The 144179-nt window shown below is 36.9% G+C and overlaps 1 protein-coding gene across 1 annotated transcript; it reads right to left on the bottom strand.

Moving 5' to 3' along the window:
• Positions 1–21716: 21716 nt before the first annotated feature.
• Positions 21717–119778, bottom strand: ERICH1 (glutamate rich 1). Its single transcript, XM_036751058.1, has 6 exons — positions 119664–119778; positions 79319–79441; positions 69039–69173; positions 36670–37041; positions 30341–30535; positions 21717–22204 (listed from the first exon to the last, which is right to left on the bottom strand). Exons 1-6 carry the CDS (start codon positions 119683–119685, stop codon positions 22131–22133), a joined length of 921 nt encoding a protein of 306 aa, XP_036606953.1. The 5' UTR covers positions 119686–119778; the 3' UTR covers positions 21717–22130.
• Positions 119779–144179: the final 24401 nt, after the last annotated feature.

A 144179-nucleotide genomic window follows, 5' to 3' on the forward strand; every position in this document is an offset into this window, starting at 1 on the left:
CCCTTAGGATGAAATACAAATTCCTCCATTTTGTATTTAAAGTCTTTCTCAATCTGTCTCTGGCTTCTCTCTCCAGATATTTCACTTTACTCCCTCTCATGTATTCTACTTTCCAGCCATGCTGGACCACTTGCAGTTCCCTATAGGAAATAAACCATCTTTTTTTTTTTTGGCCTTTGTATAAGCTGTCCCCCATGCTTGGAATGCCCTCCTTCTTCACCAATGCCCCTTGGATAGTCTAGGTCAATTCAAGGTTCGTTCGTTCGTTCAAGTACCAACTCCTACACAAAGCTTTCTAATTCTAACTGTTAGCACTCCTCTACCGGCTCCCTTCATTACTTTGTATTTACTTGCTATAAGTTTTACACTTATCTGGGTATAGATTATTTCCCTCCCAAAGGAAGACAAACTGTTTGAGATCAAGGATTATTTTCATGTCCACTTTGTATCCCTAAGGCCTAGCACATTGGCTGGCAAATAATAGGTACTTAAAAATGTTTATTGAATCGAATTGCCAGTCTTTTCTATTTGTGCCTTTACAAAGCCTGGTCTTTGAGCAGTCGTATTAAACAGAGCAGTAGAGTACAAAGACATTTATCTTAAACGACTGCTAGCATCAGCACCTAGTCACAGAGTGGTGACAAAATCCCAGTTATGGCTCAGATATAACAAGGAAAGAAGAAATAATACGAACTTTGCTCTGAAACTCTGAGAATAAATACTCTAAAAGCCCTTCTTATACTCTAAAACACTATAAAAGCCTGTCTTATTATGATGTGCTTTGCTCTCTAGGGTGTACCCTAACTCTCCACAGGACTTTGTCTACTATGCAAACCTTTTTACCTTTAATACTTACTCCATCCCTAAGCTGTCATTTTGGAAGTACCCATTGACCCTGAAGCCTCTCCTTGGATTGGCTGGTCTCCCAGACCTTCCATTTTAAGGAGGAAACCTAGGATAGTAATGGAAAAACATTATTGCATTGTTTGAACCTGTCTCGCTGAGAAACCAGGCCTGTTGCCTAGAGACCGGATTTGTTTAACGCTTAACTCATGACCTAGGTTGCATGGACCAGAAGTCTAGTCAGATCTGAAGATTAATGTAAAGAGTTTCTCTGGCTATACATCTCAAGCAACCCACACGTCTTATCTGGAAACTGCTTCTACACAGGCCCATCAGCTACTGTTTCCTTGCTCCTTAGTTTGAATCCTATGTGATATGTTAATTACAGACACTGTGGTGAGTGGGCTACCCCTTTTATCATCTCTCTCTTCTTTCCAGACTTGTTAAGCTTCTTTCAAAATTATTTCAGTTCTGGGTTTTGTTCTCACCATCATGTCTGCCTTCCTCTACAGGTTCTTTTGCTTCTCCATAGGACTTTCTCTACCATGCCCCTGAACCTTATCCCTCTATTTCTCCCTCCCCTAGCTACCCCATCCCTACTTTTAGTTCCTTTTTATGTGTCTTCTTTTCCCATTAGAAAGTAAGTACTTCCAGGGCAGAGATTGTCTTTATAAGTAAATTTGTTTGCTTGTTTGTTTTTTGCAGGTGGGAAGGCAGGGCGATTGGGGTTAAGTGACTTGCTCAAGGTCACACAGCTAGTAAGTGTGTCAAGTGTCTGAGGTTGGATTTGAACTCAGGTCCTCCTGACTCCAGGGCCAGTGCTCTACTCACTAGAGCCACCTAGCTGCCCCCATAAGTAAATTTGCAATCCCATTGCTTAGCACACTGCCTGGAACATTGTAAGCCTTTAATGCATGCTTGTGGACTGACTGACTGGAAGGGACATTGGAGTTGTGAAGGCTAAGATGGTAGAGGGCAGATGCTCCCAAATTAGAAAATCTTCAAGTTTGAGTCTGTCCGAGGCCAAACCAGATAGTTTGGAGACATTCCTCACCAGAAGGTTGACTGTTTGCCAGTTATTACTACAGCCACACTGTCTTACATCCAATTATGGACTATAAAGATTGGAAAAGAGCTCCCAGGTGATTTAGTAGTCCACCTTATCCCTGAATGAGAGTCCCCTCTACAAAATCCCTGGTAAGTGTTTATCTAGCCTTTGCTTGAAGTGAGAATGAACGTAGTACCCCTGAGACAGCCCATCCTACTTTTGAATAGCTAAGATTGCAGGAAATTTTTCTTTAGATGAAATATAAATTTGCTTCTCTAAAATTTCAGCCCATTATTCCTAGATATGCCTCTGGGGCCAAGCAGAATAAGTCTAAACCTTCCACACAACAACTCTTCACATACTTAAAGAATACTAGCCTTTGTTACTCACTTTTCTCTTCTCCAGGGTAAACATTCCCATTCTCTTCAAATGATAACTAGATGGCCTGGTCTCTAGCACTCTCATCACCTGGTTCATTCTCTTTTAGATATGCTCCAGCTTGTCTATATCCTTCTTCAAATGTTTTAGGGATGCTCTTTTGTTATTGCAGTCAGTTTTCAACGATTCCTCTCCCAGGAAGATATTTCCTATGTTTCTTAGATGGAAACTATGAACCAAGAGAAGTAAGAAAATCCTTCACAAGGTACTCAGGGCCTTCGTGTCCAAAGAGTTTGTGACACAAGGGTTACTATTATTACTACTACTAAAATGTCATCATCGTCATCAATCAATCAACATTTATTAAGTGTCTACTATGTGCCAGGTACTGTTCTAAGAACTAGGGAGACAAAAAGGGGCAAAAGACAGTTTATAATCTAATGTGGGAGACAACATGCAAAAAAGTGTGTATGTGCGTGCTCAGAATAAATAGGAAGTTATTAACAGAGGGAAGGCACTGGAAAGGGCTGAGGAAGGCTTCCAGTAAAAGATGGGAATTTAGTTGGAAATTTAAGGAAGCCAGGGAGGTCAGTATTCAGATTAGAGGAGGGGGAGCATTCCAAATATGGGGACAGCTAGAGGACATACCCAGAGCCAAGAGGTGGGAGAGTGTTGTTTGTGGAACAGCCAGGAGGCCAGTGTCACTGAATCGAGGAGTACATGTTGGGTGGCAATGTATAAACCTGGAAAGGTAGAAGGGGGCTAGGTTATGAAGGGCTTTGAAGGGTGAACAGCGTATTTTGTATTTGCTCCTGAAGGCAATAGAGAGCCACTGGAGTTTATTGAATAAGGGGGTAACATGATTAGACCTACACTTTAGGAAAATCACTTTAGTGGCTTAATGAGAATGGCTTGGAATGGGGAGAGAGTTGAGGCAGGCAGACTTACCAGCAGGCTTATTGCAATAGTCTAGGCACGAGGTGATGAGGGCCTTCACCAGGGTGGTGGTAGTGTCAGAGGAGAGAAGGAGGTGAATTCTAGAGGTGTCGAGAAGGTGAAACCTATAGGCTTTGGCAGCAGATTGAATAAGAGGGGTGAGAGATAGGGAAGAATCCAGGATAACTCCTAGGCTGCAAGCCTGAGGGACTGGGAAGATGGTGTTGCCCTCTATAGCAATAGGGAAGGGGGTGGAGATTTAGGGAGAAAGATAATGAGTTCCATTTTGGACATATTGAGTATAAGATAGAGTAACAGGTTCTTTATATACATATTTTTAGGGCAGCATTCCTATGCTAAACATTATTCGAAGTAACATGTGAAACAAAGAAAAGAAAGATGGCTATTCATAAAACACAGGTGGTTATACAAAATGAATAGTATGCTTGTTTCGGAAAAATGTGTATACTTAGTTACAGGAGACAGATAAGAGAGTTATTGTCTGAGTATAGTTGGTGTCACTAACCTAAAGAAATCTGCTCATCAGGCCAAGTAGGGAGGAGAACTTTCCCAAGATGCTGGAATCCTTCATCTTCAGCAGCAAATTCTTTTTTTTTTTTTTTGTATTTATAAGAGGAGAAAGAGACACGGAAGGACGATAGCTTCTTCAATGGGTCTTGCAGTTCACTAGGAGCCATTTACAGCAAAATGGCTGATACAGAACAAAAAAGAGTCAGCATGCCTTGAAGCAAGGCTGTTTTTAAGGAGGAGAAACTAGGAGAGAGTAGTGTCCCAAAAGCCTAAAGAGAAGAGAATATCAAGAAGGAGAGGCTGATCAACAGAGTCAAAGGCTATAGAAAGGTCAAGGAGAATGTGGATTGAGAAATGACCATTGGATTTGTTAACTAAGAGATCATTAGTAGCTTTGGAGAGAAGAGTTTCAGTGCAATGGTAAGGTCAGAAGCCAGATTGTAAGGGGTTAAGAAGGAAGTGAGAGGAAAGAAAGTGGAGGGACCTATTATAGATGGCCTTTTTAAAGAATTTAGCTACAAAAGGCAAAAAAAGATTATAAGATGATAGTTAGCAGGGCGGAAGGATCAAGTGAGGACTTTTTTGGGGGATAGGAGAGACATGGGCAAGTTTGTAGTTGGGAAGGGAAGGAACCAATCAATTGAGAGAGACTGAAAATAAGTGAAAAAGTAGAGATAACAGAGGGGACAGTGTATTAGAGGAAACCGGGTTGGAATGGAATCACTTGAACAAGTAAAGAGGTTATCCTTGGTAAGGAGTAAGGCCACTTCATCATGTGAGACAGGGGTGAAGGAGGAGATAGGAGACAGTAGAAGAATGCATATAAGTGACATGATCCGAGAAAGAAGGGAGAAAAGGGAACTCGTCACAAATAGCCTCATTCTTTTTTGCTATAAAATATGAAGCAAGATTCATGGGAGGTTTGAGGGATGAAAAGGTTTGGAAGAGCTGCTTTGGAGAGTGAGATAGTGAGTTGATAAGGGAGGTATAGTTCCCATCTGAACAGCAGCTTGCGTTTGTCCATGGTACCTTGTAGGAGTTTTCTTATTTATCTGGTCAGTCCAGATCTTTAATTTTACCAGCACAGGGTGCCATTTTCCTGGTGTAGAAAGTCACTCCACTCTTGTGATACAATGGAAATAGCACTCACTTTTGAGTCAGACGGACTTGTTTTGAGTCATGATTCTTACACTTATGTTGGACAACTCACTTAACTCTTTCTGGGCCTTAATTTACTTATTTACTTATTGGTATAATAATACAATTTACTTGTTTGTATAACAAGGGTGATAAGTTGGCCTCTGAGGGTCCTTCCAACTCTGTGGTCCATGAAGTTCATCAAGTCATTTGTAACTGATAGTTAAAAATATTTAAATGTTTATTATCTCATTTGGTCTTTATGAAAACTCTGTCAGGTAAGTGGTTTATATATTATCCCATTTTTCAGATGAGGAAACTAAGGTTTAGAGGGGGAAAGTGAATCCAAGTCTGGTGATAGGTACTCCATACATATTTGTTGGCTTAACAGTGATTATATGAATGAATGAATGTAGTGAGGCTTGGAAAGAATGAATACACAAATCAATTCAGTTTTGTATATGGAAAAGCTGAAAAATATGTATTATAATACTTTTTAAAAGGCTTAATATCCCATTATTTTATGTATATCTTAAAGTACTTTAATTATTATATTAAATATAGTTATTTTATTAATAACTTCAAGATTGAAATAAGTTATTAATACTTCTGAAAATAACAAGGGTTCATAAAAGAAAAAGCGAATCAAAATACAAAATTGTCAATTATAAATTGAGTAAAACTCTGACAAATATGAAATCAAAGGACTTTAAGAAAAGCTGATCTTTAAATGAAATGAAAAAAACTTGATAAAATACTGTATATATATTTATAAATTGAATAAAGATAATATATGAACCAACCAATATAATCACCTGTGTATGTATTTTATTCCATCTTTTTTCTACCACTGTTTTTTATATTGAAAAATACAGTTGATTTGTGGAAGAGCAGTAATGACTGGAAGAGTATAGCTGGGGCCATCCCATTCCCATGGAGCATACTCAGAGTGACCAGTCCTGGTTCTGGGAGATAACTTGGAAGCTGTGTGGGGCCTGCTTCCAGTAATGTATGACACTGAGGGGCTTACACCGTGAGACAATGAGTCCTCTTAGTGTCTAGGGAGCCAGAAAAACTGAAGACTCAGTGAATACACAAAATAGAGTGGCCATTCCCCTCATCCTCTCTTCTTTTCTGGCTGTAAACTGTTCGAGACTGATTCAAGTGATGTCCTAGAAGACAGGTAGGGGTGGGGTGGGATTGATACATTCCTCTATCTTTGCATCCATGTAGCTGTAAACACATGGTATCTAAAATAAATGTTCAGTCTTAGGCAAGCTTAAGACTGGGTTTAGGCTGCTTCTTTTTTGTTTATCTTTTCTTGATCTTAGGCAGATGAGTATCCCCAAGTAGATGTGCCTAGATTTGAAAAGGACTTTTTAAGTTCAAGAAGAAGAGAAGATAAAGGACCATTGAACACTGGGAACTGTTAGCAGGTAGGCTCTTACTTTAGAGGAGGGAGTTGAATCCTCTGAAGAAGATGTGGTCACTTGGGTTAAAAGAATGATGATGTGGATCCACAAGTGACAACATCAGAGCTCTTCAGGAAAGTCTGAGGAAGAAGAGAGGAATAGTGGTAGCTGGTGATTGCCTGCTGAGGGAGACTGAAGCAGAAATCTGTTCACTTGACATTAATAATGGAAATCTGCATCTCCTTAGTGTTTGTACCCTGGAACAAGATGGGCTAATACTTGTCAAATCTGCTGACCACTACTCACTTCTGGTGATTCACGAGGCAATCAAATGATACTTCCAGAAGTAACCTAGCAAACATTATTAGGTATTACGAAGTCTTGGACAAGAAATTAGACTTTAGGGTGATGAGAAGATTTAAGGTAGGGGCTTTAGAAGAGAGGTCATTTTGGGAAATGAACTTCTGGATAAAAAAAAGTGCTCAAAGTTATCTTCCATGCAGATGCCAAAGTTCTTTTCTATACAATAAACTCTAGTGATTCTCTATTGCCCTTAGTATAAAATATAAAATCCTCTGTTTATGAGTCCTTCACAGCACATCCCCAACCTACCTCCATTCCAGTGTCTTTATACAAGATTCCTCTTCCTTCACTCAACAGTCTCCAGGGGTGAGGAACCTGTGGCCTTGAGGCCACATGTGGCCTTCTAGGGTCTTTGGCGCAGCCTTTTGACTAAGTCCAAGTTTTACAGAACAAATTCTTTTATTAAGGTGATTTGTTCTGTGAAGTTTGGATTCAATCAAAGGGCTGCACTTGAGTACCTAGGTTTCCCACCCCTGGCTCTAGCCAAACTGATCTTCGTATATATTGTATCATACATAGTGCTCCATCTCTCATCTCAGTCTCCTGGAATCCTTTTCTTCCTCCAAGGCTCAGTTAAAGCACCACTTTATCAAGCCTTTCCTGATTCTCTCAACTTCTGGTGAGTTGAAAGAGATCCCTGTGGCCATTTAGTTCAACCCACTCCTGAAAAAGAATCCCTTCTACAATATATCTCAAATGTGGACATCTAGCCTTTGCATGTAAACCTCCAAAGGAGAAATCCCCTTTCACTTCTGGGTATCTTTCATTATTAGGAAAATTTTCTTTATTTCAAATCTAAATTTGCCTCATTCAACTTAGTTTTGCTTTTCTTAAAAAAAACCCAACACTTTATTTATTTTAATTTTTAAAATTTCATTTGATTTTTCAATTATCAAATACCTATTCCCCTCTTCCCCATTTCCCCCAGGGCAGGCTAAGGGGAAGAAAAAACAAAATCCTTATAACATATAGTCAAGCAAAAAAAACTTCCACAAATCCACATATCAGCCATGCCCAAAATTGAATGTCTCATATTGAATATCAGTCCATCACCTTTCTGTGAGGAGATAAGCAGCATTGTTCATTAACGGTCTTCTGGAATCACTATGTTGATCACAGTTCTTAAATATTTCAAAATTGTTTGTACAGTGTTGATGTTAGTAGTATAAATTATTCTTTTGGTTCTGCTTACTTGCATTTTGCATCAGCCCGTAATGGTCTTCCCAGGTTTCTCTGAACATCTTTGTTCATACAATAGTATTTCATTACATTGACATACCATAGTTTGCTCATCCTTTACCCAGTAGATGCTCCTCATAGCTCCTACTTCTATGCCACAAAAAGAGCTGCTATAAATATTTTTGCACATATAGGACAATTTCTCTTGTTAGATCTCCTAGAAATATAGGTCTAGTTTTACTGGGTTTACTAGTATTTTACTAGTATTTTTATGTAGTAAAATTTTGTAAAGTAGGTTTATTGGATCAAGGATATGCACAGCTGAGTAATTTTTGGGGGCAGTGTTCCAAATCTTTTTACAAAATGGCTGTACCAATTCACAATATCAGCTCCTCTAATATCTTTTTTTGGTCAACATTGCCTTTATGATGGGTGTGAAGTGAAACCTCAGAGTTGCTTTAATTTGCATATATATGTATATATTTTTGGGAGCATTTTTTTCATATGGCTAAAAACAGCCTGTTTTTTTCCCACTGAAAAGTGTCTGTTCATATCTTTTGATCATTTCTCAAGTAGGGAATGGCTTTTATTCTTATAAATGTGAATCAGTTCTTTAAATATCTTGGAAATGAGACCTATATCAGAGAAATTTGCTTTCTAAGCTTAGCTGCACTGGATTTGCATGAACACTTTTTATTTTATGTAATCAAAATTGTCTGTTTTATCCTTCTGTGATCCTCTCTCTCTCTCCTGTTTGGTTGTGAGCTGTTGTCTGTGTTCTTAGACCTGAAAGGGAATTTATTCCTTCTTCTTCTCCACATATTGTTTCTAATTTTGCTTCTGAGACCAAACAAAACAGGTTGCACATGTTTCACATGACAGCCTTCCAAATACTTAAACACTATTACTTCTCTTCTCAGGCTAAACCTTCTTAGTCTTTTCAACAGATTCTCCCTTACGTGGCATAATCTTGAGGTCTTTTACTATCTTTGTCACCCTCCTCTGGAAGCTCTCCAGCTTATCTGTCCTTCTAAAATGTGGCACCAAGTACAGAACACAATATTCCAGATGTGGTCTGATTGCGACAGAATGCAGCAAAACTACTATCTCTATTGTCCTGGATTTAATGTGTCTCTAATGCAGCCAAAGACTATTAGGGTTTTTTTTGTTTGTTTTCTTTCTTTGTGTTCTTTTCTTTTGTTACAATATCAAACTTGCCCATGCACTTAACTAAACAACTCATACTTTTTTTTTCACAACTGCTGTTCGTTCTTGGATGCCTCTTTCATCTTATGCTTGTGCAGCAGACTTAAAAACAAATTTTGTTTCAATCAGCAAAAAGATGTCTTCTCACTCTCCTACTCCATCCCCTTAAACCATTGAAAACAAAAGAAAAATAAAACCTTTTACAAATAGGTATACTTGATCAAAACACATTTCTATCCTTGCCATGTTCAAAACACATTTGTCTCTTTCTGTACTCTGTCATTTTTGAGATCATAGCCCAGTATTGCTTTTCTCACCCTTTTATTGACTATGAGGGCTATTTCATTTCTTCTAAGGGATTCTTGCCTACAGTAGTACATGTAGTGACCATCTGATTTAAATTCACCCACGCCTGCCCATCTAAGTTCACTGACATCCAAGATGTTGATGTTTAATCTTTCCATCTCCTGTTTGACCACATCCAGCTTACTTTGGTTCGTAGATATTACATTCCAGGTTCCTATGCAATACTGATTATTACAGCATTGGACTTTTTTTGTCTCTAGACAAATCCACAGTTGAGCTTCCTTTCAGCTTTGGCCCAGCTGCTTCATTAGTTCTGGAGTTACTTGTAGTTGTCCTCTGCTCTTCCCCACTAGTGTGCTAGATATCTTCTGAGCTGTGGGTCTCATCTTCTGATATCATTTTTTTAATTTTAGTACTGTTCCTAGGGTTTTCTTGGCAAAGATACTGGAATGGTTTGCCATTTGCTACTCTATTGGATCATCTTTTGTCAGAACTCTCCCCTATGACCTGTCCAGCATAGCTCATAGTTTCATTGAGCCATGCAAGCCCCTCCACCACAACAAGGAAGTGATGCTATGGCAAATCTCAACAGCACAATAAAAAGCAGAGCCATCACCCTATAGTCAAAACTATGATTCTTCCAGTAGCAATGTATGGCTGTGAGAGTTGGACTATAAGGAAAGCTGAGTGCTGCAGAGTTGACACTTTCAAATTGTGGTCCTGGAGAAGTCTTAATAGTCTCTTAGACAGCAAGATCAAATCAGTCAATACTTAAATAAATTAATTTAGACAATTCACTGATACTGAAGCTTGAGCTTAAATACATTTGCCACATAATGAGAAGACGGGACCCATTGAAAAAGACCCTGGTATTGGGAAAGATTGAAGACAAAAGGAGAAGGGGATGATAGAGAATAAGATGGATAGATAGTGTCATGGAAACAACAAACATGAGCTAGGACAGACATTGAGGGTCTGGTATGGTCTGGTCCATAGGGTCACGAAGAGTCAGACATGACTGAACAACTGAACAACAAATAATCTATCCTCCCTCTAAATCCTCCTCCCTTTTTTTCGCCTTTCCCTCATTTCTTATTCACTCTTATTGAGTGAACTGTATTTCTGTGCCCAACTCTCTCTCTCTCTCTCTCTCTCTCTCTCTCTCTCTCTCTCTCTCTCTATATATATATATATATATATATATATATATATATATATATACATGTATTCTTCCTTTTTATGATCAGTTCAAATGAAAGTGGGGTTTTATTTAACCTGGAAGATCTGGAATTTGGTTATAATGTACCTGTGAATTTTCATTTTGGGATTTCTCTTAGGCAGTGACCTATGGATTTTTCCTATTTCCACTTTGCCTTCTGGTTCTAAGGACTCTGGGCAGTTTTCTTTGGAGTTTTTTTTAAGATTTTTTTATTTTTAGTTTACAACACTCAGTTCCACAGATTTTTGAGTTCCAAATTTTCTTCCCCTCCCTCACCTTCCCCCTCCCCCCCAAATGGCATGGAATCCTGTATTTCTTCTACATATACCTTGGCATTAAACTTATTTACACAATAGTCAAGTTGTAAAGAAGAATTATGATCAATGGAATGGATCATGTGAAAGAAGAAACAACCCCCCCAAAAAAGATATAGAAAAAAAAGGGAGCAGATAGTTTCCTTCAATCTGCATTCAGACTCCATAGTTCTCTATCTGGATGTAGATAGCTCTTTCCATCATGAGACCTTTGGGGCTGTCTTTGAACCTTGTATTGCTGAAAAGAGCCAAGTTTATCAAAGTTAGTCATCACAGAATCAATATGTCTGTGGTTGTGTACAATGTTCTCCTGGTTCTGCTCTTCTCATTCACCATTATATCATACAGTGCTTTCCAGGTTATTATGAAGCCCATATCTTCCCCATTTCTTATAGCACAATAGTATTCCATTACCTTCATATACCACAACTTGTTTAGTCATTCCCCATTTGATGGGTATCCCCTTGATTTCCAGTTCTTTGCTACCACAAAAAGAGCTGCTATAAATATTTTTGTACATATGTGCCCCTTTCCCACCTGTGTGATCTCTTTGGGATACAGCCCTAGAAGTGGCATTGCTGGGTCAAAGGGTATGCACATTTTTATAGCCCTCTGGTATAGTTCCAAATTGCTCTCCAGAATGGCTGGATCCATTCACAACTCCACCAGCAATGTAACAGTGTCCCAATTTTCCCACATCCTTTCCAGCATTTATCATTTTCCTGTTGTGTCTTGTTAGCCAATCTGACAGGAGAGATGTGGTACCTCAGAGTTGTTTTGATTTGCATTTCTCTAATAAGTAGTGATTTAGAGCATTTTTTCATATGCCTATAGATAGCTTTAATTTCTTCCTCTGAAAACTGCCTGTTCATATCCTTTGACCATTTCTCAATTGGGGAATGACTTGTATTCCTATAAACTTGGCTCAGTTCCCTGTATATTTTAAATATGAGACCTTTATCAGAGACACTGGTTGTAAAGATTTTCTTCCAATTTTCTGCTTCCCTCCTAATCTTTGTTGCATTGGCTTTGTTTATACAAAACCTTTTCAATTTAACATAATCAAAATTATCCATTTTGCATTTTGTAATGCTCTCTATCTCTTGTTGGGTCATGAATCCTTCCCTTTCCCATAAATCTGACAGGTAAACTATTCTTTGCTCTCCCAAACTGCTTATAGTATCAGCCTTTATTCCTAAATCATGAACCCATTTTGACTTTATTTTGGTATATGGTGTAAGTTATTGGTCTATGCCCAATTTCTGCCACACCATTTTCCAATTTTCCTAGCAGTTTTTGTGAAATAGTGAGTTCTTAGCCCAGAAGCTGGATTCTTTGGGTGATAAGAGTAGATTGCTATAGTTGTTGACTACTACAACTTGTGCACCTAACCTATTCCACTGATCCACCACTCTGCTTCTTAGCCAGCACCAAATAGTTTTGATGACTGCTGCTTTATAGTACAGTTTAATATCTGGTATGGCTAAGCCTCCTTTCCCTAGCATTTCTCTTCATTAATTCCCTTGAAATTCTGGACTTTTTGTTCTTCCAGATGAATTTTGTTAATATTTTATCTAGCTCTGTAAAAATAATTTTTTGGTAGTTTGATTGGTATGGCACTAAATAAGTAAATTAATTTAGGTAAAATTGTCATTTTTATTATATTAGCTCAGCCTAACCATGAGCAACTGATGTTTTTCCATTTATTTAGATCTGAAAAGTGTTTCATAATTGTGTTCATATAGACCCTAGGTTTGTCTTGGCAGGCAGACTCCCAAATATTTCATAGTGTCTACAGCAACTTTAAATGGAATTTCTCTTTCTATTTCTTGCTGTTGGGCTTTGTTAGTAATATATAGGAATTCTAAGGATTTATGTGGTGCTATTTGGTATCCTGCAACTTTGCTAAAGTCGTTTATTATTTCAAGTAGTTTTTTACTTGATTCTCTAGGATTCTCTAAGTAAATCATCATATCATCTGCAAAGAGTGATAACTTAATTTCTTCTTTGCCTATTCTAATTCCTTCAATTTCTTTTTCTTCTCTTATGGCTAGAGCTAACATTTTTGTTCCAAATTGAATAACAGGGGTGATAATGGACATCCTTGTTTCACCCCCGATCTCATTAGGAATGCATCTAGCTTATGCCCATTACATATAATGCTTGCTAATGGTTTTAGGTAGATGCTATTTATAATTTTAAGGAAGACACCATTTATTCCTATGCTTTCTAGTGTTTTTATTAGGAATGGGTTTTGTGTTCTGTCAAAAGCTTTTTCTACATCTATTGAGATAATCATATAGTTTCTGCTAGTTTTGTTGTTGATATGATCAATTATGCTGAGAGATTTCCTAATATTGAACAGCTTTGTATTCCTGGAATAAATCCTACCTGGTCATAGTGTATTATTCTTGTGATAAGTTGCTGCAGTCTTTTTGCTAATATTTTATTTAAAATTTTTGCATCAGTATTCGTTAGGGAAAGTGGTCTATAATTTTCTTTCTCTGTTTTGACTCTTCCTGGTTTAGGTATTAGTACCATATTTGTGTCATAAAAAGAATTTGGTAGGACTCCTTCTTTACCTATTTTCCCAAATAGTCTATAAAGTATGGGAATTAATTGTTGTTTAAATGTTTGATAGAATTCATGTGTAAAACCATCTGGCCCTGGAGATTTTTTCCTAGGGGGTTCATTGATGGCTTGTTCAATTTCTTTTTCTGAGATGGGGTTATTTAGGTATTTTACTTCCTCTTCTGTTAACCTGGGCAATATATATTTTTGTAAATATTTATCCATTTCCCTAAGGTTGTCAAATTTATGGGCATACAATTGGGCAAAATAATTCTTAATTATTGTTTTAATTTCCTCTTCGTTGGAGGTGAATTCACCCTTTTCATTTTTGATACTGGTAATTTGATTTTCTTCTTTCTTTTTTTAATCAAATCAACCAAAGGTTTATCGATTTTATTGGTTTTTTTCATAAAACCAGATCTTACTTTTATTTATTAGTTCAATAGATTTCTTGATTTCAATTTTATTAATCTCTCCTTTGATTTTCAGTATTTTTAATTTGGTATTTAATTGGGGATTTTCAATTTGTTCTTTTTGTAGCTTTTTCAGTTGCTTGCCCATTTCATTGATCTCCTTTTTATCTATTTTATTCATGTAAGAATTTAGAGATAATAAAACTTCCCCTAAGAACTGCTTTTCCTGCATCCCATAAATTTTGGCATGTTGTCTCATTATTGTCATTCTCTTGAATGAAGGTATTAATTGTTTCTAGGATTTGCTCTTTGGCCCACTCATTCTTTAGCATTAGATTATTTAGTCTCCAATTAATTTTTAGTTTATCTTTCCATGGTTCTTTATTACAAATAATTTTTTATTGCATTATGATCTGAAAAAGGATGCATTGACTATTTCTGCCTTTCTGCACTGGATTGTGAGGTTTTTATGCCCTAGTACATGGTCAGTTTTTGAGTATGTGCCATGTACTGTTGAGAAAAAAGTATATTCCTTTTTTTCCCCATTTGGTTTTCTCCAGAGGTCTATCATATCTGCCTTTTCTAAAATTCTATTCACCTCCTTAACTTCTTTCTTGTTTATTTTGAGGTTAGATTTATCAAGTTCAGAGAGGGGGAGGTTGAGGTCCCCCACTAGTATGGTTTTGCTGTCTATTTCTTTCTGTAATTCCTTTAACTTCTCCTCTAAGAACGTGTATGCTATGCCACTTGGTGCATATATGTTAAGTAATGATATTGCTTCATTGTCTATGGTGCCTTTCAGCAGGATATATGTCTTTCCTTATCTTTTTAATTAGATCTATCTTTGCTTTTGCTTTGTCTGAGATTAGGATTGCAAGCCCTGCTTTTTTTTTTAACTTTAGAAGCACAATACATTCTACTCCAGCCTTTTACTTTTATGCTATGTGTATCCCCTTGGTTCAAATGTGTTTCTTATAAACAACATATTATAGGATTATGTTTTTTAATCCATTCAGCTATCCACCCCCATTTTATGGGAGAGTTCATGCCATTCACATTCACAGTTATGATTATTATCTGTGTCTTTTTCTCCATCTCATTCACCCCCCCATTTATGCTTTTATTTCTCCCCTCTCCCTTCCACTCCTCACAAGAGTTTTGCTTTTAACTGCTACCTTCCTCAGTTTACCCTCGCTATTGATTCCCCTCCTTTATTTTACCCTTTTCCCCTTGCTACTTCTTCCCTCCCTTCTGACTATGCCCCCTTTCTCCTTTCCCCTCCTACTGCCTGTGGGACAAGTTTGATTTCTATACTTCTCAGAGTATGTTATTCCCTTCTTGAACCAAATCTGATGAGAATAAGCCTCAAATATAGGTCTTCTCCCTCCCTTCTTTCCCTCTACCATACTTTGTTTTTGTGCCTCTTTGTGTGATGAAATTTATCCTTTTCTACTACCTCCTTATCTGTTCTCCCAGATCCATCCCTTTACATCCCATAATTATGTTTTTTATCATTATATCAGTTATTTTATACTGACATCCACAGTCTATGTATATCCCTTTCAATTGTCATAATAACTGTACTATTTTCAAGACTGACATACATATAACATATATAAAACAATATAATCCTATATATGGATATAAACAGTTTGCCCTTTTTGATTAACAAGATTTTCTTTCCCCCTGTTTACCTTTTTATGTCTCTCTTGAGTTTTGTATTTGAAGATCAAATTTTCCATTGACCTCTGGCTTTTTCATCAGGAGGATCTGGAATTCTCTTATTTCATTCAATGTCCATCTCCTTGCCTGAAAAATTATGCTCAATTTTGCTGGTTAGTTGATCCTTGGTTGTAGTCCAAGCTCCTTTGCCTTTAGGAATATCATATTCCAATTTCTCCTGTCATTTAATGTAGGAGCTGAAAGATCCTGCATGATCCTGACTGTAGTTCCATGATATTTAAATTGTTTCTTTCTGGCTGCTTGCAGTATTTTCTCCTTGACCTGAAAATTCTGGAATTTGGCTATAATACTTCTTGGAGTTTTCAATTTGGGATCTCTTTTAGGGGGTGATTGGTGGATTCTTTTGATGACAATTTTCCCCTCAGGTTCTAGGACCTCGGGGCAGTTATCTTTGATGATTTCTTGGAAGATACTACCTAGGCTCTTTTTTTCATCATGGCTTTCCAGTAAACCAATAATTCTTAGATTGTCTCTCCTGGATCTATTTTCCAGGTCAGTTGTTTTTCCAATTATATATTTCATATTTTCTTCTTTTTTTTCATTCTTTAGATTTTGTTTGACTGACTCTTGATGCCTCATAGAGTCATTAGCTTCTACTTGCTCAATTCTAATTTTTAATGAATTGTTGTTTTCATTTTGCTTCTGGGCCTCCTTTTACATTTGGTTTATTTTATTTTTCAGGATGTCATTTTCTCTAACTAGATTCTGAATCTCCTTAGCTATTTTGCCAATTTTACTCTTTAAAGATTTGTTTTTGTCAGTGATTTTTTTTTCCATTTTTTCTTTAACCTCTCTAATCTGGTTTTTAAAATCCTTCTTGAGCTCTTCTAGGAACGCTTTTTGGGCTTGAGACCAGTTCACATTCCCTTTTGAGGTTTTGGATGTGGGTATAGTATCCATGCTGTCCTCTTCTGAATTGGTATTTTGATCTTCCCTGTCTCCATAAAAAAGAATCAATAGTCCTTGGTTTCCTAGAGTTCTTCTTCTTCATATTAACTTTTTTCTGGCTTTAAAGTGGATTTCTACTTTTGGGGTTCAGGGGGCTCTGTCCCAGGCTACTTGTTCTGGGAATTGTGGGCATAGTTATGGGCACTGTGTGTTATGGCCTCTGGTTTTGTGAGGTGTGGGTGAGGGGTGGTCTGGCTCCTGGAAGTCTCCTCTTTCCTTAATGCTGCAGTACAGTCTTTTTCTGCACTGATATCTGATGCCTGACACTTCCCCTAGCTGTGTGAAGGCACATCTGGGGTCCTGGTGTTGACGATTGCTGGCTCTGCCCTCCTAAGGCTCCAGAACTATCACTATTCTGCTGAGGTGGGGCCTGCTAGGACACCTCTCTTCCTGCGCTAGTCTCCTTCCACCACCACGACAAGGGCCCTCTCCCCAACTTCTCAAGCTAAAGGGCTACTGAAGCCCCATGTCTGGCTCTTCTATTTCAAAGTTTCTCCCTAAGGAGTATTATCTGGGTTAGGGAGGAAGGGAGGGTTGAGAGCTGTTTTTAGCTGCCCTTTATGGCTCCCAGAAGTTCAAGAAGGTGCGTTTCAAACTTTGACTGCTGGTTGCAAGCCTCAGGTGTAGTTGTTCTCCCGGCCTTGGATGCTGTGCTGCTTCCTCCTGTAGCTCTGACAGACTCCCGTTCTGGGCTGGGAGGCCTGGGTATCACCACCAGTTTCGAGTTCCCAGCATTCTTCCTTCACTGGCTGATTTCCACAGCTGCTTCAGCTTTGGTGTGGTCTGGTGTAGCTCCGTGTGCTGGGCACTCTCCCCAGACTACAGATCTGTCCTGTTGAGAACTCTCCTGGCTTGGAAGTTTGCCACACTCAGTCTACTATTGGTTTCTAACCCTCTCAAATCTGCTCATATTCACTTTTTTAGAGGTATCTGACAGAATTTGTGTGAGTCCTGTAAGATGCTGTTTTCACAAGCCATCTTGGCTCTGCCCCGCCTCTTTGGAGATTTCTTGACATAGATGTCTAGGCTTCTTGTTGTTGTTGTTGTTGCTGTTGTTATGGTATTCAGATATGATTCTCAAAATTTTTCTCCTCAATCTATTTTCCAAATCAGTTGTTTTTAATATGAAATACCTAATGTTTTCTTCTGTATTTTCAATCTTTTTACTTGGTTTAATTATTTCTTGTTACCTTGAGCCATTGGCTTCTATTTGGTCCATTCTAATTTCCAGGGAGTTTGTTATTTGGGCAAAGTTTTATATCTCTTATGTTAAGCTGTTAATTCCCTTTGCAATTCTTCCTTTCTTAGCTCTCATTTCTTTTCCATTTTTTTCCTCAGATGCTCTCGTTCCACTTGTAAAAACATTTTTAATCTCTTATAAAAACTTCTGCTTTATCTCTTTTTTAATTTTTTTTAATTTTTAGTTGACAACACTTGGTTCTACATAATTTTGAGTTTCAGATTTTCTTCCCTCCCTCCCCTCCTCCCTCCCCAAGATGGCATGGAATCCCATATAACTTCTACGTATAACTTCGCATTGAATTAATTTACATACTAGTCAAGTTATGGAGAAGAATTATGACCAATGAAATGAATCATGAGAAAGAAGAAAAAGGACCAAAAAAAAAACCAACCCAAAAAGAAAAACAAAAGAGAGAAAAAGAAAAAAAAGGGGGGCTGAAAGGCTAGCATGAAGTGTGCCTCAATCTGCATTCATACTTCATAGTTCTTTCTCTGGATGTAGATAGCATTCTCCATCGTGAGTCCTTTGGAGTTGTCTTTGTACCTCGTGTTGCTGAGATGAGCAAAGTCTGTCAGGGTTAGTCCTCACAGAATCCTGCTTTATCTCTTCTAGGAATTCTATCTGATTTTTTTGCCCAAACTGTTTTTTTTTTCCTGAGTCTTTGATTGCAGATATTTTAGTCAACCTCTTTTCCAGGTTTGTATCTTGAACTTTCCTGTCATCATAATATAATAGCTCTTTATCATGGGATGCTTTCTGTTTGTTTGTTTGCTTATTTCAGTCTCCTTGCTGACTTTGGATTTGATCTTCAGTCTGAGCTCTGCCAATTCAGGAGGCAAAGTCTGGGTTGGTCCTCTTGCTGTTTTCTTGGGATATTGAGTGTTGTATTATTCCAGAATCTCAGGGAAAGGCTGGAGACCTGTATGATTTCAGTACTCCCAAAGTGGTTTGACCCAGGGCTGATGGCCAATCTCTGTTGCTCAGCCCACACCAGCCAGCTGAAAAGCTCTATTGGTTCAGGGTAACAGAATTACAGGCTTTCCTTTGGTCTGGGACTGTTGCCCTGCTTATTCCTCTGTAGGCTGGGCTAGATACTGAAACTGAGACTGTACTCTGCTTCTGGGGTCTGAACCACACAGCTGTTGCTGGTCTCTGAGCCTGGAGCTGGGTAGTGAGCAACAAAGGTACCAGTTCACACCTGTCTCCTTTGAAGTGCCGTGGTACAGTGTCTGGTGGGGCCCCACGTGAGGTTGGGACCTCCTCTTGTCCTGGCATACAGCCTCTCCCTTGGGTGCTGGAGGGTACTCATGAGCAGTGTATTCATAGACCTCTTGGTCTAACTCCCAAGCTGAGCTGGGCTGAATAAATGACTATAACTTTTTTCTGGAATTTCTTATCAGGATTCAATCTGGTGCATATTCTAGATCTGTTTGGAGCAGTTTTGTGAAGGGGAGCTTGACTAGTTGTACTGCTTTCCTATTGTATCTTTGTTTTGCCTCTTGAAGATTTTTTTCAACTTAAGTATAAGACTTTACATTTATCCCCAGAGGAGCAGCAATGACACCTGGCTGGGGTCACTCCAAGACCCAGGCCCTGCACAGTGCCTTCTTAATGCCAACAATTCCAGAGGCATCAGCACCACCAGCAACTATCCTTAATCCACTCCTTTCCGAGACACTCAGGACAAGGGGCCTGACTCAGACACCTCTGTCAGCTGGGAGAGATCCAGTGCAGGCTCCCTTGGTCCCCTTAATGAGTAGGGGAAAGTGATTAAGGCCCTACATCACTGGCCCTTGACCAGCATCAATATCTCTTGCAGAATGGCAATTTTATTTTTTCATTTATCACCCACTACTACCCCTATGACCAACAGTTTCCTACTACCTGTTTCTCTTTCTTTCTCGATATTAATCAGTCCTGAGCTATACAGAAGAAAACTATTCTCAACCTTTCCAGTATGTTCTCTCATCTCCATATTCCTCAGCCTTACCCTACCCAGGTCCTACTTCTATCTACTCCTTCCATTACAAGCCAACAAACTTCCCTTTATCCAGGACATTTTTTTTGGCTTATATTTTCATCGACAAGTCCTTACTGAGACTGGATCTCTATTACCTCCCTGCTACAACACTACATAACTACATCCCTGTCCCTCTTCCCTATCACTGGCTCTGTCTTCACACCTTACCCTTACTTCTCTCCTTTCCTCCTTTCCCCCACTGATCCTGGAGGGGGGGATCAGTAGGGGGGATTCTCCTTGTTCCTCATTCCTACTAGGAGACTACCCCTTTATCACCAGCACTCATCAACCTCTCCTCTTTGAAATTCACAGTATAAACATTTTCTACCCAGTCCAGATTATGGTGGCTGTTGCATAATGTTCCCAAGTTCATTCACCCTTCTTTCTCAAAGAATTTAGTTTCTGGCTCATCAGCTTTTGCTTTTCCTCAAATTATGACCTTATATTAAGAGATTTTAACATCCCTGTTGAGATTTCCCTAAGTTCCCAATTCCTCAGTTTTCTTAAATTGCATAATTTATCTAGCAGAGCAGTTTTGAACATCAAATGAGATAATGTTCTCCTAAAACCTGGTTCTCGCTTTTTCACAAACACATACAGCATCCATAAACAAGTGGACTCTTGATAGAAAGAAGTAGGCTAATGCCAGGGGGGACATTGTCTTTTGACTGAGACCCTTTAGTTGGTGGTGCTGGTGCTGGTGCTGATCTTCAGGGAGAGCGAAGGTCACCAAAAGGAAGCTATTTCTGTGGCCTGTTCCACCTTATTGCTATCTTTAATAAAAGTGTTCTTTGCTCAGTGTTTTTGTCAAGATCAAATGAAAGGTAAGAAAACTAAGTTAAATAATCCCCAAAGCCCCTTCTGGCTCTAACATTCTGATTGATCGAGTCCAAGGAGCTACCTACTGCTGTAGCTTTAATGGAGGTTATCACAGCCAGTTAAGTAATACCAAGTTGCTTTAAAGTTCAAGGAAGATGTGAGATAAATGAAAAGGAAAGGGTCAAGGAGAGAGAAGGGAGTGGGTAGAGAATACGGTTGCCAACTGGCTGGAATTTGACCAAAGAAATCAGTTGCTTTGTATTTATGGTGGTGTTATGGCTTTTTTTGGTTTTGATTAAAAAACAAACAAAAACTCCAGTAGAAGCATGATTGGTCACTCAGTTTTATGTCCGCCTCCTTCAAGCCCCCAGTTCCTGATGTGAATACTCCTTAACTCTTCGTACTGTCAAGTAAGAGGATACTTTGTTATGTGAAAAGTATTATTAGCGAAAGAACTGAGGTAAAGAAAAAAAATAGAAATGGGGTTTGGGTGTGGGACTGCTATTATAGCAAGTTAGATCTACTCGTTTATTTCTATTTTCTAATGGTTTCTGTGTTATTACTTGTAGATAGACCTTAGAGTGTGATACTGACAGTTCTTTCCCTAGTCAGGAGACCTGGTTATACTACTGGTACAACCTTGGGGAAATCCCATTCATCTTTCTGGGCCATTTCCTCATCTGTACCATGAAAAAGCTGTAGAAGATTCGAATTAAGTTTTCTTCGGACCTATAAAATTCTTTGATTGTGGATCACTTGAACACCAAGCTGTGAAATGGTTAGAATCACAGGCTGCCAGAGGCAGAAGGCATGCTTAGAAGTCATCTAGTCCAATCTCCTTATTTATAAGTGAAAATTTCTAATTTTCATAAAAACTGCAAAGTACAAACACAGGTGGTAAGGAGCAGGGACCAAGATTTTAAACTAGATCTTCTGACTCCAAGACTATACCACAGCAAGTGATTTTAAAATCCACAGTTCTACTCACCCTACAAAAAGCTCAACAGAAACCTGGCATTAAAACAGTTCTCAAAAATGAGGGATAATAAAGCATTCTAAAAAATATTTTAAAATTCAGTGTGATTTTGACATTTGAAAAATTTATTATGGCTTCAAAACAACAGTTGATTTGATTCCACAAAGAAAATACATTTTTATGTTTCCTTTATGGCAAATAGAAAAAATAAAATAGATTCTCAATGTTAATTTAAGATCTATACACTGAAAAAATAAATGTATAAATAACATTTCAACTCTAATATCCTGATTTTAACATTTAAAATCTTAGGTAAGACCTAGTGTTTATTTTGTACAAGTAAATTAACAGATATGTCTTATCAATTTACAATATTCGATTTACCCTGTAAAAATATAGAACTTTTTTCTTTTAAAACCAATTTTGGCAACTTCAATATTTAGAGTTCTCAGGCATTTCATATGTCTTCTTTCAGGCTTTTTCCTATTATTAAATTTTAACTCTTTGCAGATGGACATCCGGACCTTATTTCCTGTTCCTTATAGGAAGGATATCTGTAATCCAGTAATGAAAAAGAGTTGCAATTTCTTTTGCATGGTCTGAAAAGAAAAAAAACAACAACATCTATGCATTACGAATTCTGGAGTTTTGTCATACATAAACTCTTGAAAACCAAGTAAATTGTGAAGAATCTGCCAGAATGTAAACCTGACATTTAGGAATAGCAAGAAATTTGTTGTAGTAGCATCTCATTTAACTTATACACAAATGTAACAAATGTGACTTAGAGATGAGAAAATTCTGACAATGCATATGCTACTTTAAGTCTAACCCTTGTAGATTTAGAGTTCTCTTGGAAAAGAACCTTGGAAACCACAATAAGCCAAATAATATTTAATTTATCCCTATATAGATGTCCCTTATGATCTCAAAATTTATCACCAGATGGTCACTTCTCAGTGTTGAGCCTCTCTGAAATTTTGCTAGACTGGGCTCCAAAGTAAAGACACTGGGACATAGATGATCAATAATAAAAGTCTTTGTAACTTAATGGAACTTTTTTGGAAGTCAGGCTTGCTTGGCCAAAAGCCTTTTTTTTTAAGGGCAGGCAGCAAGCATTTATTAAGCACTACTGTGTGCCAACCAATGTGCTAAGTGCAGAGAATACAAATACAAATAGAAAGAAATAGTTCCTGCACTTAAGGAACTTACATTCTTTATAAAAAATATATTTTTTTTCTTATATCACCATACTTACATCACCAAGTATCTGTCCCTCTCTCCTTCCCAGAAAGATATCCCACATGAAAAATAGTACTTTTTAGTGGGGGGTGAAAAATCAGCAGAACTGGTTGATAGACAGTTATCCTTTCGACAGTGTTGACTTTCCCCATCGTGGTTTTGATATATCATGGGTCAGCATAAGAAATTAAATGGGAATTTTGGGGGAGTTTTGCAGTAGGTATAGATGACACACAAAGATTGGCAGATGACACAGAGCCTCTGACCAAATACCTAACCCAAATTTTGCAATAAGGTACTGAAAACACCTTACAAAAGAAAAAGAAAAAAATTCAGATTTCTTCTCCAGTATGAAGGGAGGGCCAAAACCTTTTACATGGATTTTCCAGACCATGGGGGTGCTGTACCCCTAACCCCCATAATGTGAAAGGCATAACTATGTTGAAAAAGCCTGAACATATGCAATATGTAATGCCTATGGACCTCCTACTTCCATGAAAGGGTGAGTTGGGAGTATTTTCTGATATCTCTTCATTTGAGTTCCATTTGATCTTTATAATTTACTGCATATATTTTTTCTTGGCTCTGCTTACTTGGCTGTGCACCAGGTAATAGAGATCTTTCCATGGTTCTCTGTATTCATCATACTTATTATTTCTTATATCACAGTAATACTCTATTATATTAACAATTTGTTTAGCCATTTCCCAATTGATTAGCAGCTATATCGTGTAGTACTGGGCTTGGAATAAGGAAGATTCATCTTCATGAGTCCAAATCCAGTCAATAGTCGTGTGATCTTGGGCAAGGCACTTAACCATTTGCCTCAGTTTCCTCACCTGTAAAATGAACTGGAGAAGGAAACAAAACCATGCTAGTCTCTTTGCCAAGAAAACCCCAAATGGGGTCACAAAGAGTTGGACACAATCGAAAAATGACTGAACAAATAACAATTGAGCATCTGTTTTGTTTCCAATTCTTAGCTACCCCAAAAAGTGCTCATAGGAATACTATGGAGCATGTGGGAAATTTCTTCTTATCGATGGCTTCCTCGGGACATAAGCCCAGTAATGGAATCTCTGACTCTAAGGGCATGGGCATTTTTGTCACTTTATTTGCATAATTCTAAATTACTTTTCAAAAAGGTCATACCATTTCACAGATCCACTAACAATGTTCTAGTGTTTCTCTCCTTCCACATCCCCTCCAACATTGACTGTTGCCATTTTCTTAATCATTTTTTTCCAATTTGCAAGGTGTGAGGCAAAATCTCAGGGTTGTTTTTATTTGCATTTCTCTAATTGTTGGTGATTTGGGGGCATTGTTATTTTTAAAAAATACATACTTCATTAACACTTTCTTTCTATTGTTAATATGGTTAAAGTACTGGCCTTGGTAGTAGGAAGACCTGAGTTCAAGTCCCTCCTCTATGGCATATACTGGCTGTATAACACTGGGTAAGTCACTTAACCTTTCAATGCTCTAGGAATTTCTCTGACTATATGCTGCAGAGATGGTGCTGACCTGCATTGGTAAAAGGGGTTTCCCCATGTAGGAGACTCTTATGTCAATGATGTCACAAGTTTGGTCCCTAGCTCCACTATTCCTTATTAAAATGCTTTTAAAGATAATTATTGTTTCTATGTTATTCTTTGACCCCCTTGTTATTTAGGATAGTATTACTTAGTTTCTATTCAGGTTTGTTTCTTTTGCTTCTATCACCTTTATTGATTGATGTTTTTATTGCAGTATGCTCTGTAATGGATGTATTTATTTTCACATTTATTTATGATGTCTTTGTGCTCTGGTACTTGATAATTTTTTGGGAATGTTCCCTATGATGCTCATAAATATGCATATTCTATAATATTCTCATTTAGAAATTGCCAAAGGTCTTTCAATTCTAATTTTTCCAACACTTTTTGGATCTACATGTTAATTTGTTCATCTTTCTCTTAGATTTACCTATGCTGACAGAAGAATATTAAAGCATCATATAGTTGTCATTTTGTTCCTTTTTGCAATTTGTCTGGAGTGTCCTTTAGGAACTTGGATGCTGTGTTATTTAAAAATGTGTGTGTCCACACATACATCTATAGATCTAATAATGTCATTCTACCTTCTTTTTATTCTTTTTATTCATAATACAGTTTTCCTGTTTACCCCTCTCTCAATATGATCAATTTTATTTTTACTTTAAGTAAAATCATGATGGCAATTCCTACCTTTTGGGGTAATGAACTAAAACATAATACATTTATTCCAGCTCCTGATTTTCAATCTGTAGGGGCTGGCCTTAGAGTCAGGACATCTTTGGTTCAAATTCCATCTCTGACATATACTGCCATTGTGACTGGGTAAGTCATTAAACTTTTTAAGCCCCAAGGAAACTCTATAAAACTATCATCAGTTGTGGATTTGGAGCAGTACAAGGTGTTTCATTATTGGGAGGTCACTTTTCTGATGAAATCACATGCCTGTATCCCCCCAAAAGTATCCATATCTTTTATTTTATTAACTGGTAAAATATATTTCATTGATGACTTTTATCCTTATGTCAAAGTCATTTGTTGAGGGAAAAAACCCTATCTTCACTCCAGACTGAATCTTCCCTTATGTCAAAGAAAATCAACTAAGTACACATATCTGATACAGTGACTACATCTGACAATGTGAACACCATTCTTCTGCAACAGGTCCCTGGATCTCAGGAGGTAGGAATGTTTCATTATCTGTATCTTCATTAGTCTAAAAATTACTCAGAGCTCAGCTGCAGTGATCTTTTTCATATACATTGGTATAGTCACTGTATATATGATTGATTTTAATTTCAATCTATATCAGTTCTTTAAAAATGCCAGTTTCTCTGAATTTTATATATTTGTAATTTCTTACTGCATATTGATATTCCATTATAATGATATGCCATAGTTTTTTTTTTGTTCGTTTTCTTAGCCATTCCTGAACTGATGGGCATACTCTTTGTTTCCAATTCTTTGCAATCACAAAATATGTAGTTATATGCTTTACAATTTGAGATAAGTATTTTGCAATAAGTAATTCAGTATTCTTTATAATTTGCAATAAGGATTCCAGATGTAGCAAATTGTTGTGCTGGCTTTCTTATTCAGTCTTCTATTTGCTTTCATTTTACTGATTAGTTTAATCCATGTACATTTAGAGTTATTATTAAGTTCATGTTTTGTTCAATTTATTTTTATTATTTTTCCTCCTAATTTAAATCTGCACTTAGTCCTTGAAGTTTATTTTGACTACACTAGTCTGATCCATCTTCTCCTATAGCCTCTTTCACATTCCCTTCCATTTTCCTGATCTTATTCTCTGAGATTATTATTCTTTCTCATTCCTTTTATGAAACTGGAAAAATAGTACAGAAGACTATTTCTCTCACCTCCTCCTCCCCTCTAATTTGAATAACATTTCACCAGTAGTGCCCCTTTCAAAAAAAAAAAACAAAACCTTTTTCTTTACTACTTTCCCCTTCTGTTACACTCTAGCATCTATTATCTCATTCACTGGCTTTTTCTTTCTACATGTTCCTTCCATTTTATGTCCATAATTCAAGGTGGAGCATCTGGAAAACAAAGACAACATTCCTTCCTCTATACAGCTCATTTGCTAGTTAGGGACTAACCATTCCCTCCTTAGGGAGTAAATATGCATTTATATAGCACCTACTATGTGCTATGTACTGTGTAAAGTGTTTTAAAAATATCATTTCATTTGACCCTCACAATAACCCTATGAAGTAGATGCTGTTATTATCCTTATCTTACAGTTGAGGAAAGTGATGCAAAGAGAAGTTAGGCGACTTGTCCAAAGCTATACAGCTAGTATTTAAGCTAGATTTGAAGTCAGATCTTCCTGACTCCATGGTCTATCCACTGGGCCTCCTAATTGTCTCAACAACTTAAAATTATTGACAACCCAACTACTTTGAGAAATCTAATTTCTATCATTAATTCACCCTTTAATTCTTTTATTGTTCTTCTGACCCATTCTGGAGGTTTCTATAGTTGTTTCAATGTCATTTCCTAGGGTTCTGTAGAGTTTATAATGCTCCTTTCCTTTTCTTCAGGGATTTCTTTACCTCTGAATATGTTCCTTGCATTGCAATATTTTCGCATTTGTTTGATAATTTTTTCCCCTTCTTCATTAGTCTTTGTTTGCTTGTCTGTGATGTACTTCCCATCATGAGTTCTTTCCTTTCCCCTTCATACCTTTTGTTATTTATTCCTTTACTCTAAATGGCATGTTACCTGCCCCCATATAATGAGGAGGCTTAGTCACCTTCTCAATTCAGCAATTTTGCTAGAGGTCATATTCCTTTACTTCTTATAGCTGGACATTTTATTTTCTTTAGTTTGTTGCCTTTCAAGTTATTTAGGGGTTGCTGAGTGGGGGGAAGGTTTATATCCCACATCTCATTTGACCTTTCACCAAAAAGTCACTTTCTGAGGGGTTCTGGATAACATGATTATCTGCCCTACGATGCTGATGACTTCTCTGGTCTTTGGCAGCTTGCTCTCTCTAAATTACTGGGACAGGTCTCCAGGACAAAGGTGATGCGGGAAGAGAGGCAAGTAATTTAGCTGAATCACTGCTAAGGGGAGATGACAAAAGGCGCAACTGACAGACCACCTGATACCATTCAGCCATGTGGTGCTCTGTGTGGAATTTAGAACATGGGCCCAGTTTGTGTAGAATGTAGTGAGCTAAAATATAGTCCTCTATTATTTTTTTCTAGAGGACTTACCTTGAGGGGAATTGTATCCTCTTTCCTTTTATTGTTGTTGTTTTCATTATTTTATTTGGCACATTTCTTAGTGTTTTGAAGAGGCCATAATGAAAGCAATATATTTCAGCCATCTTCCTGGCAGTCTCACTTGAATGAAGCCTTTAGCCAGGTCTGATCTATCAGAGTTTATGCTCTGTTAGAAGAGATCTTAGGGTTACTACTATCATAAGATAAGTGGAGAGGGACTTTAATAGGAGGTGTTTCCTTTATTTTTCTTAACATTTGCATTACAAAAGGATTTACATGAAGAATTCTTTAAGTAGTAAGTTTCCACGGCTATTAAAAGAAGAGCAACAAAAACCACTGATTTGCACACAACTGGTTAGGTACATAGCCTCCATTAAAGTTCTCCTCTAATACCTCATTGTGCTGTAGAGGTAACCCTAAGTTCCCAAATCATATCATACCATAAGCTCTGGCAGATCCTGCCAAATTGGAAATACTGCATGTTCAGGGTCAGCAATGAAATGTATGGTATAACTCTAGTGCAGAGAGCCTCATCACCAGAAGTTTGGTCACTTAAGAGACCAAAGGCCTTCCATGGTGTTGGTGAAGGGAAAACCCATAATGAAGATATAGATCATTTTCAGTATTCTAGTACAATCATTTGATTGATATGAAGGTACTGAGAAATATATCTACTACATAAAGTGAGACATTCCTGTGGAGGCTGAGAAATTCAATATGCAAAGTCAGGTCCCTTTTGCTCTATGCCAAATAAAACACTTCAATAAACAAAACAAAACAAAAACCCCCTAGAGAGTAAAAAAACACCATCAAAGACTAAGTTTGTGTGCGTGTATATCTACAGATACATATATGTGATTTAAAAAATCCATGCTATTCTATATCCAAAGCCTTTCTCAATTTATATGTTGAAATATATATATATATATATCACAAAATTAACTTTTTTGTATGATGCTTAAGGTTAACCTTTATTACTACCTGTTCTTCTTTTGCTGTGTACTTAAAACAGCAGGACAATCAAAAGAAAAAAAAATAATCAAGGAATCATTGATCTGAAGCTGAAAGACGGCTCAGGGGCCAGTTAGTCAATCTCCTTATTTTATGGATAATGAAACTGAAGCCTTGGGAAGTTAAGTGACTTGCCCAAGGTTCTACAAGTAGTTAAGTATCAGGTGTGGGATCTGAACTTAGGTCCAGTGACCACAGAGTCAGTAATCTTTCCATTAGAGTGTTATGAGTTATTACTCTTTATGTGTTTGATATTAATCCTAAAGTAAATGTGCACTGACCTTAAATTCAATAGAAAGACTTCTTTTTCTGAATTAGAATTAAAAATGGACATGGGAAAATTAATTTAAAAAAACCATCAGTTTCAAAAGTAATGTGTAGAAGGGTTAAATATGCTATAGATTCTCTTTTTTAAAAATAAATTTTTTAGAATCCTTTCTTTTTATAAATTTGACACCATATGTCAAACTCTGGCTCAATTACCATTCTCTCCCTGAAGTCATCCCTGATCAGTCCAAACTAGTGATCTCTCAATTCGATAATTTCATAACACATATTACTTGTACTATTCATATGATACTCAATTACATAGAAGCTTATGACATCGCTTGCATTGTTATATTGTCATTTATGTCTAGCATTACTAGTTCTAAAAATATTTTATTTTTATTTTCAGTTCCAAATTCTCTATTTCTCCTCCCCTACCCATCAAGGCTAGAAAGAAATGATACTCATTATACATATGAAGTTATGTAAAACATATTTCCATGTTAGCCATGTTCCAAAAAAAAAGGAAAATAGCAAGAAAAATCAAGAAAAGAAATAAAAATATGTTTCAATCTGCACTCAGACCATCAGCTAGAGGTGGATGGTATTTTACATTGGGAGTCCTTTAGTATTGTGGTGGATCACTGCATGGATCAGAGTTACCATGTCTTTCACAGTTCATTAACTTTACAACATTGCTGCTACTGTGTAGATTGTTCTCCTGGTTCTGCTTGCCTCACTTTGCATCAATTCATGTAAGTCTTCCCAGGTTTTTCAGAACCTATCCCCTCCATCATTTCTTACGGCACAATAGTATTCCACCATATTCATATACCCTAACTTGTTCGGCCATTTTCTAACTGATGGGCACCCTTCAATTTTCAACTCTTTGCTACCATAAAAAGAGCTAACATTAGTATTTGGCTCTCTCCAACTAGACTTTATACTGCTTGAGGGCATAACCTATGGCATATACTTCTTTGCATCTTCTCTTGGGCTTACTATAATGCTGATATAGTAGGTACTTAATATCTGAATGAAAGTTAAAAAAATGATTACCTTAATTTTCCCTTTTGGGCTACTAGAATTGAAGGATGTAGGAAATCTACTAATTATTCCAGCGGAGAAGATAAAGGAAGAGAAGAGGAAGGGATAAGTTCTACTCTAGATAAAACTATGGAAGTCTTCCCTTTGGGATTTATAACCATTTTCTAAACTAACCAAAGGATGGAAAATTGGAGTGGTTGTATATTGTCCATAAACAAATCAAAGAAGCAATGAAAGTGTTTTTCTTTGGGATTATGTTATTCAACCAAACCACATGTATATCACTGCATATCCTGATTCATTATTACTTTCTTAAGTTTTTTTTTTGAGGCAAACCTTGAGAAAAACATAAACACTATGATTAATAAATTGCAGTACATACCAGGAGGCATCATGCATTGTTCTTGGAACTGTTCCAAAGCATACTTCAATCTTTCAGTATCTTGTAAAAGTACCAGAGTTTTCATCTGGTCCAAAAGTATAATATCTGAGGAAGCTATGCGATGAAATTCAAGATGTTTAAAAACCTCCTGGATGGTTTCCAAACAGGCAGTTGAATCAGAAGATTGAAAATTACCTAAAGAAAACAAGGCAAGACCACTTAGCATTCTATTCAATGATAATTTAATTTTTATGGTGTTTTTAAACCTATGATAATTTTATATCACTCAATAAGAACTTTATACAGAAATACTGTTGGTCAATGTTATAAAAGGAAAGGTCATAATACTACCTGATATTTATGTATAATTTTATAGTGGTACTTTTATGTATATCATTTCATTTGATTTTCACAATAACTCTTTATGATTCTTTACAAAGTTAGCACCTGGAATCTAGGGCTTGACCCCAAATCTATTGACTATACCATGCTGCCTCCCTGAAGTACAGTATTCTGACAAATGATTTGGAGGGCAGGGCATACATGCATGCCTGCGTGCGCGCGCGCGCACACACACACACACACACACACACACTACAAATAGAGAACTGAATAAGAACAAAATCTAAATTGACTTTCACTACATAGGCATATTTATTATGCTGAATGGAGTTACTAATGGGTGTGTGCAAATGTCTTCCCCATTGCAGCACATTGTATTAGAAAAACATGTGCAAAGCTAGGGAGATAGGAGATCCAAATCAAAGATAAAAGGCATTTCCATGTTTGTGAAATGTGTCAAAAACAAAGAACAAGTTACTAGACTTAAAAAATAAAGCAACAACCACAGACAGTGGAGCTACCATAAAATTTTTTTGTATGCTTTTAATTATAAATTATTTAAAGTGGTTCCATAACAAATGATTATTTTTAAAAAAATCAGGACTCAAAAGAAGAAAAAAAAAGAAAAAAAACCATAAGTATGGTTAAACCTTAGTTTATGTAAAATAAAGGCTGGTTCTCAAAATAAAATAATCATTCAGATTTTTGTACTGGCTTTTAAAATGTAGCATCCTAGGAGCTATGCAACCAGCAGTATAAAGGAAACATACAGCAAGACTCTTTTGGGTAGAGTCAAACAAGCTATGAGTTCACCTAACTATACTGTCATCTAGCCCACATTTTTCCATCTTGTTCACAAGACTTTTATGAGTTTTCATATCAAATACTTGGATGAAATCAAGATGTACTGTCTATGGGATTCCTCTGATTTGCTAGTAACTAATCCTAACTAGAAAGAAAATTAGGTTAATTTAACATGAATTGTTCTTTGTGAATCCATATGGATTGATCTATTTCTGTTAAGATCCTTTACTACTTTGGACCTATGATCTTATGAAGAAGTGAGTCAAGATGGCAGAGACGAAGAAGGGATGTCTGGCAATTCTGGTACTCAGGTGAGAGCTTAGAATTGTCTATGCATACATTTCAGAACCAACTACAAAGAAGTGATAATTGAAGCCATGATAGTGAATGAGATGGAAGGAAACACAGAGGAAGAGAGGGGAAGGCCCAGGACATAGCCTTGGCGGGAAGTCAATCTTGGGAGCAAGAGGAAGAAGATGAATCAGTGAAGGAATTTAAGCAGTGCTTAGGGAGGAGAAACATGAGAGAACATGTCATGGAAATTAAGGAAAAGAGTCTATTGAGAGGGAATGGGCAGTCGATGGTAGCAAATGCTACAGAAAGACGAGGGAGGGGAAACACTGAGAAAAGGCTTTAAGGTTTATTAAGGAAGAGTTATTTGCTAAATCCAACGCTGGAGGGCAGGGCATACATGCCTGAGTATGTTTGTCGTCAGAGTAAGGAAAGGAAATGGAGATTATAAATAATTATTAAAAAAACTAACTTTCCACAATCAGAATATCCTTTTTTATGTAAACAACATATTCTATACCTTGTACATCTAAAAATTGCACTCCCAGGTAATCACTAGGCAGGTGACTAGGTTGTGGCTTGCTTCAGTGGTAATCCATATAATGATCCCTGGTTCATTCAGTCTTTGTTTTATCCTATAAATCCACAATAACTCCCATCTGTTACTGGTCACCACACAATCCTGAGATCCATTCCCTAGTTTCTTAGCCTTCCTCATTCCTGATTCAATTGATAGATAAGAAGTCTATTATCAGGGTTGTCTTTAATTACTAACATGAAACATCTGTTGTACATCTCATCAGCCTATAAGATCCCATCCGCCTTGGTACTCCACCTTAGCATTACCCTCTGTTAATGGAGATATGAACTCCAAAACCTCTATTTAAGAAGATGACTAACACATCTCGTTTCTCACTTGGCTGCACTACTCTGGGATATCTCTGACTTCACCATGTCCCTATAGCAGGGGGTACTTTCCCCCACCCTGCTTTTCAGCTTCATTTTGTGTGTTTTCACCCCCCATTAGATTGTAAACTCTTTGAAGGCTGGGACTATTATACCTTCTTTGTATTCCCAGAGCTTAGCACAATACCTGGCACATGGTAGCTGTTTAATAAATGTTTATTTATTAACTGCCTAAGTTGACTAGGAAGGGTATGCCCTGGAATAGTGAATGTAGGAATACATGAGAAACCATGATCCTATGCTGGTGAGAATATTTCATAGTTGGCACACTACTAAATCAAAGTCTGTCTCTAAGGAGACACTTTAGGAGAGACAGTTGTGTCCATTTCCTGGATCTGAGGAATAGACCTCCTTTTAGATGCAAAGAACAGTAGAGTTGGTATCAACCAGTTTCTTTATCACATCACAAGATGTTTTCCCCATGAATTACTGAGCTCTGTATAGTCTTGTATTCTGGTTCATGATTTTTAATGCTTGTCCTAGTTCTTCCATTCCCTGTCCATCTATCTTGATCTGGTTCTCTGGGCATCTCATTCAATGTTGGCTTTAATTAGTCTCTACTACTGTTTGATCCCTCACCTTTGGAATTTCTCGAATATCAGTCAGTCACTGGGGATATCCTTTCACTAATGGCGTAGCTAAGCACTTGCTCTACCTTCTGGCCATTAATCCTTCTTCTCCAATCAAAAAGTGGAGAGTATTTGACAATCCCTTCTAACTCAATGAGTCTATGGTAGAGGGGGTAAATTTATTCTTTGTTGTTTCAGAAGATAGAAATTAAAGGGAGATACATTTTTACCATGGTTTACAGAAGAATTTTCTAACAATTAAGGTGCCCCAAAATGGTTTCTGCCAAGTAATCAATGATTGCCAAAGTAACACTTAAATTTACTGTACTAAAGTATTTAATGGTATTGTAAGTTGCCTTTATTTAAAAAAAAAGTTTTTGCTGAATTCTTTGAGAACTAGAGAATTGTTTTATGCAATGTGAACAGCTACCCTATATCTAATTTATAAGTTTTTGTTTTCAGATATTTAGAGTTTTAAAAGGAAGTTAAATTTGAAAAACAATAATTGACATAGCCTGTATACTATAGTTTGTTGAGGTAAACAACAAAAAAAGTATCTGTGAAATGTGCTGGTGTTAAGGGGAGGAAGACTTATGCCTCTGGAAACTAAACTATCACCAGTAACTACAGAATCTGAGAAATGTGTATGTATATCATTTCTCAGCAGAGCCAGAACTAGTCACCTAAGAATAGATGAAGTTCCCTCTGTTCCAGGTTGCTGCCTCAGAAAGGAGCTTGACTATTCCCAGGCATATGATTCCAGCCATCAGCTGAGAATTAAGGCACATGTGCCTTTTAGAACTGGCATGTGGTAAAAAGTTAGTTTTTCAACCACATAGCTGGACCACCATGGACAAGGCTGAGATTTTCTCCTTTTTTGGTGGTTTGCCAAGGGAATGCAACCATTACAGACAACTGCATCTCACTAGGAAATGAGAAAGTATGCAGCCGCTAGGAATGTGGAGGAGGGTAGAAGTGATAAGACGAGGACATTTTATTTCAAAGCTTATTTTAAGATGCTTTTTTATAGCTCAATCTAACAAGTATTCTCTTATCAATTCTTATAACATTTCTGGAAAGAACTGGAAAGAGGGCAGTAGTGAAGCAGTTACCTTCATTTACAGTGAAAGAATGTTGGCTTTGGAGCCTTCAGTTTGAACGCCAACTCCATGCTAGCTGTGTTAGCTTGGGTGAGACACTTGACCTTTGCTGGCCTTGTTTCCTCATCATGTGATGTCTGTCATAAGCTTTTATATAGTTGCTACATGTTTTGATAGCATAAAGCCACCATGGGATGGGGAAGCTAAATTAATTTTTAAATGAAGACAATATTAAAAGAAAAATCTCCAAATGTAATTTGATATTCTGCCACACGGTTTGTCGCTGAGTTGACAGAATACTTAGAGTATGAGGGTACCTTTCAGGTCTTCTAATTCACCCTTGCTACCAATCCAGGAAGCATTTCTGTATCTCTGACAGATGACTATCCAAATTTTGATTCAATACTTCTACTTCTGGGGTGCACATGACAAGGTAAATTCCTCCATCTTCCTTCCACTTCCTCTGTTTTGCCTCCTCCCCGCTTTCTGTAATCTACGACAGTGACAATATCCCTCCATTTTTGTTTCTGTTGATCTTCACCAAATGTTCTTCATGTATGTCTTCTTAATATATAGTGTCACCAATATCTCCTCCTCACCCACTTAACTTACTCTGTTCCTTCTGAGTAAGATTTATTCTTCCAAAGACTTGGTAAGAGAATATACTGCTTTAAGACCAGACCAACGAAGACCATAAGCAGAGATCGTACTATAGAATCCCTAACTATGGGAAAACACTCTGCCTACCCAGGAGCAAATAATGGTTAAAAAAAGATAAAGCCTATTACTATCTCTCTTGTTAACCAATAGTTTCCACACACCTCACACCAAGGAAAGTATAATAAGATCTTAGAAAGTTATCTTTACTGCTCTGTATTATACTAGAAATATGTTCCTTAAAAATTGCAGTTTCAATTTCTGTTTTGCTTAACTATTCACATTTATGCATGTACATGAATCTCATCTCATTCTCTACTCGCTTCCCTTCTTTGAGTACATTCTTTGCTTGGTTATGTTTTTAGAAGTTGATTTAACAATGAAAAATTTTAAGAGTACTTTTTGAAAAGTAGTTATCTGAGTTAATTCTCATTTTTAATGAACAATGATTTACATATTTGTCTCCCAGTTTATTTCCCAGATGTGATCATTTACATTTTAATTTTGCTCAATTAATAAATTTAGACTCCCATTTTTAATGAAGGACCCATGTGAGTTGTTGGGTAAAATATGCCAAGTCACACTAGTGCCAAAGGCAAAAAAATTCACTTCATGAGACTCCTAGAGCATGCGTATATGAAAAGCTCAAATCTATGGAATTTGTCAATGAACCTTAGGCATTATTCTCAGTTTTGTAGAATATACAAACTTGATAAACATGTCTTCTATGTCTTTATTCAAGATACTGATAAAAATGCTGAATTAAGATGAGTCACTGGGGACTTCCTCCAGAATAACAATTATTCATTGATAAACACTGAGTATGTTGTTTAAAGAGCTAAATCTATCTAATGACTATCATTTAGTCTCTTAATTTCCATTTTGTCTACAATGATATCATGAGAGACTGAAAAGACTGATCCTTGTCAATATATACCATACTAATAGGATACTCTCAGTCTCATAACTATCAAAAGAAGAAATGTAATTAATCTGGCATATCTTTCTAGTAAACCAATATTGGCTCCTACATCACTTTGTTTTTAAATCATCAAGGGCAGGGATTTAAATACCTATATAAATGTAAGGCATTATCATTAGTATTAATAAATAGTAATGATTTTGTTATCATATATTGGATACTCCTATGCACAAAGCAAGTGCTTAATAAAGACATGATAAAAATATTAAGTAGGTAGAAAAGAGAGAGGAATAAACTATTAATACTTTTGCTTCCAATGAACTTACAAAAATAAAGTTGCAGAATTTTCCAAATTCTCTTATTTGTATTTGTTTTAAATAGAAGCATAGTTATTACTGACCACCTATTTTAAAATGGAACTATTAATTTGTTTTGTGAATATCATCCTTCTTAAGAACTCTGCTGAGGCTGACTGCAATTTGCTCCATTAGGTATATCTTGAACCTGCAGCCAAGGTACAGGTATATTTGTTTGGAAGAGTTAAAAACATCCTAAATTTGTGTCTGTACTATTTATTTATTTTGGATATTTTATGGAGAAACATATGAATGACACTGCCTATTTTCAAAATTTGAAACTAGTACCATTATTCTAAAGATGGAATAGGAGAGAACATACTGTCAGAGAAATAAATTTCTTGTGTTGCCTGCAAGAAGTCTAGGATGCCATCTGCTTTTTCATTGGTATCTTTAAAATCTTCTCCTTCACTGTTGCTCTCAGGCTGGTATGTAAAAATGATGCCAGTGGCTTTTGTTAGTAGGCCAGCTGCTCTCTTCCTTTCCTTTTGCTGTTTCTTTTTCAGTTTCCTTTTTTTATTTTTGCTTATTTGTGGACCATCTGTATGCTGTGGCTGTAATTTTTCTTGTAAATGGCTCTCATTCTTCTCAAATTCTATTTGTTCTACACGGACATCGTGGGGATTTTGCAAAATATTCTTTGGTTTCCGCTTTCTTTTTCTTCTTCTCTTTGGTGGCTCTTGAGGATTCTCTTCTGTAAAAGCATTAAAATGAAACAGTAATCAGTATAACAAGATTGTAGCAAACATTTTGGTCCACATTAATTTAAATAATCTAACTTAGTTTCATAGCCAATACTTGGAGGCAGTATAGCATAATGGATAAACATCCTAAGAGTCAGCCTAAGACAGCCTAAGAGTCAAAAAGACCTGGGTTCAAATCTTGCTTCTGACCCAAACAAGCTGTAAGATTCTTAATTCTAGTGCCTTCCCTTTTAAAATTATTTCCTGTTTACCCTATTTATAGCTGTTTGTTTGGTTGTTATCTCCAGCTTTAGATCGTGAGCTCCTTGAGGGAAGGGGCTACTATTTTTTTGCCTCTTTTTGTATTGCACTTAGCACAGACACTGGTACATAGTAGATGCTTAATAAATGTTTACTGACTGACTGTGGACAAGTCACAAATAGTGTCCCAGGCAACTCTAAGATTCTTAAGTTGTAGGGCAAATGCAAATCTGCATTAGTAGAGGGAATTTCCTCTCTTGTCACTCCCTATACCAATGAAATTACAGGTCTGACCAAGAACAACAACAAATCAAATAACAGATTGTAGATAGAAAATAACAAAGAGCTTAAAATATTGGAGGAAAAAAAAAAAGCATTTCATCATTACTGTGTTAAGTGGAAGTTCTCACTTTCTCTAGCTTTGCCTGATATCCCTTTGTATCAATCATCTGATTGTCTTCTTTTTGGTCTAAACTATTCCCTTACAGGCCATTTCGTAAAATTACCTTGCAGTACATAATTTATTTCAAAATAGGTGTTTTATGTATTTGGTTCATTGGAGGATATTTTTATACTTCACTCTCAAATGTTGTAACTCAGGGATTCTCAAAGTCTAGCTTAGGATTTACTGATGGTCTATACTGGTTTCTCTAGCTGGACTAATCTCTTAAAGTAATAATGCTATAAACATGATGGTATATATGCTTTTTTTCCTAGCATGATTTACTTTAGGATAATTAGCTGACTAAACAACAACCAAAAAGTATCACATACTAGACATCTATCTCACTGGCGACTATTTAAAAGGCCACTGATCTCACATTTTGGTGCCAAATAACAGTGTAATGCTCAAATGGATCTCATTACTATGGGAATTCCAATGCTGCATGCAACTTGTCTTGCCTAGCCTAAGACACACTTTTCTACATGTTTCTCTAAGTTTTCAATAGATAATCCATCCAAAGTTATGAGTTCCCTCTCTCATCTTGGCATCATAAATATACCAATGGTAGATATTGTGACAACAGTATTACTTGTAGCTACTGTGGAGGTGTAAGGCCAATAACAACAGCACACAGGAGGACTGCTAGTTCTTTTCATGTGACGTCTTCAAGGAAAGACTGGATGACCATTTGCTGGGAATACCACAGTGGGAATTCTTTATTGGTTATGGACTGGACTATATAGTTACCAAGTTCCCTTCAAATCTTAAATTTCTATAATTCTGTGATACTCAGAGACTAGAACTTAAAAGCAGAAAAAGATTGGGCTGGATTGCATTGCAGAAACTGTACAATGCTTTCAATGATCATGAACAATTTTGAAACAAAACCCTATATTTTTGCACCAGTCTTTTGATGATGCTAATATGATTGCCAAACATAGAATGCTATCTATCATCTCTGAAGAATCAAATTTGTGTGAGACACAAAGTGCTATGGAGATATGCATGCTAGGAATAAAGAGACTGCAATATTATTTTCAATGATAATTTATGTGTAGGTAATAGCTTAAAAGATATCATCTAGGAAATGTATGATTGGAAAATGAGGTGGACCGGTCATATAGGACAATCAAGGTGGCCAAATGGAGAAATAGGCAGTAAAAGTATCAGTACCCACAGTATATTAAAAGACTTAGTGAATTGTCTCCAGTGGATTGATTAGATATGTTGTACAAACTTTGATGGCAAGGCACACATGGGAATTAAACAGGCAGGTAAGGTAAATGCACTGTATTCTGCACCAGAGGGAGAATTCATATCAATGGATCCAAAATTTGCTGACTGAAATATAGTGAAAAATAAACTTTTAAGAGAAAAAAAGGCAAGGATTAGATTAATGAGAAGTAGGATTGAAATACTCTTCCAAACCTGGCATTTTCTTACTAAATTTAGGTGTGGGACAATCAACTCTTCAGCTTTAGGTAAATTCTATTATAAATTGCCAAGGCCATATTTCCTACAATTACTAAGAACTCTCTTTAGTCAGATATTTCAATTTCTTTTTATTGGCATTTTCTTTACATTGTTCAGATTTTTATCAACTTAGAAAATATTTACTCAATAATGACCACCACTGAAATTTGGGTAGTACCAAATAGGTAGTTAACTTTCACTCAGTTACATTGAAAACTAAGAAAGGGTTAGTTGTGCATATTTGTACAATGGCAGTCTTTTAAAAAAAATTAGTATTTAAGCTAATATTTATTTTTTCCTGCTCTTCTTTAAAATTTCATTTTTCTCAATTATGTGTAAATCTTTTAAATATTCTTTTTTTAAATTTTGAATTCCAAATTCTTTCCCTCCTTTCACAACTCCTTGAGAAGGCAAATGATATGATATATAGATTATACATGTACAGTCATGCAATGCAAAACATTTCCATATTAGCCATGTTGCAAAAGAAAATGTAGAGAAAAAAGAAAAATAAAGAAAGTTTATAAACTATGTTTCAATTTGCATTTAGACTCCATCAGTTATTTCACTAGAATTGGATAGCATTTTTTGTTATAAGTCCTTGGGAATTGTCTTGTATCACTGTATTGCTGAGAATAGCTAAGACATTCACGGTTGATCATCTTACAGTATTGCTGTTACTATGTACAGTGTTCTGGTTCTGCTCACTTCATTTGACATAAGTTCGTGTAAGTCTTTCTAGGTTTTTCTGACAGCATCTTGCTCATCATTTCTTATAGCGCAATTATATTCCATCAAAATCATATACCACAACTTGTTCTGCCATTTCCCAATTGATGGTCACCCCTTCAATTTCTGATTCTTTGCTATGGCAAAAAGAGTTGCTATAAATATTTTTGTACAAATAGGTCCTTTTCCCTTTTCTTTGATCTCTTCAGGATACAGATCTAGTAGTGGTATTGCTGGGTATACACAGTTTTGTACTTTGGGAATAGTGCCAAATTGCTCTCCAGAATGGTTGGATCGTTCAAAACCCCACCAACAGTGCATTAGTGTCTCTATTTTTCCACATCACTGCTAACATTTGTCATTTCCCTTTTCTGTCATATTAGACAATCTTATAGGTATGAGGTAGTACCTTGAAGTTGTTTTAATTTACACTTCTCTAATTGATAGTGATTTAGAACATTTTTTCATATAACTATAGATAGCTTTGATTTGTTCCTCTGAAAACTGCCTTTCATATCCTTTGACCATTTATCAACCGGGGAATGACTCATATTCTTATAAATTTGATCAACTTTTCTATATAATTGAGAAATGAGGTCTTGATCAGAGAAACTTCCTGTAACCCCACCTCCCCTGCCCAGTTTCTTGCTTTCCTTCTAATCTTGGCTGCATTGGTTTTGTTTGTGCAAAAACCTTTTAATTTAATGTAGTTGAAATTATCCATTTTATATCCTGTAATGCTTTCTATCTCATTTGGTCATAACTTCTTCCCTTATTCATAGATCTGACAGGTAAAATTCTCTTTGTTCCCCTAATTTTCTTATGAAATCACACTTTATGTCTAAATTATGAACCTATTTTGACTGTATCTCAGTATATAGTATGAGATGTTGATCTATACCTAGTTTCTGCCAAATTACTTTCCAGTTTTTCCAGCAGTTTTTTCTCAAAGAATGAATTCTTGGATCTTTGGGTTTGTCAAACACTTAGATTACTATGGTCATTCACTACAGAGTATTGGGTATCTAATCTATTCTACTGATCCCTCATTCTATTCCTTAGCCAGTACCAGATGGTTTCATGATTATCACTTTGTAATACAAGTTTGAGATTTGGTCCTGGTAAGCCACATTCTTCATATTCTTTGTCATTGATTCCTTTGATATTCTTGACCTTTTGTTCTTCTAGATGAATTCTGTTATTATTTTTTCTAACTCTATATAAAACAAATTTTTGATAGTTTGATTGGTATGGCACTGAATAAGTAAATTAATTTAGGTGGAATTGTAATTTTTATTATATTGGCTCAGCCTACCCACAAGCAATTAATATTTCTCCAATTGTTTATATCTGACTTTATTTGTATGAAAAGTATTTTGTAATTGCATTTATGCAGTTCCTGGGTTTGGCTTGGCAGGCATACTCCCAAGTATTTTATACTGTTTGCAGTTATTTTAAATGGAATTTCTCTTTCTTTTTTTTCTAGATTTATTTATTTTTAGTTTACAACACTCAGTTCCACATGTTTTTGAGTTCCAAATTTTCTTCCCCTCCCTCCTCTCTCCCTTTCACCCCCAAGATGGCATGGAATCTAATATATGTTCTACATATACTTTTGCAATAAAATTATTTACACAATAGTCAAGTTGTAAAGAAGAATTATGACCAATGGAATGAATCAGGAGAAAGAAGAAACAAAACCAAAATAGAAGAGGAAAAAAAAGAGAGCAAATAGTTTGCTTCAATCTGCATTCAGACTCCATAGTCCTTTCTCTGGATGTAGATAGCTCTTTTCATCATGAGACCTTTGGAGCTATCTTTGAACCTTGTATTGCTGAGAAGAGTCAAGTCTATCAAAATTAGTCATCACAGAAGCAATATGTCTGTGGTTGTGTACAATGTTCTCCTGGTTCTGCGCCCCTCATTCAGCATCATATCATATGGGTCTTTCTAGGTTGTTATGAAGCCCATATCTTTCCTATTTCTTAAAGCACAATAGTATTCCATTACATTCATATACCACAACTTGTTTAGCTATTCCCCAATTAATGGGCATCCCCTTGATTTCCAATTCTTTGCTACCACCCAAAGAGCTGCTATAAATATTTTTGTACCTATGTGTCCCTTTCCCACCTGTGTGATCTCTTTGGGATACAGCCCTAGAAGTGGCATTGCACATTTTTATAGCCCTTTGGTATAGTTCCAAATTGCTCTCCAGAATGGCTGGATCCATTCACAACTCCACCAGCAATGTAACAGTGTCCCAATTTTCCCACATCCTTTCCAGCATTTATCATTTTCCTGTTTTGTCTTGTTAGCCAATCTGACAGGACAGATGTGGTACCTCAGAATTGTTTTGATTTGCATTTCTCTAATCAATAGTGATTTAGAGCACTCTTTCATATGCCTATAGATAGCTTTAATTTCTTCCTCTGAAAACTGCCAGTTCACATCTTTTGACCATTTCTCAATTGGGGAATGACTTGTATTCCTATAAATTTGGCTCAGTTCCCTGCATATTTTAGATATAAGGGCTTTATCAGAGACACTGGTTGTAAAGATTTTCTCGCAATTTTCTGCTTCCCTCTTAATCTTTGTTGCATTGGCTTTGTTTATACAAAAACTTTTCAACTTAACATAATCAAAATTATCCATTTTGTATTTTGTAATGCTCTCTATCTCTTGTTGGGTCATGAATTCTTTCCTTTCCCATAAATCTGATAGGTAAACTATTCCTTGCTCTCCCAAATTGCTTATAGTATCAGCCTTTATTTCTAAATCATGAACCCATTTTGACTTGATTTTGGTATATGGTGTAAGTTACTGGTCTATGCCCAGTTTCTGCCATACCATTTTCCTAGCAGTTTTTGTGAAATAGTGAGTTCTTAGCCCAGAAGCTGGATTCTTTGGGTTTATCAAAGAGTAGATTGCTATAGTTGTTGACTACTACAACTTGTGCACCTAACCTATTCCACTGATCCACCACTCTGCTTCTTAGCCAGTACCAAATAGTTTTGATGACTGCTGCTTTATAGTACAGTTTAATATCTGGTATGGCTAAGCCTCCTTTCCCTAGCGTTTCTTTCCACTAATTGTCTTGATGTTTTGGACCTTTTGTTCTTCCAGATGAATTTTGTTAATATTTTATCCAGCTCTGTAAAAATAATTTTTTGGTAGTTTGATTGGTATGGCACTGAATAAGTAAATTAATTTAGGTAAAACTGTCATTTTGTTATATTAGCTAACCACGAGCAACTGATGTTTTTTCCATTTATTTAGATCTGACTTTATTTGTGTGAAAGTGTTTCATAATTGTGTTCATATAGGCCCTAGGTTTGTCTTGGCAGGCAGACTCCCAAATATTTCATAGTGTCTACAGTAACTTTAAATGGAATTTCTCTTTCTCTCTCTTGCTGTTGGCTTTGTTAATAATGTATAGGAATTCTAAGGATTTATGTGGTGCTATTTGGTATCCTGCTAATTTGCTAAAGTTGTTTATTATTGCAAGTAGTTTTTTACTTGATTCTCTAGGATTCTCTAAGTAAATCATCATATCATCTGCAAAGAGTGATACCTTAGTTTCTTCTTTGCCTATTCTAATTCCTTCAATTTCTTTTTCTTCTCTTATGGCTAGAGCTAACATTTCTAGTTCCAAATTGAATAACAGGGGTGATAATGGACATCCTTGTTTCACCCCTGATCTTATTGGCAGGCTTCTGGCTTATCCCCATTACAGATAATGCTTGCTACTGGTCTTAGATAGATGCTACTTATTATTTTAAGGAAAGCTCCATTTATTCCAATGCTCTGTAGTGTTTTTAATAGGAATGAGTTGCATTCTGTCAAAGCTGTATCTATTTGAGATAATCATACAACCTTTGTTGTTTTTATTATAGATATGGTCAATTATGCTGATTGCTTTCCTAATATTGAACTAGCCCTGCATTCCTGGTGAAAATCTCACCTGGTCATAGTGCATAATCTTTGTGATATACTGCTGTAATATCCTTGGTAGTATTTTATCTAAAATGTTTACATCAATACTCATTAGGGAAATTAGTATATAGTTTTCTTTCTGTTTTTGCTCTTCCTGGTTTAAATATCAGCACCATATTTGTGTCATAAAAGGAATTAGGCAGAACTCCTTTGTCTGTTTTTCTAAATAGTTTACCTTGTATTGGAATTACTTGTTCTTTAAATCTTTGTGAATCCATCTGGTTCTGGAGATCTTTTTTAATGACATCCCTTTTTGATGCTCACTGCCTGTATTAGGTTGTTGCTGTTCTCTGGTTATCAAAGGACTCCCAGACAATCAGAAGCAAGAATTTGTACATAAGAAAATAGAGAGTTATGCTGTTTTGTTTGTTTGTCAAATCCGAGAATTACTTTTTTTTTGTCACAGACTCTCAATTCTTTAAAGGAAAAATCATACACACCTATATTCTTCCTGGACACTGAAAATTAGTAATAGGGTCAAATCTTAATTTGCTATAGAAATGTGCTTGATTTTGAGAAGAAGAAATATTTTTACCCTTTCCTTCTATTTTATGTTTTAACAGCAATCTTTAAGTTCCTCATTTTATAACTTTAGGTATTCAAAGTGCTTTACAGCAACTTTTATCTGAGTTGTTTAGCTTAATTTGCCTTAACCATGATGGTATTAAAATCATGGATTTACTTGTTTTAATGTAGGCTAGTTAGATCCATACAAAGAAAATAATAATGTTCCAACAGCCAGAAATTACAATCTTAGACATTGTACAGTAAAATTAGACAGTAAAAACAAAATGTCTACAATTTTAGAGAGGTTGCCATCTTCTCCAGCTCATTTTACAGATGGGGAAACTGGGGCAAAAAGGGTTAAGTGACTTGTCCAGGGTCACACAGCTACTAAGTGTATGAGGCCATGAACATAGGTATATGAATCTTCCTGACTCCAGAACTGCACTCTATTCATTGTGTCACAATTTTATACACAAGTTAGCTATTTCACAAATGTATGTCATTAGTCACATTGAGAACCAGGCCAGACAGTATAGATAGCTCAACACAAACTGTTTTCCACTACTGGAAAAAACAACTCAATAGTCTATATTATATATAAATAGTCTATAACCAGTAATATACTCTTTTAGATAATGTAACACAATCAAATTAGGGGTTCAATTCCTGAAAGGGCCAAACAGTTCTATGGTGTTCTATAGTCATAGAACCCTAATTTTAGTGAGTCAGTAAATGAAAAAAATGTACATGGTCATAAGTGGAACTATTTAAAAGACTGATTAGTTACATCTTTGAATGCAAGAAAAAGGACAATAATAATTTCAATTAATTAATTATTTTTATCATAGTCCTTTAGGTTGAATCATATAGTGCTGTGGAATTTCAAAATGTAAATACTGACAATCTTCTTCCATTCTAATACATATTACTAACAAATGCTTAGCTAGCAGCTCAAGATTAGTGACCAAATCTTCTTGCTCTTTTATATTTCCTTATATGCTTAGTATAGTCCCCTGTAAGTATTTAACAAACTTTGGTGACTGGTTCTACTGTAAATACAATACATTTTAATATCATTATCTAGAATAATAAATTCCCAGGAATTAGAAAAGACCTAAATGGCCATTTCAAGTTCAAAAACCAATTAGGTAGTCTAGAAGACAAAAGGCAGACCCCCTGAGGCAGTCTAACCTACTTTTGAATAGAGTTCATTGTTAATAGATTTTTCATTACATCAATTCCAAATCTGAATCTTTCTGACTTCCTCCATAGTTCATTCCAAGTTCTTTCTAAGGTCAAATTTAATTCCTCTTTCACATTAGCCTTTCAAATACTTGGGCATAGCTATCATGTCCTCTTCCATGTCCACTTCCTCTAGGTCTTGTGGAGCAGGGACCATGTCATATCTTAAGCTCAGCATTATTAAAGGCGGACATAGCACCCTTTCCCCAAAGTGCTCTTATTCCTCATTATGCTGTTTCTATTATTGGCACCACCACTTTCCCATTTTGCCTGGGCTCAAATGTGAAGTACTATCTTTGTGTTTACTCACATGCACTAAATTTCACAGGCTCTAACTTTACAATATCTTTTAGTTTTATCCCCTCCTATCCATTCCTACTTCTAATTGCCAACACATTAGCACCATCATTATGCCTCACCTGAACAATTATGTGCCACCTGCTCTACCTATTCCCTATAATCTGTCTTATACTGCTGTCAGATTAATATTCCTAAATGCCTTCAATAATTCCCCATCAAATATCAAATTAACATTCACCTTCTTACCCTGACATTCAAGGCCCTCTACAGCTTATATCTAAGCTACTTTTCCAGTCTTAATACAACTCTTCTCTTAACCTTAGACTTCTCATCATTCTTTCCTCTTCTCTTTTTTCATATACTCTTCACCTGATGGAATCTAACCAATCCTTAGAAGTTCACTTCAAATACTACTTCCTCCATGATGTCCTTTCAATATAAAAACTCAATTTTATATATTACTTTAGCAGTCAACAAAGTGCCTTCCTCAAAACAACCCTGTGAGATGGGTAGTGTAGATATTATTATTGCCATTATAACAGGTGAATAATCTGAGGCTCAGAGAAGTAAAGTGATCAAAACTGAAGTAGAGATAATCAGTTAATAAAGAGTTACTAACCATTGACTATGAAAATTATATTATGTGCTTAAGTGCATACAGTGAACCCCGATACTGCAATCCTGACTACTAGATGGTTAATCTAGATGAAAATCAATTCTTTGCCTAGCAAACATTTATGAAGCTTCACCATGTGCCAGGCATGGAAATCAGAAGGACAAAACCGAAATTGTCCCTCCCTTCAAAGAACTTGGATTCTATCACAGAATATAACACGTACATACATAAGTACATAGGAAATATATAAATACAAGTAATTTTTTTAGGGGTAGGGGGATTTGCAAGTGGGAGGATTAAAAAAGGTTTTAGGGAGATAAGAGACACTAGACCTGAGTTTTCAAGGAAATATGAGGATGAAAAAGAACCTAATGAAGCAGGGTAACTAAATAAATGCCACATGTATATTACAAATAATAAACGACATAGAAGTTTAGACATGACTTTTTACTGGATCTAAAAAGATGGCTAGGATTTTGATTAAAATAAATATTTTTATATAATATTTTTCTTTAATGGGATCACATCTGTATTTCGTCTTTATGACTACATTTTTCCACAGCTTGTTTAAGAAAAATTTTTATTTAAGAGATTTTTGTAGCTAGGTTATACATAATTAGTTGTATGTCTATTTAGCTTAAAAACTGAGACAGTGGGCTTTTTAAAAAAAGGTTCATATCAGCATAAAGAAAAATCTATGTAAAAATCTTTGCTATATTTAAAGGGAAAGTGGAGTTTACAGATTTATAACAGATTTTTATATTTGACAATTGTCACAGTTTTGGTTGTAGACATTTTGTTTTTACTGTCTCTAGTTCAATCCAATTGTTTTGGTAATTATAGAATGCATATGTTCATACTCAAACCACAAGTTACATAATAACACTTTAGTTAAAAAGATTTTCTCACAGAAATGCTCAGCTTGCACACATAAAAAGAGAGGCTAGTCAGTACTATTATATGGCAATTCAGTTGTCATTTACAAGTAATACCATTTTTCTTACGGGCTAACAAAGTATATTGTATTTGTTTAAAGACACAGTGATCAAAGCACATGCTTTGCACAAAAAGAGAGCAAGTGAATGATATTGAATGGGATCAAAGAATTTAATCAAATAAGTAAAAGCTACATACAGAATGTCAAATAACAATATTTTAGTAAAATAAAGAATACAACTGGGTTTATCATATTGCTATTTTCAATTCTGATTTGTAAATTGGTAATGAAGTCTCTGCTTAAAAGTGACCTGTCATTCAGACTTCCTATTTATTAAATACTTAACCATCTCAGATGGCAGGAAAAAGGATACAAAGACATAGCTACTTACCAACATCACATTTCCACCCCTATAACAGAGGATTAAAAAGATGGTCTTAGCAGGTTAAAGATCCTCTAAGTGCTAATCTATTTTTTTTTAATTTAACAATCTGTTAGAGTTCTCTGGATATAGAAAAAAAGTAGAAAGATGAGAAAAAGTCCTTGGAAGTAACAACTGAGAAAGATATTATTAAGGGAAGGTGGGAGGCAGTGAAGAGATTTTGTGTATCATGTGCTGTTAAATCACTATGACCCGCTCTCCCCACTATTATTTGCTATAGTTCTGGAAATGCTAGTAATATCAATAAGGTAAAAGAAAGGAATTAAACGAATAAGATAGGCAAGAAGAAGATAAATCTATTCCTGTTTGCAAAAGCCCAGGGAATCAGCAAAGATACTAACTGAGACAATTAACAGCTTCAGCAAAGTTGAAGGCTACAAAATAAATCCTCAAAAATCAACAGCATTTCTTTATAATAATAACAAAACACAAGAAACAATAATAGAAAGGGAAATACTATTCTAAATAACTACAAAATGCATAAAATATCTGAGGATCAACCTAAGCACACAAAAGACTTACACAGATTCAACTTCAAAGTGTTCTTTAAAGAATTAAAGAACAACCTAATTAGCTGGAGGAATATTCAGTACTCATAGAGAGACCCTGACAATATAAAAAGTGACAATACTATCAAAATTAATTTATACTTTTGATGCTATACCAATCAAATTACCAAGAGGATATTTTTACAGAGCTGGATTAAATAATAACAAAATTTATTTGGAAGAACAACAGATCTAGAATTTCAAGAGAAATGACAAAAACAGTAAAGATGAAAAGGGACTTGCACTTCCAGACCTTGGACTATATTATCAAGCAGCAGTGATAAAAAATATCCAGTATCTTGTATTGGTTAAAAAATAGACAGTTTGATAGAACAGACAAGACAAGGGAGTTTCAGAAAGAACAGAACTCAATAGTCCAGTGTTATCCAGTTACCTAGGGTAAAACTTTCTCACTTGGCAGAGTAAAGTGAGCAGAACTTGAACAATTTACACAATGACAACAACATTATTTATACATATAAATGTACATATATGAAAGACTTTAGATTTCTAATCAACACAATGATAAATGAGTCCAAAAGGATGAAAATGAAACATACCACTCACCTGCTGGTGGAGAAAGTATGAACTTAAATTATATTCATTCATATATACATACATACATACATACACACACACACATATATATGTGTATATATATATGTATATGAAATAAAGCTGATGTGGGAATTTGTTTCATCAAACTATGCAGCTACGCAGAGAACTTTATTTTATTTTATTTTTTAATTTGTTCAGGACAGGGAGTAGTGGGATAGATTAATTTAAAAATACTTATTAACTGATAAAATTGAAATAAAAATGATCAAACTTTTAAAAAAGGACTAAGGCAGAACAAGGCAAGGAGAATGAGAAGAACAAGATACATAATTACTTAAATAATGTAAATGAAACCATTATAAACAGTAGAATTGATTAATTATAATTAATTTTGATCCTGTGGAACTCAGGATAAAAACTACTGATAATGACTCTAGGTATATGATAACAGGCTTGTCATTTTGCTCAATACTTTAAGATTGAAGCCTAGGGCTTTAGAGGAACTCTTCCTATTACTCAGAAAATGTTTTTGAGCCCTTCTATTGGCATCACTGCTAGTGACCCCCCCAATTTGGTACTATTCATTGTATGAACCCAGAGATTTATTAAAATGCAACTGGGTTTGTCACTCTTTTAGCCTCCTTGATTAATAATTAGGCATAATTAGAATGAATCTGAATTACCATCTCACTATCAGATGCCAGACTGTCTAATTATAATATTGCAGTAGGTCGCTCCTGAGAATAGATTTTTGATGGAACTAATTAATTTTAAGAACGTTTCACTACCTGAAGCACTTTTAAAAAACATTTGCTCTTTGACTCTCCATCACATTTCTTACTTTTCTTATAGTTCGGCAACTTAAGTTGTTGCTTACTTTAATACACAACAAATTGTTTCAAGAACATTTAACTATGACAGGTTTCTGCCACTCAAACTATCTTTTTACACACATTACATTAGCTAGGTGTTTAGAGACTGTTTCTTTGAAGGAAATTCAAAATTTGTTCTTGCCTGCATAACATTTTGAAGATTTGTAATTTAACTTATATGTACAATTAAAAATGTTTTTGGAAAATGCATAGTAACATAAGCATTATCCAAAGATTTGTCTCTTTTAAAAATGTAAAGTGTTATTAGTCTCCAACAAATAGATAATACTTCATACACATGTTTGTAGATTAAGTTTGAGAGGCTAGAAGCCTCACTGTAATGTATCTACATCCATGGGTTACTGTCAGGCTCCTGGACTTAAGGAGGAGATGTTGATAGGCCAGGATAACACTTGAGTGTAAGAACATCTCCCTGTGAGCCATTTTGACATGGATTTAGACGTCTTGCTCTTCTAATATACTTTGATTTTACTCTCTTAGTTCCCTGAGTCCCATTTTAACTATCTTCCCCACTTCTAGATCATCTTGACATCAGTTTTTGACTCATGTTCTTCAGATATTCCTTTGCTGAACTTAGATCTAGGTTCCCATTCCACCTCCTGCTGTTTCAAGTCAAAAATCCCAAGTATGGTATGGTCCCTAGGAAGACTTGTTCCCCCCCCAAAACCCAATGGAATGTGGATTCAGTAACATTCAAAGCAAATAAGTAAAGCGCATGAACCAAATCTAGAGAAATGGCACATTTGTCCTCTTATTCTCAAATAAAAAAACAAGTATTGGATTGTTCATTTTATGATGCTACGAAATTAGGAGGTTCTACAATTTTATAGGTGGATTTTAAGGCCACTATCAACGTCCCCCAAATCAAAAGACAAAACTCCTTTGCTTTTCACTTTAAATTAAGTATATCTGATCCATTTTATATCTACTGATTATCATCACTGTTTTCTTGATGTCACTGAAAAGATGTTTCTTGGAGGTGGAGGCAAGATGGCAGAGAAAAGGCCCAAATTTCCTATCAAAGAACTTTAAATCAAGCCTCACAAGGCATTCTGAAGTGGCAAAACCACAAGAGGATAGGGTGAAACAATTTTCCAGCCCAAAATAACTTAGTAGTGTAGGAAAGGTTTCTCTCACTTGGGTAAAAAGGGAGCGCAGTCCAGTACAGGCAGTGTCTGGGCAAGCCAATGGGAGGCCCTTACCCTCAGTATAGATCAACAACTGAGGTAGCCTTAGCACAGTGGCATAGTGGGCCAGCTGTTAGGCTTTCAGTCCCCAGTGCAACAAGTGAGCTGCTAGGCCCATAGACCCTAGTGTAGCAATAGTAAGAAGCTTGAGACAGTGCTCCCTGTACCCCAGGAGCAGAGGTCAACTTTACAAGTCACAAAATAGTCTGGAAAATGAGAAAAAAGAAAACAATGCAACAACAACAACAACAAACCCTAATCAGAGAAAGCTACTACAGTGATAGGGAAGAGCAAAACACAAACTTAGTAGAGGACAAAAATGTCAAAATGCCTACATGTGAAGCCTCAAAGAAAAATATAAATTGGTCTCAGGGCCAAAAAGAACTCCTGGAAGAGCTCAAAAAGGATTTTAAAAATCAAATAGGAGATGTAGAAGAAAAACTGGGAAAAGAAATGAGAATTATGCAAGAGGATCATGAAAAAAAGTCAACATCCTGGTAAAGGAAGCACAAAAAAAATGGAAAGAGATGTATAAAAATTCATTAAAGAAAACAACTCTTTAGAAAGTACAATTGGACAAATAGAAAAGGAGGTACAAAAGCTAACTGAAGTAAGTAATTCCTTAAAAACTAGAATTGGACAAGTGGAAGCTAATGACTCCATGAAATATCAAGAATCAATCAAACATAATCCAAAGGGTGAAAAAATAGAAGAAAATGTGAAATGTTTCATTGGAAAAACAACTGACCTGGAAAACAGATCCAAGAGAGATAATGGACTACATGAAAGCCATGATCAGTAAAAGGAGCCTGGATGGTCTCTTTCAAGAAATTAGCATGAAAAACTGCCCTGACATCCTAGAACCAGAGGGTAAAATACTAATTGAAAGAATCCATCAATCACTACCTGAAAGAGATCCCAAAGTGAAAATTCCTAGGACTGGTATAGCCAAATTTCATAACTTTCAAGTCAAGGAGAGAGAGAGAGAGAGACAGAGAGAGAAATATAAATAGGGGGAAAACTGGATGGGGGGAAATACAAAATCGGTAATCATAACTATGAATGTGAATGGGATGAACTTACCCACAAAATGGAAGTGAATAGAAGAGTGAATTAAAAACCTGAATGCTACAATATGTTGTTTACAGGAAACACATTTGAAGCAGTGACACACACAGAGTAAAGGTAAAAGGCCAGAGCAGAATCTATTATGCTTCAGCTGAAGTAAAAAAAGCAGGGATAGTAATCATGATCTCAGACAAAGCAAAAGCAAAAAGAGATCATTAAAAGAGATAAAGAAGGAAACTATATCTTGCTATAAGGTATCATGAACAATGATGTAATATCAATACTAAACATGTATGTACCAAATGGTATAGCATCCAAATTTCTAAAGAAGTTAAATGAGTAACAAGAGGAAATAAACAATAAAACTATACTAGTGGGGTACCTCAACTTTCCCCTCTCAGAACTAGATAAATCTAACTACAAAATAAGTAAGAAAAAAGTTAAGGAGGTAAATAGAATTTTAGAAAAATTAGATATGATAAATCTCTGGAGAAAACTGAATAAGGATAAAAAGCAATGTACCTTTTTTCCAGTGGTACATGGTGCTGATACAAAAAATTGACTATTTATTAGAGTATAAACACCTCACAATTAAATGCATCCTTTTCAAATCATAATGCAATGAAATTACATTTAATAAAGTACCATGGAAAGATAGATTAAAAACTAATTGGAAACTGAGTAATCTAATCCTAAAGAATGAGTGGGTCAAAGAACAAATCATAGAAACTATCAACCATTTAATTAAAGAGAATGACAACAATGAGAAAAAATACCCAAATTTATGGGATGCAGCCAAAGCAGTACTTAGTGGAAAATCTATCTCTCTAAACACTTACATCAATAAAATAGAGAAAGAGATCAATGAATTGGGCATGCAACAAAAAAAAAAATCTAGAAAAAGAACAAATTAAATATCCTCAATTAAACACCAAATTGCAAATTCTGAAAATCATATGAGAGATTAATAAAATTGAAAGAAAAGCATTGAACTAATGAATAAAACTAGGAACGAGTTTTATGAAAAAAATGAATAAGATATATAAACCACTGGTTAGTTTGATCAAAAAAAGAAAGAAGAAAACCAAAACACCAGTATAAAAAATGAAAAGGGAAAATTCAAAACTAATGAAGAGGAAATGAAAGCAATAATTAGGAGCTATTTTGCCCAACTGTATGCCAATAAATCTGACAATCTAAGTGAAATGGATGAATATTTACAAAAATATAAATTGCCCACAATGACAGAAGAGGAAATAGAATACTTAACCCCATTTTTAGGTTAAAAAAAGAAAGAAAATATGTTTCACTGTCAAGGGTCTACTTTTCCTGCTCAGCTTCTCATAAAAATTATAGAACATGTGATATAAGTCTCCTTGGATGTTTAAAAGGAAATCTATTGGGACATCAATGAATTTACTCAAGCTATTCACTCAACAGTTTACATTGTCTACTGGTATATTCAGTCCAATAAAATATACAAAACAATAGTTCTAAGAAACAGTATGAGGAAGATGGTATTCTACAATATAGGGGGAAAGAATGCCCATTAAACTTTGGAGACCTGGGTTTGATACTCAGCTTAGCCACTTACTAGTGCTTTGATCTTGGGCAAGTCACGTTATTCTCAGAAACTTAGTTTACTCATTTGTGAACTGAGATTAGAGTAGATGGTCTCTAAGGTCCTTTCCAGCTTTACCATTCTATGACTGTAGTATTCCTTCTCTGAGATAGATACAGCCAGAATTGCCCTTGATGGAACCAAGCTAGAAGATGAGAGCCCTCTGGTGGAAAAAGCCCAGAAACTCATTCTCTACTACAGGGTAGCCAACTAGTTGGAAGTTGAAGAGATTCTGAACAGTCTCAAATGGTCACTTTTATTAAGGGTTGGTTCACAATGACAGGTTTCAGGAAAATCAAGCTGTCTTTTTATGCTATTGATTATAATTCAGAGCAAGATCTTTGTAAGACCTTTCACATTAGTTACCTGTGTTGTAACTTTTTAGCCATGGCTAGGTAGTGTGGTGGCTAGAGTTCTGCACTAGGAGTTAGAAAGACCTGAGCTTGAATCCTGACTTAGACACATTTGCTGCGTGGTCCTTAATCTTCCTGTGCCTCAGTTTCCTCACCTACAAAATGGGGATAATAATTATACCTACTACACAAAGTTATTGTAAGGATTAAATGAAATGAGATTACATATATAAATTTGTAAATCTTAAAGCACTATATAAATTTTAACTATGCAGAGTAATGGATAAGTTCTATATTCCTGATATTGTACATTCACTCTGTCTTTAAATCCTATTTGAAATTGTGTCTCAAAAACTATGTTCTATGAAATGTTTTAAAGCTATCTCCCATTTGACTTAAATGAATGAAGAAAAATTCCTAAATGAGACTGCACACAGAATTTTGGCAATGTGATAGAAGCCAGAGGACTCCAGACTTGTAACACTCAGTGTTCTCCATCCTGACATTTGCTTAAGGGGGAAAAGTTTTAAGAAATTTAGATGTTATAAGTTTTATGTTACTAAAGTCTGCCACAAAAATATTAATAATTATTAACTTTGTAGGGCTAGCTTGGTTTTTCATTTTTCAAGAGTATCACAAACATAAGACTAAGCATAAAACCTTATAAATGATGTTATATATGCCTCGCCATTACTGATTACAGGCCGATGAAAGCCTGCTAACTCCAGGAATACTCTCAGACTTCATTTTTGTTTTTTTAAATAATTGTAACATATTAATCAAACTGGCTAGGCTGCCAAGCAATGCTTTACAATGGTACTTCAAGCTACCACAAAAAAGACATAGATTAGAAAGGGGAAAAAAAGATGAAAGGTGTCAATATCATTGGAAACTTCTCTGCATACTTATCAGTCAAGATGGACATAGTTCAAGAGCCATATGTTATAATGTAAATTGGATCTAGGCTAATTAAAATATTCAGTTCTTGCCACAAATGTACAAACAATTTAAATTTGTGATTTTTTTAAATTTTAATTTCCACTTTTAAAATGAGTTGATTTTAATATATTTGCAAAATAAATGAATATTAACACTTCCCTAGGTATTGAGAAGCTCCTTTACGAAACTTGAAGTTGAGGAATAAGACTAATGTTTCTCTTATATATACTCTTCTCCAATTGTGATGTATGGTGTTATAAATTGACCTATGGTCATATGTGAATTTGTGAAAATAATGACCTGCTTCAATGGTTCTAACATAAATCATATAGTTAATGGATGTGTTGATAAATTTGAAATTAATAAGGAGCATTTCTAAAACCTCAAAATACAATACAAGAAATTATATAGCATAGTATAGCATAGTATAGCATAGTATAATTACTACAAATCTCAGAGGACCTGAATTATTAAACATCTGTTCAAAGTCAAAAGTCACTCAGATCTCAAATAATCAAACCATTTCCACAATGACAATTATTCACCAATGTTTATTTCAGTATTATCAAGGTCATTTAACATCAATACACAAGGTAAGTGATTTTCAGCACAGATAGCCAGGGACTTTTGGTTTACTTGGTACTATAACTGGAATCTTAAGCAATGTCTTCTATAGTCTTTTTTCACCTTAGTAGAATGTTTTTTTCCTTCTTCTAAATTCTAAAAGTCAGACATTTGTCACCGGATTCCTTCACAGGATTTCAGTTTCTTATAAGCAAAATTTAAAAAGCTGGCCATAGTACAACAAAGTAAACCAATTACAGGGTTTTTAAAAATTCAAGAAGGTAAAAATTTGGTATTTATATAAGCATCTTCAAAAAAGAAAGCTATTCATGGAAACACATGAATATTTGACATGGCAATATGAAGTTTTCTTTAAGATAGTTTGATCTCCAAGGTGATGCTTAGTATTTTTCAAAGACTGACAAATACGCAAAACATATCATATATTAAAAGGTTTTTAACTTTTCAAATTTCATATTTGTTCTCATTTTTAGCTTTTAACTTCCCTGTGGGTGACTAAGGCAGATATTAATATATTCATTTTACAGAGGAGGCAAGTAAGATTCAGATAAGTTGAGTGACTTATCCAAAACAAAAACAAAAAAAAAGGGGTAGATGAGATGGTCAAATGCCTGGGGGAGCATCATGTAGTTGGGAGTGGAGAATGAGGGATACTTTTGTAAGTGCATATATTTTGCATAATGCCAGAAAATTATCTTCTCAATAGAATGTATTTATATTATGATATTAACAAGAATGAGTAATAGTGGAAACTTTGAGTCTCTTGTGGAAAGGTGAAAAAATTTCAAACACAAAGTACAGTAATGTTCAGATCTTGCTCAAGCCATATATTCTGTCTTGGTCCTGCTTGAAGCCACATGGTTGGTTAATAGTACTGCCAGCACTAAAAGTCACATTCTTTTTTCATTAGATCACACCATTTTATTATCAGTAAAAGAAATAAATATCCAAGAGAAACTAGACTTCAACTAATTTCAGATAAGTTGTGGAACCGGATCTGGGGAAGGGGGAGAGACCGATGATACAGGAAGCCACTGAAGTGTTGTTTCAAAAACAAAGAAATCCAGAGGTAACATTCTTCTAAAATCATGGGTGATTCTTTTTGACCTTTCTATAAACAGCAAGGTATGGTAGAAACAACATTGAACTTGGGAGTCAAATGACCTAGGTTTGATTCTAAGCTCTATCACTGACTTACCATGTAACAAAAACAATTTATTTCACCTCCCTGAGCCTCAGTTCCCTCATATGCAAAAGAAGGATAATACTACTCTCCATTGTTTTCCTGGAAGTTTTTAAAAGCATTTCACAAGGTACTATATAAATGAATGCTATTTTTACATTTTATGAATGCTAGGAGTTGTTTCATAATCCAGTTTGTCTATCACATCTGGCTCCATGGAGCCAGCTTGATTACCGGCTTTGTTCTGAGTGGAATGGAGAGCCATGGTTACCAGTCTATTCACACTTATACCACTTTTAACCTGGTTCCAAGGGCAGCTAAGTTTTGATTTGTAGAGGAAGTTAACACATGAATGGGATTTGAGAGTACTTTGAAGGGGAGAAGAGAAGGGAACAAATATTTATTAACTACCTACTATGCATCAGACATTGTGCTAAACACTACAAATAACTCATGTGATCCTCACGTTAACCTTGAGTTGCTACTCTTATTTCCATTTTGCATTTGAGGAAACAGAGGCAGAGACTGAATGACTTGCTCAGGGTCACACAGCTAGCAGGTATGAGAAACCAAATTTGAACTCAGGTTTTCTTGTGTTTAGGCCCAAGTGCTCTATGCTCTGTGCCACATAACTGCTGCCTTTGATTTGGCATTTAAATCAGTCTGTCATTCACAACAAGCAGCTCTTAAGCCCCTACTATGAACCAGGAACTACGGTAGGTGCTGGGAATACAAAGAAAAAAAAATAGTCCCTATTCTCAAAAAGCATACATTCTATTGGAAAGAGACAATATACATACACAATATACACAAAATGAATACAAAGTGGTTTTGGGAGAATAATCAGTAAACATCTATTAAGTACCTACCATATTCCAGGCATTGCTAAGCACTGGAAATACAGAAAGAGGCAAAAAAGTCCCTCCCTTCAAGGAGCTTAGACAATCTTAACGGGGGAGATAGGATAAATAGGAAGTAATTAACAAAAAGAAGGCATTAAGAGGGTTTGGGTAAGATTTCTAGGAGAAGGGATTTTAGTTGGGATTTAAAGGAAGCTATTGAGGTCAGTAAGTGAAGCAAAGGATGGAGAGTATTCCAGGCATGGAGGACAGCCAGAGGAAATGGCTAGAGCCAAGAGATACAGTGTCTTGTTAGTGGAATGGCCAGGAGATCAGAAGAGAAAAGAACAGGAACAAGCATTTATTAAGTATCTATGTGCCAGGCACCATGCTAAATGCTTTACAAATATTATCTCATTTAATTCTCATCACAACCCTGTGAGGAAGGTGCCATTATCAGCTGTATTTTACAGTTGAGGAAACTGAGGAAGATAGAGATTTGAGATTAAGTGACTTTCCCAAGGTCACACAGCTAGCAAGTACCTGATGACAAATTTGAACTCAGGCCTTCCTGCTCAAGAAGCTTTAGTGACTTCCTATTGCATTTAGGATAAAATATAAACTCCTCTGGAACTTAAAGCCCCCCACATTCTGGTTCCAATTTTCTTTCATTAATTTTAAATAATACCCTCCACCCAATCCCTACATTCCATGTTCCAGTCAAACTGGCCTATGTGCTGTTCTCTCTACATGACATTTCAGCTCCTACTACTCTACCTTTGTACAGGCTGTCCCCTATGCCTGGAATGCCTTTCCTCCTCACCCACCTGTTGAAATCTCTGGTTCCTTTTAAGGCAAAACTTAGGTAACAATTTCTACATGAGACCTTTTCTGATTCCTTCATTTCTGGTCCTCCTTTGTATTAACTAATTTGTATAATATGTGGTTTCCCCTGGGAAGATGTAAGTTCTTGAGGGAAGGGAATGTTTCTTATGTGCAAATAATTGACTGACTAGAAATCTAATGTTAGATAAGGGCCAATCCACAGCATCCAATACCATCCAAACAATTCTTCCACTGCATACTGATGAAGGAGACTACTCTTGGTTCTAAAGACCTGTTTAATGTGAAATTAATAATGGCTGAGGTGGTCCTTCCTGACATTTTTGCACTGGATCACTGAATTTGATAATTGTGTCACTGACAGGCAGGTACTTAGCCTCATAAAAAACAGCAAAACTGCTTTCCATGCAGCTGAGGTTACTGCCATGAGTGGGTGGGATGAAAAAGGTCATTTTCCTAAATGAGTAAGCTTACCATGGACTGAAATTGAGCTAAGCCTTCAATCTGGAGCTGATAGATCTGATTCAGTTCACTTCTTCTCAAATGACTGGTGAACAAAAAATAAAAGGCAAGGAGGAACATGAAGAAAATAGGTTGAGTAGCACAGGCAAGAACATACATTTTAAGAAAGGCTGGAAGGATGAAATCACAAAGAAGGAAATTGAAGTTGAGTTAGAGAAAATTACTTATGTAAAAATCTACTTAAAATTACTAGAAAAATAAGAAAGGTGAATAACATATATGCAATCCCAGCAGCTGCGTGGGATAATGCAAGGAGCTAACTGGAAGTCTGGTACTGAGGGCATGCACAAGGAGCTCTGCCAACACAGGGGGCTTGGTAATCCTGCTTTCCAAAGTGCCTGTAATGGAGGGAAATTCTGCCCCTGATTCAAAGCAGGTAGGTGATGTTTCCTGTCCCCTCAGTGCATGGTGAAGAAAAGCCATGGCTCTTGATTGGCCACTGAGCTTGAATGCAAGAGTGCACATTAAGGCTCCAAAAGAGAAACTCCATCTCTGTCTCCCTAGCACCTAAGGAATGAAAGTGAAGAAATGCAGAAATGCCTTTGGGTGATACAGCTCCTCCCCAACCTGGTTGCCCTGTGGCTTAAAATACATGGTGTCTTTGGTTTTCCTGTCTCCATTTTGTTTTTTCCTGATTACAGCTGAATAAGCATCAGAGAAAGAATGACCCTGTAAGCTCTGAAAGGTCAGAAGAACCACCAGAAGTTCAGTGAGAAGAGTCTACAGCAGGGTATGCTGTAGCAGTAGCAAACCTATAGTGAGGCAACATAGTCCTGAGGAGTAAGCTGACGGATGAGAAATCAAGTCCTTTAAGCGAAAGGGAATGACATGTTCCTCAGTTATATCTCACTCGGTAGTGTGCTGCTCTGGAATTTAAAAGCTTTTGCATGACCAAATTGAAGGTACTAACTATACAAAATAGGTATCAGAAATTGGGAAAATACTTATTTCCTCTTCCACAACGGAAGTTCTTAAGACACTAAAGACTTACAAGCATACATTAACAAAGACTTAAAACATCCCCATTATATTTTCTCCAAAAGGTAAAGGCACTTTGCAGGACTGTTGAACAGATATTTCATCTTTCACTTCAGATGTGCTATTTGAACAACACAAACTTTAGTCAGATCTTCTGGTTAACCAAGCTTGGGTCTTTAGACCTTATAGGTTCAGAATGAGACTATGTGTAGTCCATTTCTTTCTTGAAGAAGCGGTGTAGTTGCAGGAAGCACCTCCCTATTGGCTTGATGGCATTGACTCACAAGCCCAGAATTCTCAAACTTATGAAATAGGTGTTAAGTCCATAACAGGTAGGTGGAAATGTTCATTTTTCAAGATTGCTGGTTGCTGCTCACAAATGTGTACTCAGGAAGAAACACAAAGGCTGGGGGGAAGGGGAAAGGAGAGAGGGGAGAAAAATCCTTTCCATATTCCTTACTAGAAGTCCAAGGGAGAATTTGATAATTCCAAATAGATGTGCTCAAAACATCAGTGGAGCCTCATTTAGAGCTATTCCTATAACCTACTGAGATGGGATATTCCTCCTGATTCTGAGGTCCATCACCTCATCTTTGGACTCCAGTCATTGGAACCACGGACCCAATTAGAAGTTGCTAAGTTACATATGCCTTTTCGCAAGGTGTTAGAGGGTATATTTACCTCCACAAGAAGGACGCCAGTCCACCTTGCTACATGTGATTCAGACTTGCCTTACATGTTGGATGATTCAACACCTCTCCTGTAAAATTCCTTGAAGGTCATCATGTGTATAAGGAATTTTCCTTCTCAAATCTATAGCATTAGAGTAAACTGTCTTTCTTGGTCCTCAGTTCTTCTTATTTTGGCTTTTATTCTGCTTTCTTATCTATAGGCTGTCCGACTTTTTATCTGCTTGCTCTCATTCCTAGAGACTGCTTGTCACAGGCAAAAGAAGGACCATTTCACCACTCAATTCTGCAGCTTAAGGCAAAACTAGGTAGATAGACAGATACACAGACAGATAGACTGATAGATAGATAGAAATCTTATGGAAGTCCTATATCTTTTATAATTGCAAATATATAACATTGTAATACTAATACTTGCTTTAATACCTATACTAAATATCCCTTGAAGGGGTACCAAATGAAAAGATAATTACAGATAACTATAGAGGCAGTATGGCTGAGCAAAACAACTATTTTGGGAATATCCTCCATTCTCCAAAAGTTTCTGATATTTCCCTAGAAAAATGACACTTTCCCATCAGAATTATATTTTTAGAAGAGAATCTTACCTATAAAAAACTGCTAATTTTGTGTATAGATTAAATATATACTTTTTAAAATGTTAGTTCCAATCTTAACTACATCCTCAAACCACACTTTAATCCCAAAGTTATGTTTGTAAAATAAATTTTCATGATATGATTTGGAAGAAGACTCCATAATACCCAGAGTGCATTGAAATTCATGCTAGTTTCTGTCCTACTTAAAATCCAGAGAATAACTACTATAGGGGAGCAAACTTCACAATGTGTGAGAAAAACACCTTTAATCAAAAAGCTTTTTGAAGTTTTTGATGTATCAAGCGATTTAATGATCAATCTCAATTTTAATACATCCTAGACTAGTTACATAAGAAATCTTCAATTTTAATTAATTGTATGTGGTTATTTAAATTTTGAGATGGAAAATTTTGGTAAAGAATGATTCATCTTAAGTTCCTTGCTTTACCTTGGGTTTTACATGAAACACTGAAACTTTATTATTTTAATTCTGAACCAAAACAGCTAGTTGTTGAAGATTTCTCCCAAACACAAATAATACAACTTATACTTTTGGGCACTTTTCTTCTCTTTTCTTGTTGCCCTATTTCCCTATCCAAGAAGCCCTGGGGTTCATGGATTTATAACTGAACTCATGTCAAGTTATAAAATGCAGAATAAAATATGTACACAAATATGCCTTGGAAAAGTAAAAATTATATGTGATACAAGAGATATATGGATGAGGGGGGAAATAGAAACAACAGAATAGGTCTCTAAATCTCAGTCTATAATCTTCATTTATAAACCTGATGTTAAATGGACTTATGTTCATTTTTTTTTTAAAAAGGAACCAAATGACTCTACCTCTGATTTTTGTTGTGTGACCCTGAGCAAGTCACTTGACCATACTAGGCTTCAATTCCCTTATCTGTAGACTGAGGAGACTGACCTAGAATTAGAATGCTTGTCCCTTCAATTTTAGATCCACTACATTAGTGCACTACTACATGAATGATACAGTTCAGTACAAGAACAAAACCTTCAAAATGTAAATCAGTTAAGAATTGTTCTAATCCCAGCCTCTCACCAGTCATGAAACCCCCAAACACTTAGACAAAGTGTAAATAGTGATTCCTTCATAGCCATTCATTCAATTAGTATTTATTACATTCCTACCATGTGGAACACTCTGATAGGGAATGGAAAAAAATACAATAATATTTAAGGAACGGAACTGAACAAAATACACTTTGGCAATAATTTTTAATCGACATTTAGCATGTCAAAAGCTTTTCTCCCAGTAAGTCCTCTCTGATCTAGTCCCCCAAAAATTTCAGGGTAAGAGAATATAACATATTATTCCAACTATAAACTTCTAATAAAACCAAGGAAAGATGGAATCTCAAGCCCAAAACAAAATACATTAATGTTTTTATCCCACTTACTAATTTCCTTTAAATTCTTGTTTGTTTTCTTTAGGTCTCTGGCATGATTTCTAAAATATGATCAGTCCCTAGGGCAACCTCCTTAATTCCTCCTCATAGATATTTATCCAGATCATGTTTTCTAATTCTAGGTGTCCCACAGACTTCCATCCTGGGCCCTCTTTTGTGCCTCTTATTTCTGTACTTGGTGATTTCATCAGATCCCATATATTTAATTGCCACCGCTATAATAAATATCTAAAATCTATCTATCCTGCCCTAACCTCTCTATTGATCTCCAACATCACATTTAAAACTGCCTTTTAGACATCTTGAGCTGGATATCCAGTGGACAAATGAAACTCAACATGCCCAAAATGAAACTCATTATATTTTCCCCAAAATCTTTCTTATGACTTTCCTCCTTTCTTCCCTACTCCTGTAGAGGGCATCATCATCCCAATCGGTCAGGCTTGAAACCTAGGAGACATCCTTGACTTCTCTCTATCTTTCAACTCCTTGTCCAATCTGTTGCAAAGGCCTATCAATTTCACCTTTGCAACATCTTTTAACAGGGCCTCTTCTCTCCTCTGACACCATCTCCACTCTAGTGCAGTTCCTCATAATCTCACACCTGGACTACTGCAATAGTCTGCTGGCAGGTCTGTTTGCCTCAACTCTCTCCACTAAAATCCATCCTCCATATAGCCACTAAACTGATTTTCTTAAAGCACACGTCCAACCATATCACTCCCCTACTCAATAAACTCCAGTGGCTCCATATCACCTCTAGGATCAAATCAAAATGCCTTGGTGGGCATTCAAAGACCTTCATAACCTAGCCCCCCTCCTACCTTTCCAGTGCTCTTAAATCTTACTCTTTACCATGTACTCTTTGATCCAATGCCACTAACCTCCTTACTGTTTCATGGATAAGACATTCTATCTCTTGGCTCCAGGCATCTTCTCTGCTGTCCTCCACTCCTGGAATTCCTTCCCTCCTTAACTCTACCTGCTGGCTTCCCTGGCTTCCTTTAGTCTCAACTAACATTGCATCTTCTGAAACCTTTCCCAAACACTCCTAATTCTAATGTCTTCCCTCTGTTAATTATTTCCCATTTTTCTGTATATACTTTGTTTGTACACATTTGTTTGTGGTCTCTTCCATTAGATTGTGAACTCCTTGAGGGCAGGTGCTATCTTTTGCCTCTTTACGCATCCTCAGCTTTTAGTACAGTTCCAGGCACACAGTAGGTGCTTAATAAATATTATAAATAAATAATTTTTTATATAAACATCCTATCCTGTCTTTTATATCTTGAATTATCACTTGTCCACTATAAATGCAAATGGATCTTGTTAAGATCTGTCAAATACTGTCATATGCTCACTTCACAACTTAAGCTGATGCCCAAGGGAAGAGACAATCAAAAGATGAAAATATTACCATCTATAATTTTTTTTTACTTCTTTCCCTTGAAAATATTTGGGGAAGATACATACACACAAAGGAACTATATTTAACAAAATGTTAGCTCTGGCTTGAATAATTAGTAACTCATTAAATCATAAGCCTATTGCAAATCTTTTCCATGGAACTTGCGTACAGTGTTTCAACGTCATCAAACTCAATGGGAAAAAAGTTGTTTGTTGGATTGAACTTCTTGCACTATTCAATTGGTTATATTAGTATTATGTAAATTGAATTAGTCTCACCTTTTTAGGAAACAGAAAGACCTGAGAATACTCTACAATCAATGAATTGAGTATGTAGCAAAAAACCTAGAAAAGCAACAAATCACAAAAACGAAACATGAAAATAAAAATCTTGAAAATGAATGACAAGATTAACAAAACTGAAAGCAAAAATCCATTGAATTCACTAAAAAATACAATAACCTAATGGCTTATCTAATTTTTTTTATTTTTTTTTAAAATTTATTTAACATATTTAGTTTTCAGCATTGATTTTCACAAGAGTTTGGATTACAAATTTTCTCCCCATTTCTATGCTTAGGCTTATCTAATTTTTAAAAAAGAAGAAAAACCAAATTGCTCATATCAAAAATGAAAAAGGTGAATTTACAACAAATTAAGATAAAGTAAAGGAATTATTAGAAATTATTTTGTCTGCTAATATGCTGACAAAGCCAGTAACTAAATGAGATGCAAAAAAGTAAGATTAAGAGAATAAGAAATAGACAATTCAAATGACCCAATCTATAAAAGGAAATTGAAGAAATCATATGTGAGCTTTTGAAAGGTGAGGGAATGAAGCACCAGACAAATTCACAAGTGAATTCTACCAAATTTTCAAAGAACAATTAATCTAATATTACATAAGCTGTTTCCAAAAATAAGTAAAGGTACTCTTCCAAATTATTTCCATGATATTAATATGATTTTGATGTCTAAACAGGGAGACATAAAATGAAGAAAGACAACAGAAAACCAAATACTAAGAAGCTATAGCAACATACTAAAAAGATGATAAATATGACCAGGCTGGATTTTATACCAGGAATGCAGAATTGGCTCAAAATGAGGGAAACTATAAATAGCATAAATTATACCAAAACCAGAAACAATAAAAATCATACATTCATATCAATAATGCTGAAAAGTTTTTAAAAACAAAATTGAAGAGCTATATTTTAAAAATTAAAAAGCATAGGAATAAATAGATCTTTTCTTAATATAGTATATGCTAGCTCTTTGAAAACAAGGGCCACTATCATACGCAACGGAGAAATACAAGAAGGCCTTTCCAGAAGGATCAGGAATAAAGAAAGGATTTCCATTATCACCACTATTACGTGAGGTAGTTTTAGAAACACTAATTATAGTAATAAGATCAGAAAAAAATGGAAGGAATAAGCATAAGCTAAGAGTAAACAAAATTATCACTTTTTTGGAAAGGACATGATGCTCCACTTAGAGAACCGCAGAGACACGACTAAAACATTTATAACTTCCCCAAAGTAGTAAGGAGCTGCTAGAGCTAACAGAGCCAAAAATCAAAATAAAAGTTCTAAGTCAGAAGTCAAAGTGTCAAATGCTAACAGAAGTGGTAGCAAGACAAGCCTAACATCCAGGCTTCCTTATGCTTTAATAATCTAGTCACAATTTTTTTTTCCTCTCCAGAGACTAGCTTGGCTCTTTCCTTCCAAATGCCACCCTGTATTTCTTTTAAACAGAGTTTCTCTCCATTCTGACCCACTGAAGAAAAGAAATAGTTTTATAAATTCTTTCTTACTGTCCTATTCCTGAAACAAGCATAGGATCCTGTTACAGCTTTTAGTGTTTTTACTGCGAGGAACTACAGATAAACTGATTGGAGTAAAAATAACCTAGCATAGAGAAAGCTATGAAGCCATAAAAACTCTTAAGAAAAAGTCCCACAATAAGTTATCTTCAGTATTCAAAGGAATAAAAATGAAGTAAGTCTGTTCTGTTTGAGAACCCTTTCAGTCTTCCATTAATTCACCTTTTTTAGATACCATAAAACAGTATATAAATATAAGTTATTCTTATTAATGAAAATGGGGAGAGGGAAGAAAAATGGAGAGGTAAAAAAAAAGAATGAATATCCAAGAACACTGCCACTATCATGATCAGGGCTAATCAATCTGTACTCTCAACCCCACTAGACCATTTTATTTATGTGACTAGTGTATGGGTTCCCTCGCCTCTTTTGCACAGAAATTCTTTAGTGTAAGGAGCTGATTAACAGAAAGTAATGAGTTAACAGGAGAAAATGACTCTCCACTGATCAGCTCCCAGCATCAGAACCCAGTCTAACATGCACCCAGCATTGGGGTGGGGGGGGGAGAAAAAAGGGGGTAGTCTATGAATTATATATCATGGGTACTTGTCTATGATGTATGGGGTTAACTGCCAATCAACATTAAATTTTTGATCCCTTTTGTGGAATCCATATATTTTTGGAAACTTGACCAGGTTTCATTTCATTTTATTTTTTTTTTGGAACATCTGGATCAAATAACCTATCTTGGCATGTGTTTTGACAGTTTGTCTAGGTTCCTTATGGACTTCAATTCCATTGTGTGGGGCTTGTCTTAAGACCTGGCAATTCAGGGTACTTTCTCTCTTTTCAGAGAGGAAGCTATATTGGTTGATTTTCACCTGGGGGTGAGAGATTGATTTCTCATAGAATTCAAATTCTTGTTGGGACAGCCTCAGAAGTTTTGGGAGTTCATCTGGAACTAGATTTCTTCTCTGAGGAGGGGAATTTTTTTTTCTTTTTCTTTTATCTAATTCTGTTATTATTCATTGCTCATTTGACTTTTATTAATTTTTCCCTTTCCTAAATGTTTTTGGGGTGCGAAAAGGCCAGTGTAGGTATAAGAATACAGAAACTTTGTTACAAAAGTTTCAGGCTGAGCTAACAGATCAGCTCAAGTTCTTTTATAGTTTTTCTTTGCCTTTTCCACTGAGTCTTTCTTTCAAAAAAAAAAAAAAAACAAACCTGCAAGGGTTAGTGGAGAGAGGAAGATTTTTTATCATTTCCCATTCCTCCAGTGGTTGTCTTGGGCAAAGAACATGGGAGTTGCATGCAGATTTGCTAAGCCTGAGAGATGAGATCCTGATGATAGCGGGTTTTCCCAGATCAAGAGATGGTGCAGCCAGCCAGAGTATTGGGGCACATCGGCAGAAGCACATAGTAGAAACAGACATATGTATGCCAACTTGGCCTGAGATGGGAGTCCCAGACCTTATGGTCTGTCCTAGGGATAACTCCAAGCAAAAGAATTCCCAATTTTTTTTTTTTTTTTGCTTTTTGGCAGGGCAATTGGGGCTAAGTGACTTGCCCAAGGTCACACAGCTAGTACTTGTGTCAAGTGTCTGAGGCCGGAATTGAACTCAGGTCCTCCTGACTCCAGGGCCGGTGCTCTACTGACTGCGCCACCTAGCTGCCCCCAGAATTCCCAATTTTTAAAGTACTGGCAACCAGCCTTCTAGAAGGAGATTTTCTCAACACTATGCTTCCTGAGAAAGGAAGAGGACTGCAAACAAAGTTCCTGTAGCTGAATAGCTAAAAGCACATCTTGGGGATGGGGGTGCTCCAGTGCCTAGCATATTGTCTGGCATACATATGGCCCTTAATAAACACTTATTGAATAATTGACAGACAGCGGCAAGAGAGCTGGACCATGGCACACTGCCTCCCCAACACATCATCTCATGGCTAATGTCTCAGGCAAGATTTGAACTCAGATCTTCCTAACTCCAGTTCCAGAGCTCTATTCATTGAGGCACTTAGCTGAGAATGGTGCAAATGGCGAGTCTCTGATTATATTGTGGCCTCAAGTAAGATTCATTTATTAGCTCAAAGGAAAATTCAAACTGTCTCATCTCAAATACCTTTCCATTTTATATAGGAAGAATATTCTAAATAATTCCCTGACACAATCATATTAGTACAATCTAGACAGCTGTTGTTGAAATGACATTTTTTTCCCCTTCAATTCAACAAGTATTGAAGTATTAAGGGGCTGACCAACTGCCTGGAACATAGGCAAAACTAGCCTGGAAGATGGGTGTAGATCAGGCTAGAATTTTTCAAGTAATATCAAGGGCCAGGAACAAGGGTAAGAGACCAGAGGAAACCCTGACATTTAAATATATGTGCTGCAGTAAGAGGAAGAACAAATCCATACTTTTACAGTTTCTTTTTATTAAGTATCCTTTAAAAATAAAAGACAAGGCAATAAATCTAATAAAATTTATTATGAAAGGGAATATTAAACTGATTTAATTTTAGAATATCGCCTTTCACATATAACTAATATTCACAAATATATGTAAATAAAACCATTACTAGACTGCTCAAAGAAACATATATTCTTACTGACATGAGATAAATTATAATGTATTTTTCATGAATTAGGAAAAATAAGTAAAACTATATATATTTATATACATACTTTGAAATATTATAGTCAGATGCTGAAATTATAAGGCTATTTCTTTGTAATTTTCACAGTCAGTATTATCCTCATAAAGATAATGGTACTGTACTGACATTAATAAGGTATTAATTAATTAATCATTTTTCTCTTCCAAATAGGCTAGATTCATCTATTCCAAACACATTCTCTTGAAAACTGGCCAATAGTTATAGCTGTGTTACAAAGGAGGGATTAACTTTTAATATTTTATAAAACAAAAATAATTAATCTTTAAAAATGCATATGTTCTCAATGACCAATTGTTAAAACTCTTTACCTTCTGTGTCATCAGTGCTATCAGAGTTTTCTGATTTTCTGCTATCAGTGAATTCTGGAGAACATGGAACATATCCTTCAGGAGGTGGGCTTACTGTGTACATTTTTTTTCTGGGTTGGATCTTATTTTCATCATCTATAAGAGAGAAAGATAATTATCTTCATTTTGTATTATAAATTTAATTGGTTGCTTATTTCATCTGACAGTTATAACAGGGTAAAGTATATTATGTTAGCACTAGGGTTATTTTTATAATTAAACTCACTGAAGGCACTGATTTAACAATTAACAAGTATTATAATTAAGGAATTTCATGATCCAAACATTTTGCTATAAGATCAAGTTACCTATTTATATATCCAGAAAAGCAAATTGATCAATAACTATCTAAATATGCATCTTGCCTAGGATAAAAAGAAAATTATAACAATATATGACATTCTCATATGCAATTCAACATGAATGAATTCCAGTGCATACTCACTTCAATATTTTAGAAAATCAATGGCATAGAAATACATATACATCATATATGTATATTTGTACATATATATCTTTGTCAAGTGCCTTCAATGAGGAAGAACATGGCATCAAACTAGGCTACTGCACTGACAGCAAATTCTTCAACTTGAAAAGGCTACAAGCCAAGATCAAAGTGGTGGGTGTGTTGGTACATGATTTCTTCTGTTTGCAGATGATTGTGCACTCACTACAGCCTCTGAAGCTGAGATGCACCAAAATATGGATCCACTTTCTGCTGCTTGTGCTAATTTTGGCCTAACAATTAACATCAAGAAAACACAGGTGCTCTATCATCCACCACCACACCATTCACACATGACAATGGAGAAGTTTTGAATACTGTGGATAAGTTCACTTACCTTGGCAGTATACTTTCTAGGGGTATATACATTGATAATCAAGTTGACACATGCATTGCCAGAGCATGCTTGGTGTTCGGGAAGCTCAGAAGGAAAGTGGAGAGGTAGTGGACTGACTACTAAACTCAAGGTCTACGGAGCCATTGTGCTGCCTTCCTTGTTGAATGCTTGTGAAACCTGGACAGTATACCATTGCTATGCCAGGAAACTGAATCACTTCCATTTGAATTGTCTTAAGAAGATTCAGAAGACCACTTGGCAGGATATGATACCAGACACTGAGGTCTCTTCTCAAACTAAACTGCCAAGCATTCAAACTCTACTGCAGAGAGCACAATTCCAATGGGCGGGCCATGTTGTTTGAATGCCAAACATATGCTTGCCAAAAAAGACTATTTTACGGAGAACTCATACAGGGCAAGTACTCACATAGTGGTCAGAAAAAGCAACATAAGGATATTCTCGAGGTCTCTCTTAAGAACTTGGGAACTAATTGTGTGACATGAGAGACATTGGCACAGGGCCACCCAGCATGGCGCACGCTCATCAGAGAAGGTGCTGTGCTTTGTGAGCAAAGCAGAATTGAAGTAGCTCAAAAGAAATGCAAGTACAAATTTAGAGAATCCACCTCAAATGTTCCCATAGACTATTTGTGCCTGACCTGTGGTAGAGCATTCTGAGCTCATATTGGTCAAATCAGTCACAGTCAGACACACTGTAACCTGACTCCTAACATAGTGATATCATTTTGGTCCTCTTCAAGAATGAAGGACAACAACCACTGTCATACTTCATGCATAAGCATCATGAAAAGAGTATATATTTAGTATGTATATCTCACTGGTGGCTCCAGAAGCAGCAGCCACAGCTGGGCACAACTGTCTCAGCAGATGGGCTAAACTAGGTTGAAGGTAACTGATGAGCCTTAAACTCTTTAATGAGTTAGAGGGATGTCTACTCCCAGGACGTGAAGACTTTCCCAGTTGGAATGGGTGGATGGGAACAATTTGTTTCAGTGACCATGAAGGTGGCTGCAGCAGATGCTATGAAGCACTTAGAGTTTGGTCAGACATCAAAGACATCAAGGTAATCTGCTGCATCCCAGGCCATCACCATTCATTTTGACTCTTATCTTGCCACTGGACTTCGATGACTCTGGAGGAGAAAGTGAGGCTGACAACTCTTTGCTACTCTGTCTCACTTAAATCCAATTCATGCACAAGTCAAGACATCATCCATACTCCCACATCATGATGTCATTGGTCCTCTTCAAAATCAAAGGATGAATAACAATGTATTTAGAACATAAGCTCTGACAAATTCAATTAAGCTGGGAAGTTTCTAGGTAAGGGCATGGTGATGAAATGCATGTCCCCAGAAGCTCTGCTGGTTTTGACTCCAGAGAATATCATCTCCCTTCCAGAATAAACTGATCACCTGAAATCTCATGCTGAGTGACTCAGTTTTTGATATTCAATATTCTCAAATTATGAGTGACAGTTTTAGATTAAATATATTTCTGTGTTCTAATTTTTTATGAAATGGTAAAGTATGTATGACATATATGACAATTAACTATTCTGGTTATCAAATGTTGTCACATATGTCTAAGAAATGATCCTTCAGTTTGGGTTTATTTGGTGTTTTTATATTCCTTAGAAATGGACTTAAAAAGATTAGTTAGCATTGCTTCACATAATAATTTTAAAAAAAATTTACTTTAATAACCACAAATAAACATAAAAATTACTTTATGCAATGACTTTTAAGTACTACTCAGTTCTGAGGAGTGGAACTTTTCCTATATTGCAAGAAAAATCTGCTTCCATGAAACCAACAAAACACTCAGCCATATCTGATACTGCTTTTTAGAAGGGAAAACCAAAACAGAATCAAAACATTTTTATAGGTACTTACATGCATGTGAGTGCATGCATGCATACACACACACACACCTCACACCCCCATTTAAATATCCAAAGAACATTCATGTAAGAATAGTCTTTAAAAATGACAGGAGCCTCCAGAAAAATTTGTGGAGAGTGGGGATAGCAACACATTAAATATGGTTGTTCAATTTCTCCCTTTTGTGCAGGAAAAGTTTCTCTCTGATATGTGTTAATCAGTTTGGTGGGGGTTTTTTGGTTTTATTTTGTTTTTTTTTTTAACTTTGCAAGGATTCTAGAATAGTGACTAGTGGGGAAGTAAGGTGTTTTCTGTTACCTCAAACACAACATATCCAAGTCAGAAGTCATCATTCCTCCCTCCTCCAATCCTCCCCTATTCCCAATTTTCCTGTTACTGTCAAAGGCACAGCCAATCTTCAAGTCACCCAGATTCATAACCCTGGTGTCATCCTATACTTTTCATTCACACTCAACTCACATAACTCAATTAATATCATCTTGTCAATTATACCTTCATAACAACTCTCCTACACAACTCCTTTCTACTCACACAGCTACCACCCTGGCAATGATGCAGGCTCTCACTAATTTATACCTGGACTACTTCAATGGCTTGCTGGTTGGTCTCCCTGATCTTACTTCAATCCATCTTCCACTTACCTAACAAAGAAATTTTCCTAAAGCACAAGTCCAAGCATGTCATATTTCTCTCCCCAACACTCACTTCCACCTCAAACTCTAATGGTTCCCTATTACCTCCAGAATCAAATATAAAGCGCTCTTTGACATTCAGAGCTCTTTATAAATTGGGCCCTTCCAACTTTTCAAATCTTCTTATATTTTACAACCCTACATATAAGGACACTCTCCTGACTCCATTCCTTTCCACTGGCTGTCTCTCATTATTGGAATGATCTTCTTCCTCACTGCCTCCTGGCTTCCCTAACATCCTTCAAGAAGATTCAGCTCAAATTTCATTTTGTGCAACAGGCCTTTCCCATTGTGTATTCCTCTCTCTCCTCCCCCACTAATTCCTTCCTTTAGAGATTATTTTCTTTTTATACTGTATTTTTCCAATTAAAATTAAAGTAAACTGAGGCACAGAACTCTGAGTACAATCAATGTATTAGCAAAGTTCAAATTTGCCAATAAATAGGGTCTCAGCCTCCTCAGCAAGTTCAGACTCCAAATGAGCTGACAGATCATTTTTAACAGACAAAAGGAGGAACATCCAAAAACAGACATCAGTATCATAAATGGAGAAAACCATATATTTAGTCACAAAGTCTGAAGCATCTTAGGCATACGGAACAATATGATGGGCTGGAAATGGGAAATGTGGGGCCAGGAACAACCTTTTGCAAGTAAATTCTGATTAATTCAGTCTACCTGCAAGGCCTGTTAGTGGTATAGAGATAACAGACCAGACTTCCTTGAATTGATTGACAGAAAAAGTGAACTTCTAAATTCAACCCAGAGACAATGAAATGTGATTTAAGCAGTTATACAAGATGTCAGTGGTTGGTATAGAATGAAATCAATTAAGAAATGGAATCAATTTGATTTTCTCAGTATATAGCTTGTATGTATGTAGTTATTTCCATGTTGTCTCTTGCAAAAGAATATAAGCCCTCAGAGGGTAAAGACTGTTTTTTACCTTTTTTTTTTGTATCTCCAGCACTTAGCACAGAGCCTAATGCATAGTAGGCAATTAATGAACAACTGTTAAGTGACTGGCTCACTATCTCTGCTCCTGGATTTACTTTTCAGATCTTTGAGCCTTTGTACTTGGTTTAAGGGTTGGAGGGAGAACTGTAAATGAGGGAGAGAATCTGCCTCATCCCTTGACCGCTCTTTATGGCCTTGCCCAGCTAGACTCTGGGAAATTATGCCCCACACAGATGGTCAAGAAGTTATATAAGGAAAAAAAATGACAAAGTTTGTTTATGGCCTGAATTTTTAATTTGACATTTCATTATATTGGGTTAGATTCCAAACCTTAAAAGCATGCTTATATGTACAATGAAGAGATTATTGTTAACTCAGAGCCTTTTGTTCAGTACTTCATAAATTGGAATGTCTTGCATCTATAAGAAGGGTAGGCAAGTAACTTTCTAGGGCTAGAAGGGGTCCTAAAGCAAATATTTTCTCATTCAATCAATTATACTTTTGGGATATTAAAAATATAACTATCTGTTAAAACATGGAAGTATAAGCACTGCTTAATGTTGACATCAGTATCAAAATCAGGTAAGTTTAAGGATTTAAGTTTTAAAATATAATTTTCTTCACTTATTCTAAAACAATTATAAATCACCACTTAGCATAATCCTTACTAGAGTAGAATTAACGTACCTTCAATCTTCTAATTGTCAAAAGCCCATTTCCAGGATGTAGCCCTCATGTACGCATAGGGACTTCAGAGCAATTTATCATCAAAAGCCCTTACAGGTAGTTTCTCCCCTACCTCCACCTGTGATCTTTATTTATTAAAATGGCAAATGGTTTATTCATTCTGCTTTGGTTGTTAAAGAAAGAAGTTGTTATAGGGTTTTCCTTTCCTCATCAACTCCAACGTCCTGCCGTGTTTCCTTTCTCCCTTGCCTTACAGTAAAGCAAAATGAAAACAGAAAAGGAACACAATACTATTGGTTTGAGTAAAAACCCTACAATTTTCTGTTCCCACATCAATAGTTTTCATGGCCAGCTAAGTAGCAAGTTTCATGAAATATTTAGCTCCACTTCTTATCAAATATTTAGGTGTTAGTTCTTTTACTAATTAATTTGTACTAACTGGTCCCTTAGGAACCATCACTCACAGGAACAAGTACTTAGGGTCTTTGAGAAAGACAACTTTCCTTAAAGGGTTGGGATTTAGAAAACAAGCTAAAAAGGGCATATATAACTTTTAAAGTTTCTAAAAGAACATGGCAATATTAAGAAGGCAATGTAGCAAAAAAGATAATGTGCTGAACTACAGCCTGGAAGAGCTGGGTTTGAATTTATAAAAGACATTTATAAAAGTGACCAGACAAGTTATTTAACACCTCTAGTCTTATTTTCCTCATAAGTAAAAATAAGAATAATAACAGTAGCTACCTCATTGGGTAGAAGAGGAATGCAACTAATGAGATAATGTACATAAAATACTTTACCAACATTGAATCGAAGCACCTTGCTTTTCTTTGTATCGAGTGCCTGGCATATAAGTGCTTAATAAATGTTTATTGACTAATTGAAATCTTAACATTAAAGTGCTATATAAATATCTGAGTTAGCATCATCATGATACTGTTATTCTTCTCAACTTAGTTGAGTGGAGTTTGAATATAAATGTTCCTGAAACAAGTTACTATCCTTCTATTATTCTTTTATGTTTAATGTTCTGCAGACTAGACTGCTGTGCAGGTGGATAAAATTATCTCTTTCTGTAACTGAATAAATGCATTAGATATAGTCTAATCTTTGGTAGACTCATTGAAAGAATCTTTGAAACAGCTCCAGAAGCAGACAGGATGATGGGGAGACAGGAACTCATCTTGTTCCCACATGGCATTTCTTCTACTACGTCTTTATATTTTAAAAGCTTTTCATTCCACATACTATGCAGATTATAAGTATTTGGCATGGTATCATCTATTAAAAATATTGTTCTTAATTTTTACAAATCCATGTTATATCCAGGTGATTGAGGCAAAACATTTTTTTTTCTGTTATAATGTTCTAGTTCTACTACAATTTATTTGTTAAACTCTTAAGGACACTTCAAAGTTTACACTTGTAGTATGGGGATTATTCATTTGTTATTTTAAGAAGAAGAGTAAAGCTATCAATATTACTATTATATAATCATTATTGGTAAATGAACTATAGTGATATTTATAGAGTAGAACATATCTAAATAGTTTTTTAAATATTTTCCTTTATAGAAAAGAAATTCATGAACAGGTAATTATTACCATAAATTCTTTCTTTTTTTGTCCAAAGCCTAGAAGAAGTCTCTTTATCTCTAAATGCATACATATACATGTATATGAATATGTGTATATATATACATTAAATATATTACATAATATAAATACAACATATAAGTAATATATAAATATGCAAATATATAGCAATAGAAAATTAATAAACTGATTGTTTCAATTAAACACTTAATCAATAATCACAACTCAAATAAGAGATCCTTATTTATGGGACGGCTAGATGGCACAGTGGATAGAGTGCCAGGCCTGGAGTCAGGAAGATTCCTATTTCTAAGTTCAAATCTGGCCTCAGGCACTTGCTAGCTGTGTGACCCTGGATAAGTCACTTAACCCTGTTAGCTTCAGTTTCCTCATCTGCAAAATGAGCTAAAGGAGGAAATGGTAAACCACTCCAGTATCTTTTGCCAAGAAACCCCAAATGGGTTGCAAAGAGTAAGACACAACAGAAATGACTGAACAACAACAAATCCTTATTTATCCTTCATTTTTGAGCCAGCTATACTCCTCTGGACACCTCCATTATGACCTAGGAACGTCTTTATCCTGGAAGATGACTTCAGCCAGGGAGCTCATACCTCATTAGTACCTTCTGCTCCTGGGAATGCTCCCACTTATTAGAGGTACCTACTGGGTATTTTCTCTCTTTTCTTCCCCCCTTTTCAGCTTCCTTTTTTGTGTTGTCTTCCCTATTTGAATCGAAGCACTTTGCTTGTCTTTATATCGAGTGTCTGGCACATAGTAGGTACTTAATAAATGTTTATTGACTAGATTGAAATCCATAACGTAGTATGAAACAAATTTCCATTTACTCATGTACCAGGCTAAAGACTATATACTTTATCCTGTAAATAATATGGAATCATTCAAGGTAAAAAAAAATCTACTTAATCAAGATTTATATTTACCAGCAAAATAACATAGATTATCATGGGAATAACTGGATTTTGCTTGTTAAAATAATCATATTAGACAATCAATGATAGATACATAAATGTGAAGTTGACACTATAGTACTTAGCTAGGAAAGGGGCAGAGGGAGGAAAGGGAGAGAAAGAGAGAGAGAGAGATAAAAGAGACAGAGAGACAGAGACATGCAGGGGAGAGCAAGTTAACAAAATTCTATCCTTTTTTTTTCTTTTCCTGAAACTTTCTAACTTTGATTTTTTTTAAAAAAACTAATATCAATGGGACAGTTGGGTAGTGCAGTGAATACAGCACTAGCCCTGGAGTCAGGAGGACCTGAGTTCAAATCTGGCCTCAGACACATGACACTTACTAGCTGTGTGACCTTGGGCAAGTCACTTAACCCCAACTGCCTTGCCTTCCCCCCTCCAAAAAAATCCACAAAAGACTAACATTAAGTTCTTACATTTTTTATTGTTGTGTTCTTCTAAAATAGGTTTTTACTGAAATCTTTGTTTTAACATGGTCTACATTTCCTCCTCTATCTTTCCTCCTCCTCTCTCAAAGAACCATTTCTCATAACAAAGAAATTTTAAAAACAGGAATAGAAAAACAAAACAATTGACATATTGAAAAAAATCTAACAGAATATGTGATGTCTCACATCTATGGACCCTTATTTCTTGAGAAGGTGGTATCTTGGGAGGGTATCTTCTTATATTTCTTCTTTGGGGCCAAACTTGATCTTTATAATAAATCTTTTTTTAAAACAGTAAATCTTTCCATGCTTCTCTATATTCATTACATTCATCATTTCTTATAGCGCAATAATATTTAATTAATTCACGTACCATGATTTGTTTAATCATTTTCCAATCAATGGGTGTTTACTTCTCTTTGCTACCAAAAAAGGTGTTGCTATAATAAATATGACTTTCTTCTTACCAATCAATCCCTCCTTGAGGGATATTTCTGGGAAGTAATTCCTTAAGTTTAATCTCTGGGTCAAAGGATATGGACATTTTAGTTACTTTGCCTAATTCCAAATTATTTTCCAAAATGGTTGTACTAATTCACAGTTCTACCAACAGTATGATAGTGGGCCAATCTTTCCACAACTACTCAAACATTGACTATTCCTATCTTTTGTCATCTTTGGAAATTTCCTGGTTGTGAGGTAAAAAACCAGGGTTGTTTTGATTTTTATTTCTCTTATTGTTAGTGATTTTAGACCATTCTTTCACATCATTGTTAATAGTTTGCAAATTTTTTGAATACTATTTGTTCCCATTCTTTTATATGAACCCACTGGGGAATGGCTTCAAGTCTTATATATCTGTTAGTGGTCTATATATCTTATGTACCAAACTTTTATCTCAGAAATCTAATATAAAGACTTTCTCTCATTTGAGCAATTCCCTTCTTAAACTTGTTACATTGGTTTTGTTTGTGAAGAAGACTTTCAGTTTCACATAACAAGTTATATTTTTTTTTGTCTGTGGTTTCAAAATGCATACAATCTGCTTCTCTTCTAATTTTTTGTGGTACAATTTTTAATATAAGGGCCACATATTTATTGTGAACTTATTGTAGAATATGGCATAAAGTGTTGTTCCAAGTTGAATTTCTGCCAGACTGCTTTCAAGTTTTCGAGTTTATTGAACACTGGGTTATTAAGTTTCATTATTTCTGATTCTCCCCTATCTAGTCTATTCCAGTGTAGTTTCTTGTGGTTCACCTTTGTACTTCTCTGGGACTCAGTTTCTTCCTCATATAGAATGAGTGGGTTGGATTAGATCACCTCCTCCAGCTCTAAATCTATGCTGCTATCATCTTATAACTGCTCTTAAGGAATGGATGCATATAACTCAGTTTGAGAAGATAATCCCTGACTTCAAGAAGCTTAAATTCTAATAGGGGAAGAGAACACATAAAAAGGGAGTTGAAAAGTGGAAGATGGGGGTAGGATATCTCTGTATAAGATACGTGTACTGATGGACTAACTTAAAGGGAGCATTGATATGTACATTTTAGTCTAGAAAATAGAAATTCTTTGCCACCTTGTTTTTTTCTTACATGGACTGTTATGCTGAACTCTTTTAGGAAGCTCTATAGAATTCTGTAGTTTGATATAATCAAGACAATGTCACATGTAAATAGGAATGAAGACCTAGAGAAATTCAACATCTATAGGAATCCCTCTTTCATTGAAATTCTCCATATAAACTATTACATATGCATTTAAATGAACAACAAATCTCATGGTAGACTTCAAATGGAAGTTAAAAGATTAAAAAAAAAAAGCTCCACATCAGAATGAATACATCATTTTCACATGTTAAAACTCCCAGAGCAAATCTGAAGTGACTTATCATACCTGGAAAAACAATTTAGATTTTATTGATCTAAATTTTTATGTGTTCTGACCTTAAAATACCTCACCACTTAAAAGTCATTTTCTTATAAAGTCAATCACTTCAGTTAAGAAAATATGCATAAAATAAGTACAGATCAGGAAAGATCAAATGGATAGCTGTTAATAATTAAGTGGTAAAAGAAAAAAAATCTGAAGATAAAACTATTTCTGCATATAACATTACCTGCTGAAGGCTGGACTTTATTTGGTTCTAGTTGTGGTTTTGAAGGCGAAGTCTCTGTTACAGACTGAAGTTGTTGATTTGGAACAGACGGATAGAGTCTTTTCAGCACTTTTTCAATGAACACTGGAAAGGATAGTCAATTTAAAAACTTAAATAGTTTTGTCCAGATTGTACATTCTTTTAAAAATAATAATTTACATTCTAAAGAATTTCAGGTAAAATATTTTCATATTTTCCATATGTAGGTTTCTTCCTGTGCTTTTTTATCCTAATATTTAATCGACTTCCCTCCCTTAATGCTCCTGTTTCTTAATGATTCTTTTAGCTGAAATGTAGCCCAGCCAATTAACTTAGAAATTTTTGAGTATATCGATTTGGTATAATTTAGTGCAAACTAAATGCTACTTCTGGAAAGCATATGTCTGAGCACTATCTCATAGACAACAAGATTTCAAGATTATTTCAAAGACTGGTGCTTTTTCTGGCACTCATGACTTCAAAGACAAATTTGCATACACATTTTTACTCAGAGAGCAGGAGAAAATAAAAAGCCAGGATGATAGGGACAGTAGCTCCAATTCCTAACAATAAATACTAGCCAAGTTTGCCCTCAGACAACTTCTTAATGTAATATAAATTAACTTACTAAAACTATAATTAAGGAAGAATCCTAGTATTGGTAAAACAGTCTTAACAAATATGTTGAGATATTTTAAAACTTTGTTTTATTTTAGTTTCTCAACTGGATAGGGGAAAACAGTTAAAAATGAACAGATCTTTTCACTCTGATTTAAGTGTGATTAATGGTCAAGATTTTCCCACAAATCAAGATCTGTTTATAATTTTTAAACCATGTTGACACATACCAATTAAATGACTTATCCAGAAGGTTCTATTTATTCTGCAAATCTTAAGGCCTTTTGCAAGATTACATTAAAGAGGGGCAGCTAGGTGGCGCAATGAGTAGAGCACTGGCCCTGGAGTTAGGAGGACCTGAGTTCAAATGTGGCCTCAGACACTTGATACACTAGCTGTGTGACTTTGGGTAAATCACTTAACCCCAATTTCCCTGTCTTCCCCCCTTCAAAAAAGAGAAAAGAAAAAAAGAAAAAAAAAGATTACATTAAAGAATTTGTAAGATTATATTAAAGAATTAAGAGCAGTTCTGCCCTAGATAAACTTAAAATCTAGTTAGAAATATAGGATATACACACAAACATTGTAAACTCACTTAAAAAGCAACATCAGAATAAATGATTACATGGTAATTGTAGTAATTGGAACTTACTAGTGTTTTTATTAAATACACGCACTAAATTCAATTCAATAAACGTTAAGCACCTACTATGTGCCAGGCACTGTGTTAAGAACTGGGGATACAAATAAGAAAAAGAAAGTCTATGCCCTATTTTTCTAGAATCTCTGCACAAGAATGAGGGTATTCAGGTATTTCATGCTGGAGATGGCAGTCTTTGGTAAAACTGTATCTCAGTGAAACTTTGAATCTAACATCTCTTTGTCAGTTGGTAGGTCTTCAGAATTCTTCTGTTATTTTTCTTCACAATGTTGCTGATCTGGAATAAACTGTTCTCCCAGTTCTATTCACATCACTTCATTAATTAATACTACCAAGGATGATCAGAAATAGTCTCTTTCTTAATTTCTAATGGTGAAATAATATTCCATTACATTCATATACACCAATTTGTTCAGCCATGAATAATTGTGAAAATGCAACAAAGCAAACATGGTCTATAGCAACACCATATTAAAAGCTCACATGAGGATGTTTCTCCATGAAAGTAGAATTAAGATTCAAAATTAGAACTCATACTAATGGCTTTTTAAAACCAAGTCAAGTACTACCCCCCCTGTCCCCCCACCCCAACACCAGGAGACAGTGACAGGATTTCCAGAATACATTTACATAACTGCAATTCTCAAGCTAGAGCTTAGCTTTTTATAACAAATTTTGACTAGGCTTACCCATTTTTATTATTCAAAAGGCTTATCTCTTCTTAGATACCACTACTACCATTAGTACATGATATTAGTAAGCTACTATGTTTATGGTAGTTTCAATGTTAAGTAAATTTATTATATCCTATTTCTTTGAAAATTTGGCTTGATTAACCTTGATTAACCAAAACAACCTATTCTCTAACAATGGACAATAGATTAAACTATATGAACAAGTACAGTTAAAAACTAAATACAATTAAAGACCAAGGAGATATGTAACAAAGAAAAAAGAGTATGTATTCTAAAATAATTTTTTTTTTTGTTTATGGGGAAGGAAAGATGAAACAGAAGGAAAAGGTGGCCTGGGAAATTTTTTAAATGGCCAATTTGAAGAGGCAAGATGTCCTTATTACATTTTTTTCCAAAAATACTGAATGTCTTCTTTAGTCTTCCACCTCTCTCCTTTTTTCATTTTAGGTACTAGTAAAGGATATTCCCTTCAGGATTCCTTAGGTTTTAGTCAAGGATTTTGAGAACAGATGCTAAAACCTAACTATTTTGGTTAAATCAATGATTGACCTTTGCAGGAAGCTTGGTGCTGACCTTTGGGGAGTTTACTCATTTGAGAGTTCCTTATCCCAGTGAAATCCCAAGTCCAGTTCCCTATTCTTATACAATAGTGCATCAACATAGTGTAGCAGCAATTTAGATTTGAAGATCTTCCCCATCCATTAACAGGCCACATGACTGCTTACATCACAGGAAGCCTAAGTCACGTGTGTTGGGAGGAGCTTCCTAACAGGAAAAGGAAGTTATGTCACAGGAAATGTTGAGAGAGAAAGTAGTTATGGCTGCTAATGGCCAATGGCCGCTGTCATGATAGTTAGAGCTGAACAGACTGTGACTTGGCTGTACTGTGAGCTTGTCTTTGGGAAGACCCTAGCAAGGGGTCGGAGAGGTTTTGGGATGGCAAGGTTCCATGTTCTGATATTATGTATTCAATGCTTTACTGCTCTGATAGATTGGATAAATGGCTTGTGGGATATGGTTCTCTGGTGTCTGAATAAATGGTTTACTTCTTCTATCTTCTATGTGGAGAGTCTAGTATACTTTGCGATACAGAACCACATAGGCATTTTGACAACTGACATCTACATTGTTATTATTGCCTTATTGATACATTATTTGGTGTCACAAACAGGATCACAAGGTATAAGGTCTCTGTTTAGAGGTAGAAGGGCTTTAGAGGAAGAAACGGTTATCTAAGGATGGGAGGATGTAACTTATGGCTCCCTAGCAAGGGAATGGTCTAAAGGCACTGGTTTGTGTGAGGACTGGAAACAGAAGCTACAGAGGGGAGAATCTAGAGATTTGGAACGATGTCTGAAAGAAGTTACAGTTGACCCAGGTAGAGAAATGCCAACAGCAGTCTCTAGACAAGGCTGGATTTTATCCACAGCCTATTGTATTATATATGAAAGCAGGGACAGGTTATTAAGAGAATTCAGACTCAGTTACTGAAACATCTAAGAATACTTCTCCTACACCACAGCAAGATGGGGACTCTCACGTGGTAGAACAATAGGAATCTATTAACTCTGCTGTAAATTCAGCTAGAAGGCAGAGGGAGCCGAGGAACTCAAGAGTGCACCTCAGTTCAGGCCAGGTCCAGTCTAGCAGCCAGTCTGGTTACCATGGTAACAGAGGGAGAGACCCTAGACAGGAGGACACAATGTCAGATTTTGAGGCACGAGGTGATACTTTGTTGCATGGTGCTTCTCACACAGAAAATGAAGCATTGCTACACTCACAAACAGAAGTGCGCCACATACAGCGAAGGAGGCAAGAAACACAGGATCATAATACTGTGTTCAAGGAAGTTTTGGAAGATTTTACACAGCAGGAAATCACAGATATCTTGAGTAGGTTCACTCAGAGAATGGGAGAATCATTAATATCTTGGATGGTGAGAATCAGCGATGAAGGGGCTGCAGGAGTATCTCTAGATACTGTGGATAGTATGAGATTCATAAGTATTACCATCAACATTGTTATTATTGCCTTACTGATACATAGTCATTAAATTTTTTTATGTAAATACCACTGCCCTACACTGTTAAATTCAGTATTAAAGATATTTTTATCTTTGACAAAAATTTTTTAAATGTATAAACTTTTCAACATAGAAAATTTGAAGACAAGGAAAGTATTACTTCTTTTAGATTAAAAAAGAAAGGCTTGTGAATGCAGAAAGTTCCATCTACTAAAGGAGACCTTTTTTCTTTGAAAGTTATGAACTTAAAATGAGATGCGATTCTATTGGGACACATCCTAAAAGTACTTATGTCAAATGTTTCAATAACTAAAAGGTTATAAGAAGTATATGAGACTATATGAAATATCAATTCAATTCAAATGTCAATTCAGAAGTTTTCCATAATGACTATAAACTTGTTGACAATTTCATATAAAGATTTTCCCACAAGTCAAGATCTGTTTATAATTTTTAAACCATGTTGACACACACCAATTAAATGACTTATCCAGAAGGTCCTATTTATTCTGCAAATCTTTTCTGAATTTTTGATTACTAAACATCAATATTTTTAAAATACCTAATTCTTGAGATACTGGATAGTCTTTCAGAAGAGCTAAAATGCAAATCTTTGGGTCCCATATAATCTAAAATTATGGAACTGTCTCTATGTTATATTCTATTACATACCATTATATACTACAAAAAGGCAAAGAAGTTGTATTTAAACAGTAAATCAAATTGTTGTTATTATACTGCACATTTCATAATACCCTTATAGGGAATAAGGAGAAACCATAAAAAAGCAAAAAGATGCTCACAAGAATCTACCTACTATAATATTTAAAAATGAGAATAAGTTTTTGATTAGTAGGCAAATTTAATTTAAACAAATTGGCTGAAATCATGACTTAAATCACTAGTTCAAGAAAATTTTTTTTCCTACAAATCACATTCTTTACAGTTCGGGGATTGATGTTTTTCATACGTGGAAAGTAGAGACTATGAAAGTTTTAAAGTAGAAATTTAATTTGATGCATTTCTATATTAATTTCATGGCTCTATGTAGATATATGTGAAGTCACTCGGAAGTGAACCCTTTTTAAATCAAGAGGTTAATTATAGAAATTTCTGAGACCCCCATATTAAGAAAATATCCACTTAAATCAGCAAACACTTAAATAGTTTAATTTATCTAAAACAATTTCACATATCCTATATATTTTCTCCAACAATATGCAAAGTGACTTCAAATGTGTGTGTGTGTGTATATAGATACACATATATACAAACACACACATACACACACACACACACACACACACATATATATATATATATATATATATATACATATATATATATATATATATATATACATATATATATATACATGTACCTGTTTTGGGAAAAAGTATTTCTGAATTTTTAAGTTATTCAAATGAATTTGAAACACGTTTTTATGAACCAAAATTAGCCTATTTCATCAGGTCCAAAAAAGAAATAAATTAGATTAATTACCACTAATACCTATAATAGCTATCAGAGACTAGCCTTCTGATACCCACAAACATCTTGGAACAGCTCCAAAACCAGAAGTAGGCCATAAAAAAATCTTTGGCAGGAAGGAGCAGGCCCTGAGAAGCAAACAACAAAAACAGCTAAAAGTCAGTGACCTCAACACTATAACTGCTACATTGTATGGATTGTTAGTTCACTGATCAGAGAGAAAGAACAATTGAAATAACTGACTTTTCTATATCTCTAAATTTTACAAAGTCCATTACAATCATCATCTCATTCAAGTTTCAAAACAACCCTACAAGTATTATTATTTTCATTTTACACATGTGAAAAGTTGGTCTAACAGCTGCTGTGAGGAAAAACTTGAACCCAGGTCTTCCTGACTCCATTTATACCATGGAGCAACTCATAAAGAGTAACCTAGCTGGCTGCCATTCATTTGAAAGTACTGTTATTTGTATGAAATACAGGAAAATCAATAGGAGAAAAGACATGACAAAAAATAAAGTGAAAATGAGTGGGAAGAAGACAGCAGTGATTACTCATCTTTATATCATCAGAGCTATTAGTATATTGGGCATTTATAATAAATATTTGTTGAGTGAATAAATAAAGCAGTGGCAATAGCAGATATTAAGAAGCAAGCAACAGATGTTCTAATAGCAAAGAAGGAAGTCAACAACAGAAAGGGAAGACAAAATAACTCTGCAGTCTGGGGAAGCAAACAACTAAGTATTATACTTCAATAGTTCCTAAAAGCATATCCATAACAGGTACCTATATTCATGTGGCTGGTATGGATGCATAAGGGCACAAATTGTCACCTATATCCCAGAATCCCTTGATTCTCTACATGTGTGGGGAAAAAGGCAGAAGATCTATGTCATATACTAGCTACTTCTGCTTTTATAGTCAAGTTAGCTAATGAGCATTTATTAAAAACTTATTATGTGCCAGAGGCTGCGCTAAGCACTGGGGATACAAAGAAAGACAAACAACAGTCCCTGCTTTTGAGTTCATAATCTAATGGGTGAGATAACATGCAAACAACTATGTACAAACAAGCTATAAATAGGATAAAAAGGAAATAATAAAGGGAAGGTGCTAGAACGAAGGGGGATCAGGACAGACTTCTTACAGAAGGTGGGATTATAGCTGGGACTTGAAGGAAGCCTGGGAAGCCAGGAGGTGGGATAAGGAGAGAAAGCTTCTAAATATGAGGACATTTCAGTGAAAATGCCCAAACCTAAGAGATGGCATGTCTTGTTCAAGGCCAGTGTCATGGGCTAAGAGGATACAAGGGAAGCGTAAGGTCTAAGACTGGAAAAATATGTGGAGGTGGTAGGTTATGAAGGACTTTGAATGTTAGAGTATGTTGTATTTTGTCCTGGTGATGAAAGAGAGCCATGGGAGTTTATTGAGTAAGGGATGGGAGTGGGGAGGGAGTGACATGATTAGACTTGAGCTTTAGAAAAATCACTTCGTTGGCTGAGTGGACTGGAGTAGGGAGAGATCTATGGCAGGCAGACCCAACCAACTGGCTATTGCAACAGTCCAGATGTGAGGTAATGTCAATGGTAATGTCAGAGGTGAGAAGGGGATGTTGCAAAGGTGAAACTGACAGGCCCAGCAACAGGATGGATATGGGGGGTGGTGGTGAGGAAGAGTGAGGAGTTGAAGATGCCAACCTAGGTTATGAGCCTGGGGGATTGGAAGCATGGTGGTGCCCTCAACACTAATAGGAAAATTAAGAAAGGGAGAAGTATTTTTAGGGGCTAAAAGACAGTAAGTTCAGTTTTTTGCATGTTGAATTTAAGATGTCTCTAGGACTTCCAGTTCAAGATGTCTAGCAGGAAACGTTAAGACTGGATAAGTAGATTCGAAAATCATCAGCATAGAAATGATAATTGAATCTATGGGAGCTGATGAGATGACCAAGTGAAATAGTATAGAGAGAAGAGGACCCAGGATAGAAGCCTGTGGGACACCTATGATTAATGAGTGTAACCTGGGTGAAGATTCAGCAAATGAATAAATACTAATTGAGGAGCAGTCAGATAAGTAGAAGGAAAACCAAGAAAGTAGTGCCACAAAGAACTAAAGAAGAGAGTGTCAGCAAAAAGAGGGTGATTGACAGTGTCAAGAGCTGCAGAGAAGTCAAGAAGGATGAGGCAGATAAATACTTCACAGTGCAACATGATAATTTGTAATATAATATTAATAAGGAATGATCCTCAGTTTCTAATAAAAAGTTATATTGTGTTTATTACTCTGCTTAAAGAAGCAATGGAAACTTAAGAGTCTATTTTGGAAAACTTTCTCTGACAATAGTTAAAAGTCATGTTCTGGCACTTTTAGGATTACACCTAAGCTACTTGGATAAACCTATGCTTATAAAGCTCAATCAATTCCCAGAAGATGTCAGGTAGCTGAGGTTTTGTTCAAGCTACACTACTGAAAAAAAAAAAGGAATTTTTCTTGCTTTTCCCCAATTAGTTAGTCCAAAGCAATTAAGTTTTTCATGATTATAAAAGCATATGTATCATCATGAGAGGCAGCTAGGGTACAGTGGAAATCTCATAGTTGTAGATGTGAGAGTTACTATGGAAAGAAAATGGTTCTAAAGTCAAAGGACTTGAGTTCAAATCCTGCTGCTAATGTTTATTAGCCGTGTGACATCATGCAAGTCATATAACCTCTCTGGGGATCAATTTACTATCTAGTAAAAACGAAGGAACTGGACTAGATGGCCTCCGATGTCCCTTCAAGTTCTAAATCTATGATCCTATGATGAATTTATATGTTTTATAACTACCAGTGCCTAAATGACCTCAACTGGTTTATTGCTATGACATTTAAAAAACTTAACTGGAAAACATATTCTGTCCCTTTAGCTTTCCCTGGAAATTTTTAACAATTGGTATTATGGAAAGAGCATTATTGGATATTCAAGTCTATGGATATTTTATAGGATTTTTAATCGATGCTTAAATTTAGATCCAATATCTATGCATATTTGTTGTTCAGTTGTGTCATTCATGCCTGACTCTTTGTGACCCCATTTGGGGTTTTCTTGGCAAAGATACTGGAATAGTTTCCCATTTACTTCTCCAGGTCATTTGACAGATGAGGAAACTGAGGCAAGCCCTGTGCTGAGGGTCACACAGCTGGTGAATGTTAAAGGCTGTATTTGAACTCAGGTCTTCTTGATTCTAGGCCAGGAGCTATATTTACTATGCCACCTAGCTAACCATTGATATCTAGTCTATGCCTAAATTACTGGCTATCTTAACCTGACCTGCTAATAATTCAGGCCTAAATTTGATATCACATATTGAAATGAACTGAAGAGAGTAAGAAGTAAGCCACGAAGACTACACATTATTTATAAAGTTGTTCTAAAGAAGTTGTCCAAATATATATATATATATGCATATATATATATAATATATATCATATAGCAATTATATTTATTCCAAGATATTTGAAACCTAATAATTTAGTGAAAATGATCCTTACATATATGTTGTTTGTAAAACAACAACAATAACAAACAAAAAATAACCCTAACACTTAAAAAAATTTCCTTCAATACATTTTTGGTGAAGATAGATGACTGTTGTAATTGAAAAAATTCAAAAGATAATATATTAAGAAACATGGCCTATTGGATATAGAAGGCTGGACTTGGAGTCAGGAATATTTGGGTTTGAATGCTGCTTCAAACACCTACTGGGCAAGTCACTTAAATCTTAATTAGCCTCAGTTTCCTCATTTGCAAAATGGGCATAACTATACCATGTGCCTCACAGAATTATTGTGAAGATAAAATGAGACAATACTTTGAAAATCTCTTCCTCAATCAACAATTCTTTTTGTAGTGGCATTTTGTTCAGGCAAAAACTTTTCAACTTCACTAAACTAAAATGGTCTATCTTATCTTTGTCTTTTGTATAGTTAAGAAATCTTCTCATAGTTGTAGATGTGAGAGTTACTATCTTACCTCTTCCTCTATTTTTTTATGCTGTGACTTTTCAATTAGTAAATGAAAAACATTACGAGCCTACTATGTGCCATGTTCTATGCAAAGTACTAGGAATAAAAAAAGGAAAACAGTCCCTGCCCCCAAGGGAATTATATTCTACGAGGAAGGCAAAATGTAAACATAAAGGCATATGCAAACCATATACAAAATGAATACAAGGAAATATTGGAAGGGAGGCCAGTAGTATCTGAAGTAGTAGGTCAAAATGATATCAGGAAATAATTCATGTAACAGGTGCTGCTTTATTTTTGTTATGAAGGAAACTAGAGATTTCTAGAGACGGAGATGAGGAGATCATTGCAATTATAGGGGACAATCAGGATAAATTCATGGAGACAAAGGATAAAGTGACATGTATAAGGAACAGTAAATACAGTAGTATGGCTAGAACACAAAGTACATGGAGTAATGTGTAGGGAGACTGAGGAAGGGCCAGGTTGTAGAGATTTTATTCCAAACTCGTGAGTTTAAACTCTATCCCAGAATTAATGGAAGCCACTAGAGTAGAATAAGGTCATGGTCATCATAGGGGGAAAGGGGATGGCAAAACCAGACCTCCATTTTAAGAAAATCAATTTGGCAGCTATATGTAGTACGGATTGGAGAGAGACTTGAAGCAGAGAGCCTTGAAGCAGGGAGAACAAATAGGAGGCCATTATAATATAGCTGAGGTGAGAGGTGATGAAGGCCTTGATTAGGGTGTTAGCCCCGTGAGTGAAGAAGAATCTTGTGCAAAAAATATTGCGAAAATAGGAAGAAGGAGGAAAATTGAGAGAAGGTTGTCAAATTTAGAAATTAAGAAAACGCTGGTAACTTTGGAGAGGGTTGATATCGCTTGAATTATAATACCAGAATCCAGCCTTCAAATGGTTAAGGAGAAATGAGGAACTAGAGATAAGGATTTTCTCAAGGAATGTTTTCAAGGAGTTTGGCTGAGAAAGGGAAGAGAAATATTTGATAATAACTAGTGCAGACAGTAGGATACAGTGAACTTTTTTTAAGGTTGGCATAAACTTTGTTATGTTTGTAGGCACCACAGAAGGAACCGGTAGATAGGGAGTGACTAAAGATAGGGGAGGGGGATAAAAGAGGTGGTTGGCCTTGGTGAGGAGAATGGATACCTCTTCATCAGGCACAGGAGTAAAGGAAGAATTAGTGAGAGGTTATGTTAATGGTTAATGAGTTGAGAAGGAAGGATTGTGAGATACAGAGGAAATGAGAAAAAAAGAATTCACAGGCAAATAGTCTTGAATTTCTCAATAAAACATGAGTTAAAGTCTTCAGCTGAGAGGTTAGGGAGAGAGCATTCTGTGAGAAGTGTGAGGACTGAAGAAAAAATGTGGAACAGCTATTGTGGTGAAAAGAATAGTGGATTAGGGAGGAGAAAAAAGATGGCTTTATTGCAGTGAATGAGCTTTGAAAAATAGCATAAATTTGTCATGGGCTCAGTCAGCATAGATTTGTGTCTTCCACTAGCTCCATTTCGGTAGCTTTTAAGAGAGCAGGAGGAAGAAAGTGGAAGTAATCCAGGGTTGGTGCTGGCATGAGTAGTAATGAGACAAAGAAGCAAGGAACTTGAGAGTAAAAGATAACACAGAGATAGGGAAAGGAAGATGGCACAATCAGATCAGGAATGGTAGCCTCAGAAAGTACTGAAAGGTAGAAGAACTGGGGATCATAATGAAGATGAAGAATACATTTAGTAGGAATAAGGAAGAGGGAGAGATGGAATGACCAGGCCAGGGGTGGGGCATCTGTGGCGTTGAGGCCACATGTGGCCTTCAAGGTCCTTGGGTGCAGCCTTTTGACTGAGTCTAAGTTTTATAGAACAAATTCTTTTTTAATTAAGGGGATTTGTTCTGTGAAGATTGGATTCAGTCAAAGGCCCACACTTGAGGAGGGACCTAGAGGGTCACATATGGCTTTGAGGCTGTAGGTTTCCCACCCCTGGACAAGACATTATAAGTACATAAAAGGATTTCAAAATTCTGCCATGCAGGTAGAGCACTTTAGATACTGGCAGGATCAAGGATGTGATAATCCATGTGTGTAGCTAAGGTGGAGTGCATGAACAAGTCATGGGAGCTAAGTAGATTGAGGAACTAGAAGGGCAGGGTATCTGAGGGAACACATATACTGAAGTCCCCTAGTAGGAAAGCAAGAGAGGGATATGGAGAGTTGGGCATTTAATTTATTGAAAAAGGTGGAAAGATAACTTGGGGCTAGGGAAAAGTAGGTAGCCACCAGGATCTAGACTGGGTGAAAAATCTAGACACAGTGAATCTTAAAGGAAGAGGGGTTATGAGGTAATAGTGGTATAAAGTTTAGAAGTGGCAATGGGGAACAAGAAGCAATTCCAACTCCAACTCTAGAACCAAGGAGTTGGAGAAGTTACAACGAATATTGGAAAGGATGCCCAAGTCTCAGTAAGACCCAGGAAATGGAAGAAGCATGAGAAGCAAAGATCTAAAGGTCTAAAAAAAGTTTGTTAATTACACTGTGGGATTGCCAGAGGGCACAGGTAATAGGGACAGATAGACTTGAGTGGGATATTGTGAAAGGATTGAAGTGGAGGGGGATGAGAGAGCAGAGACGGAAATTCAACATCACAGGAATTAGTGTAAGAGAGGTGGGAACTTGCTAACTATTGGGGAATTAGTGCAGGCATAGCATCACTGATGCTCTACTGATGAAGAAAGCACAGTAGAATGTTCAAGGATTTGCTGTGGCTTTATGGCTAGTGCCTGGCACAGTAACCATCAGACACTGTAGGGACTCTATTACCAACAATGGGATTGACCTTGCCCTTTTCTTATTTCTATTCCCTTGTAGTCTTTTCTGAATTATATTCTCTCATTATAGGATGTATTCATAGATGTTCCTTGTTTATTCTATAGTGCTCATTAAAGGTAGAACTTGGACTGCTAGATTTGACCTCTATTATATTTTTATGTTAGCACATTTACACATTTTACCCCATCCTCTCTTCTTTTTATTTATGTTAAAAACTTCTGCATTACTTCCCTCCTAGAAGAAAATGGTTAAATTATTCACTGTGTAGCTCACACAATACCTTTACCATAATCATTTACCATTCCTCAGGGTCAGATTCAACAAACATTTATTAAATGCTTACTATGTGCCAGGTATTGTGCTAAGTGGTAAAGATACAAAGAAAGGAGTAAGATAATGCTTGCCTTCAAGGAGCTCACAATATAATGGGGGAGATAATTCATAAAAAGAAGTTGCAAATGGGCTGGGGGAAGCTGCTTGATTCATTTAAAAATAATATTTTATTATTTTTCCCAATTATATATAAAACAATTTTTAATATTCATTTTTAAAAATTTTGAGTTCCAAATTCATTCCCTTCTTCTCCTCTCTCCCCTTGCCCCCCAGATGGTAAGCAATTTGATATAGATTATACATGGCCACTTGGTTCTTTGTGGAACGCGATAAATTCATGCAGCTGAGGAAGAAAATTATCTGAGGAGGTGTGAGTTTCTGAGTTGATTTTATCTTACAAAATGATGAGTTTTGGAATCACCAGGTCCAGGAAAGGAAATGAGCAGGAAGTGATGAGAATTCCCTGATTAAATGGTGGAGAATCAAGGAGGAGCTCCTAGATGTCCACCTCCCACCTTCTCCAATCAGAAACAGGAGGTAGGGGGTGCAGAAGAGGTGTGAGTTTCCGAGTTGATTTCATCTTGCAAAATGATGAGTTTTTAGAGAGCATGGAGCCCAGAAAAGTTGCCAAGTGGGAAATGGTGAGGAGAATTTTCTGGGTGCTATCCTTAAATTGTGGAGAATTTCTACAATGTCCATCCTCTACCTTCACCAATCAGAGGGATGGAAAGGTCCTAAGGCAGGGAGCCTAAGACTCCTAAAACGAGAATAACTTATTTTTGGATCTACATACTCCCTGCAACACTGGGTTCTGGCTACCTTCTTGGAGACATTTGCCCAGGGTGCAATACGGTCCTAGGAAAAACAACACTTGATGAATAAATGTAGTTTCCGGTTGGGTCTTGACCCCTCAGGAAAAATAAAAAATATTAAAAGCCTATATTTTTCACCAAATACATAAAACTTGCTTCTCCTATCCCCATAACATTGAAATTCTTTAAGATTTCTAATTTTACGTCTTCAACTAAGACACGCCATCATCCTTCCTTTTCCTCCACCACCATCTCAATCCCTTCCCTCTACTGCTCTTACCCTCCTCTCTCAGAGGTCTCTACTTACTGAGAAAAGAAACACTGTCACTTCTCAGCTTCCCTCTATCTCTTGCCTTCCCTCAACACTCAAAGGATTTCCCATTGAGCTATACTTGCTATGATGGATATCAATTTACCTTAAAGGGAACACAAGATTTTGTACCTCCTCTTTTTCCTTTTCCTGACTCCTTATATCCTTTGTACCTTAACAATTCCTCTTTGGAGGGTTGATTATGAAAACAAAAACAAAAAACAACCAATATTATAAGCAGTAGGAAGAATAAGATCAAGTAACATGAAACCATAAACAGTCATGCAAGATTATGCAGAAATTATTATAAATAACTGGAAAGCTTGGACTTTGATATACCAAAAGGCAATAGAAAAGACCTTGGAAATAATTTATGTGACATTGAACTTAATCATTCTCAGAAAAATAAACTAAACATGTTGTTTTATCCTGTATTACTATATTCAGTTTTATAGGATAAATTAACTGATACCTTTAATGAATATTTATGCAAACATATGAAATTAGAAAAGGAACTATAACATACTATTCAAAAAATTAATAATGACTAGGTTCAATTTATACCAGAAACATTTATGCAAAAGATTAATGGTGACTAGGTTGGAAGTATACCAAAAAGTACAGCATCAGTTTAACATTAGTAAAGTTATAAACATAATAGAGCATATCAATAATAAAAAGTAATAAAAATCTCAAGAATACACCATAAATATTTGCAGAAAAAGCTTTTAACATCATCTTTATTAAAAACAAAAGGCAGAGGAATAAATGGATCTTTCCTTATTATGTTATCAACCATATAACTATGGTCAAGAGCTGGAATTATCTGTAAGGGAAAAACACTAGGGGCTTTTCCAATGAGATCCAATAGTAAAGTGATGAGGTTCATTGTTATCCCTATTATTTGACATAGCTCTGGAAATTCAAGCTATAGTAATAAGACACACACAAACACAAACAAGAATAGTCAAAGAAGAAACAAAATCAATATTTGCACATGACATGATGGTTTAGGGGATCCTAGAGATCTGACCAAAACTAATTCAAACAATAACTTTAGTAAAGTCAGTCAGTCAGTAAACAATTATGTGCCAAGTGTTGGGAAATACAAAAAGTGGCAAATGACAGTCTCTGCCCTCAAGGAGCTTACAATCTAGCAGAGGAGGCAACAAGCAAACAAACATACAAATAAGCTATATACAGAGTAAATAGGAAATAATTAAGAGAAGGAAGATACTGGAATTAAGAGAAAATGGGAAAAGTTTCCTGTAGATGAGTTTTTAGCTAGGACTTAAAGAAAGCCAGGGAATGCAGTAGGCAGGGATGAAGAAGGAGAGCATTCTAGGTATGGGAGACAGCCAGAGAATATGTTCCAAAAAGAGAAATAGAGAGTCTTGTTCCTGGAATAGCAAGGAGGCCAGTGTCACTGGATCAAAGATCATATGGCAAAGAGTAAAGTGTAAGAGGACTAGAATGGTAGAAGGGGCCTAGGTTAAGAAGAGCTTTGAATGCCAAACAGAGGATTTGTATTTGATCCTGGAGGTAACAGGGAGCCACAGGAGTAGACTATAAACAAACCCACAAAAATCATCAGTCTTTCTGTTAATTACTAACAAAACACATCCAGAGGGGAAAGAGGAAAAAAGCTTCACTGGAACTAATTATTCAGGTTGTCCCAAAAGACTTAGTGCAGATTTAAGCTGTTAAAATTTAAATCTGCACTAAGACTTTTGAGACACCCTGTATTATAAAACAGTAATCATTTGGGGACACTACTCTAAGGTGCAAGATGATGGTTTTACAAAAGTGATATCAAAATGGATTAGAAAGATGTTAGATGTAAGAGATGTTGTGGAAGTAGAAAATGGAAAGCTTTGGCAACTGATTGAATATATTGGGTCAGGGAGAGGGAGAAGTCAAGTATAATACCTAGGCTATGAATGATGTGAACCTGGAAAAATGGCGGTGCCTTTGCCAGAAACAGGTAAATGCAAAAGAGGAAAGTGTTTGAGAAGAAAGACAATAAGTTCACTTTTGAACATGCTGAATTTGAGAAGTCCCTGGAAAATTAGTTTGAAATGTCCAAACAATTTATAACATGGGAATGAATCTATGGGGAGATTCTGGGGCTGGATATGGGAGTTGATGTTGTGAAGAGAGAGGACTGAACAGGGCCTGAAACAGAACCTTGGGGAACACACAGTTAAGGAGGATGATAATGAATGATGAGTCATCAAAATGCCAAAAGTAGTAAAGATTACTAAAATAACATCATGTTTAGTGAGCCCAAAGACACTAACTACAAAGCTAAAGTAGTGCCTATCTGACAAACACTTTTCTGAAAACTGGAAAGCATTCTGTCAGAAGTTTTTAGACCAATGTCTAACACAATTTACCACAGTAAGTTCCAAATAAGTAGATGATTGAAATGTGAAAGTCTTATTAAGCCACAGAAAGGAAAGAGATATATTTCACAACTATAGCTAATGGCAGAATTCTTAAAGGGATAGAAAATGATTATAAAGGTACAATTTTGATTGCACAAAACTAAAAGGCTTTTGCAGGAGCAAAAAATCCTTGCAGCCAATTTCTCTCATAAAGGTCTGATATCCAAGATAAATATATGTTGCTACAAATATTGCTATAAACAAGAGCCATTCTCCAGCAAATTAGTGTTCAAAGCATAAGAAGAGCTTACTGATTTTAAAAAATGCAAGCAATAAACGACAGAAACATCTATTAAAAGAACTTAGTTTCCACTTCATGTCCATCAGATTGGTAAAGATAACAAAAGACGAAAATGGCAGTTGTTGGAGAACATATAATCATAGATCTTGAGCTGGATAAAACCTTGGAGACCATCTAGTCTAATACTCTAAATTTACAGATGAGTAAACCAAAATTCAGGAAGGGGGACTTGCTCAAAGTCATACATGTCTAAGTGTCAAAGGCAGGACTTTAAGTCAGGTCCTCTGATGTCAATGCTCTTTCTTCTATATCATGTCACATAAGTAAACAAAACTGAATAGAAAAATACTACTTAGATGGCAAATAAAAATATACGAAATGTTTTTTTAAGGACCAATAGACAAATAAGTGCTAATTAATTGAGAAAAAGAGACAAGGAGAGAAAAAAATAAATTTCAAATTGAGAAGATGGAATTCACCACAAATACAGAGCAAATAAAGGAAATTGCAGGGGAAAAAAAGGAATTATACCTAACTACATGCCAACAAACTTGAGAAAATGAGAGATGAAACTGATAAATATTTTAAAAAATGTACATCAACCAGGTTAATAGCATAGTAAATAAAGAAATGGAACAACACAATGTCTAAAAGAGAAATTAAACAACCACAAATGAAACCCAAAGTAAGAATCCTCAGATGGATTTATAAGTGAATTGTATCCAATATTTTAATTAACCACTCTTAATCAGCTCTTCCTCTCTTCTTGAGAAAATACCTTACCAAACTCTACCTGGAGGGAAATTTGGCTCTGCTACCCAAAGGAAGAATAGAAAACTATATGTATATTTATGTATAAGTGTATAGGTATACATATATACCTATAAACATATTGTACATATAAACTTATGAATACTGATATAAAATATTGAATAAAATATTGACATAGCTGTTACAGCTCTCTATATATTTATTGCTGTGCTTTTTTCTACATTATAAACATTTACAGATTACCTCTACTTCATGAGAGATCCCTTGAAATGAAGTAAAATAATTACATAAAACTAATCACACAATTACCCCATCTGAAAGTAAATGCAACATTCCATGTCTGTAGCACCCTCCAGTTCTTTTTTTAATTGATAGAAATATATTTTCTCTCACCCCCACCCCCTTTGGAAAAAAAAGGAAAACATGTAACAAAAGGCATAGTAAAGCAAAAGAAATTCCCTCAAAGGCTGTATATGATATAGGCGTGTGTATATATAATAATAAGTTATATGTATATGTTGTTGTTCAGTCATTTCAGTTGTATTGACTCTTCATGACCCCATCTGAGGTTTTTTTTGGATAGTGGAATGGTTTGACATTTCTTTGTCCAGCTCATTTTACAGATGAGAAACCTGAGGCAAACAGGGTTAAGTGACTTGCTCAGGGTCACACAGCTAGTCAGTGTCTGAGGCCAGATTCGAACTTGGGAAGATGAGTCTCCTTGACTCCAGGCCAGACTCTCTACCCACTGCCCCACCAAGCTGACCATATTTGTGTGTGTATGCATGTATGTATGTATGCAGTATATATACACACATATATTTGTATAGGTGTATGTGTATCTCTATCTCTATACAGGCACATATGTCTCATTCTCCACACTAAATGTATCTCCTCTTTGTAATGGATAGCAAGTTTCATCATTGGTCCTCTGGAATTATGAACAGTGATTATATTTATAATTCTTGCAAATTTCAAGGTTGTTTTTTTCTTTTACAATATTGCAATTATTTTAAAATAAATTTTTATTGGTTTTTTTTTTTTTTTGTTTCTCACATCAACATAGCATTCCATGCATTCCTCTCCCTCTCTTCTCCTCCCGGACAGCCATCCTATATGACAGGGAAAAAAGTCAGTACAACTGATAAATAGAAAGCATCTGAAAATATATGTAGTGTATAACACTTGCTGACCCCCCAACTTTGCAAAGGAGTAGGCTAGGATTGTCTTTTCACACCTCTCCATTTGGCTACCACTTGATCTTTATAATTGTGTTATATTTACTATGACTTTTTTGTGTCTCATTCTTTCCATGTACATTGTCGCAGTTACTGTGTGCATTCTTTTCTTCACTCTTACTTCATTCTGTTATCAGTTCATATACATCTTTCCATGCCTCTCTGTATATATCACACACATCATTTCTTATGGCATGGTAGTACTACATTAATTTACAATAATTTGTTTAGCCATTCCCTAATTGATGGGCATCTACTTTTATCTCCTGTCTTGACGACCTGTTCTACTGCCTCTGTTCCTCAGTTCTCTGGCTTGGCACCAGCAGTCCAAAGCCTGTTTTCCCCTGCACTGGAAGATCAGAGCTTTGTAGCTTCTGGGTTGCAAGTCCTGGCAGGCTTTTGCTGTGGCAAAGCTGTCTGTCAAGTCCCAAGCAAATTTCCATAGCCTGGAGCTGGGGACCCCATGACACTGGAAAATGGGAGGGGGGGGGGCTAGAGTGTAAGGGTGGATTTTAATGTAAGCCTGTGTGTGTCCTTAGGTCTGCTAGTATAGCCTCACTGCTAGTAGCGTAAGAGGTAGGGGAGGTATGCTGAATGAACTCGGGGCCAGTGAGTGTTAGTTTCTAGGTGTTTTTTTAATACCTTGTTTTGGGTTCAGGGTTTCCTGGACCATGAAGAAGTTGAAGTTGTTTTATCTTTGTTGCATAATTTCTATTTTGGAGAGGTTTGAGGAGTTGTGGATAGGAGAAAATGTCTAGCTCACCATCTTCTTGCTCATGTGACCCAGAAGTCACAGTAATGTATTTTTTAAATTATTCATCATGACCAGGTTGGATTCATAACAAGAATACAGGAACACTTCAACGTTAAGAGAAATAGTAGATAATTTTTTTTGTTTTGGTTTAGACTTGTTTGGGCCTGGCACTAATGCTCAGAGAAAAGAGCTCAAACTCCTTAAAACTTCTTTTCCCCAAAACAGGAATAAAGAAGGGGACAATTTCTGGGTTCTACACAACCTAGCAACAAGTTTGCTGGGTCTTGCATTTGTCTACCTACTGTGACTTCCAGACCCCTGTGCACTACCATATGACCTGCCCTACTACCATAAAGTAGGCTCCCGTAGCACTCTATGAGTCACTAGGCCTTTCCATCTGTTCTTCAATTTAACCTTCTAATATATATCATCTCCTTAATTAGAATGTGAGCTCCTTGAGAACACAAATTTTCTCAGTTTTCTATCTGCACCCCCAGTACTTAGCAAAGTGCTTGTCATGATTATATCAAGAAAAAAAAATTCTTTAACAACACATTGCACTAATTAATGTTTTACAACCTTCCCAAAAAGCACAGGAATAGCAGCATCTTTCCTAAATATTATCTAAAGTTTTCGTTTAAAAAAAGCTTGCATTATTTAAGAAAAACAACAATAAATAAAAATAAACATACACACCATAAGTTTTTCTGACAAGATCACAGAAAAGCAAAGATGCCCATGGTTTTAGAGGATGTTCAAAAATGCTAAATAAAAAAAATGAGGAAATACACATAGGAAAAAAGAAGGGAACAGTAGTTTGCATTTGCAGGATTTGGTATTTTGCTTAGAAAAATCTAAAGATGGAAAAATTAATTGAAAGAATTAATAATTTAGTAGAGTAGCAAAATGTAAGATAAATCCAGAAAAATCAATCGTATTAAATATTTCTCAGAAAACTCAGCAGAAAGGACTACAAAGAAAATTTCCATTCAAAGTATCTACAATATACATAAAATATTTGGAATGTCAATCTAGCAAGACACAATCAGTAGCTGCACAATTTCAATTACAAAACACAACAGAAATAAAGAAAGACACAAAACAACTAGAGATATTCACGCACATGGGCCAATAGAAGGGAAATGATACGATCTCAATTACAGATTTAGCTCCATAGAAAATTGCCATAGGGATACATTATAAAACTACATGAAACAATAACAAAATTCATTTTGAGGAGCAAAAGGTCAAGAGAATTAATGGGGAAAAAAGAGATCAAGAGAGGCTAACAGAGGCAACTTTAAGATACTTACTAGCAGATATCCCCTAACCTCTTTCAGCCTCAGTTTTCCCATTTGTAAAATGGAGGTAATAATAGTACCCATTTCATAGAGTTGAAATGATAAAATGAGATTATATTTACAAAGTGCTTTGTGAATGTCAAAGTGCTATAAATATGCTAGTTATTATCATTAAAATTATGAGATCTCAAACTATATAATGAAGTAGTAATCCTTAATACTATTTGCTACTGGCTAAAAACAACAACAACAAAAACCAAGAAAGTGGAACAGAGTAGGTAAATACTGTGACATGACTGGCTCAGAAGTTATCTACTATTCAACAAACCAAAAATCATAATGTATTAGCGAAAGTGCTTCCTAATTAATAAGACTGCCTAGAAAAATTGGGGGAGCAACTTTGAAAAAAAAACTTGATTTTGACAAACTATAATCTTATACCATATACCACAATGAACTCCAAAAGGAAAAATGACCTAAATATAAAAGGTCATATCATTTGTTGTCATTCCTCAATTTAAGACCACCTCCTAAGTTTGCAATTCTTTTCTTTTTTCTTTAAATTCTGGTGGGGAATTTTTAAATAACTTTGACTTAGTAAAAATTAAAAAAACCTTTTACATAATAAAGTTAATAAAAGCTGTTCATGGAGAACATTGTGTTTGATAAAAGTCTGCTACCCCACATATATGTGTGTACATGTGTATGAGCTACTCTACTTCTCAATGCCCCTGGGATTTAACTCCCTAATCTTGAAGTTGGAAATATTTCATAGCTGATTCACAAGGTGGTTATTAGAAATAAAAAGAACAATAATCTTACTCATAATAATATAATACTACAACAAAAACTTATTATTTGCCTACTTTCTGCAGAGATTTGTAGTAGGTACTGAGAGAGACAGAATGTTTAAGTTATGTTAAGTATATTAAAGTGAAAATGTCCTATATGTAGCAAGAGATCAGAGGCCAGAGGTCAAAAGAAACATTAGAGTTGGAGATAAAAGATTTGGGAGTTATATGCATAGAGGTAGCAGTTAAAGTTGTAGAATGAATGAGTTTAAATGAACAAGGTGAAATTTTCCACAGCAAAGCCAGAAGAAATAAAGAATAATCAGAATAAATTACGCACAGATATAGGCTAACAAAACTTGGAACATGAAAGATATAGATGAATACCTTCAAAAATATAAAATACCAAAACTATCAGAAGACCAGATAAAGATCTTAAATAACCCAATCTCAGAAAAGGAAACAGATCTAGCTATAAAGGAAAAAAGCTCCTGGATTTGATGGATTCATGGGAGAATTCTATCAGACCTTTAAAGAACAGTTAGTACCTATAGTATTAACTTCAATAGTTCACAAATTATTTTCAAAAATTGAGAAAGAACTAAACCAGAATCCCTTTATGAGACAAATATGGTAATAATACCTAAACTAGGGAAAGAAGAAACACAAAAAGAAAACTATAGGCAACACCAATGATGGACATTGACTCAAAAATTTTAAACCAAATCCTATCAAACAGAGTACAGTAATTTACCTAAGAAATCATTATGATTAAGTGAAATTTATACTAGGGATGCAGGAATGGTTCAACATTAGGAAAACAACCAACATAATTAATCATATTAAAAACCCAAACATCCAAAACCCCCAACAGATAAATGGTCAAAGAATATAAATCACTATTTATTTATCTATTTATTTATTTATCTATTTATTTATTTATTTATTTATTTATTTATTTAATATTTTTTAGCTTTTCAGTATTAATTTTCACAAGAGTTTGAATTATAAATTTTCTCCCCATTTCTACCCTCCTCCCACTCCAAGATGGCACATATTCTGATTGCCCCATTCTCCAGTCAGTCCTCCCTTCTGTCACCCTACTCCCTCCCATCCCTTGTTCCCTTACTTTCTTGTAGGGCAAAATAGATGTTCATGCCCCATTGCCTGTATATCTTATTTCCTAGTTGCATGCAAAAACTTTTTTTTTTGAACATCTTCTTTTAAAACTTTGAGTTCCAAATTCTCTCCCCTCTTCCCTCCCCACCCATCCTCCCTAAGAAGGCAAGCAATTTAACACAGGCCACATGTGTATCATTATGCAAAACCCTTCCACAATACTCATGTTGTGAAAGACTAACTATATTTTGCTCCTTCCTATCCTATCCCCCTTTATTCAATTTTCTCCCTTGACCCTGTCCCTTTTCAAAAGTGTTTGCTTTTGATTGCCTCCTCCCCATATCTGCCCTCCCTTCTATCATCCCCTCTTTTTTATCTCCTTCCTCCTTCTTGCCTGTGGGGTAAGATACCCAATTGAGTGTGTATGTTATTCCCTCCTCAGGTCAAATCTGATGAAAGCAAGATTCACTCATTTCCCCTCACCTGTTCCCTCTTCCCTCCCAACACAACTGATTTTCTTGCCACTTTTATGCGGGATAATTTACCCCATTCTATCTCTCCCTTTCTCCGTCTCTCAATATATTCCTCTTTCATTCCTTAATTTAATTTTATATTTTTAGATATTGTCCCTTCATATTCAACTCACCCTGTGACCTCTGTCTATATATATATATGTGTGTGTGTGTATGTGTGTGTGTGTGTGTGTGTGTGTGTGTGTGTGTGTGTGTGTATTTCCTTCAGCTACCCTAATACTGAGGTCTCATGAATTATACACTTCATCTTTCCATGTAGGATTGTAAACAAAACAGTTCAACTTTAGTAAGTCCCTTGTGATTTCTCTTTCTTGTTTACCTTTTTATGCCTCTCTTGATTCTTGTGTTTGAAAGTCAAATTTTCTATTCAGCTCTGGTCTTTTCACTGAGAAAGATTGAAAGTCCTCTATTTTATTAAAAATCCATATTTTGCCTTGGAGCATGATACTCAGTTTTACTGGGTAGGTGATTCTTGGTTTTAATCCTAGCTCCACTGACCTCTGGAATATCATATTCCAAGCCCTTTGATCCCTTAAGAAGCTGCTAGATACTGTGTTATCCTGATTGTGTTTCCACAATACTCAAATTGTTTCTTTCTGGTTGCTTGCAGTATTTTCTCCTTGATCTGGGAGCTCTGGAATTTGGTGACAATATTCCCAGGAGTTTTCTTTGTGGGATCTTTTTCAGGAGGTGATCAGTAGATTCTTTCAATTTCTATTTTACCCTCTGGCTCTAGAATATCAGGGAAGTTCTCCTTGATAATTTCTTGAAAGATGATATCTAGGCTCTTTTTTTAGATCATGGCTTTCAGGTAGTCCAGTCATTTTTAAATTATCTCTCCTGGATCTATTTTCCAGGTCACCAGTTTTTACAATGAGATATTTCACATTGTCTTCCAATTTTTCATTCCTTTAGTTCTGTTTTATAATATCTTGATTTCTTATAAAGTCACTAGATTCCACTTGCTCCAATCTAATTTTTAAGGTAGTATTTTCTTCAGTGGTCTTTTGGACCTCCTTTTCCATTTGGCTAATTCTGCCTTTCAAGGCATTCTTCTCCTCATTGGCTTTTTGGAGCAATTTTGCCATTTGAGTTAGTCTATTTTTTAAGGTGTTGTTTTCTTCAATATTTTTTTGGGTCTCTTTTAGCAAGTCATTGACTTGTTTTTCATAGTTTTCCTGCATCACTCTCATTTCTCTTCCCAATTTTCCCTCTACTTCTCTAACTTGCTTTTCCAAATCCTTGTTGAGCTCTTCCATGACCTGAGACCAGTTCATGTTTTTCTTGGAGGTTTTTGATGTAGGCTCTTTGACTTTGTTGACTTCTTCTGGCTGTATGTTTTGGTCTTCTTTGTCACCAAAGAAAGATTCCAAAGTCTGAGTCTGAATCTGCATCCTTTTTCACTGCCTGGCCATGTTCCCAGCCAACTACTTGACCCTTGAGTTTTTCCTTGGGGTATGACTGCTTGTAGAGTAGAGAGTACTTTGTTCCAAGCTTGAGGGGATGTGCTGTTGTTTTCAGAGCTATTTCTATACAGCAAGCTCTGCCACACCAGCACTCCTCCTCCCCCAAGAACCGCCAACCCCAATGGGACTCAGATCTTAAGCAGGCTCTGTACTCCTGCTCTAATCCACCACTTAATTCCTCCTACCAGGTGGGCCTGGGGCCAGAAGCAACTGCAGCTGTAGTTCTGTAGCTGCATCACCCCCACTGTCCCTGGGGTGGTGGCCAAACCACGAACTCCTTCACTCTGTCACTGCAGCTTTTCCCACTATCCTTCTCTGTTGTCTTTGGTGTTTGTGGGTTGAGAAGTCTGGTAACTGCCACAGCTCACTGATTCTGGGCACTAGGGCCTGTTCTGCCCAGCTCCCAACCTCACTGGTCCGGGCACAGCCCACACTGGGGTCTGCTCCCCTCTGCTCCCAGCTCCATGCATGATAGACCTTACCCAGCGATCATCCATGTTGTCCTGGGCTGGAGCCCGCTTCCCTCTGCTATTTTGTGGGTTCTGCAGTTCTAGAGTTTGTTCAGAGCCATTTTTTATAGGTTTTTGGAGGGTCCTGGGGGAGAGCCCTAGGAGGGTCCTGGGGGAGAGCCCTAGGCAGGTCCCTGCTTTCCAGCTACCATGTTGGCTCTGCCCCCCTGATATTTTCCAATGGTCAAAGAATATAAACAGTTCTCAAAAGAACTACTAAGTACTCATAATTACACGAGAAAATGCTCCAAATTACTAATAGCAAGAGAAATGCAAATTAAAACAACCCAGAAGTTTCATCTCACTCCCTGCAAATTGGTAAAAATGACCAAAAATGGCAACAGTCCATGTTGGAGGGGGTGTGGCATGAAAGGCAGACTAATACATTGTTGGTGGAGCTGTGAAATGGTACACCCATTTTGGAAAGCAATTTGGAATCATAAATAAAATGACTAAAATGTCCATACTCTTTGAACCTAAGACTCCATTACTGGGCTTATATCCCAAGGAAGCCATCAATAAGAAAAAAGTCCTCAAATAGCACTTTTTGTGATAGCTAAAAACTGGAAGCAAAGTAGATATCCATTTTTTAGGGAATGGCTAAACAAATTGTGGTATGTGTATGTAATGGAATACTACTGTGCTGTAAGAAATGATGTGTGTAATGAATACAGAGAAGTGTGGAAAGATCTATATGAACTGATGCAAAGTGAAATAAGCAGAGCCAAGAAAACAATATACACCATAACTACAACAATTTGAATGGAAAGAAATACCAAAAGAATTAAAAGTAAATGTAATAAAATTATAATGATCAAGTGGTACTCAGATGAAGAGGAACAAAAAGATAACCCCAACCTACCCTTTCATGGAGATGGAAGTTCTACAAATGTTACACTCTGCACATGTTTTTTGACTTTCTCAATGTGTTGATCAGGTGTGCTCACTTTTTTTCTTTTTCCTCTCTAAAAAATACTATTTGTCATAAGGTATGGCTCTTGCGGACAGGCAGGGCAAGGGATACATGCAGTACCATGGTGATAAAGCAGAAAACATTAATAAACATAAAAATACAAAAAAGAAGTGAATGAGATTGCCAGAGTAGAGAGATAAGAAGAGGACTAAGAACTGATTCTTGGGATAATATTGGTATTAAAAAGTCAAGAGCATGAGAAATGAGAAAAAGAATTAAGAGTAATGACTTTGATTTTCAACAGCCAAACTAAGGGTCTTTAAAGTGAGCAGAGCCAAAATTGGAAGCCATGTTGCACGGAATAAGTTTGATTTGATTGTATACTTTTTTTTTTTGTCCCTGTTCTGTCTACCATGTTCTGCAATGGCCTTGAATCCTCAGCCCCAGCTCTTGAAATAGGGAGAAGTCAATTGGCAAAAGATAGACCTTAGTAAGTCCTTTTTGTGATATCAAGTTCCCCAGAACACAGATCTAAACTCTACATGACTGATGAAATGGTACCTCAGAAATGTTTTAATTTATATTTCTCTAATTGTTAGTGATTTAGAATATTTTTTAAAATGACTATTGATAGCTTGGATGTATTCTTCTGAAAATTGCCTATTACATCCTCTAATCATTTATTAATTGGAGAATAGGTCTTATTTTCATAAATTTGACTCAGTTCCCTATATATGTTAGAAGAGACCATTATCAGATCCTTGCTGCAAGGATCCTCCCCTCCTCCAATTTCCCATTTCTTTTTTTTAATGTTCTACTATTTTAAAACTTATTTTGTTAAATATTTCCCAATTACATTTTTATCTGGTTCAGTGGCCTCAATACTGCCAGGGTGCATGTTTGATACCTCTGGTGGAAACCTACTCAATCAGAGATCATGTTCTGTTCATCTTTGTAGCCTCCACAGGAGGTGGTACATAAGAGTTACTTGATAAGTGTTTTTGAAATAAATTAAGTTCCAGAAAGAAAATCTGGGCATTGGAAGAAGTGACAATATATTCTTTAGGTCATATGTTTTATCGCACAGATTCTCTTCGTGAAATTCAATTTTTTAAAACATATCTTTAAAAAGATAATCATTCATAGAAATGAGCTAAATTCCAGAGAGTGAACCTGGGAGCTAAAATGTGGCAGCTGCTAAATCATGTATGGTCCTGATTGTGGCCCCACAATATTTGAATGGTTTCTTTCTGGCTGCTTGAAGTATTTTCTCTATGACCTGGGAGCTCTGGAATTTGGCTATAATATTCCTGGGAATTTTCATTTTGGGATCTCTTTCAAGTAATGGTCAGTGGAATCTTTCAATTTCTATTTTATCCTCTCCTTCTAGGATAATGGGGAAGTTTTCCTTTATACTTTCTTGAAATATATCTAGAATCTTTTTTTGTTCATGGCTCTTGGATAGTCCAATAATTCTTAAATTATTTCTCCTTAATCTATTTTTCAGGTCAGTTGTTTTTCTGATGAGATATTTCACATTTTCTTCTATTTTTAAATTTTTAACTTCATTTTATTGTTTCTTTGTATTTCATGAAGACATTAGCTTCCACTTGCCCAATTCTGTTTTTTAAGGAATTTAATTTGAGGCATTGTTTTAAAGTTGTTTGGAATGGAATGTTAGGAGAGCTAGGCTGAGTATTTCCTCTGCTCTGCCATCTTGGTTTCATCCCAGAAGTCCACAGCACATTCTTTAGACTCTGCATGGAAACTACACTGTATTTAGAGTGATAATCTCAAATCAAATGATCCCAAGTATAAAAGAATATCCTCTGACATTATCTGAGATAATCTGGGGATGCTACAACATCAATATATTGGCCAGCTCTGTTGAACCACTTTTCCAAGCAACTTTTCCAAGGCCTGAAATTGTCAAATCAGCTTCCAAAAATACTTCACCATCAGGGCCAATTACTTCTAGCATTCTTGGAGCCAGCTCATTACCCCCTCTCCAGGGGGGCTGAAGTTCCACCCTCTCAAGAGAATGAATCACTGACTGATCCACAGTTTTTCCTGCCCCTCTGGGGCACACTCTTGCAGCCCTGCTCTCTGAGTGCAGCCCAATTTCCTGCTTCTCTTCCAGTTTTAGTTGCATTGGTTTTGTTTATATAAAAACTTTTTTAGTTTTATGTCATCAAAATTGTCCATTTTACCTGCTGTGAACTTCTCTATTTCTTGTTTGGTCATGAACTCTTCCCCTAGTTTCTTCCCTACTCTTTTAATCTAGTTATGATGTCTCTCTATCACAAGTTCTAGAGCCACTCTCCCAACCCCCACTCACCCAGGCAGGCTGGGTCTCCACAAGGCAGCTGTTGTTTCTCCTTTTTAGGGGACCCTGAGGGTGCAGGTGTAATGCTTACAGACCCCTACAGTTATCAGCTGATATGAAATAAAAGAAGTATAGGTACAAAACAAATGACTCAACCAGAGGCGCTCTTTCACAAGTACATAGCCCAAGGGAAACTGGTCTCAAACTTACTACATGCGATTTGGCAAAGGGGGTAAATATATTCCTAGCAGTCCTTTTCTCCCTTCCAAGGAGCCCTCATGAAGTTACCCTTATGTGTGGTGTAGTTTTCTGCTGGGCTCACTGTAGATTCTAGAAGCTGCCTTTCCTCAGTATGTCCAGTTTGTCTTCAGCGCCTTCTGTGGACATTGTCACCAGTCTCTACAATTCTAGGGACACTGCTAAGACACCTATAAGAAGTTCAAATTTTCCAACTCACCAAAATTCAAAACATTCTCCTATGGTCAAGATGAGGCTGAGAGCGTGGAGGGGGAGAAATGGTGAGGACTGAGGCTCTTCTCTACCAAGTGACTCCTTCTGAGTGGCTTGGATAGAACTCACCTAAATTCTTATCATCTAAACTGTCAGATTCTGAAATATTTGGCTGGCAAACTGGCTTGTTACTTTGTAAAAGGCTTACAGAAGGAAATCAGTCACATTCTTATACTGTTGGTGGAACTGTGAATTTGTCCTGTCATTCTGGAAAGAGATTTGGAACTATGCCTAGAAAGTTACCAAACTGTACATACCCTCTGAACCACTATTCCACTACTAGGTCTACACTCCAAATAAATGAAGGAAAGAAGAAAAGGATCTGTATATACACAAAAATATTTATAGTAAGTCTTTTCATAGTAGCTAAAATTTGGAAATGAATGGGATATCCTCCTAATGGGGAACAGTTTCAGTTTCAGAGAAAATTGGGAAGACTTTTATGAACTTAATAAACTGAAACAGAGATAATAGTTGTAAAGGCTCTCAGCACAGTGCCTGGTGCAAAGGAGGTGCTATGTAAATGCTTGTTCCCTTCCCCTTCCTCTTCTTCTTCCAGTCAAAGAGGAGAGCCAACTAAATACAGAGACAGAGTGTTGAAAGCTGAAGCAATATCCATGATGAGATTTCTGATGATGAGTCCATCCTGGAAGGAAGCATGACATTTGAGGGATTGAAAGAAAGCAGAGCAGCTAGTGAGAAATAAAGAAAAAACCTACAATATATTATTAAAATGCTGCTTAATAAAATCTAGAAAAGGAACGTAGTGATCACAAGAGCCCGAACAGCTTCATCAAGAAGAGGTCATTACAGACTAATGTTTCCTTTTTTTAGAGTATCACGAGGCTGGTATATGAGGAGAATGCCCTAGTCATAGTTTATTTAGAATTCAGTACAGCATCTGATAAAGCTTATTAGGCGGTCATTGTTAAGTAAATAAAAGCATGGTTGGATGGATTTTGAAGTGATCACATGAAGACAGAGATATATGAATGTCAACTTGGAGAAAAATATCAAGATTCCTAAGAACCTGTTCTTGGGCCTATACTATTAAAAACTGACTTACATAAAGGCACTCATTGCACATCAAATTTGTTGATGACAAAAGCTAGGACAAATAGTTAATGTGTTGAAAGTACAGTCAGTAAAATGATGGGTCAACAGACTAAAATGATACATCTGAAATACAGGAGATAAAGTTTAACATAAGTTAATGTAAAGTCTAATTCTGGGTTCAAAGGATCACATTCTGGTTCAAAGGATCAAATTCATCCATTTAATATGGATTTATTGTGACTAGATTTTAGTTCATATTACTGGGATTTTTTGGTGACATGCAAGTGAAGTACACACCATGAGTCGAGTGTAACATGGCAGCCAAAAGGGCTAATAAAATTTTACATTTCATTAAAAAAGTCAATGTCCAGAACACAGGGAATGAGGGTCTTGATGAAATCTGCTCTGGTCAGATCATAGGTGGAGTACTGTGTTCTGTCTGGGCATTTCATTTTAGGAAGGACATTGATAAGAGGGAAAGCATTCAGAGGAAAGTGACCAAGATAGTCAAAGGCCTTGAAATTATTATGTCACATAAGAATTAGCTGAAGAAACTGTGAGTGCTTAGTCTACAAAAGAGAAGAAACATGATAGGAGAAACATAACAGCAATCTTCAAATATCTGAATGGCCATCATATGCTAGAGAGATTATACTTAATCTGTTTGGTCCCAGAAGACAGAACTAGGGGCAATGAATAGAAAGTACAGAAAGAAAAATTTCATTTCAATGTAAATTCAATACAATTAAACAAACATTAAATAAGTCCCTACTACATGCCAGTAATTCTAGAAATATAAAGACAAAAAATGAAACATACTATGTGTATGTATATTTCTGTGAGTGTGTGTGTGTGTGTGTATGTGTGTGTGTGTGTGAGAGAGAGAGAGAGAGAGAGAGAGAGAGAGAGAGGGAGAGAGGACTTCAAGGAGGAAAGAACACTAATACCTTGTGGTTCGTCCTTCCTTCTCGAAGAGGAGGAGGACCATGACATCAGGAAGATGATAACATGACTTGCAATTGAATTGGATTTGAGTGAGGGAAGGCTGTTCAAAATCACCAGCCTCACTTTTTCCTCCAGAGCCATCTGGGTCCAGTGGCCAGATGTAGATCGGGACGACTGAGATGGCCCAGGATGCAGTAGGAGATCCTGGCCTTTTTAAACTAAGGTCTAATACCTAAGGAGATCAGGAAAGGTATCCTGTAGGAGGTAGTACCTGAGCTACACTTTAAAGGAAGCTTTGGGTTCTAAAAGGTAGAAGTAAGTAAGAGGGACAGAATTCCAGGCACAGGGGTCAATCTGCACAAAAAGCATAGAAGTAGGAGATGGAATGTCATGTACAGGGAACAGCAAGTAAGACAGTTTGGCCAGAACTTAGAATGAATGAGGGGGAGTAACATGACATTTGTCTGAAAAAAATAGATTGGTACCAGGCTGTAGAGGGTTTTAAATGTCAGACATAGGATCTGTATTTCATCCTAGATGTATTCGAGCTCCACTAAACTTTCCTGAGCAAAGAAATCACATGGTCAGAACTGTGGTTCTGGAATATCGATTTTGCAGCTCTGTGGAGTATGGATAGCAGAGGGAAAAGACTAAAGGAAGGCATACAAATTAGATGGCTATTACAGTAATAACGGCAAGAGGCACTGAGGCCCAGAACTACAATGGTGATTGTGTTAATGGACAGAAATGAGATATTATGACAGGATTTGCAAAGTGACTGAAGGGGGTGAAGAGTCCCTGACTCTCTGAGACAGCTCCTGAGAACCTGAGTGAGTAGGTAGAACTCTTGACAGAAAGAGGCAAATTATTAGGGAAAAGGATTGGGTAGGGGGTAGGAATAGATGCTTGGGGAGATGATGAGTTGCTTTTGGACATACTGAGTCTGAGAGGCCTATGGGACACCAAGGCAAGGCATGTGTTCATGAGGGATTGCAACTCCTGAAGAAAATGAAGGCTAGATATATAGATTTGAGTGCATCATTTGTTTAGAGATAATTGAATTCAGCGGGGTTGAAGAAATCATTGAGAGAATGTGTATAAAAAGAGAAGAAGGTCTAAGTTAGATATTTGGTGTGGTATACCACTGTGCCGAGGAGGTGGGATATGGATGATGGTCCAGCAAAGAAGACTAAGTAGTAATTGCTAGGCAGATAGGACTAGAACCAAGAGAATGTTATCTCAAAAACCCATCTAACTGAAAAACTATCCCAAAGTGGAATGGACAGCCTGGGGAAGGACTGGGTTGTCCCTCACTTGAGATCTTCAGATGAAGATTGGATGACCATTTGTTGTGAATATTATACTGGAAATTTTTGTTCAGGTACAAGTTGTATGCCTCTGAGATTCCTTCTATCTCAAACTCTCTGTTTCCATGAACCACTATAATAGGGAGTACCATATCTGCTACCTAGTTAGCAGAGCTATGTAACCTTAAATCACTTAACTAACTTTTCCAAGTTTCAATTTCTTTATAAAGGGACAGGATTAAATAACTACTGAGATCCCTTCCTTCCAGTTCTGACATATTATAATTCTATTAAGAACTTGTTAATCAGAAAGACCAAATAAAGAAAACATTAGCATTGGCTCCAGTAGCCAAAACAGTAAATAATGTTCAAAGGCTCTTTATGAGATAACCAAATAGATTAACAATCATCTTCCTATGAGTAAAAGCTTTATAACAAATACATTTATATTTGATGATTATTCTTTTGTACTTAACCTGACACTCATATGAAAATAAAATTTTTATCAGACTCCCACAAACAGGCCTTTCTTGGGAAAAGTATAAACATCAAAAGAAAAATAGTTATACTCACTGTTAATTTGAGGTTGCTTAGGAGGAATTCTTATTTAATTAGAAAAGATTTATATTAAAAAATCTAGACTATGAAGATTCAGTTCAAGAATATGTATTGGCTACTTTCTGTGTGCATTACCCGAGGTTTCAGAGATACAAAGTCAAAAAGTTACAATCTTCCTTTCCTTAAAGAGATTACATTCTCTTTAGAGTGGTTAAAACATGCACATAGAAAAACCAAGATAATTTGAGAACCTAACAACTTGGGGAGTATGTGGAAAGCCTGTAGAGAGCTGAGACTTAGGAGATAGGCATTCTAGGAGGTTGAGATGAAGAAGATTTGCATTCCTGGAATGAAAAATAGATTGTACAAAGGCATGGAGATGGGAAACGGAACATTAACTTCAGGGTTAGCTCCTGAACTTCTTCTTGTTAGTTCTATATATTCCATTAGTGTCCTGTGTATTTTCCCTGCCTGTACCCCATGCTTGGAATGCTCTTTTTAATTTCTGCTTCCTAGTTTTCTTCAAGTGCCACCTAACATCTTATTTCCTATAAGAAGCCTTTCTCCTCAATTTATACTGTATATAGCTTGTTTGGACATAGTTGTTTGCATACTGTATCCCTTATTAGACTGCCAAGCCCCTTGGAAACAAGGACTGTCTTTTGCCTTTCTTTGTAAATCTACTGCTTAGCACAATTCCCAGCATACAGGAAGCACTTAACAAGTGCTTGCTGACTGACATGTTACACAATTTCTACCATTTCCCTGTATAAACTGGAATAGCTTTTCTGTAATTTCTGGTATCAATGGCCTGGTCTTGTATTGCTATCACAAGCCATTTATTTGATATGTTTTTGTTGACATATCGCTGACTGAGTTCATGTGCAAGAAGGCCATGAAGGGCCTTTTGAATCCACGCTTGAACCTTAGACTCTAACTATAAGTTAAATTGAAAAAATCCAATGGCAAGCACTTACTGTCAGCTTTTATTTTTGTTCCATGAAGAGAAATTTGTCAGTCGTAGAAGTATTTTTCTAAGTTTTTAACCTATCGTTGTTATTATTATTATTATTACTGGACTATAAGCTCAGCATCTTATTTACTATTCCATGCTGCCTTTCAGAAAGCAGCAGATCTTTGTTATGACCACTGATAAAATCATATCAGTTTTTGATTAACTACTTGATGAATGCCTAGGGCTTTTGTGGCAAGAACTTGCCTTTCTGGGTCTTCAGCATCTGTTTTCGTAGCGCTTTCAGGAACAGGTACCAGGCTGCATATCTATATTGTTTCCCAGAATGATGGCTGAGAACATGGGAATGGAAGTAACACTATTACCAAGGCTCTGGTTTCAGGGTCTTGGGCGCTCTCCATCAGAGTCTGAGTGAAGAGAGATGATGGTAAAGGTGGTGATGATGGTGTGACTTGCAGCTGAAACCTTCCATATGTGTTGTCTCCCCCATTAGACTGTGAGCTCCTATACACTCAGTCTATTTACTACAACATGCTGCCAGAGGTACGATGAGGGGCAGGAGGGAAAGAACAAGAATTTATTAAAAGGCTACTTTGTGCTTAGACTCGTCAGTCCACAGCTGACAAATGGGGAGGGGTGTCAAAAGTGGTACTGCAAGAACCAAGGATGTGGGCATACCCAGGTCATGCTAGGCTCTTAAAACAATTCTTATTTCAATGGGTAGGCCACCTAGTTTTTTTGTTCTAAATACCTGGGCAACTCAGTGATGCAAAGAAGCGCTTAGGTTTTACAGGAAGGTGAAGGTTCATACTCAGGTAAGTCTGATTAGTTTCTCATCGCATCAAAAAGATTCAGAGTGCCTTGTAGTACAAAGTAGCCATTTAATAAATGTTTGTTGAATCAATGCCATTCTTGCTGTTGATTTTGATTAGGTTTATTTGCACACTAAAACAGATGGGATTGTTGACAGGCAGATTTTACTCTATTCAAGGGATCTATAAATTGAAAAAGTTGGAGAAACAATGATTTTGACTTGTAACCAATATGTATGTCAAATTTTCTTTTTCCTGATCTGCTGTTATTTTCTTTATGTAAGCCGTTCTGTATGCCTAAAACACAGTCCTTCTTTACCACTGCCTCTTAGAATCACTAGTTTTCCTTCAAAGCTTATTAGAGAGATATTTCCTGAGCTCCTCACTGATAAATGTCGTTTCTCTCCTGAAATATTTTATATTTAGATGGAGTGGTCAGCCTGGAATCAGGAAGACCCAAGTTCAAATCCTGCCTCAGATACTTACCAGCTGTGTGACCCTGGGCAAATCACTTAATCTCTATTTTGTCTAGCTTCCTCTTTTGCAAAGTGGGGGTGATAATAATTGCACCTACTTCACAGGATTATTGTGAGGATCAAATGGGAAAATATTTGTAAAAAGTGCTTAGCAGTGCTTGGCACTTGGTAGGCACTACACAAATGCTCATTTCCTTCCCTCTTTACTTATGTCATATTTCCCCTTTAATCCCCCTGAGGCAACGGCAGTTTCTTTTATGTCCGTATCTCTAGTGTCTAACAGTGTTGTATATAGTAGGCGGGTAATAAAAGTTTGATGAACTGAACCAAATTCTAATGTAATTATACAGATAGGAGGCTAGGTTTTTCATACGAGGATAGGTGGTCCAAACTCTTTTGAGGGATTATAGACCTCCCTGAAGAGGCTCTGCAGAATTCTATGGCTTGATACTATCAAAACAATATCATTTACAAAGACTAGCATCTGGTGGAACTATAGAGAGAACTGGCCATCTTCCATGACAGCAGCAAAAAATTTCAGTAAGCACACATATATGTTCTCATTTGATTCCTCACTTAATATTAATAATCAAAAGATAGACCAAAGTCATTTTTGTCCTGAGATATTTCCAGGAATCACATAATTTTTGAAAATCAGAGGATACTCTGTTGAAGAAGAGCCTTAAAAACGGGTTTTTGTTCTGCTGAAGCCAATGATTTTAGTTAAACAATAAGTACAGTAGGAACTTATTCTCATTGAACAATTCTGTGACTATAAAAGCAGTTTTGTGACTATAAAGACATCATTTTTTCTATTGTCCAAACTATGATATGCAGTTGTATGAACAATCTGTAGGAATGATCCATTAGTATATTTGTATTAGACAGAGTCTGTAAATAAAGTGACTCCTCTCTTGGATCCTAGATATTTCTTACAACCAGAATTGAATAAGAGAAAGACAGTGGGCAAGGTTGCTTTTGAAATAATGTATTATTCTTTCAATGACTATAAGCTTCTCCTTGAAACAAAAGATAACCACTTTCGAGGCGGGGGAAGGAGAGGAATCTGGGTGTCATTTATAGAAGGCAGTTTATACAATCTGTTCTCTCGCCCATGGCTATTCCCATTCCCTCTAATATAAGCCACAAAACTGTCTGGACAGGCAATATCTCTAAATAGAAGAGACAAGATCAGGACTCACAGGTCACTGGAGAGTAGCATATTAAATCAGAGCTGAATTCGATCTCTCAGAATGAGCTCCCTCCTGAGCATTTTGAAAGGGGGTAGGGATGAGGGGGAAGATTCCAGGTAGATTCCCATCTTATTCCAGGACCCTCCTCCAAAAACCATTCCATCCTTAGAACCCTTGGGGATAAAGGAGGAAGAGAAAATAATTTCCCTTGTACCCCAGCAGAGCCAGTTCTCTTAGTCAGTACCAATCATGTACACATTTGCTTCCACTAGCCCCATAGTTAAAGATCAACCTCATAGCAAGAGAAGTACCATTTCCTTCCTGACCCTACACAGCACCTCCTTTAAGCTATGTTTATAAACAAAATGCTAGAATGAAGGAAGGGTACTTTCTAACTACAGTCAATAGGCTGTAGGGTGCCATCCTCTCCTCATCTTCTCTGGTCAAATGGCAAGAAACTCCAGACTACATCAGTTCATTAACAGCACCAATCCGCACATCTCTCTGCCTTTCTTCCTTTGACCTTTCCTCACTCTCAACAGCACCTAGTTTGTAGTTCTTCAGAGGTTGAAAGTAGTGTTACAGGACCATCATTTTAAAATCAAAGTTCTTCAGGTGATGCTGACTCCCTGTGAGTAATAGGATACCACAGTCTCGAAAGGATCAAAATTGTAGGTCACTTAAAGATCAATGGAGAAGTGTATGTTGGGCATAATTAGGATATGAAGACATTATCAATAAATGTTTGTTCACCGAATAAAGAACTGAGCAGGAGAAGTGTTATGTTTCATCAAAGAGATGTACGACCAGAAAAGAAGGTCAGTCAGTCATGTAGTAAGAACAAGGGATAACTTACAGCCATGCTCCACCGGTATCCAAGCAATAACAGGTAATGCAGGGAAAGTCCTCAAGTATGTTGGGTAGAGCTGTGATGGACTATGGGAGGACATAGGAGTCACAAGGATTGTGATCTCCATTGTTGGAAGGAATATTCACATCGATGAGATCAAAGATCCATTGAAGTATCATAGTAGATGACTACCAATATGCCTCTATTTAGATACTGTTTCATTTATATAAGACATAAAGAACCTCTCTGTTAATTTATTATATGTAAAATATGTATTTTATATAACATGCATATTAGATCAGATTTCTACATCTGAATTTCCTTTATATGTGACTGGTACACTTTCCCCTTGGAGCTTTTCCCCATGTCCCTTTTGGAAATATAATGACAGCCCAGAAGCCTCGATATTGTAGCTTTTGTCGTGGCTTTGAAGAATATTCATGGACACAGCATGGGAAGGGATCTCAGATATCATTCAGTCCAACCCATCCTGAACAGGAGTCATCTCCCTTTTCCCCCTACATACATATTAAATTTCTAACAAGTAGTTATCAGGTATCCACTTGAAGACATCCAGTTACGGGGAACCTAAGCCAAACCATCCTACTTTTGAACAGCCATTATTGTTTGAAAATTTTCCTTATATTGAGCCAAACTCTTTCTCAAACTCTCTCCCATGGTCCTTAGTTTGCCCTCAAGGGCTAAACCAAGCAATCTCTTTTCCATAACCACAGCTCTTCAAATGCTTAAAGACCTAAATTTACAGATGAAAATAAAGCTGTAATCAATAGAACTCATCGTTTCCATTGAGGGCAGCAGCATCTTCCACCAGTCACCCAGATTCCTAAACTTGGAATCAGTCTTGACTCTTTCCTTCTCCTTCACACATCCAAATCCAGCTACAAAGTCTGTTCTACCTCCACAACATATCTCACACCTGTCCTCTCTACTCATATGGCAACCATCCTACTTCAGACTCTCATTCCCTTTTGCCTACATTATTACAGCAATCTCCGAATTGGATTCTGTATTTTTAAGTCTCTCCCTTTAGAATAAAACATAAGTCCTGTGGCTCACATTTAAAGCAATTGTAATCTTGTTCCATCCTACCTTTCTGGATTTATTTCACATAATTCCCTTTCATGTACTCTACTTTCTAGATGAAATGGCTTACCTTCTATTTCCTGAATTCAATATTTTATCTCTCATCTCCACACTTTTGCATATGGATGGCCCCTAAGTCTGGAATATACTCTCCTGTCCTTACACTCACCTCTACCTCTCAGAAACCTTATTTTCCTTTAAGGATCAGCATAAACAGGGGTAGAGAACTTGCAGCCTCCAGACCACATGTGGCCTTCTAGGTCCTTGGGTGTAGCTTTTTGACTGAGTCCAAGTTTTACAGAACAAATCCTTTTATTTAGGGGATTAGTTCTGTGATGTTCGGATTCAGTCAAAGAGCTGTACTTAAGGACCTAGAGCACCACATATTGCCTCAAGGCACCCTTGGATAGGGCATAGGTGTCATATCTTACCAGGGAAGAAATTTTTTCAGTTCCCCCTATCTATTAGTGATCTCTCTTCAATTATTTTGTATTTACTTTTCTGGTTATTAGTTGTATCTCCTAAAACTCCAACCCCACCTGCCATCTCAACACCCTTCATCCTCCCTTCTCCCATTAGAACATAATTTTGACCAAAGAAACAATTTCATGCCTTTTATTTTACTGGAAATTAATGTCTGTTGAATGGGCCCTTTTTTGAATAATCACTGTTGGTATGTCTGAAGTATCCTTTGCTCACCTGTAAAATTTCTCATGATAGGGAAGTACTGGGATGAAAAGGGCCAGAAAAGGGAGATATAATTTATTGGTGATGACTCCATCTCTGTGACACTTCAATCTCAAAAGACCAGAGTAAATTCACTGATTTCTGTTTTTGAAACAGGATTTCATAGCCATATTTTTAAAGGTCAGAAAGAAAAAGTAATTTTTAGATAAAAACATACTACTACATCTTAGGTTTAAACTTTGTTAGGTTCCTGTTAATACTCCCAACCTGTAGCTGCTCCTCAAAATATTGATCAAGACAGAGAAAAGGCAGAGATTTTCTATCTGAAAAGATGATCCTATGACCAAAAAAATTAGACCTTAGAGTTTAAGTCTTTAGGTAGTTTTGAGAAAACTAAAGTGGAAAAAAAGAGACCCCTTACTCTGTATTAGTGATAAAAAGCAAGACTATATTTTGTTTCTCAAAACCTCCCTGAAGTTTCCAAATGAATCCAGAAGCTCTGCAGCTATCTTCAGAAAAGTTCTCTGATAACCTGAGGCCCAGAATGTTGAAGCTGGGAAAGAATTTCATTATAGGTAGCACTGTAAGATCTATGAATAGGAATCTCCTCTACAACATCTCTGACAAGTGGTTATACACCTCCTACTTAAAAACTTCTGGCAATGGGGATGTCAATACCTGTGAAGTCAGCCCATTCAACTTCTGCACAAGTAAACTGATTTCAACAAACCTTTATTAATCAACCATTGAATATATACAGAACCTCGGCCTAAGCAGAAGAGGGATGGAGGAGGAAATGTGAATTAGAAGCTTAGATCAGAAGTGGTTCCTGCCCACATGGAGTTTATAACCTAGTGGCTTATAGAATAGAGACAGCTAATTTAATCCGCAATACTATCTGCATCTAAATTCCCTAAACTCCCACAATTCCTTTTGTTTTTATAATTCACATAAACAGGGAGAGGAAGGGTAAGTAGAGTGGTCCTGGCACTGGAAAATGGTATGGGAAAGTAAGTAGAATGTGTCCCTACAGGTGGGGTTGGGGAAAAGATGGGAGAACAAGCGAGGATGGCAGGGATTTGAATCAATCGAGAGGTGGAAGGGTGGGGATTGTGGTGAAGGCTACGGGCAGGGATAGGGATAGTGGTGAGGAAGAAGACCGGGCATGGGCTAAAGTACAGGGATGGAGAGAGAGATGGGAAATAAGGAACTGGACCAAAGTTGGGGGTGGGGAGAGTGGGGAAAGGTCCGGGGAGTGAGGCCGGGAATGAGGAGCTGATACGGAGTTGGGAGGCAGGCAGGGGTTGGGGACAGAGATGGGAGATGTGGGGTTTAGGGAGGGGTTGGAGACAAGCATGAGGTCTGGGACAGGGGGAGGCGTGGGAAAGGGTGCTGGGACCAAGCTGAGGACTGGGGAACAGCTGTACCTCCCGCTGGTCCGGCTCGTCTCAGTGACATCTCCTAGCCCTGCCCAAGAGGCGGGAAAGCTGCCCGCCCAGCCTCAAGGGCCGCCCGCGGAGTCCAGCCGATACCGGAGCGGAGTCTCGGGCAGGTCTGGCCTCATACAGCCCAGGCCAGGGTCCCCCAACGGGACTCAACTGACCCTTGAATAACCGGAACCCCTTCGAAGGCAGTCTCGCCCTCTCCTCACCTTGTTGCTTGACGCCGGACATGGCTCCAGAAGAGGCCAGGGGAACTCCAGCTGTCGGGAAACAGCACCATCACTCCATTCCGCACCTTTCCGGAGGCCTGCCCCCCTAAGCCCCGCCCGTGAAGTTCGTTTGCCCAATCCGAATCCTGCTTAACGTTATTTTGCTGTCAATCACTATCATTCTGGCCTTTGATTGGCTATCTTGAAGCGAAAGGCCAAGTTATGGTAATTAAGCGAAGCTTTCCTGCCAGAAGTTGTCTATTGAGCATGCGTGTTTCCGACTGCCAAACCTTAGGTTAACCGACCTTCTCCGTTTAGCAGAGGCTGGTAGTTAGTCTTTGAGTAGTGGTCTTAGGTACGATGTCAGACCAGTTCGAGCAGTTATATAGATTGTAATGGTCAACCCCATTAGTTTATTAATTAGATTGTAAGCTCCTTGAGGGCAGGGACACTTTTACCTCTTTTTGTGTTAAAACTATTTTATGGAGAACTCACACAAGGCTGGGGCTCACAAAGTGGTCAGAAGGGGTGATAGAAGGACACTCAAGGTCTCTCTTAAGAACTTTGGAATTGATTGAGTAACCTGGGTGACACTGGTACACGACCACCTAGTGTGGCCTGCCTTCATCAGAGAAGGTGCTGTGCTCTATGAACAAAGCAGAGCTGAAATAGCACAAAAGAAACGTGAGGTGCACAAATTTAGAGAATCCACCCCAAATGGTCCCATGGACTATTTGAGCCTAACCAAACCTGTGGTGGAACATTCTGAACTAGTGAGCTTGTACTGATCTGATCAGCCACAGTCGGACTGTAGCTTGATTCTAACATAGTGATGTCATTTTGGTCCTCTTTGAGAACAAAGGACAACAGCCACTATTAGGTGCTTAATAAATGTTTAGATTGATTGGTTTATAAATGAGACTCAAAGAGGGGCCTGAACCTAGGTTTCCTGAACTTCCAATCCAATAATATTTACACGATAAATAAATTAATTGATAATAATGAAGCATCTAAGTGGTGAGGGGTGGGGCTAGGGGTTGGGAGTGGGCTAGGAGTCTCAGTGGATAGTGTCCCTGACCTGGAGTCAGGAGGACCTGAGTTCAGATGTGGTCTCAGACACTTAGTAACTGTGTGATCCTGGGCAAGTCACTTAATCCTGTTTGCCTCAGTTCCTCATCTGTAAAATGAGCTGGAGAAGGAAATTGCAAAGCCACTCCAGTATCTTGGCCATGAAAAGCCCAAATGGGGTCACAAAGAGTCAGAAACTACTGAAACAACTGAACAACAAAGTGGTGAAATGGATAGAGTGCCAAGCCTCCAGAACTGAGTTCAGATGTGACCTCAAACTCTCACTAGCTGTATGACCCCTGGCAAGTGACTTAACCTCTTTTTTGCCTCAGTTTCTTCATTTGTAAAATGGGAATAACAATAGCATCTATCTCCCAGGGTTGTTGTGAGGATCAAATGAGGTAATAATTGTAAAGTGCCTAACACCTAATAAGTGCTATATAAAGATAGTAATTGTTATCAATCACATTATTAGGTAGCATTTGTATGGAGCTTTAAGACTTGTATTTTACATATATTTTCTCATTTGATCCTCACAACAACCTTGTTTTACAGATAGATAAACAGAGGATGAGAGAGGTTGAATGACTTGCCCAGGTCACAATGTGAGTAAGTTTCTAAGACAGGAATTGAATTTAAGTCTTCCTGACTCTAAGTCTAGCACTTTACCCACTGTACCACCTAACTCCTAAGATAGAGTATTTATTAATTGATTATTATGTACTAGGCACTATACCACATATTAAGCTTCCAGGAATGAAAACAGAGCATTAAGAACCTCAGGGGAAAAGCAGGGTGTTTGGAGGCTGGGGAATGAGGAGATACAGGGTCGAGGAGGAGCAAGGGGAAAGTACTAGTTAATCAAAGCGTTTGGAGAGGGAATGGAAAAAGGAAGTAGAAAGGAAAAGTGTTAGAGAAATTGGGCAGTGTAGTGTCAAATTGACATTCAAGGTATTACTTGCGTGTTTGACATGATGTAGTAGAAAGAGGACAGGATTTGGATCCAAATATTTGTAATTGAAACCTGACTCTGCCACTTATTCCTTGTATGCCCTTAGACAAATCACTTCCTCTCCCTGGAGGCTCATTTTCCTCATCTGTGAAATACAGGGGATGACCTGAATGGTCTTTAAAGTCCCATATATCTCTAAATCCCAAGGGAGTCCTCTTGCCCTTTGAACTTTGTTGCACGTCCTATATAATGGTAGCAGGTGAGAATAGTTCCTTCTAGTTATGTTAACATGAAACCAGATAGAAGTAGATTTTGCTTTATTTTTTTTAAATAACCTTAAAACACCTTCCTAGATAGGTTTGGGATCATTGATCTATATATGTATTAATATTTCAGGCTATTTGATTTATTTTTCCCATTTTAAACCAGTTTGTATTTTCTATAAAACTTCTATTCAAATTTCAAGTTCTGTCCATTTCACCTCTGAAAAAACACCTGTTGAATCTGTCCTCTCCTCTCTGTTCCTACTTTGACCATCTGGGTACACATTTCCACCTATCTTGTAATATCGCCAGAACCTCCTCCAAATAGATTTTCTAGCCTCCACTTTCCTCCTCTCCAGTCCATTTTACCTACTCAGTGCTCTGCCACAGTAGTCTTGTTTGCTTAGTCGACTATCTCACTTCTACAGAGTAGTTAAATAACTTTGCCTGTAACTTAAGGCCCTCTGAAATCTGGTACCAGTTTACTTTCTGGATGAGTTCATGCTATTTCCTATACCTAGACAATTAAGTGGTACAGTGGATAGAGTGTTGGCCCAGGAATTAGGAAGACCTGAGTTTAAATCCAGCCTCACATATTTACTAGCTGTGTGACTAGCTACATGACCTGGGCAAGTCACTTAACATCTGTGTGCCTGTTTCCTCAATTGTAAAATAAGGATTATAGTAGCACCCACCTCACAGGATTGTTGTGAGGACCAAAGTAGGTAGTAACTGTAAATATTGATAAGCTCTGGTTTCCCACCTTCTACCCCAATGTCTCCTGTGCTCACTCATCAAAATACTTTTGCTGAAAAAACTGTGTTGTTCAATGGAAAGATCAATGGAGTTGAAGTCAGAAGACCCGGATTAAAATCCTGGCCATTTACTACCTGTGTAACCTTAGGGTGGTTAAATAACTTTTCTGAACCTCAATCACCTCATATGGACAATGAGAGAATGAGAATAGATAGCCTCAAAGGTCCTTTCAGCTCAGAGGCAGTATGGTGGAGTTGGAAGAGTAACTTGAAGTGCTGAATTTGGAGTCACCAGACCTGGGTTCACATCCCAACTCTTCTACTTACTAGCTGTGTGACTTTGGTCAAGCCACTTAACCTTTTTGAACATCCTTGTAAAATGAGGGCGTTGAACCAATGCCTTCTAATGTCCCCGTTTCAACAATCCGGCTAGCTGCAAAAGCCCAGCTTCTTTTGATCTGCTTTACTGAGGAAAGCAACGTTAAGGGGTTAACAAGCTTACTTTAATTCAGCATACAAATACCATTCACTTAGTTTGGGGGAAAAAGCCAGCACCCTGAACTTCAGAGCAAATACAAACAAATTACAAACATTGACAGACAATTCATAGTTACCAACATCTAAGTTCAGCCTGGGAGCTCATAACAAGGGCTGGCCCAGAGTCGCCACCATGGCTGTGGGTCAGAGATCTGGAAAAAGGAAAGCCAACCCCTGGCTTTATATCTTTTTCAGGGTCAAGGGTGAGTCACACATGCGACTCACCCACATGACCTAAAATTGTCACAAAGATGCGACTTAAACCCACATGGTCTAAAAACCTCTGATGTCACAAACATATCACTCAAACCCATGTAAACTTGGCTTTCCCCTGAGGCAAGGAGGTCATCAAGGACTCCTAATTTAATCAAGGAAATAAAGGCCAAACTCTTCAAGGGCACTTGGTTGAACTCAGTGCTAAGAGCCCATTTTGATTGCCAACACAGTCCCATCCAGTTTTAAATCCTATGAAGACTTTTCCCTATTCCTGCAAGGTCCTCACTCTTGAACCTAACTAATTCCTCTTTAAATGCCACCTCCTTCATGAAGCTTTCCTGATCTTCTCTGTTAGAAATGATCTTCCCCTTTGGGTACTTTGTTCTGTAACTCTCTAATATACTTATCATATGTAATTTTGAATTCTAGTATCCTCTTGCTAGATTGTTAGCCCCATGAGGGTGGAACAGTGTTTTAACTGAATTTTGTATTTTCCCCAGTGCTCTGCAAACTGTACACAGGATGATGTTTGATGAATTAATAAACCTTTCTTCTTTTTTCTAACTGCCTTTGCATTTGTTTAACCTCCTTTTATCCTAGTCAAGACAACCCCTTAGATAAGTCGAGCAGCCATTCTTTTTTTTTTTCCATTTTATGACAGAAGTTTTGATTTACTCCAAATTAAAAAAAGCTATTAAGTTATAGGCAGAAGACTAGAACTTACATCTTTTGACTGTTAACATAATGTGCCTTTGTTAACCTACTTTTATCCTGGGTCTCCTTTCAGAATTTGTCTTAGAAACCCTAGGAGGGGTCACTAAGACAGATGCCATGTACTAAATCTTCAAGATCACCACATCTTGTCATCACTTATCTTTTTTGAAGTAAATTTCCTCATCGTCTTTCTTGGTTTGTGTTAGTTTACCTTAGACTTCCAACCCACTGAGCCAACTCCATTTTATCCTACAGTATGCATTTTCTCTCGTTGTAGGCCTTTTTATGAACAAGTGTGAACAGCAGCCCAGGGACAGAGCTGTGGGATTTTATTCTTCCCAGGGATGATACCGTAGGAAAATTTCACTTATCGGGAAGCAGGCAGTTTAGACACAGTGGGATGCTCAATGCTCTGCACTCTTAATAAAGGAACGTTATATAACAGAGAAAAACCACCACAATAAATTTCTACTACTGCTGTGCTACTTTCTAGCTATGTAGCCTAGGGCAAGTAAGTCACTTTCCCTCTCTGGGCCTCATTCTCCTCTATATAAAGTGAGGTAATTGGAATAGACTATCTCTAAGGTCCTTTCCAAGCATCCAATCCATGACTGTATGACCTTTGCAAATAAATATAAAACCCATCATTCATTCCTTCATCCATTCATTCAGCCATTCATTCACAGAATCACAGTGTGCCAGAATTAGAAGGGACATTGTTTATTCTAAACCATGCCGATTCAGAAGTCCCTTCTACCACTTACCTAGCAAGTAGTCATCCAGCCTTTGCTTTAAGACCCTCATGATGGAGAATCCATTAACTATGGGAACAGACTGATACACTTTTAGATGACTCTATTAGGAGAATTTTCTTTATATTGAATCTAAGTCTGCCTCTCTGCAACTTCCCTCTGGATCCAAGCAAGACGTGTAATCCCTCCTCTTTGCTTCAAGTATTTGTAGCCACTTATCGTGTCTCCTCCCTCAAAGTCTTTCCTTCTCCAGGCTAAACATACCCATTTCCTTAAAATAATCTACATAGATGTTCTTAAGGCCCTTCACTATCCTGATCACTGTCATATAAATGCTGCTCAGCTTATCAATGTTGTCTTCAAAATGTGGTACTCAGAAATGAACACAATACTTCAGATATGATCCAACCAGAGCAAAATATAGAACTATCACCTGCCTGGTCCTGGATATCATACTACAGTTTTAAGATTGTGTTAGCTTGGGGCAGCTAGGTGGCCCAGTGAGTAGAGCACCAGCCCTGGAGTCAGGAGGATCTGAGTTCAAATCTGATCTCAGACATTTGACACACTTACTAGCTGAATGACATTGGGCAAATCATTTAACCCCAATTGCCCTGCCCTCCCCCCTCCAAAAAAAACAAACAAAAAAGATTACATTAGTTTTTATAGATGCTATTAATTCATATTGAGTTTGTAGTCCATTGAAACTTCTGTATGTTTTTCAGACCCACTATCCTGTTTCTATTTCACCAATATTATGCTTGTGAAGTTGATTTTTGAACTCAAGTATATGTCTTTATATTTATCCTTATAATATTAAATCTTGTCGAATTTGGCCCAATATTCTAGCCTGTTCAGATATTTTTTGAATCCTGATACTGTTACCCAATGTGTCAGCTATATAAAAAATAATAGAGAATTCTGTCATTACAATTTGATAGACATAACTTCTATGCCTTTTCCCTAAATCATTGACAAAACTGATTTGGGCCAAGCACAGCTTTTTGTGACACTTCAGTAGAGGCCTCTTTCCAAGTTGACTTTGAGTCATTATGAATTACTCTTTGGGTTCAGACATTCAATCAATTCCAAAACAATATAATTGTATAATTATCTATCCCACATCTCTCCACATACTCCATGAAAATAACATTAAATACTTTGTCAAATGCATTCCCAAAATCTAGGTAAACTATATTCACAGCATTCCTTCAATCTCTTCTTCTAGGAATCTTGTTCTAAAAGGAAATGAGGTTAACTTTGCAGGACATATTATTGATAACATCATGCAGGTTCTTGGTGATCATTGCTTTCTTTTTGCTAGCCATCCCTTGAATAATACATTCTATAGAATTATAGAACACATTCTATAATTACAATAATCAAGGTCAAGCTCTCTGACCTATAGTGTGCAAAATTCATTCTTCCTTTTCTTGAAAACTGTGACTTGGCCTGTCTTTAATCCTTCAATACCACTGTCATTTTCTGGATCTTTGAAGGGTAACTGACATTAGCTCACCAATCATATCTACCCACTAATCAAGAAACGAGTATTGGTGAGTACTTATTATATATAAGACACTGTGCTAGGAGTTAGAGACAAAAATACAAAAGTGAGACAATCCTCACCCTCAAGGCAGTGCTTATATACTGTTAGAAGATGCAACCTGTTCATAGGTATATGCAAAATAAAGAGAAAGTGATGGGGGCAGGTGTTCCTCCCTGGGGGAATCAGGAGAGGCCTCTTGTAGGAGGTGGAAATTAAGCAGAACCTGAGGGGATCTTATACTTTCTAAGAGGTAAAGAGGAAGAGTATTCCAGTCATAAGAGCTAGCCTGTGTGAGAACACATAGGTAAAAGATGGAATGTTATGTATCCATGGGTATGGTTCTTTTGGGCCTGATGGCTTTAACTTTATTGGGGCATCTAAGTATCTTCTTAATATTTTACTCATCTTGGGTTTTTACTCCCTATTTTTCCCTTTTGGCCTATCTATTCCAATCTATCATTTATATACTTTTATTTATTCAGTATTCATTAAACATTTATTTTATTCTAGTTGGCTTAGAGAGATATAAACATAAATAAGATAGTATCCTTGCCATCCAGGGGCTTATAATCACCACAGTGAGATGAGATAAGTACACAAAACATTATAAAACTGTAGCACCCTCTCTGGTGCTATTTTCTCACCTCATATTTACACTGTCCATAGAAGGCAGCTAGAATTACTCTCAAGGTTCTAAGGGCTTATGTTATCCATAAGCCCCCAATAGTGTATTTTCCTTATTAAATAGCCAACCAGATTTCATTAGGTTTTACAAAAAAGATTTTCTATAACAGTTGATACGAAACATTTCTCCTAAACTGGATGTACATTCATCCCTTGCAAACTCAAGGTCCCTGGGGAGAGTGGGACCAAACTTAAACTACAAAACTAATGAGACACACAGGTAGAGAATATATGTGACTTGCCTAGGAAGTAATTTTCTCCTTTCATGCAGTCCTCATGAAATTCCCTTTAATTATAACTATCTGTTGAGCACCAAGGATTGGTGTTTTTCTAGAATTCATAGTTGGCATTTCTCTCCATCGTGAGTGGACCCTGAAGCTGCTGTCCTCGAGTGACTGTCAAAATCTATTTTTTAGCACTTAGGATCTCTCCTCTGGGCCCAGTTGGGTTCAACAACAAACCAGTGTTGGGTCCAGGGTGGCACTGAAGCATTCACCTTTCACATGTCTGCTCTGAACTAACATGCACAAGCAGAATTAATTATAGAAATTCCTCTTGGAAAATAGGCCCCCAAAATTTCTCCATTAATCACTAAAATAGGGGATCCAACTAGAAGATCAAACCCATCCCTCACAAAGATAAGCAGACTAACTTAAAAAGAAAATATACACAGAAAAGTCCTTAAGAGGCATAAAACTCTCAGAAAGGATTAAGCACTTGGCGTTGATTATCTAAGGCAAGGCAAACGTCATCTCATGGATCTGAAGTTCATAAGAATCTCAGGCAAGCTGTCTGGACTCATATCATAATAAAATAAATAACCTAGATCTGTTTAAAAACAACAACAAAAACAAAAAAAGTATAAACTATGATAATGTATTCTAGGAGAACTGCTATGTGATTTTGGGATGCAAAATCTATACTGCTCATCTTAGTTTTTGTGTTCATAATAAGTGATACAACAGATATCTTCACTTAAGCATTCGAAAAACTAGTCTGACTTTTAAGGAAATATGCTGGAAAACAGACTGTCCAGTTATAGTCTAAAACAAATGGCAGGGGATGCTAATTTTCTTCAGTTGATACCTGTAATTTAAGGTATCCAATAGGAGTCTCATATAGAGATTCACTCCAGTAGGTTCTTAAGAATATGAAAGGATGTATTGTTTAGTAATAAACATGCTCAGTGGACAATCCTTAAGCATACAGAAATATTCTCTGACTACTTTCAGCCCAACCATGTAAAGACTTTGGGCCATTATGTTTCCTATTTGTCATGTATGACTCATCCATGTGAGTCCCTTCATTGATTGCTGAGTCGCATAATAAAGGTCCCACACCTGATGGGAGAGACAACTTCCAGCTGATGGAACATGAGATGAAAAGACATGACTTTAGTCAGTGGGGAAGGGTAGAGGAAGGAAAAGTTCTTTTCTAACCTGCTATAACAGGAAGGGCTCTGCATCCCACCTCACCCCCCAATTCCTTAAGTGTAATGTGGACCCAACTAGCCAAGCTTATACCAGGGGCTCCTGGCTGCCTTTCCTTTCCTTTTGTGCTTTTTTTCTTTAGTAATTGACTTTGTGAGACTGGAAAGGTTCTGAAAGGTCCCTCAAATGTTGGGGACAAGGGGATTGTCTACCAGAGCAATTGTGGTGGCAGCTTCAGTAGCAAGATCAGGCTTAGGAAGAGGAAAGCATTGTCAGTGGAGGGGGAGGCTTCAAGACCAGGTTTGGTAATTTGATCTACCAAATATCCATTGCAGAGGTGATTGTGAAATGCCTAAAGAATAGCCCCTGGCAGGCAGTAGTAAATTAGAAGCCACTATATTTTACTTTAATTATTCTATAATGCATACTATGATCCTTTTATACTTATCATTCCTTTTTCTAGATGGGCTTAACTACTTGTTCCAAACCCAGTTCATGTTTGTACTTTGGATACTTTTTAAAAACTGACTTCTCTTTTGGGGAAACTTTAGAGCCTCAAATAGAGTCATTCCCTGAGTAGTTCAGTGGGGGTGGTGACCTCACCTATGTGAGAATTAGGGAACCTACTTCTCATATTGATAAGTAAGGATTTTCTAGCAATGAATTCTGTAAAAGGTGGCATGGATAGGTACAAAGAAGAGAAGAATGAATACCTTGAGCCTCTATGAGAGAGCTGTTACCTCTACCTTCCATGTTAGAATATATAATAGATTATATGAGAGCTGTGTAAGAGAGATAAAGAGGGCTGGGAGAAGAGGGAGAAAATCACATCACTGGGAGAATAAGAAATCTTCAAAACGGCTTGCAATCTGATATAGGCTATACATGTATAATCATATTAAACACATCTCCATATTAGTTATATTGTGAAAGAAGAATCAGAACAAAAGGGAAAAATCACGAGAAAGAAAAAAAAAAGGAGAGAGGGGAGGGTAAGGATGGAGGGAGAAAAAAAATTTGGAACTCAAAATTTTATAAAAATCAATGTTAAAAACTAAAAATGAATTTAAAAAAAGAAAACAAGGAACCTTCACAAAAGAGGTTATTTCAGTCCACTGCAGAGTATGATAGGTTTTAGGGGGTCAGGAGTATTTGAAAACCTTTGTAATTCCTTCTTTGTCTCCAAGGATGTCAATCAATTCTCTTGTTACAGTGGGTTAGAGCATCAAAATCCCTTGTGTGTCCCTATAACATTGTTTTAGTAGCACAGGATTTAGAGCCTGGTTACAATCCACTCATTTCTCAGATGAAGAAATTGAGGAGAGAGAGGTTAGGTAGTTTGATCAGGTCCCCACAGTAACGCAGCCAGGATTTAAGCCTATTTTGGAGAACTACAAATTCTGTGTTCTTTCCACCCCTGGAATTTTTTACGGGGGATTTAACTTTCTAACTGCTCTTAAACCCATTCGCTACAGATAGAGATCAGTCTGACCAGTATCGCATGCAGCTCCTCTGGGGAGTTTGCCTGTCTTTCTGTGTCCCTGCATGGCCCCATATCCTTTCCTCATTCAACAGTTGGCTCAAACTGGAAGCTGTGCTTCTCAGCCTTCCTAGTTCTCAGCACCTCCTGGAAAGAGCAGGGCACTGAAGGTTTCTCCAGGGCAAAATGTCTTTCTGCGCTAGGACCAGGCATGCTCAGTAGCCAAGGCTGGTTTGGGTTGCAAAGAGGCATCTTTGGCGTTACTCTCTTTCAAAGCACCAAGAAAGGGAAGCGCCTCGGACCTTCTCTAGATGGAGCCTGGAGCGGGACAGCCCCCCAAGTGCGCCGGTGCCTCCCAGTCTTTGGGACTGCGCAGGTGCAGACCGTGAGAACCAGTTCGAGAGTCTGGAGAGAGCGCGCGCGTGTGTATGTGTGTGTGTGTATGTGTGAGTGTGTGTGCGCGCGCGGGGCGGGGGTGTGTGTGTGTGGAGGGGGGGAGGGAGGGAGGGAGGGAGGGGAGGGGGGGTTCACAGAAGCAGCCTCGGCTGTAGCCAGAAGCAGGAGCCTTAGCGCATGGAACGTCCAGTACAACCTCAGCCACGGAGCCTGATGTTCTGAGCACCGTTCCCTGCCCACTTTCTCTCTGAACCTGACCTAGGGGGAGTTGGCCACCTCATCATGTCACCCCGAACCTGCTGAAATAGTAATGCATGAGAATGTCAGCGCTGAAAAAGGTAAGAAATCCACCCCCACCCCCGAATTGCACAGAACCAGAGTGGGGGGACCGAGAGAACCGGGCAGAAGGTGCAATGGTGAGAAGTGGTGAGAAAGGGGTCTGTCTGCATGTGTTCTGGGGGTGGTGGTGGTAGGCTCCACGAACGTCCAGTTGGCACCCAGGGGACTGGTTTCGGTCCGATTTGGGAGTTGGCAACCAGTGTGGCTTTGCTACTGCAAAGTCTGGAACGACCGACTCTGTTAGAAAAGCCACGGACAGAGGAGGTTGGTTGTTGGCGGAGTGGAGCTGGGGAGAGAAGGAGATAGCAGGGCAACAACACCCACCAACCACACTTAAGGGGAACGATGGTGGGGTGCAGCAGCTGCCATTGGGACGTGCTCCTTCCTCCTAACAGATGCTCTAACCCATTGGGGGATGGAGTTTGGCCGGGGGGCTGGCCGTGGACCGGCAGCGTGTTCTGTGTGTAAACTGGCAGCATCTGCCTTTGATTTTCGCTATGTCTCGCTTTCTCTCTTCTACATGGGGTCCCAGCAGCCGGGGGTTATTGGGAAGAAATGAGAGAAGCCAGGGCTGAGGATGCAGGGAATGCAAAGATACTGAATGGAGGGCACTTGATTTCAAAGACTGTTTCTTCACCACAAACTAGCCATTTGGGCAGATTTCGAAATTTGGGGGTCGGTAGGGGCGAGCTTCTCTTCCGCAATAGGGTCGCAGCAGGTGCAGCAGCTGAGAGGATCGCAGAGCCGAGTTTGGTATCTGGATGCGGAGGCGGGCTGGGGAGGGGTGCTTTCCGACTACTCTGGGGTCTCCGGAGGTCCCGAGCCCCTAGTGTGTGGGGCAGCAACCCGAGAGGTGAAATTACCAGTTGCGGTTCTCTGCCAGCTGGAGGATAGAGGTGGTGAGTGTTGGATACTTGCTTCTGTGAAGCTTGAGAGTGGAGTGAGGGGGCAGCCTGCGGTTCTTTTGGGTAGGGGGACAGGTTAGAGAGTACTTTCCCCGGCCGAGCTTTTGAGGGACCTCACAGCAGGAACCAAAGAGTGGCAAAAAGACGCCAACGTGGATTTGGAATGACTGGTGTTAAATGTAGCAAGAGTGCCCAAGCTGTGGATGGATGAGGTTCTGGGAGGAAAGAGGCTTACTACCTACAGGGTTGGGAATGGATTTCTGCGAAGAAGTGGGAAGCTCTCTTGACAAATGGGGGGATGGGGGTGGAGAAGGAGGTTGCTAGCAGAAGGGGTGAGTGTGCCCCGCTTTCCAAATGTGAGTGGGGAGCACTGGGGCTTTTTAAAGGGTGGTTGCTATGCGAGGCAGAACCCAGCACAGGATTTTGTAACTAAGCCTCCCCCGGTGGCGGCTGTTGCTGTTCTCTGGATTTGTTCTCCAACGATTACAGGCGATATAATGATGATGATAATTATTACAGTCCTGGCATACTGAGGGGGTGGTGCGTGTATGTACGTGTGTGTGCGCGTGTGTGTGCTCCAGGAGAGGGAGAGGTGGGAAGTGACTGTCCTGGCTGAGCGCATCCCAGGTGTGGTCCAGTGCTCAGCCTAGGTGGGGGGTGTGGGGGGTGGGGGTGGCGGCGGGGGATAGGGATGGAATGTCTGGGCTGCTGCTCCTAGATGGGGTGCTATGAGCAGAGTAGATGGGCTTCTTTGGAAACCGGAGCTCTCCCACCGAGGGAGAGAGCAGGGCAAGTCAGAGTGGGGAGGGAATTCAGAAGATTAAAGAGTTTGAAGAGAGGTGGAAAGGGGAGAAGAAATCGAGCATTAGAGGTTTGGAGGTGAAGAAAAGCAAACTTCAAGCATAAAAATGAAAGAGCGGGTTTATTTACTTAATTTAATTTGATTAAAAAAACATTTGTTTCTTAAAAATCATCTTCTGTTCCTTTTGGCTTTTCCCACACTCCTTAGGTCATTGTAGCCCAGCTCCCGTATGTATGTGGCTTCTCTGAGGTGAGGTGGTGGTGACTTCTCGGAAGGGCTTCGAATTTGGATTCTGTGACTTATCCGTGGAGGCTGCCTCTTGTATTGATTAAAAATAAAGCGTTTGGCAGTGAATTTATTTTCCGTGTTTATTACCTCTTTCAAGCCTGTACTGTGGGTGGTTTGAAAGCTCGAAAAGATGGGGTGGGGGAGCGTGGGGCGCACCAGAGCTTTCTTTCCCTGTCATCTCAAGACTTATGGTAGGGAGGAGAGCTCTTTGATTAGGTACAGGGGCACTCAAGTAATTGGCTTCCCTTAGGAAATACATCTTGGTGGCCTTGAATTTGTGCTAGCACTAACCAGCTCTCTTGGAATTATTGCTTCTTTGTGTATTGAACACAGCAGGGCTAATTGTGACTCCCACAATTGTAGAAGTGATATGTGATCTTCTGAGTGCCCTTATTTGTAGCTAGGGATTAATCACAATTGAGGTTAGAGAATAACTTGAAATCCTCAGCGTACCCTGAGTGAATCCTATCTCCATCAGAAGCGTTTTTTCCCCCACTTATCTTGCCGCTGACATAAAGGAATCTGATCTCCATTTGTATGAAGACTACTAGGATGTGAGGTTAATAAAGGATTATGAAACATTTTTTTCTTTTAACTTCTCTCCAGTAATAGGTAATGCAAGCAGAAATGGGTGAAATGAAAAGATGGGAGTTTGGGCAGGTCAGGTTGTTACTCTGCTTAAAGGAAAATGTCATTAATCAGGATTTTCCAGTAGCCAAATTGTCTTGTGCAGGCGGCTGTGGTGAGTCACAGCTTTGGCTCTAAGAGTAATTGTAGAGTGTGTACATACCATTTCCTTTTTTGATGGTGTGACTTCTTCATTACTTGGTAGAGAACAAATTAGAATACTTTATACTCCACATCTGGGGACATGACTAGCAGGCTAAAGGGAATTCTATCTGCTCAAGTACATCTGGGCTGTGGGAATTGTGTAAAGGAGAGAAAATGGCTGTCAAATGCCTCTGTCCTTTAACACATAGTATCACTTTGTTTCACTTGCCTTCTCAAGAGTATACAATGCTAAGAACTAAATAGTTATGTATTACAAAGTTGAAACTACCCAGTGGGTCCTTTATTTTTGTGAACAATGTCTTGTCTTTCCTTTCCTTTCCTTTCCTTTCCTTTCCTTTCCTTTCCTTTCCTTTCCTTTCCTTTCCTTTCCTTTCCTTTCCTTTCCTTTCCTTTCCTTTCCTTTCCTTTCCTTTCCTTTCCTTTCCTTTCCTTTCCTTTCCTTTCCTTTCCTTTCCTTTCCTTTCCTTTCCTTTCCTTTCCTTTCCTTTCCTTTCCTTTCCTTTCCTTTCCTTTCCTTTCCTTTCCTTTCCTTTCCTTTCCTTTCCTTTCCTTTCCTTTCCTTTCCTTTCCTTTCCTTTCCTTTCCTTTCCTTTCCTTTCCTTTCCTTTCCTTTCCTTGTTAATATGCTTTAGATGACTTAATCTACCATTTCAAAAATTCACATTTTGTTTTAAAATGAAAGGTGAACTCAAGAAGCAAATGGATTAATGCTTCAAATATTGAAAATAAATATTTAAAATTCAAATTCTTATATTACCAAGTGATTTTCCCAGATTAGCCTTAAAAGTCAGTTTTGTAAATGGTTTGAACATTTAGTTCTTCCAAGATTCTTTTATATATGCTGTACAATTATTAATGCAATACTGCTAGAACTAGCCCCATACATATGCCACTATCAGGCATGGGTGGATAGTCACCTTCAGAGTCATGCAGACCTGGGTTCAAGTTCCTGCCTCTAACACATATTGCCTACGTGACCCTATGCAAGTCACCAATCCTCTCATTACCTCTGGAGAGCTCTCTAAGATTAAATTTTGGAGCAGTTGTAATCTATGTTGGTAGAGGGAAATTCCTCACTAGAAATTCTCTCTGCTGGTAAAATTACAGAACAAGTCCAAAAATAATTTTTCTTTTATTTCTTATAGTGTATACTTCTCTATAAATACATTATTTATATTTTTACTTTTATAAAATTTGGGTTTTAATGTATTTCCCTATTGGCATAAGTGTATATTTTTGTGGTATTATATTGCTTCAAGTTATTTTTTTCCTTCCATCTTAGGTCTGAACTGATTTAAAGTATAGGACAGAAAGAAGAACATCACATTTTTGTATTAAAATATTTTAAACCAAAACAAGCACATTGCAAAGCCAGCCTGTCAACCAGTCATCTCTCAAACAAGAGTTATTTTTTAATTTAAAAATTGTTAGAGTATTTACTACTTTTGTATATGGTGAAATATTTTCTGTAGGTGAACACAGTAACATCAAAGAAATAGCATTGTTCTTAGCACATAGTAGGTACTCAATAAACACTTGTTAAGCTAAATTGAATTGAATTGAGTTATTCTATTCTATTTTATTACTTTAAACCACCCACTTATTTGACTGGTGAGTATTCTGATTTTAGGTTTTTGAACCCCATATTTCATCATTTAATGTTTGCTGAATATCAGAAATGGATATACCACAGTGGTTCATTGACTGCAGTTGAAAAAAATCAACCCAGCTACAATTCATCATTTTGGGCATTGGGAATAATATTTTACAGTGTTGCCAGTATATTGGCTATTAAAGAACGAGAGGCTACTGAACAGGTCAAAGAACTGGGCAGTGAACAGTTTACTCTTAATCAGTCATAGTTATACCTTAGAGACATTTGTCATTGAGTAAGCACATTCATTTAGCCACATCCTGAGTTTCTGAAATAAAAGTTTATTGTTTTCCAGCCTGGGGTTAGGGAGCAAAAGCTTTACTTATGAATTTTCCAAGTGGGTATTTATGATGAAAATCCCAAGTCAAATCTTTGGTGTATATTTTCAAATCAAATTTATCATTCATTCATTCATTCATTGAACAAGCATTTGTGAAATGGCTTCCTTGTGCTAGATATAAATGATGATAGACAGATACTTCTGGTTTTACGCTCAAAAGAAATAGAGGGGATAGGCTTGGGTAGTCTTTTTCAAAAAAACAATGTATCAAGATACAATCGAACAAATACTTTCAGAGAGAAATTTCTGGTATGAGGATGAGGTCCCTTCAACATGATTGAGTGATGATACAAGATCCAGCACTGCATGTGCCTAATAATTTATCAAATTTATTCACTCTACATGTTAAATTACATATCCATTTATGGATTTCATGAGACAGTACATGTTGAAAGTCAAATTTTTGAGAAAACATTTGTTGAAGATGTTTTTAAGGAATTGCCTGGATGCAAAAAAATGAAGTTAACATGATAGAAAAGCCTAATGGTGGAAGAGATGTCATTTTTGGATTTTGAAGATTTAAACTTTGGGTAAATTGAAAGATAGGATGTATGTATTACTAAAGATGCTACTAAATAAATTACTGCATTTGTAACTAGAAGACAAAATGCCTTCTATATCTAACTCCTATGCTTCTTCTATTCCTTGCTGTTGAATCCTTAATTTGGTTCCAGAGTAAAAGGTTCTGCTCTTTTAAAGATTGCTTTCACCTTTCCCAACTGTGTGCATGTTTTGATTGCTTCTAAAATAAGTTTTATGGACATATTAATATGCTACTTGTTTCCAGATGCTCTGAAAATGGCATATGTGAGTTAGACATTCTAAAATAATGAGTGAATATGTGGTTTTAAACTTACAGATGAAACTATCTGGTATGAAAACCAAAATCATCTTATAGGAAACAACAATAGAAATAGGGGTTGGATGTGTGATTTAGTTAATATAAGGAACTCCCGAATAAGGAAGCTTCCCCTACCCATGTTCTATATTCAGACTTTTGATAAATATCATGAGTGGCAAGGCTGATCCCTTTTGATAACTCTTAAATACTTTTCTCGTAGCTACCTCTTTCCCCCACTACTGAATTTCTTTAAAGAGAGAACTTCTGAGTTACTGTACTCTCTCCTAATGGTTACCTTCTCAAGTCATGCTTAAAATAAAATTTCATTTGTTAAAAAGCCTACATAGTAAAGTAGTTGTCTCTTCTAACACATATGTAACATTTATTAAATACAGTTTCAAAATGTCTGTATACTACATATATTAGTCAGGTGATTGGCTTCAGTAGAGCATCCTGCATAAAAATAATCTCATATATTCTGTGATATGTCACAAGTTAAGATGTTTTTATGGTTATCTTTATGAGCCTTAAGATTTTTTTTTGAAAATTCTACCATATTTTTCCTTTACTTTTAAACACTTATCCCTTAAATACTTAATGTTTCTTTTTTATTCATGTCAGTTCCATCCCTTAAACTTTTCCATGCTCTTAATTTTCATGATCTTTATTTTAGCTTCAATCTGATTATGAAATAGGAAGCTGGCATCCTCACTGTATATTTTCAACATATGATATTTAAGACACTAAGAGTGGAAATCATCTTGACGTTTGTATGCTTCTAGTCTATTTTATTTGAAATAAATATATTGTATCTTCTCTATGTTTCAAGAACACTATTCCTCAAAGAGTTTCTTTTTGTGACTTGTAGTAGAACAGAGGGCATTGTATCCCATCTTTAAAATAAGCTATTTAAAAAGGTTCAATAGAATGATACTTTTAAAAGAAATCAAAGTACTTAAACTTAGTCTCTGAAAAGTGTTCAGTCCAAAAATAACCCAATTCAAAAATGTCTGTCCCTGGGTTCCTAGAATTTTCATTTGATTATGAATTTGATCATTTTTGAACTCTTAGTTCTTGCCTTGTATTTCCTATATAAACAGGCATCAATAGATTCTTAAAACTAGTTTCCTTTCTTTGAAAGATCCATTTTCATTGTATTACTTCCTGCTGAAAGTTGACTTCATAATTTCAATGTATTTTTGCAAGAAATGCTCAGTCTTCCTTTTGCAACTGGTCTTTCCTCCCTTCTCCATCCCAGTCCTTTTCCTTATCTTTAATTTCGGAGGGAGATGGTCTTTTAGGGGTTCTCAACCTTTTGTGTGTGTGTGTTATGGACTCCTCTGGGAATCTATATTCTCCTTCCTAGAATATTTTTTAATTCACAAAGTAAAATATATAGGATTATAAAGGAAACCAATTATATTTACATACAATTTGTCTATCTATCATTTATCTAAATAAGTTCATGGGTTAAGAACCCCCAATCTAAGTATTTTTTTTAATATTTATTCCCTTTCCCAATCTTTGCTGTTAGTTTTTATGCCTCTGGTCTGCTTTTTTTTTAAAACAACCTAAACATTGAAAAAAATGGAAGACTCTTCTTTTGCAGCTATCCCAAACTAACCATCCACAGTTGCATATCCACCCTATTTGCCTTTCTTCCTGTCTATTCATTTCCTTTAATGCCTTGACTGTACAGCCACCTGTCTTCATTTTTCTTTGCTGTTTGATTCATTTGCTCTGTTGTTCAACAATAAATCTACTAACCACAACAACCTACTTATTACTTTACTTACTGTTTCTCCATTTCTTTTCTTTTTGGGGTCACACCAGATCCCTCTTTCCAGTACCACTATGCCTACCTTAGCTACTTGTTGAAGGCTAAGAGGGATTTACAATCTTATCTAGTACTGGAGAGAGTTATTAGACATAGGGAATTAATGTAGGAACCTAGGAAATGATACAAAACACTGTGCTAGACACTAGAGAGGTATAAAAAAATGAAGATAGTGTGCTCATGGATTTTGTTATCCAGTATAATTAAGAATCTAATTTCTGAGTCCAAGGCCCAATAGTCATTGAGCTCAAGGCCTTTTTAATACCTGGGCAGAATAGGTCAAGTGCCAATACATTTCACAAATTCTTTGTCTTCCTATAAGTGAGACTGAGGCATCTGGTGTTGTGTGACCTAGCTCTGTGTTGTGTTTCATTGTTACAAATTGAGTTAATAAGCATAGCTTGGTGCCTGATTTCTCCCAACTTGGAAAATCACAGATTAGCTTATGGGCCTGAATTGTAGAGGCGATCTGATACAGTAGAAAGAATGTCATAAGGTCAGTTGCTATTGTGCCTTTGCTCCTCCCTAGCTATGTGACCCAGGGAAGGTATTTTACTTTTCTGAGTCTCAGTTTCTGAATTTCTAAAATATAGATAACAATGCATATGACAAGGCAACTAAATGGCACAGTTTGTTTTTCAATTGTGTCTGACTCTTCATGACCCCATTTGGGGTTTTCTTGGCAAAGATACTGGGGTGGAGAGGAGAGGAAACTGAAACTGAGAAGTTAAATGACTTACCCAGGGTCACACAACTAATAAGTGGATTTGAACTCAGGTCTTCCCAACTGCAGGTCTGGCACTCTATCCATTGTACCACCTAGCTGCCCTAAGTGACACAGTGGATAGTGCTGGGCTTGGGAATCAAGAAGACATGAGGTCAAATTCTGCTCCAAAAATTTACTAGCTGTATGATCCTGGGCAAGTCACTTAACCTCTTCTCAGTTTCAGTTTCCTCAGATTTGTAAAACTACATTAATAGTAGTATTTATCTCACAGGGTTTTTGTAAAGATCGCGTGAGATTGATCAAAAGAGTTTGACCTAAGCATTCACATAAAAAAGAAAAGCAAGTGAACAAAGAATGTCTATTGCCTAAATTATGACATGCAATTAGGTTTGTAAGCCTTAAAATACTATATAAATACCACTTATTATTATTGATTATGCTTGATTGCATTTGATTTGTGCAAAAGAAGGCAGTTGTAGTAGTTAACAGTATCTAGTTTTCACCTCCATTAAAGTCTCCTCTAATGACCCATCATGACATGGAGGTGACAGTAAGTTGACAAAAGCTTTGCCAGCAGAGCACAAACTCTAGTAGACACTACCAAGACAGAAAGATTTTTATGCACCGAGCAGTGAGTGTCCTGGGGGTCTATGAAGCTAGCTAAGTCTTGAGAAAGTCATCATTAGAAGATTGTCCATAAAATGATAGTGTATGTGTGCGTGTGTGCATGTGTGTGTGTGTTTCTGTGTGAGTACAGTAACTTATGAAGTTAGTATATTAAGGCATGGAAGGGCTGTAATCAATGTTATTGGGGGAGTGCCAATATGAGTGAAATAATATGCATAGATTGTAAGGACTGGAAAGAACCTCAGAGGTCATGTCTAAAGGTTGCCTGTTCTAGAATTCCTTAAACAACATTTCCAACAAGTGGTTATCCAATCTTTGTTTGAAGACTTGCAATAGTACTTGGGAAGGAACTTCCTATCTCTTAGGGCAGCACATTCCACTTTTGAATAGCTGTTATTGTTAGAAAATTTATTCTTACAACTTCTACCCATTTTTATTAGTTTTGCCCTTTGAGATCAAGTCTAACTATTCTTTGAAATAAAAGTTCTTCATAAATTTGATGATACTGTCATGTTTTCAATATGTCTCTTCTTTGAGCTAACTGTGGGTAGTTCTATTGAATGATTCCCATACAGAATGTTCTCTATTCTTCTCAGCATTCTTTTTTTTTTGGTTCAAATTCTTCTCAGCATTCATGTTCTCTTCTGAACATGCTCCATCCTTTCTAAAACATTCTTTAACAGAGAGGTCAAGGAAGATGAGGATTGAGAAAAGATCATTGGGTTTCACAGTTAATATCATTGGTAACTTTGGGATAGAGCAGTTTTAGCTGAATGATGAAGTTGGAAGTTAGGCTGTAGAGTTAAGAAGACAATAAGAAAAAAAAGCAGCAGAAACACTGGTTGTGGTTAGCATCCTCTAGGAATTTAGCTACTAAAAGGAAGAGAGATAAGGAACAATAGCTAGCACGGATGAATAAACCAAGTGTGGATTTTTTTGAGGACATGGGATATATGAGCTTTAGCAAGCTTCTATGAAGTAGCCAGTAGAAAGGGAGAGAATGATGATAAATGGAAGAGTGGAAATGACAAAGGGGCAATCTACTGGAGATGATAAGATAGAATGGAATTATTTGGGCATAGAGAGGGGTTTGCCTTCACAAGGAAAAGGACCATCTCATTAAATGAGACAGGAGTAAAGGAGGACATAGTGGCAGAAGGCATCTGAATGTGAGATGATGTGAAATGAGTAGGAGGTAAGAGGGAGCTCTCAGCAAATGGCCTCATTTTTTTTTAGTGAAATATGAGGCAAGATTTTAAAGCTGAGATGGCAGGGGGATGGGGAGCCGTTGGAGTTTTGAAGAGGTATGAAAAGGTTTGGAAGAGTCATTGTAGTTGAGTGGGACAGACAGTCAATAGAAGTGGGTGAAGGTATAAAAAGATTGCCTTGCCACAGTCTGGGCCCTGTTGAGATTGTGTAATGTAGATTTGTAGTGGATACAGGCAGCATGATGATTTTCTCAACCTTTCTTGAGCAGTTATGGTTTTGAGAACTAGATGATCTCTAAGGTCTCTAAAATTGGATGGCACTGATGCCTGAAATATAATATTAGAAGTGAATTCAAATGAAAAAGAGTGGCAGCAAGAAAGGGCTCTACCTCCTACATAGGCCTTTCCTGATTCCCATTGGCAACTAATTCCCCTTTCCCAGTTACATTATATTTATTTAGTACTTATATTTTACATATACTTGTTGTGCATATCTTATCTCTTCTGATAGAATTTAAGGGCCTTGAGGGCAGGAGTTGTTTCCTTTTAGACTTTGTAGCCTCAATGTTTTGCATAGTGCTGACAAATAGTGGGCACTTAATAAATGTTTGTAACTTTTAGGATATAATTTTTTAGGAATAAGAGTGGTAAGTATAGAAATGCCATCATTGAGCTACCTTAGTGCCAAATGCCATTATTATTTTCACTCACAATTATTTTTAAGAAGACAGATGGATTGTATGTTACTTAAGGGCAGAGACCAAGTCTTTTAACCTGACTCGTTCCGGACAAGCATGAGCATCCCCGTTTTGCAAGTGGGAGCACAGAAGCACTGCAAAATGAAAGGTTTTTTCTGCTTTAAGACACAAACATGAGTAAGAAATAAAACATAAACCCCTGGTGTATTGTTTTAGCTGTTGAACCATGCTACTTCTGCTCATTGGGGAAAAACACAGCATTTGGTTTGTGCTGAATTGTTCCTTTAGAACCAGGCACGAACTTTAAAACTGTATGTTGGAGGGAATATAGTAACGTGGTTAAGTCAAAGGCCCACAGGAATACCCTGTTTTCAGCATTATCTTGACCTTGGCTCTCTTGTCCATCCACACCTGCCTCATATACAGATCTCTCCAATTTACTTCCAAATCACGGCATCACCTTCTTGATGTCATGTTCCTTTTTGAGAATGAAGGACAAACAACCTGTGAGTAATAGGAACTGCTCCGCTGGGGACCCAACTGGCCAGTTCCAGTTGGGCAATGTGGCTCCTTCCTTCCCTCCTTCCTTCCTTCCTTCCGTCCTTCTTTTTTTTCTTCCTCTCTTCCTCTCTTTCTTCCTTTTTCCTTCCTTTCTTGATTGCTGAAACCTCAAAAGATATCTTGGGGTTTATGAGCTAGATTTTTTTCTTAAGGACATACCTTAAAACCAAATCACTCTGGCTCTCTTTGATTGACCAACAATAGGTTCCAGCCCAAGCTTTGCTTGCTTATTGTTTGGGTTCTCATGGCTCAGAGTGAGTGTAAATAACAATTGTTTCTGTTTTGTCCAGAAACCCTGAGGGTCTTCCCCTCCCAGATTGATTTTTTTTAACCAGGTAAAAAAGGCCATTCTTTGCTTCATTTCCTACTTAGCCTTAATCACTGAATGGGCTTTGCCTCAGTCATATTGAAACCCGGGAAAGACCTTAAAAAGGCCAAAGGCTCCCACTGCACCTGGGGCCATCTCCAGTTGTCCTGATCTTGCCACTGGATCTAGATGACTCTGGAGGAAAGGGTGAAGCTGGTGACTTTGCCCAACCCTCCCTCACTTAAATCCAATTCACTTGCAAGTCATGGCATCACCTTCCTGATGTCATAGTCCTCTTCCAGAACAGAGGACAAACAACAGCAATGACAACAATATACAGTTAGGTAAATCAGTTGGCCCATTTATACTCTAGCTTTATTGTTGGTAAAAGGGGAATGGAAAATTACTTAAAACAGACTGATAGGACTAAATTCAATTTTAGTTACAGTTATCCCTGTTTGGTAAATGTTCATCAAAGAGGAAAGGAAAAAAAGGTCCTTCCTACACTAGAAGTCTCCATACAAAGACCTTTTGTGTATGGAGTGCGGAGTTGATCAACTCTAGAGAGGCCCCTCTCCCCAGATTACTTGATTAATTCTATAATCAACTTGATGAGACTACAAGGCACAGACTTTTGTCTGGAGCATCCTGTAGAGCTCATCTCATTGAGGAAAGCATCTTCTTGAGAAGACATATAGAAGTCTTCTATGGGGCTACCTCCAAGATGATTGGTCATTGAGAGTTGAGGGTCAGAAGTAGGAGGGGCTAGTATATGTTCTTACTGGAAGAGCCCTATAAAAGTGAGTTGGTCATGGTTTTTTGTTTTTGTTTTTCCTCTATCTCCCTTGGACCAGTGTGTATTAGAAGGGACCTTTATAAGGGCTGTGATGGAGGAAGGTAGGGAAATCCTGGAACAGTTAATGGAGATTTGCAAGAGAAACATACAGTGAACTGAAGGTGCTTGCCTAGGTAACCTAAGGTTTCTGGGCCTCAAGTTTCTAGTGCTTCCTTTCTTTTTTTTTTTTTCCTAAGCATAGGTCAGAGACTAGAGTTCCTGAAAACAGACTTTCTCTGCGCAAACAGCTGGGGCATTGATAAGAGTTCCTACAGAAGCAAGTGGTAGAAGTAGATGTGATTGCACACTATTTGAGAGGAAATGGCCTAAGAATGGACTTTATTGGGCTTGGAGATTGCCTTGTGGATAAATCCCAAGCTCAAGAATTCCAAAGTTCAAGTACTTGGGCACTGACCTCTTAGAGAGAGATGTATGCTCATTGGAGAAAGAAGAACATCTCTGGCATGGCCACTGAAGCAGTGAGATTGGATCCTTGCCAACTCTCTTGGCGATTCTTCTGAATTGTTCAGATGGTATGGGTCCAGTGGAAAGGGAATTGGTTGTTCTGCAGCCCTATGGAGTATATTTACTTTATGAAGAAAGAGGCTAATGGATTATTTGAGTGCTTTATATGTTTCTGTATCTGTACCTGGGCTCTTGTCATTCTTTTACATCTTCTCCATTTTCTCTAGTAGGTAAAACAAAGACCATTCCATGACCAACACCCATACAGTACCTGGAGTGCCTGCATTGGAGTTTGGGAACCCTGTTACCCATTTTTGGGGAAATCTAGATGTGAACTATACCATCAGTATATTTAGAGATTTTCTTGGAGAAACTTTGGTAAGGGTAATGCTCCAATGAGAGAAAATGACACTTTGGGGCTCCCATTTCCCTAGATGTCTTTGTTTTCTCCATTCTAATTACTGTATTTATTGTGTATCAACTCTGAGAACACA

This window comes from Trichosurus vulpecula, chromosome 3 (genome assembly GCF_011100635.1).
Source record: "Trichosurus vulpecula isolate mTriVul1 chromosome 3, mTriVul1.pri, whole genome shotgun sequence".
In the NCBI taxonomy this organism is placed as follows: Eukaryota; Metazoa; Chordata; class Mammalia; order Diprotodontia; family Phalangeridae; genus Trichosurus; species Trichosurus vulpecula.

Bases quoted from the DNA above. Each gene is read 5' to 3' on its own strand.
- ERICH1 (XM_036751058.1), bottom strand. From the start codon at position 119,685: ATGTCCGGCGTCAAGCAACAAG. The intron at 79,442-119,663 runs GTGAGGAGAGGG...TATCCTTTCCAG, and splicing joins GTCCGGCGTCAAGCAACAAG to TGTTCATTGAAAAAGTGCTG. The intron at 37,042-69,038 runs GTAAAGAGTTTT...ATGCTTTTACAG, and splicing joins TAGCACTGATGACACAGAAG to AAGAGAATCCTCAAGAGCCA.